A 109904-nucleotide genomic window follows, 5' to 3' on the forward strand; every position below is an offset into this window, starting at 1 on the left:
TCTATAAGATACCGTTTTGGTTTCATAAACAGATAATCTTTTCTTCTATCTTTGATGATATTAACTCTGACTTTTTTTGGTTCTCTGTTCCATTGATTGTTTTTGTCCAAGTTGTTTTCTGTTTGTTTTTGTCTCTGCCTCTTGAGTTGTCTTTTCTCAAATGTCCAGTGATTATCGGCGTCCCCTTTATATGTAAAAATGAGAAGCTGATTGGAAGAAGTGCATTGGTGTGTGTTGGTGGAGGGCAGCAACCTGGCTGTCTAGGATTCTAGGAGCAAAGCAGGAGAAGCCGCCTGCTAGTCCAGTATTTCAATACGTAGATGTTTACATAATTCCACTATTCTTAGCTCCAACACTCACCCCTATCTTATCCTATGTCTGTTGTCTCTGAATCCAGAGCTCCTGGGCTTAGTTTCTCCAGACTAAACCTGTTGCTGCATACGATGGAGGTGGGTAGAGTCGTTCTCTGACTGCTCAGGGAAGTGCAGGGGAGCAGGCAAGTTCAACCAGTTGATGTACAGATATTAAACCAATCATGTTGCCAATTACACCTCAGCCCGTGTTCTAGGCATTCTTCAAGGCAAATTAGATAGATTCTTATAGGCACCCCACCTCTTGCAGGTATTTGGATTTCTACTTCTTCTAGTCTGGTAAGTTCATTAAATCTCCGCCATCAGTTTGTTGTCTAAACATTTTTTGAAATCTTTCATCCATGGTTTTCCCTTATGTTGAATTTACCCTTGTGGTTAATACTTTTTTGATTCCTCACTGATATTTTAATGAAGTTTTTGGCGGGAGAGCTGATGGGCAAGTGTGGTCAATCTGCCGAACTTAACTGGAAGGGTTCAGTAGTTAACTGTTGATATTTCTAAAACATTGGACAACATCATAAGTGTACATATGGGTGGTTTGGGGGACAATAGGTAATGCCATATACCATTTGCAACATTAGAATATCCTTTTGACTCTACCTTCAAAGTATGATCAGAATTTGAACTCCCCAATAGCTGTCATCCTAATTCAGTGATATCATTTTATACCAGGACACTATCATCTGCCATGTGGATTGAAACAATGTAGCAAATGAGAAAAGCCAATCTGGATTTATCCTGATGCCTGAAATCTGCCCAATAGCTGACTTGAGCCCCATACTATGCCTGCTAGCATTTGGAGAAGTCCTAACTAATGCTTGTACTGTTCAATGAGTAGATGCCTAGCAGTCATTTCAAGGAATAGGCTTTCAGTTTCCCCCCAGAGTTAAATCTAACCTAACATTCATTTGCCACCTTAATATGTGCTCACCAGCCCCTTAGCTCCCATTCATGGCTGCCCTCTGTAGAAGGGGTATAGACCACTGACAACCATATATTCTACGTCAAGAAAAGGAGGGTGTAGAATATAAAATGCATAAGCCTCTTTAATACAGGAAAAGATCTTTAATACATGAACCTCCAATGACAAGAACAATCTTGGCTGATGTTTTGTAGTTTTGTCAAAATAAGAGTAGTAAACTTTCATTGAGTAATCAGCCTCCTTGTGCTTATTATGTACATGCAGTTCCTATTTTTGCTTTCAGCAAACCCATAAGAAAAATGTGAACCACATGGTCCTGAGAGGAGGTAGCCGATCCAGTACTAAGTCTAGGAATTTATCCTTGAACAGTCGACCATAAGCTCAGTTAATGCAGCTGGGAGAATGGTCCTGGGAGCATATGAAATACTACTTTCAAGCCTCCCAGAATAACTTGGGAAAGCTTGAAAGTGAGCTTTTTTTGAATAGCCACTGGACACAGGGAAAATGCACGCCTCCTCATCTCTACCCCAATTTTTCTAACCACAAGAGAGGCCTGCCAACAATTAGGTTACATCCATTCTCAGCCAACTGCACTATTCTTTCTCAAGAATCTTAAAGTTCATCCTGTGTACCCTTGACCCCATCTTGTCCCAAGCTACCTAGTACTCTATCAGTACCTCATATTTTTTAATCTCCTTCCCTTTTATCTTCTTATTATTCTTAAGTAGTGCCCTTGCTTTATTCTCATAAATGCTTTTTGCCTTACATTGTTTTGTCCGATATTAGTTTAGCTAGATCAACTTTCTTTTGGTTATTTTTTGAATGGTATATATTTCCTCATCCATTTCTGTGTGGTTTTGATTTAGGTAATTAATTACTTAACTTGGGTGTCCCTTATAAGTAGTATGTGGCTAAAATTTTTATTCTTTTTATTCAATGTGTTAAAATCTGCCTGGTGAAATTAGCCCAATTGTATTTACTATGGTCACTAGTATACTAGGATTTTATTACAATCCTATTTTGTGGTTTCTGTTTATCCAAAGTTTTTCTTAGATTCCTTCCCAACTTACCTTCCATTTGATAAATATTTTTATGTTTTCTTTTATCTATGATGATTTTAAAACTGTAGATTACATTTTTATTCTTTTTGGTGACTTCTGCTAAAATTTTGACATGAATACTTAACTAGAATTTTTAGCAAAATGTAACAGTATTTCTACCTCTACCCCTAGCCAATCATGTCATCTTTCACAATCCCTTCCTGCACAATGTTATTGTTGTTTACAGTTTTCATTTTATTCTTTATTTTAAATGCACACACAAAATAACTTTTTATTGTCAGTTAATTTCATTTAATATTTTGTCATTTGCTTGTATTTGGAGCAGAAGATAAGAAGTGTCTTGAGTGCAAGCCCTTTAATCTATGAACATGTGTAAGTCTCCCCCCACTGTTCTGGAGAGGTTCCAGTGCTGTCAACAGATTCTCAAAGGGGAACATTATCCAAAGATTAAGAACCACTCACCTTCAGTATAAAATCCAAGTCCCTTTATAATGCATACAAGGCTCTCCAGGACCTGCTCTGGGCTTCTGCCACTCCTTGTTGGACTAGTCAAATTCCAGCAAAACTAAACTGTATGGGAGCACACACACACACACACACACACACATCCCACCTACTATGCTGGTCCTTACTTCTGTGCATTTGCTCATGCCTTTCTCTTCCACACTTCTCCCATCTCCAGCCCTGGTATTCACTAAATAACTCCTCCTCATCCTTTAAGAAGTATCTCTGGTTTCAATTCCTATAAGAACTTTTCTCTGGTTAGCCACCACCATTACATTACTGGGACTTCCATAGTTCCTGATATTTTATAATTTGGCTTATATTTGTATAACATAGCTGTTTCCCATATGAGACAGTCACACAAGTGTAGTAACTATGTGGTTTGTGTTTGTATACTCTCAGTGCCTGGCACAGTGCCTGACATATATAGTAAGTATTCAGTATATATTTGCTGAAGGAAATAACAAAGGAGAAGTACTATGGGCCTGCTTAAGGGTAAAAAACAATTAGGCTAAATGCTTTCAATTAAGATTAGTGTTTATCTGTAGCTTCAGAATTAGCCAACAATAAGGAACACCAGTGAGACTCTTAATGAAGAAACTACAATTCAGTGATTTAATTGGAAAATAATACTGAACAGGGATTGTACAAAGTAAATGTGTGTGTACACATACACACATGCATACACGTATTTTTGTTTCATTTTTCTAAAAGATAACTTCTTCTTACTGAGTTCTGAGGAAAAGCTGGCTCAGGAGATGCAATTGATAGGTCCTAACTTGGGGATAGGACGGGGGAGCTTGCAAGGTAACAGGAAAACCAGAAAACATTAATCTGACTCCACTGCGAAAGAAAGAACTTTAATACAAGTAAAGGATATAGTGACATATAAACATGGATCTTTAATACAAAAAAAAGGATATAGTGACATATGAACGTGCCATTTATAAAATAGAAGATAGTCAAGAAAAATATGGAGAACAGCAAACATTTAATATAAGAAATATGGATATGGATCATCATTGCAATCCAACCTTAAAATATTCAAAGAAAATACCTGAATAATAGAGCAAAATTGATAATCCACATTATAATGTAAAAATTCTGAAAAATAACTGAGGTGAGAAATGGAAAAATCAGAAAATATGTCTGGTGTTAAATGAACAAGCTGAAGTCAACACTGGGATATGTTCTAATAAAAGCCTTAAATTTCAAGAAAAAAGAATTCACTAAACTTCAAAAGCAGAAGGAGAGTGAACAGATTACCACCAGGAAACCAAATTTAAGAGTGCTTCAGACTACCAAAGACAGTGGAGTGACGTCTCCAAAAGCCTGAAAGAGAAAGCAGGTGATCTAAGACTAATCTCAAGTTGTCCCTACTGCATGGTGGCTATAGGAGCCATACTAAGAAAGGCCAATTTCCAACATCTTTTCCACTCATACATCTTTCTTCAAAGGACAATAGAGTATAGCACTTAGAACGTCAATAACTAAAAGATTACAGGAAAACTCAAAAAAAAGTCTTTGGATGTTTTATAAACTAACTACTTTAGTGATTCATAAATAATAAAAAGAAGATAAAAGTGATCATTTAAAAGGGTAAAATACAAACATTTAGAAGAAGTTGGTGTGGAATTTAAATAACTCCAGTAACTTTTGAACATAACTTTCAAAAATATCAGTTCTTCATAAAGAAATCATAAAGAATATGACAGGATAGACAAGATAAACAACATAAAATATATGATATAAAAATGATCCAAAAGTAGTGGTATTGTTGAGGTAGATACAATTTTATGTATTATGTCAGTGGACAAATATTCATTTTCTATTTATGTGCCAGACACAAAACCAGGAATTGCACTAGACTATGAGAATATAGTGATGAACAGTTAAAAATGTCAACTGCCCTCTCAAGGAAGATAATAATTGATTTAGACAAATACTAGTGGCAGAGTGATACAACAGATAAAGAGAATGTTATGGAGGGTATAAAAAAGGAGTCCTAATATTTCTGACATTACAGATGAAACCTGAAAGTGGGTTTTAAATTGTTCACAAGAAATTTCAGAAATAGAATAGTTACCTTCTAAGTGATACTGAAATACAAAAGAAAAACATAAATAGGAAATACATCAAAATCTTACCCTCCCTCTGCCTTCCAGCCTTCATTGCCTTAGGTAACATTTAAACTTGCTTACGTATCATCTTCTTTGTCTCTTCCCCCATTGTCATGACACATATACAAATGCACATGTGCTCACTTAGAGTATTATTTCTATATCTATGTTGTCAATCACTTGTCACACTTACTATAATCATTGACTTCTGGATCTGCAGTCTCCAGGACCCATAAGCCTTTTTGAGGACAGAAAGCACCTTTTATTCTACTTTGTTACCATGAAGATCTAGCATAGGAAAACCCTTTCCTTCTCTGTCCCAGTAGAAACTCAAATTTTACTCTTCCACTCCAGGTGAACCCATATCCATTATAATCTACTTAAACTCCCTCCAACACGCACACACACACACACACACACACACACACACACACACACAGACACACACACTCAAGATAGGTGAGGTTCAGATTCTGATTTGAGTTCTTGGCATTTCTGCTTCAGACCTTGGAACAATAAAAACAAAAGCTTGCCTGTCTTCTTGGAATAGGAATGGAGGGATCTCTTTTACTCTCTTCTGTATCTTATAGGAATAAGAACCAAACATAAATTATTATCTCTACAAATTATCTTGCCATATTTATTTGAGTCATTGGTGAAACTGTTAGAGGAAATAAGCAAATATTCTCAGCAAGAAAATTATATGATACTTAATTTAAGACCATAATAAGTAAACTATTTGCCAGAACTAATATAATATAAAGAGTAACTGCTGCAGTGGTAAAATAACATGCTCTGCAAGGTTTTCATTTTACATTACAATTCAATTTGGTTTATCTTTCATAAAGTATGACCTTTTGGATTCTGTGTATTACACATTCCATCAGATAACTTTCTACCACACAACTGAAATCATATAGACTTATCATGTCTATTTTTTCCTTTAGTGTCTCAAAAGAATTTTATAAACTGTTGCCATATAAATTAAATTCCCTGAATATTTGACAAAATGTTTTTAATATCCTTGCTTTATTCAAAGTTTAAGGATTTGTTTAACTATTTTTATATAAAAGTTAACTCCAAAACTTAGCAGGTTAAAGCAACCATTTTATTTTGCTCACAAAGTTATGGATCAATTATATCTCAATAAATCTGAAATTTAAAAAAAAAAGAATATGGAAGGGCTAAGGGTTCAGCTGGGTGGTTCTCATTTGGGGTCTGTCATGTAACTATAGTGAGATGTTGGCTGGGACTGGAATTAACCCAAAATGACTCACTCACCTGGCAGACAGTTGATACTATCTACTATCTGCGAGTGCAGATTTGGCTATTGATCAGAGCACCTGCATATAACCTCTGCAGTTTGGCAGTCCCACATCGCTCAAGTATCAACAAATGTGGCAAAAACTAGGTGGCTTTTTCTTGCCTAGTCTGAAAAGTAACACAGCATCACTGTAGCCATAATCCTTTGTTACAAAGAAGTAACAAGTTATCCACAACCAAGCAAAGGGGAAATAGACCCCACTTCTTGATGTGAAGCCAAATTCACTATGTAAGAACACTATATGGGATGGGATACTGTTGCAGCCATCTTTGGAAAACAATCACTTACAGAATTCCAGGCAGTCTATTGTCTTACTGTAACACACCAAAGATATTAGAAATGTCGCCTAAAGTCTGTATAGATATAAACTTAGTCTTCCATATGTATCATCTTTCAATTAATTTCAATAACAATACATTTTATTACTAATCACTAAAGAATTGATAGCCTTAATACAAGATTTTGAATTTCCTTCATGGGCTCTGATGAAGGAAGAGAATTGATAATAATGAGAAGTTTATTAGATGCAGGAGTAAATGGTGACATACAAACTATTTCTACCCATACTATATATCCCTTTAAAAGAACAGCTCTACAGCCGCATAGCACAGGGAGATCAGCTCGGTGCTTTGTGCCCACCTAGAGGGGTGGGATAGGGAGGGTGGGAGGGAGACGCAAGAGGGAGGAGATATGGGGATGTATGCATAGGTATAGCTGATTCACTTTGTTATACAGCAGAAACTAACACACCATTGTAAAGCAATTATACTCCAATAAAGATATTAAAAAAAAAAAAGAATAGCTCTTATGATTGCCATTTGGGATTAATCAGAAAAAAATAAGGAAAACATTTGATTACTTTATTTCAAGCAAGAAAACAAAGGAACTAAATGTATACTGAGTTACATCTGTCTGCTAGATTGGGCTAAGTACTGTATCTAGATATGTATTTACACTTAACATCTTTAAGTATATCCATTTCTATATCTATATTCAACCCTTATTTCAACCTTCAGATGCAGAAGTAGAGACTGAGTGATACTAAGTTGCTTCCCAAAGTCGTTATTATTAGAAATAATAATGAGCAGAGCTCAGGTTTGAAAGCAGTATTCACTGACTTTAAAGCTTGTGCTCTTTCCACAACATCATTTACATTAAAATATTACTATAAGCACATACTTTTCTTTGATGTGGTGGTCACCTGAATACTTCCCCCAAATTACTTTTCCTTAACAACTTAAAAGTTCTGTAAGAATCTCTTCAACTACTTTATAAGTGTCCAACTTTGATAAGTGACACACAATGATTTCCTTGAATTGCAGTCATTTGTTTCACCCTGGCTTTCTCATCATCTGAAAATCGCAGAAAACTCAACATACAGTTGCAAGGGTGAGGAATCTTTTCGTTTATATCTACTCATTCAGCCATGGCTCAGAAATCCCATTCTAACTTGATAAAAAGAATACTTAAACACAACAGGGACCATGATTGTTTTCTCTTGGCCTAAAATTTGTCACCAGAGAGGTAATTTTTATTCAAATCCTTCCAAATAACTTTACTTGCTTGGACATCCAAAAACTATACAAATCAGCTTACGCAGGTTATTAAAGAGAGAAATCTGAAAATGTGTATCCACTAATACATTTCTAAAATCTCCATGATCAAATCTCCAAAATCTTCTCTGTTTCAGCTTATATATATATCAATAGAACCTTTTAATTGCCATCTCAATAATACCTTAATAAATCGAATATTTTCAGAATGGTGTGTTATTATTATTCCCCTGGGATGACACAGGCAGCCCTTCCATGCCCCGCTGTGCCTAGTTTATGCCTGTGTTATAGCAATCATGAATTAGGTTTGGGAATTTCTAACTCTACTACCTTAGGCATTGTGCCATGCCGTATTTGGGTCCGTGATGCCTACTGTAGTGTCTGACAGAGAACTGCAGCTGTGACCTAACAACTAACTTAGGAGCAGCTAATTTAGTTGTACACAAGTAATAGGTTCTTTATGGTAGTTAACTGTGACTTCCCAACCCTCCCTAAAATCTTTGAGGTAGGTGAGAATTAGCTATTCCTCTTATCCTCACTACCCAGTTATAACGAAATAAATTTCAGAGTAAATTCTGCCAAACGTACAGACGTTTATTAAACAAGCACATCTTAGCAAGGAGGCACAGAGAGATTACCAAACCTCTTCTGTAAACTCGGTGAAATCCCAGCAGTCTGTCCTTTTGGGAACTCCAATCAATGCTGTGCTGAAATGCTCACCAGAGGAAGAAGCAGCCACGCTCCAGGGGAGGGATCTGGTTACCGCATTGTTACAGTTGGTCAGCCAGAAGTCGTTCTAATCCGTAGGTGGACACGAGACCATTTAGGACTCTAACAAGACACTGTTTTCATGAATAAAACCCATTGTGTTTAGGAGGCTAATTACCTAGGCATCCGATAATGACTGAGTCCCAGCTAACTGAAGTGAATATAGTACCCCCTGAGCCGTGAGGCCTTGTTGATGAAGTGCAGTCTGTGCATTCTTTATTAGGGAAACTTACTGGCCCTGTAGTTGAAGTTTGCACTAAAGTGCACATTCATACTATGTACATGGTCTATGCTAAAACGTTTTAATGCAAAAGTGTTCGTATGTAAGAACCATTAACAGTCGAGGCTCAGTAAATCACACGTGTATCCTGTCAACAAATTTTGATTTAACACCTACCACAGGTCAGATACAATGCTAGACACCATAACGTTAAATAAGATATGGTTCTTATCCTCAAGAAGCTTACAATCTAGTTGGAGAAACATAAGCGAAATAATCACTATAGTATGAAGTGATAAATGCTGGATTAAGGGCACATCCAAGGTGCCAAGAGGATCCCAAAGAAGGGCAACTACATCAGACTCAAGAGTTTGTCCGATGTAGCTTTCTAAAAGACATGGTTCTTGAGGTAGTATCAGAACACAACTATGAATTAATTTAGATGCACTAAGTGGAAGAAATAATTTTGGACAAAAGTAGCAGAGCAATTCTGAAGGCAGAGAAGTTTGAAACCTCACAAGCCATTTTAAAAATTGTAAGTAGTTCAGAATGGCTGGGGGATCATGGAGAGTGAGCTGAGTGGAGAGAAAGGAGCTTAGGGAGACCAGATCATTTAGGTTTACGTGTTAAGGTAAGCAGTTTGAACTTTTCTAAAAGATATGGTATACCAGTGGGAGATTTTAATCATGGAAGAAGTGTACATTTTAGAAAGATCATTCCAACAGCAATATGTAGGATGTGTTGAAGTAGGACTGGGGAAGAGAAAGAGTTGATGAGGGGGTATGCGGTAAAAGCTTGAGCAAAGGCATAAGCAATTGAGAGTAGTGAAAGGAACCGATTCAAAAGAAAGAAACCAAAGGACTTGAGACTGAGTGGATATACAGAGTGTGAGAAAAATTTAGAATACCTCTGCCTTGGGCAATTGTATGGGTAGTGCTACACAATAGGTGTAAATGACTGAATGAACGAAGTAATGATCAAATGAACAGTGGCTCCACTGTGGAGTATTTATTCTTTACTGTATGAAGACATCCAATACGTAAGTTGTCCTTAGAAGTTTGTATAACCATAAAATAAAGTAGGAGGCAATGACACAAGCTTCTTCTCTCATCAGTTTCTAATAAGCCCTGTCAACCCAGTGGATTCTCTTCTCTTGCTTGGCTTCTGTTATACAGGCTCAGTCCCTTCTACTTCTTTAAGCACTTTCATTGTAGATGTTTTTTTCTTGCTGGTCAACCTAGTAGTGATTACAATTTATCACAGTACATATTTTATTTTGCAAGCACTATAGCATAAACTGTAATCTCACAAATGCATGTTAGATAATCTGCAGTAAGCACAGCTTACTTTATACAATTCTCTCCTGAAGTAACTGACAACTTAGATTGACTAGAAATCCAAAGTAATTCATAAACTAAGATGTGTTTTACAGCTGCATCTACATTATGAATTATCCTAAGTGACTCTCCCTGTGCAGAATCACTGGCTTATTAAGTACATATGTACATATACCATAAAATTTAAAACAGAAACATATACTTTTATCTATACTATACTCTAGTTGCTCCATCATACAAATGTATATTCTTTCCTAATTAAAATACAGCTAAAAGTTCCTAAATAATATCCCTTTTCTAATTAAATATAAATTTTCCCTGAAAATTCTGTAAAACTTTACTTATAAGAATAGAAACAGTAAAATCAATATATAGAATTCAATAAACAGTATGGTTACCTGGAAAAGCAATTCTATACCACAAACAAATAACTACCTTTTAAAGATCTAGAGAACAATGAAATACTCTTAACCATAAACTTCATGTAACATCGTTACAACATATAACAGTATTCTAAAGCTAATCAAGGGATTTTTAGAATAGGAAGACTATATTTTTAATATAATTTCAAAAGTCAATTATTATGTTGTGGATGTTTGAAAATGTAACTTCTATTAAATGCTCTTCTATTAAATTGAATACTAAACAATAGATTTTTACTATACCAAAGAAGAATGCAGACAGTGAGGCAAAAACAGAATGATTTATTGTGCCACCAATTATAATTTAACAAAATATGCCAAATAACATACTGAACATGTATTTTCTAGCTCTACATGGAAATGAGAGTGTAAAATAATAAGAAATTAACTACAAGAAGTTACATCTCCTAAACAGAGAAAATTCCTACAAATAATCACATGAATATTTATATTAAGAGGGTGGAGGTTTATTGAAGAATATGCTGTTATATTAATATGTTAAATCCTGGAAGAATCTCCCTGCCCCCTTTTTTTCCCCCAATATGACAGCCTATACATTTTCTGATTATATTCACAGGAAAATATGACATAACAATATTAAGAATAGATTTGTTAAGAAGAACTAAATAAAAATTTACCAATGAAAAATATTACATGCATATTGAACACCCAGAGTTATTAGTCATTTTAATGTGAAAACAATTTGTAGGGTTTAAAATGACTATAGTTGGATAAATTTTTCCAAGAAAAAGAATGTGACTCAGAAATAGTGTTATAGACTTATTTCTGTCAAAACATCTTCCAGCATATTGTTTTAATTACAATAACCTAATTGAAGAAGGAATAAAGAATTTAGCTAGAGAAAATAGCACTAAAATGTCCATGCATACTTTGTTTCTGATATTTCAGTAGAAAGTTTTAGTACCTCCTCGAATCTTGAAAAAGTACTACTTTAAATTTATGGGGTTCACACACATCACATTTCTGATAATGTTGTCAAAGATATGAAGTTATATGCCAAAATTCATATTCTACACAGTATTTTCATTTTTCAACCACTTCTTATTTTGCTTGACACTATTTTTTATAGTTTGTTTTATCTTAATACATAAAATTTTAAATCACAAACTTGAAAATAACTCTATAAAGTTTTTTCTTCTCTCTGTATTTCCAAAGAGATGTGAGGAACGTAGAAGAATTTATAAAGAATGATTACATCTAACTGTTAAATAAGATCTATTTAGAAAAAAATGTTTCAGTTGTTTAGTATACCAAAAAGAAGTGTTATTTAGGATAACATACATTCATTTTAGGACACAAATGAACTTTTTACATTTTGGTTAAGAATTACTAAATTATCCCTTAGTCCATACAAGTGATAACATACTTTTTGAGGTCTTTATTTAATATTCTAAGAAAATATTTCTCTTCCCATTTTGTATTGTTTCTAGTTAAATAATAATTCTGTGCAGGTAATAGGAATTGCAGTTAAAAAGAGAATAAAAGAACAAATAGAACTGGTCACCAGAATAATTACATTGTGCTCTATTGAACAAGCAATAGTACATGATTTGGAAGACAAGAATTCACAAGACAAGTCAGTGTTTAAATAAGCATTTGAGGGGTAAGCCTCCACCATTCTAAATATTTATGTACAGAAAACATCTATAATCACACTGCATGGAAAGTTTCTTTTGCATATCCTTTAATTCATTTAACATTTTCAGATGTTTGAAGCAAGCTGAACTATTTCAGTCTCATAGGCTTTGGGCCCAAGTCTAGTTCATCAAATTGAGAATGGTGGCAATTATATTTTGGGGAATGGGTAGCAAAAAAAATCAATGGACAAGAAACGTGGTTACTGTATAGCTGCTCACCGATTGTTTGATACAGATGTTACTTTTCTATGAAAGCTAATAAAATATGACCTACTAAAATTACTTGAATAATTACTCATTCAAGATAAGTAATAAATCAAAAAGAGAGATCTTTATAAACTTATAAGCAGGCGAGCACTCGTACATGTGTGTGAATTTACACATACCCTTACATCTATCTTTCTGAATACTTCTCTTTCCAGGCTCAACTTTTTTGAGAAAACAACAAAAACAAACAAACAGAATAATGAGAGCCCTAGAAAAATACATTCCAGTGTTTGATACTTAACATTCAATTCATCTCTCCTTTAAAATGCTTAGTACTGATTACATACTCATTTTAAAAAACTAGATCCCCCATGGAGTACGTAAGATATTAACAAGATCTTCATCATCTACTATCCCTATACTTAGACCTTCATAGTAATCTTCAAATTCACCATATGACACTTCATCAGACTTACTGCAGGTATCTTTCAATGTTTCTAGAAAAGATGTTTTGGTTTCTTCCTCTGTGGAATGTCCTGTAAAATAGTACTGACTATGAAACAATGTCCTTAAAAGTTCAGTGAAATGGCTGATGATGATAAAGAAATACTTAAGTCACCTGATGAAATCTTTCCAACAATTTGAAATCTTATGTCAAACTACCCTTCAATTTATTTAAACATTTTCTTGTATGAACTAGAATTTAATGGTGAGGACTTTAACACACATTTGAAGCATCTTTTAAAAGCGTCTGACAGGGTGTATCTTTATGTATAGGCAAAATAATAGTTACTACTGTAGATATTCTTGTATTTGTTAATGTTTTAGACAACTCGGTTTCATTCCCATTAGAAATGAGGAAAGAAGAACACAAGTAAATAGTTTCATGATTTATAGGCTGATAACACAGTAATGCAATGTGTTAAAGGCATTAGTTACTTTATGAAGCAGTTACTCATAACTGCAGCTAGAAAATATTACTGCAAACACAGGATTCAGAGGCCTATGAAAATCTTTGCTGGAAGATATTTTACTTGATTAACTCATTCTATTTTTAATCTCTGACATTAAGTAGGCTATTTCCACTGGTCGGACACAGACAGTAAATGGTTAAGCAGTGAATTACGTGGATCTCTCTGATTGGAATTCCCACAGTTTTCCCATTAAACTTTGCTGTATCTCAGGAAGGGCCTCAGCCGTTTATAGTAAAAGAACATACTAAACTTTACTGTTTGGCTTCAAGATGGCGGAAGAGTAAGACGCGGAGATCACGTTCCTCCCCACAAATACATCAGAAATACATCTACATGTGGAAGAACTCCTACAGAACACCTACTGAACGCTGGCAGAAGACCTCAGACCTCCCAAAAGGCAAGAAACTCCCCACGTACCTAGGTAGGGTAAAAGAAAAAAGAAAAAACAGAGACAAAGAATAGGGATGGGACCTGCACCAGTGGGAGGGAGCTGTGAAGGAGGAAAGGTTTCCACACACTAGGAAGCCCCTTCGCGGGCGGAGACGGCAGGGCGGTGGGGGGGTGGCGGAGGGGGTGAGCTTCGGAGCCACAGAGGAGAGCACAGCAACAGGGGTGCGGAGGGCAAAACGGAGAGATTCCCGCACAGAGGAACGCTGCCGACCAGCCCTCACCAGCCCGAGAGGCTCGTCTGCTCACCCGCCGGGGAGGGTGGGGGCTGGGAGCTGAGGCTCGGGCTTCGGAGGTCGGATCGCAGGGAGAGGACTGGGGTTGGCGGCGTGAACACAGCCCGAAGGGGCTAGTGCACCACGGCTAGCCGGGAGGGAGTCTGGGAAAAGGTCTGGAGCTGCCAAAGAGGCAAGAGACTTTTTCTTGCCTCTTTGTTTCCTGGTGCGTGAGGAGAGGGGATTCAGAGCGCCGCTTAAAGGAGCTCCAGAGACGGGCGCGAGCCGCGGCTACAGGGCGGACCCCAGAGACGGGCATGAGACGCTAAGGCTGCTGACGCCGCCACCAAGAAGCCTTTGTGCAAGCACAGGTCACTGTCCACACCTCCCCTCCCGGGAGCCTGTGCAGCCCGCCACTGCCAGGCTCCCGTGATCCAGGGACAACTTCCCTGGAAGAACACACGGCGTTCCTCAGGTTGGTGCAACGTCACGCCAGCCTCTGCTGCCGCAGGCTCGCCCCGCATCCGTACCCCTCCCTCCCCCCAGCCTGAGTGAGCCAGAGCCCCCTAATCAGCTGCTCCTTTAACCCCGTCCTGTCTGAGTGAAGAACAGACGCCCTCAGGCAACCTACACACAGAGGCGGGTCCAAATCCAAAGCTGAACCCCGGGAGCTGTGCGAACAAAGAAGAGAAAGGGAAATCTCTCCCAGAAGCCTCAGGAGCAGGGGATTAAATCTCCACAACAAACTTGATGCACCTGCATCTGGGGAATACCTGAATAGGCAATGAATCATCCCAAATTGAGGAGGTGGACTTTGGGAGCAACGATATATATTTTTTTTCCCCTTTTTCTCTTTTTGTGAGTGTGTATGTGTATGCTTCTGTGTGTGATTTTGTCTGTATAGCTTTGCTTTTACCATTTGTCCTAGGGTTCTCTCTGTCCTTTTTTTTTTTCACTTAAAAATATATTTTTTCTTGAAAATTATTTTTTATTTTTTATTTTAATAACTTTATTTTATTTTATTTTATTTTATCTTCTTCTTTCTTTCTTTTTTTTCTCCCTTTTACTCTGAGCTGTGTGGAGGACAGGCTTTTGGTGCTCCAGCCAGGCGTCAGGGCTGTGCCACTGAGGTGGGAGAGCCAAGTTCAGGACACTGGTCCACAAGAGGCCTCCCAGCTCCATGTAATATCAAACGGCGAAAATCTCCCAGAGATCTCCATCTCAATGCCAAGACCCAGCTCCACTCAACGACCAGTAAGCTACAGTGCAGGACACCCTATGCCAAACAACTAGCAAGACAGGAACACAACCCCATCCATCAGCACAGAGGCTGCCTAAAATCATAATAAGGCCACAGACACCCCAAAACACACCGCCAGACATGGACCTGCCCACCAGAAAGACAAGATCCAGCCTCATCCACCAGAACACAGGCACTAGTCCCTTCCACCAGGAAGCCTACACAACCCACTGAAGCAACCTTAGCCACTGGGGACAGACACCAAAAACAACGGAAACTATGAACCTACAGCCTGTGAAAAGGAGACCCCAAACACAGTAAGTTAAGCAAAATGAGAAGACAGAGCAGATGAAGGAGCAAGGCAAAAACCCACCAGACCTAACAAATGAAGAGGAAATAGGCAGTCTACCTGAAAAAGAATTCAGAATAATGATAGTAAAGATGATCCAAAATCTTGGAAATAGAATAGAGAAAGTACAAGAAATGTTTAACAAGGACCTAGAAGAACTAAACAGCAAACAAACAATGATGAACAACACAATAAATGAAATTAAAAATTCTCTAGAAGGCATGAATAGCAGAATAACTGAGGCAGAAGAAAGGATAAGTGACCTGGAAGATAAAATAGTGGAAATAACTACTGCAGAGCAGAATAAAGAAAAAAGAATAAAAAGAATTGAGGACAGTCTTAGAGACCTCTGGAACAACATTAAATGCACCAACATTCGAATTAAAGGGGTCCCAGAAGAAGAAGAGAAAAAGAAAGGGACTGAGAAAATATTTGAAGAGGTGATAGTTGAAAACTTCCCTAATATGGGAAAGGAAATAGTTAATCAAGTCCAGGAAGCACAGAGAGTCCAATACAGGATAAATCCAAGGAGAAACACACCAAGACACATATTAATCAAACTATCAAAAATTAAGTACAAAGAACAAACATTAAAAGCAGCAAGAGAAAAACAACAAGTAACACATAAGGGAATCCCCATAAGGTTAACAGCTGATCTTTCAGCAGAAACTCTGCAAGCCAGAAGGGAGTGGCAGGACATATTTAAAGTGATGAAAGAGAAAAACCTACAACCAAGATTACTCTACCCAGCAAGGATCTCATTCAGATTCGACGGAGAAATTAAAAGCTTTACAAACAAGCAAAAGCTAAGAGAATTCAGCACCACCAAACCAGCCCTACAACAAATGCTAAAGGAACTTCTCTAGGCAGGAAACACAAGAGAAGGAAAAGACCTACAATAATAAACCCAAAACAATTAAGAAAATGGTAATAGGAACATACATATCAATAATTACCTTAAATGTAAATGGATTAAATGCTCCAACCAAAAGACATAGACTGGCTGAATGGATACAAAAACAAGACCCATATATATGCTGTCTACAAGAGAACCACTTCAGACCTAGTGACACATACAGACTGAAAGTGAGGGGATGCAAAAAGATACTCCATACAAATGGAAATCAAAAGAAAGCTGGAGTAGCAATTCTCATATCAGACAGAATAGACTTTAAAACAAAGACTATTACAAGAGACAAAGAAGGACACTACATAATGATCAAGGGATCAATCCAAGAAGAAGATATAACAATTGTAAATATTTAGGCACCCAACATAGGAGCACCTCAATACCTAAGGCAAATGCTAACAGCCGTAAAAGGGGAAATCGACAGTAACACAATCATGGTAGGGGACTTTAACACCCCACTTTTACCAATGGACAGATCATACAAGATGAAACTAAATAAGGAAGTACAAGCTTTAAATGATACATTAAACAAGATGGACATAATTGACATTTGTAGGACATTCCATCCAAAAACAACAGAATACACATTCTTCTCAAGTGCTCATGGAATATTCTCCAGGATAGATCATATCTTGGGTCACAAATCAAGCCTTGGTAAATTTAAGAAAATTGAAATCGTGTCAAGTATCTTTTCTGACCACAATGCCATGAGACTAGATATCAATTACAGGAAAAAATCTGTAAGAAATACAAACACATGGAGGCTAAACAACACAATACTTAAGAACCAAGAGATCACTGAAGAAATCAAAGAGTAAATCAAAAAATACCTAGAAACAAATGACAATGAAAACACAATAACTGAAAACCTATGGAATGCAGCAAAAGCAGTTCTAAGAGGGAAGTTTATAGCTATACAAGCCTACCTTAAGAAACAAGAAACATCTCAAATAAACAACCTAACCTTACACCTAAAGCAATTAGAGAACGAAGAACAAAATAACCCCAAAGTTAGCAGAAGGAAAGAAATCATAAAGATCAGATCAGAAATAAATGAAAAAGAAATGAAGGAAACGATAGCAAAGATCAATAAAACTAAAAGCTGGGTCTTTGAGAAGATAAACAAAATTGATAAACCATTTGCCAGACTTATCAAGAAAAAAAGGGATAAGACTCAAATCAATAGAATTAGAAATGAAAAAGGAGAAGTAACAACTGACACTGCAGAAATACAAGGGATCATCAGAGACTACTACAAGCAACTATATGCCAATAAAATGGACAACCTGGAAGAAATGGACAAATTCTTAGAAATGCACAACCTTCTGAGACTGAACCAGGAAGAAATAGAAAATATGAACAGACCAATCACAAGCACTGAAATTGAAACTGTGATTAAAAATCTTCCAACAAACAAAAGCCCAGGACCAGATGGCTTCACAGGCGAAATCTATCAAACATTTAGAGAAGAGCTAACACCTATCCTTCTCAAACTCTTTCAAAATATAGCAGAGGGAGGAACACTCCCAAACTCATTCTACAAGGCCACCATCACTCTGATACCAAAACCAGACAAAGATGTCCCAAAGAAAGAAAAGTACAGGCCAATATCACTGATGAACATAGATGCAAAAATCCTCCACAAAATACTAGCAAACAGAATCCAACAGCACATTAAAAGGATCATACATTATGATCAAGTGGGGTTTATCCCAGGAATGCAAGGATTCTTCAGTATACACAAATCAATCAACGTGATACACCATATTAACAAATTGAAGGAGAAAAACCATATGATCGTCTCAATAGATGCAGAGAAAGCTTTCGACCAAATTCAACACCCATTTTTGATAAAAAACCCTCCAGAAAGCAGGCATAGAGGGAAATTTCCTCAACATAATAAAGGCCATATATGACAAACCCACAGCCAACATCATCCTCAATGGTGAAGAACTGAAACCATTTCCACTAAGATCAGGAACAAGACAAGCTTGCCCACTCTCACCACTATTATTCAACATAGTTTTGGAAATTTTAGCCACAGCAGTCAGAGAAGAAAAAGAAATAAAAGGAATCCAAATCAGAAAAGAAGAAGTAAAATTGTCACTGTTTGCAGATGACATGATACTATATATAGAGAATCCTAAAGAAGCTACCAGAAAACTACTAGAGCTAATCAATGAATTTGGTAAAGTAGCAGGATACAAAATTAATGCACAGAAATCTCTTGCATTCCTATACACTAATGATGAAAAATCTGAAAGTGAAATTAAGAAAACACTCCCATTTACCATTGCAACAAAAAGAATGAAATGTAGGAATAAACCTACCTGAGGAGACAAAAGACCTGTATGCAGAAAATTATAAGACACTGATGAAAGAAATTAAAGATGATACAAATAGATGGAGAGATATACCATGTTCTTGGATTGGAAGAATCAACATTGTGAAAACGACTCTACTACCCAAAGCAATCTACAGATTCAATGCAATCCCTATCAAACTACCACTGGCATTTTTCACAGAACTAGAACAAAAAATTTCACAATTTGTATGGAAACACAAAAGACCCCGAATAGCCAAAGCAATCTTGAGAAAGAAAAACCGAGCTGGAGGAATCAGGCTCCCGGACTTCAGACTATACTACAAAGCTACAGTAATCAAGACAGTATGGTACTGGCACAAAAACAGAAATATAGATCAATGGAACAGGATAGAAAGCCCAGAGATAAACCCATGCACATATGGTCACCTTATCTTTGATAAAGGAGGCAAGAATATACAGTGGAGAAAAGACAGCCTCTTCAATAAGTGGTGCTGGGAAAACTGCTGGGACAGCTACATGGAAAACAATGAAATTAGAACACTCCCTAACACCATACACAAGAATAAACTCAAAATGGATTAAAGACCTAAATGTAAGGCCAGACACCATCAAACTCTTAGAGGAAAACATAGGCAGAACACTCTATGACATAAATCACAGCAAGATCCTTTTTGACCTACCTCCTAGAGAAATGGAAATAAAAACAAAAATAAACAAATGGGACCTAATGAAACTTAAAAGCTTTTGCACAGCAAAGGAAATCATAAACAAGATGAAAAGAGAACCCTCAGAACGGGAGAAAATATTTGCAAATGAAGTAACTGACAAAGGCTTAATCTCCAAAACATACAAGCAACTCATGCGGCTCAATATCAAAAAAAAACAAACAACCCAATCCAAAAATGGGCAGAAGACCTAAATAGACATTTCTCCAAAGAAGATATACAGATTGCCAACAAACACATGAAAGAATGCTCAACATCATTAATCATTAGAGAAATGCAAATCAAAACTACAGTGAGATATCATCTCACACCAGTCAGAATGGCCATCATCAAAAAATCTACAAACAATAAATGCTGGAGAGGGTGTGGAGAAAAAGGAACCCTCTTGCACTGTTGGTGGGAATGTAAATTGATACAGCCACTATGGAGAACAGTATGGAGGTTCCTTAAAAAACTAAAAATAGAACTACCATAGGACCCAGCAATCCCACTACTGGGCATATACCCTGAGAAAACCATAATTCAAAAAGAGTCATGTTCCAAAATGTTCATTGCAGCTCTATTTACAATAGCCAGGACATGGAAACAACCTAAGTGTCCATCAACAGATGAATGGGTAAAGAATATGTGGCACATATATACAATGAAATATTACTCAGCCATAAAAAGGAACGAAACTGAGTTATTTGTAGTGAGGTGGATGGACCTAGAGACTGTCATACAGAGTGAAGTAAGTCAGAAGAAGAAAAACAAATACCATATGCTAACACATATATATGGAATCTAAAAAAAAAAAGAAAAAAGGAAATGGTCAGGCGAACCTAGGCGCAAGATGGGAATAAAGATGCAGACCTACTAGAGAATGGACTTGAGGATACGTGGAGGGGGAAGGGTAAGCTGGGACAAAGTGAGAGAGTGGCATGGACATATATACACTACCAAATGTAAAATAGATAGCTAGTGGGAAGCAGCCGCATAGCACAGGGAGATTAGCTCAGTGCTTTGTGACCACCTAGAGGGTTGGGATAGGGAGGGTGGGAGGGAGACGCAAGAGGGAGGAGATATGGGGGTATATGTATATGTATAACTGATTCACTTTGTTATAAAGCAGAAACTGACACACCATTGTAAAGCAATTATACTCTAATAAAGATGTTAAAAAAAAGAAAAGAAAGCTCTCACATTTCTGGTTTAAAAAAATAATTATTTATTTCCTCACTTAATGGCCTCAAGTCCATGCTATAAATTAGTATAATTTAAAGATAGTACTTTGATTAACTCACATTTTAGAAATCTAATGTATTTTGACTTGTAATAATTACCTGAAATTACTTGAGGATGCTTCTTTGCACAATAACATTTTCTTATGTCTATAACAGGCGCACTGCCTGTTTTGTTAAAATCCAGTTTCATAAAGGCCTAAATAAAGAGAGAAGTGTTATTTTTTTCTATGAAATCATTAGAACCTAATTTTCTATTCTGCAGTAGGTTATTTTTGACCTCTAAACAAGACAGTTTAAAGTACTAAAGTGGTATATGAAGGAAGCATCATTGAAACAGGGAGAAAGATATTGGAGCAAGATATTCGGTAACCTGCACTTAAGGTGCACTACCACTTTCTAGCACCCTGACCTTGAGAAAGTAACTTAACCTCTGTTACCCTGGCTTTCCTCTTCTGCACACTGAGGAGTTGGGTAAAAGACCTCTCAGGTAACTTTCAGCTCTACGAATCACATGAAATTGATAAATGGCCAAGACAAATGACCAGGACTATTTTGATTCAAAAAGTAAACCTGCAAATATTCCATTACTAAAATCAATGAGAAAGGTAAATAATTCTTAAATGGGTTTTGTTACTCTATTTCCTGAAATTTAACACTACCTTTCGAAATGCTAGTTGTTTTTTCACTCCTCTAATTCAATGCAATTCTGAGGATCATAAAATATATTTTATTGAGAAGAGGAGTGGGTCCATAGAAACACACAACTGACCAAAAGCAACATCCTACATTTGCAGATGAGTCAAAACTGGAATCAAGTTTGTTTATTCACAATAATGTCACAGGTATGTGGTACCTGTTATGGGCTGAATTGCATCCTCCCAAAAATTCATATGTTGAAGCCCTAACCTCCAGTACCTCAGCGTGTGACTGCAGAAGATGATAGAGCCTTTAAAGAGGTGATTAAATTAAAATGAAATCATTAGGGCTGGCCCTAATCCAATATGACTGGTATCCTCATAAGAAGAGGAGATTAGGACACAGACAACACAGACTGAGGGATGACCGTGAGAACACAGGGAGAAGACAGCCGGTTAATTACAAGCCAAGGAAAGCAGCCTCAGGAGAAACCAAACCTAATGACACCTGGATCTTGGACTTTTAGCCTCCAGAATTGTGAGACAACAAATTTCTGTCGTGTAAGTCACCCAGTCTAGGGTATTGTTATGGTAGCCCTAGCAAACTAAGTCTACTTTTGTCCTCTATTCCCAGGACCAAGACTTATGAAAGAGACAACCCTCCAGTTTCTACTCCTGATACTCACACCTATCACCAGGACATGTAAGGTAAAAATATATGCAAATTTATAAATATTATGTGGTGAATTTGTTTAACATAAGGTTTTTATTTTGTCTTTTGGCCAGTAAAGATAAAGATGTTGATATTTTCTATTTGAGATTTGTACCCGATGTAATTGTTCATACTACCCTATTCACAATAGCTTTGTTTCAGTATTAGATAAATATACATTTTATATTAGGTACATATACAAAAGAAAAAGAAAACTACATTGCTCAAAAGCATGCTCTAAAAATGGCTACCAGAACCTAATATCTTCTCCCCTACATAAGTCAGAGCTCCTGTTTTTAATTACAATTTAATATGATCATTTTAATCTTCATTTGAACATTTAGCCTGCATATTTAAAAAGTAGAGAAACATGTTTTAGTCATCATCCTAAGATAATGTGCATTGAGCCTTGACACTGGGACAGCTATAATGCTCATAATTTTACATGTAATACCTTAGACCAGTTCTGTGAGATAAGAAACTGAGGCTTGGAAATATTTAATAATAGATATAGGCATATAACTATATGGAGCCAGCAATTTATGGAATTAGTAATTTGTGAACTGAAATTTAATTTCAGATTTTATTTTCCTTTTATAATATTTTCCTAAAACATAGGCATAATTTATTTTGCTTTATACTGGGTAGATTTGTATGTGTATGTGTGTGTTTGTGTTTTACTAAACCCAAAATACATTACAGGGAAAGGAATTTAAAACATTTTCAAGGGTAATTCATTAAAGATTTAAAAGAATGAACCTAAAAATCTATTAAAAGTAACTATTTGAAAGATTACTTCAAGTTACCTTTTGAACAAATGATTTCCTGTATTCATTCATTTCACCAATAACGGCACGCTTGAATTCTCCGTAATCAACCTTGCCATTGCCATAACTATTTAGAATTAGCCACAAAGACTCAAAATCCTAGAAATGATCACACAGAGACCACTGTTACACCTTTAAGTTATATATGGCCACAACAATAATCATCCTAATAGTATTTTGTTACATCTGTTGTAGCCCTAGACAAGGTAGTGGACTTAATAAGAAAATTCCAAAAAGTTACTTATAAATCCAATCAAAGGCACTAAAAAAGCTTATTTAGAGGAACTCTGTAGTGGACAGTTCCATAAAGTTAAGAAACATTTAAGAGTGGCAATAAATCACAAATGTATCTTTTTAAATTTATTTTTTTTCAATAAAAAATGCTTACCATTCACTTGAATTTGACCATTTCATTATCTTTAATGTATTATATCAGTGACAATTAAGAAGTCACTTCACTTACTGGAATGCCTCCAAAAGGCATCAGGATACTGACTGTACTTCTGCTAGTCTTCATACTTGAAAGTATAAGAGATTTGAATGACTCTAACAATTATTCCATGATTTACACTGAAAGGTGCTGTTTTGAGTAGATCCCTTATGCCAATTTATTCATTTTACTATTGCCACTTACTTCTTCGGCAAATGCACTATTTAATAGAATATTCTATTCATAAAGTTCCTAACAACAACCAAAAAAAATACAGCATGAGATTTTCTTAAACTCAGATAAATAGATTTTCAATATTTCAGTCAAGTTGTTAGCTTTAAATGAGAATATAAATAAAACATCTAGCAAGGTGACTGACAAATTATGGTTACCTCCAAAATATTCTCTTCCATTTCCTCCTAATTTTTTCAATTAAAATTTTAATAAGGAAACTTAAGACGCCCTGCCCCCGCCCCCCCCGCAGTTCTCAACAACCCATACATTTTTTTGGTCTGTTGTAATGCCCTGTACATAAAAAGACTTTAAGGTCTATAAAATGAGCTTTTAAGTGTGAAAATGAGCTTAATCTTTAAAATCATACGTAATATGGATAGAAGATGAATTTGCTCACCCAACTCAAGGGATACTAGAATTAAAAGATAATGCTAGAAGCATAAAAGAAACATTTTTCAAGAACTGAATAATTTACCAAAAGTGGCAACAAATTTATATAACTCTTTCTAAAATATGGTGCAGGATGGAAAATGATAATTCAGTTGAAAAGAAAACTAAGGTATATTTATTGATAGTATCTCTATATAAATTAGGCAATTTAGGGGGCATACCAGTTTTTAAAATTTCAAATTAGTAAGAATGACTTTGCCTTCCCTAAAACTAGTGCCAGAATTAGACCCAGGTTGGTGATTCTTATGTTCTTGTTTTTGCTTCTCATTGCATGGGCAGTCTCCAGTGATATTATAGAGGAAAAGAAAAAACAGGGTATAAGACACCACATCTTTCTGATTTTCTATTGCTGTTTTATTACTATTATTATTATTATTATTAATGCAAGGAAGAGATGAAGTTAGATAATCCCTAGTGTGTGTCACTAGGTGGGCCACAAGGTTAAAGTATTGTAAAAAAACACAAGACAGGTATGGCACAGCAATGATAAGCAATACCATACCGGCACAGAAGTTTACAATTGATAAGGCATGTAATTTTCTCATTTGAGTTTCAAAGCAACTCTGACTATAAGTATTGTCTCTGGATTGCTCCAGCAGAGTCTGTCTGTCAGAAAAGTGAAAAGCCTATTCAAGATCACACAGTTCAAATGTTAAGGCTAGAACTTGAACCTTTATCTCATAAATTCAATTTCCAGTGTTCCTCCCACAAAATGTACTGTATCTTGTGACAAGACGATTTGAAGCAAAAGAGAACAATGCAAGAGAATGCCTTATCTAAAACCCTTGAGGTAGACATGTTTCAAATTCATATACACTCAGGATAAAATCCAAACTTCTGAGCATAGCATGCAAAGCTTTAATGTAATGGACACTGCTAGGCTTATTTCTCTCCATTCTTCTCTTTTCCTTCCTTCCACCTATCTATCTATTTCAACTCATGCATCGTCTATTTATTCAGCACCTGCCAAACGCCAGGTTCTATTCGAGGTATTAGAAATAGAGCAGGAAACAAGAAGCACCTTGGTCTCTGCCCTGATGGGACTTCCATTCTACTGCAGGCAGAGCCAGAGAATATATACAAAGTGGTATAAAGAAAACAAAATGGATAAATGGTATAGAGAGGATCAGGGATCAGATGGGCTGCTCCTTTAGATGGAGGTGTCAGTGTAGTGTTCTTAGTAGAGAAAACCTGAATGATGAGAAAATTCAGCCATGCAAAGGTCTGGTGGAAGATTACTCACAGCAGAGGGAAAGGTAGGGGTGAAGCCTCTGGGGCAATTCCTGGAACCTGCCGCACTCCTTCTCCCCTGGAAGCCTTCACATGTGCTTCTCCCTTTCCTGAAGTAGCCATTGTCTGATCCACACTCCTCCTCCCCTCTCATCTGCTTCATTCCTCCTCATCCTTCAAAACTCAGCTCGGACATATACCCACCTCCAGGAATCCTATGAACTTCCTTCTCCATAACCTGGCTTGCAATTTATCTCACATGTTCTAAAAGCATTCTCTATTTAACACTTATCATGTTGTTTTGTAATCATTTATATTTTTCTTTCCTTTACTTATGAAGACCATAAGAGTACAGAGTATGTCTTCTCAGAGTTTAGAACAACGCCCACTTATTAGGCTCTTAATAAGTATATGAGGGAGGAATGAATGTCGACATTTAAAAAATCAGCAGGACTTGCCTGATGGCTTAACACTGATAATGAGGCATAAAGAAGGAGACAAATGAACTACTAAAATTTCAGTAGAAAATTGAATAAGACCACTGAAGAATAATATGTCATTCACTGCAGAGAATTATCTGTGGTACATACATTTTCGGACACTTCTAAGTGAAATACTTTTAAAGCTTGCTTAAAATCTGCCTTATCTAAAAGTCCATTTCCTTCCTTGTCCAATTGTTGAAGGTATTTTCTCAATCCAGTCAAAATACAAACACCTCTTTTACATAGCTGTTCTTTTAGCACATCTGTTTAAGAAGAAGGGAGATGGAAACTAATTATTCCTATGCACAAATGAATCAAATTGCAATTGTCTCTCCGGTAAGAAAATTAAAGTTGATATAACTGACATAAAGGATGTCAATATGCAACCAGATCATACGTATGACTGACAAAAAGCTTTGAAAAATAGAATGCTCTTAGTAAAGGGGGTTATATACAAAATCACATGTAAAATATACCAGAACAATAGCACCACTGTGTGGTGAAAGTGTTATATTTTATATATAGGAAAATAATGGTTCACTTTATCAGCATGAAAATAACCTAAATGTTACAAATAAAATCTTAGTTTTTAAAAATTTTCCAGGTTTCCTCTTCATCTATCAAGCCCATATCTTTAATCTCTTTCCTCTTTCTTTGTAATTACCAACTGAATTACAAATTTTTGAGTGATCTGCCTGACATCAATTCATCAGTTCAAAATTTCTAAAATAGTTTGAAATCTTCAAACTGTAGGTTATATATTAAATAGCATCAAGGCTTTGGAATGCTATCCTATACTTATACATTTAAAGTAACCCTTTCTTCTAGGAATTTATAAGAATTTATATTCTTAGGCTCATTCTCTTTGTGGGACAGATTTCATTTGATGCAGTTTGTGCCATCTTTACTTGAGAAAATATAGGTAACTTTACCAGAGCAGTTATTAAATATAATACATTAGAAGAAAAAACAAATGTCACTAGATACAATAGTGACAAATACCATATTGATCGTGATAGAACAGAGAAAACTATTTAGTAACAATGGCATCAAGAATATTTGAGAGTTCAAATACCAATCCCAGACAACTTTTAAATCTGTTCTTAGCCTTCTTACTCCCATATCATCTTTATATGATAAATCAGGATTTATCAAAATTTATAAATTATATGTTGACTTCTGTGATTACTTGTTTAATGCCTTCCTGCCTTCTTGACTATGAGATTCAACAAAGGACTTGTCTATTTGAGCCTAGTATACTGTATTGATTACAAGAGTGGACTCTAGAAACAAATCTATAAAATGCTTTAGAGTACCAAAACCTACATATATTTCACTTATCACCTACAACAACTCTGAAAGTTAATAAAAGAGGTTATTATCCCTATTTTAGATATAACGAAAGAGGTGCAAGAGTATACACAGTCATATGTCTACTGGATGAACGGCTCCAAACATGAATCTGGCTCCCAGTCTAGTATTTTTTTTTTTCACACTAGGCCACCACAAATCTCTTTAGGATATCATCTAATGCATAAGACAAGTACTATATTGCAAAAATCACTTATATTCATTTCATGAATAAAACCCATACTATCTAGTACTTTCTAAAATTTTTAAATTCATAAATCATAAAATACTAGTTATTCAGTTAGACAGGATCATTAAAGTAGGAGAAATACTAAAAATATTTTTAAACATGTATGTGTGTATAAATTTATAAAAAGATAGGAAAGCAAATAGGAAATATAAATCAAGTGCCAAAAAACTAAGCAATATCTGGAAAATACTGCTTTACTACTTACAAAGAAAATGGTTGAAAATTAATACTTGAGAGTATACTAATGACACACACCTTGAATGGCCTTGAAAACCAATCTATCATTGGCTTCTTCATTGGTTACATCATCATGTTCCACAGAATCAGTTCTGCAATTGACATGTTCGCAGTGATAAAAATATATTGTTTTGCAATCTTGAGTATGGAAACTCTAAGCTTTCCCTGCTCTAGACTCAAAGAAATTCTCAAATAAATTCTCACTCTTAATAAGCTACAGAAAGTTGGAAGAGTGCTTAGAGATTAATCAAGTCCCACCTTTGCTCCCTGCTTTAATCCTTGGGAGAATTAAATATGATAAATCAAAAGCTAAAATCCTTAAACCTTCCAAGAACTACCTTTAAACATTATATTCAGTTTTGTAGCTATTTCAATGTTCTTTTAAAATACTTAATTAAAACTATTAAATTTAAAAGCAGTTTTACCTTTAAATGTATAAAATGTAAAAATGTTATTTTAAAAAGCAAAAAAAAAACCAAATGCAATCATATTGAACAATACAGTAAAAGACAAAGAAGCACAGACTTCCTTATAGCCAATTTATGACAAATGGCCTCTAATGTACAGAGAGTACACCAGTTATTGTTATCTTGATTATATTTAGCACCAAAAAACACTCCACAAGAATGGCATATATGTTTTCTGTGATAAGAAAAAAAAAACCCCAAAATTCATTTAAAAGCTTTTGATTCATAGCATTGTTTTTTCATTATATGTATTATCAATCAATGAATACCACAAGCATGTGGGACCCAAGACTTTTTTTAGTGCTTAAAAAAAGCATCACACTAAAAATGTGGAAAAAGTTGTTATTATATTGTATTGTATCCCATCTTTTAAAATGTATTATTTTGGTAGCATTCGGTAAAATAAAAGTGTTATAGCACAGGCAAATTAATAAAGTACTTTAACTAACTTAAAATGGGACATTTTAAATTTCTACTTGATTATAACTGTTCCCACACATGGAGTGTATTTGAGTACAAGATATAGCACATAAAATGGATATGTATAGCTATGCTTTATTTTTTTAAATATAAATCTTAACTAAAATCAAAATGCTTTGATATAGAATCTCATTTTAATATAATAAACATAATGTTTTCACTTACCTCCAAAATGACAAATGCATGTTTGACTTACTTGAGAGAATCCAAAGCTCTCTGATCAATATTTGTGATTCGAAGTGTAAGCAATGTGTTTTCTTTTATGCTTTCTGGAAGTCTGGGATGGTCAGAGCTCAAAAATGTCAAGTTTGCACCCTAAAGAAATGAACAAATTGAATTATTTAAACTATAAAATATATAAGAAGTAAACTACAACTAATACTAATTTTAAATATTCAAGTTTGATTATATCTGATGTGATATACTTTTATACTAATAAAAAAGTATATTGAGAGAATATTTAGAAACCACACAGGCTTCAGCTAATAATATAGGAAAATAGGAGAACTAATTTCCCAATCTCCCAATTAGAACAATCTTAGATTTAACAATTCATGTGAAAAAAATAAGAACTCCAATTGTTTTTTAGAATCAGAGGAAGAAAGGACAAGTTATTTCAGTGGAAATTATGACACCGCAAAATACAGAAATAGAGCTATTGATCCACAGAAAGATGTGCTGCAAATTGATGAACTATGACAGGTTCATCACCCTCTTTCACCTGGTCTTTTGATGACAAACATTACATAAATGTAAAACGAATTTTAAGCTATTTAGAGTATCAAGGCTTTGCTGAAAAAATTCCCCTCAAAAATCCTTAATCCAAACTTAGAAAATTGTTATTATTTTAATTTCTGAGTTTCTCAAATAAATATGGTCAAATATGGACAAACACAAATTTAAAATAAGAGGCTTAATTATCTCTTTTGAAAATAAGGGAAGAGATTTCTCTCCTCTCCTTTATCCTGGAGCATTTACTTTAGAAAACTTGTAACTATAAGTACCTTCTTCACTCTTTGAAATGTATATAAATTTTCTTGAAATTATTATTTAAGCAATTAAAGAGACTACATGATATGTGTAGCAGTGTTATGCATATAAGCATATGTGTGTATACATACATGTGTGCGTAACGGTACATCTATGAGGTCTGTGTCAGTGCATCCAAAGCAATATACGTATGTATGTGAGTGAACATATGTGGGTGCACTTTTATGTGTGTGTGTCTAGGACACAAGTGCATGTTTCTATAAGTATTATCTTAACAGCTGGCATTACAATTTATTTTAGGGAGTATTTAGAAAAAAGACCTTGATGGGGTATATAGAAATGAAAAGATAAGTTCCAGAGCAACACCTGGAAGGCAAAAGAGACCCAGCGCCCCCCAAAAAGAAAGATAAGGTTGAATATTTCTGCACAAAGAAATAGAAGATTGTGGGGAAGAGCAAGAGGTGGAAGGAGTCAGAAAATTGAGAGGAGGGCCTTTACCATGGGAAATATTCAAAGGACATATTTTTAAGAATAAGAATGTCTAATAACAAATTGTAAATTCCGTACACTGCTGCAATATAAACCTCCCTCCATATCCCCTTCAAAATGTCTGCCACACACCCAAGGTATCATATATATAGTTTGTGTGTGGCTCTTTCTCTCTCTCTTTTTCTCTTTCCTTCTCTCTCTCTTTTGCTCCATTCCTCCCTTCCTCCCTCCCTCCCTCCCTTCCTCCTTTCTTTCCTTCCTTCCCTCTTCTCTCTCTCTCCCTCTCTCTTTCTCTCTCTCTTTTTCTTGGAAATCATAAGAGGGAGCAAAGCTCCACATCTGGTTCAAGTAATATGGAACAGGGACAGTAAGAACAAATAAATTATTAGAGACAGCAGCTCAGGGCTAGAGGTAACTTTCATCTCTCTGGGATAGGCATTAAACATTCTTCCTACAGGTTGTGAAATGTGAGTTGGAGCTACTTTTCTCAATCTCTAGAGGCTGGCTTAAGAGACATACACACAGCTATAGATATAGATAATAGATACAGATATAGAGTGTATGCATAATGTATTAAATCCAAGTTTGAGATGTAAAGGTTTTCCTCACCCCCAACTCCTCACCCAGCTGGTCACTACATCTTATGATTCTACTGCCTGAAGATTTTTTAAAAAATTTTTCTAATTAGCTTCATAGCCACAGTCACTCGCCTAATTCAGGTTGTCTCAACTGCCTTCCTAGATTAATGTAGTTCAGTCCAATCTGGTCCTTTGTACTAGTCTTCAATCCATTCCCCACACTGCAACCAGAGAAGTCTTTCTAAATCACAAACCTGATGATGCCACCTCCCTTCATTTCATCCACCTCTTCCCTTTCAGTGACTCCCCAAGACATTTTCGACAAGTCTTTAACAAAAGGCCGCCCTTAATAAGCTCTGATTCGTCTCTTGCCCACCCCCACCTTGAAGCAGAGTTCAACAACACTGAACTACTTTCCGTTCTCAAAAAAAGCCATGTCTTTCATGCTTTTGTTCTTTGCACCAGCTGTCTCCTCCACCTGGAAGCCTTTCCCTACCCTCTTCCATCTACGTATCCCAGCCTACCTAGGTCAAGGTTAGATGGCACTTTCTCCAAGAAGCCTCCTTTGACTCGACAAAACTGGGTCATTGCCCCTCCTATCTGGCCCTTCTGACTGTTTCCCATTAGACTGTAATTCCCACAAAAGCAGGGAACGTTTTTAAGTTATTCGCAGTTCCATTTCCAGTGATTTGGCTTATGAGTATATTTTTGTTACATGATCACTGTGGATAGTGCTACATTTTAATCATGAGATGACATGAATGTAACAATTTAAAATTTAAGAGCACTGTACAAATTCTGACATTACCTATGATGGACTCATGCTAGGGAATCCTTTTTATACGCTGTACGCCAGGACATGTGCAAGGCAGGGAAATCACAAGGAAGATAAGCTAACTAGGAGATATATGATGGCTCCAGAAGCCAAGTGCCCCATGTGGAGAAAAATTTGTGTCCTCAGAAGATAAGCCTGCATTAGGTGGAGAATTACTCCTGGTACTATTGAAGTGTCCACTTACCCAGTGATATAGCCTGGCAGGGCCTTTAAAGTACCAAGAGACAAGCTCTCCTGGGCTTATATTGTGGAATTGGTGGTGGTGGAGGGAGTGTTACAGGGAATAAGTGCTATGCTTAGATTCAGACCATTGGGATCTGGAGCTGAGAGACAGAACCTCCTGGGGAAATATCAACCATTAGCCAACACAAATGTCCCTGCTCAGGAAGGAGGGAAAAAAATAAACTGGAAACTAGAAACTCTGCTCCGCTAGCCCCACAGGACCCCTCAAAATCCAACACCAGTGAGTAAAACATATGTGCGCGCACACACACTCAACTTACAGTATAAAAATCACCAAGTTGGTATTGTTTTCCTTTTCTTTGTCCATGCTGATGACAATAAATGTTTTTTTGAATAAAAGGAAACACATTTGTTCTAGAAGTTAAATGACAAAAATGTAAAGTTATTCAGCCTCTCTGGGAAGTAATCATCTTGAGAGTTGTAACAATGTTTTATGGCATACCTATTTTTCCCAAATTGCCGATACTCATAAATTGTAAGGGACTGGTCATGAGTAAAAAAGAGCCCAACCAGCTCTCTGCAAGCATCACGTCCATTTCTAGAAAAGCAGAATAATATCAAAGATTTTCAAGTAGGATACTTTTCATATTTAATAATAAATGGATAGTGTATATCAAGGAGGGATAACAGGACTCGCTCAAATGTGTGGTAATGGGCAAGAGTTATGGGAAACCATGACAGAGATTGCTGAAGTGTCAACTTAAGTCAGGTTTGGATGGAGAAAAAAGCTTTATCTTACACTGATACGAATATGGATATATTACAATATAGATTACTATTTTGGCATAGACGTAAGATACAGTGAAAGACCTTTAAAAAAAATGTTGCGCTTGCAAGAAGCCACTCAGAGATAGATATACATTTATTACCTTTTCTCATGGCAAGTTTAAAATCACTGAACAAATATAATTTTTAAAAAACCACCCTACCTTTAATATTCATGTAGAACATCAAGTAACATTATGTATTACTGGAAGTTTATAAGACTGGATAACAGATTTAAGAATTTGTCACTTTACATCTACCAATAGTTTAGTGTTAACTTAAGCCATGAAAATGAAATTAAATAAAGCAGCTTACATAAGCGTTGATTTTTAAATAGTTTAGAATCTTCTAGTAGTAATATGTATCTTTAAAGATTCACCTGTAAATTTCTTTTTGAAAGACATGTTAAAATCACATTTTAAATAACTTCTAATTGAAATGTTTTTCTTTTAGACTCATACTTCCCATAATTTTTGTAACAGATTAAATATATATTACCTAAAAACGTTTGTGCTAAATTCACATTTTTCACTTAAATGTGACAAATTTAACTAATATTATTATTGCTATTTCTATTTGAAAAGAAAATACCTTTTTATAATCATAGGATTAAAAAGTTTAGTAAAATGACAATTACCTTGATATGATCCTACCATCAAATTGTACTTTATGAGAAAGCATACTTTCAGTTAATGTAGACTGAGTTCTTATCCTGTTAAGAAATAAAATTGTTAATAATTATATTTTAAATACAAATTTAAATTTGATGTAAACGATAAAAGTACCAAAAAAATTAATATTTTGAAAATGCACATATTGGATAAAGATGAGGTATAAACCTCTTTTTATTCCAGATTGCTAGCTGTGGCAGACAGAGAAGAAATTGACCAGAGCTACGGTATATAATACATGAATGACTTTAACGTTAGAACTTATATCAAAGTGCTACAAAGTCAGTACGGAGCAGAGATAGCACATTTGTGCCTGGCACAGTTTCAGGGCTACCCGACAGCCATTTCTAACCCTCTTCTTTGCCTCTCTCCCACCACAGAATTTGCTTTCTTAGCCTCTTGCAATTAGAAGTGACTAAGGGACCCAGTTCTTTCAGTAAACTTCCAGGAAAGACTTTCTTTTGTCCTGATAAGAGAGTGGCACGGGAAGAGTTCCTGCCTGCGAACATGGCAGGGATATGATGCTAGGAGCCATTGTAGCCACCAGGCAACCATGTCGGAGAGGCGAATACAATCTCAGGGAAGCCAGCCCAGAGCTGCGCCTCACTGAGCCACTGAACTAAAACCAACTTGCCTACCTCCAAGCAGCTGGTTGTATAAGGAAAATAAATCGTGACTTGTTTAAGCCACTGTCAGTCAGGTTTTCAGTTATGCGTAGCTGAAAACATTCTTTGCCAAAATAGAGTAGAGAAAAAGAGTGCTGGATGAGGTTCCAGTCTTGGCCATAGTTCTAGCTGTGAAACTCAGATCAGTTATTTAATCTTTATGGCCTTTAGATAGCATTGAACTATCTCACAAAGACTGCCAGTCCTAAAATTCTGTTTCATAATATAAAGCAAAACCCAATGACACACACTTTGACACCCTACTACCAATAATCTCCTTTATATTAAGAAATCTGAAGATTTGGTGATGTTTCTTTACTTCCCTCCCTAAGTAATTTTATGATATTCCCATAAAACTGCAAGTATAATGAAATTGCAATAATGTAAATAGTAAGTAAGTCTGTAGCTCATTGAGATCTTGAAAAGTTATACCTCTATAAAATCTAGGTCTCTATGAAAGGTAAGCAGGATAGAGCAAATAAGAATCTGTAAACCAAATGAGAGTTTGTGAACACAGAGTGGAGCCATGAAATCTTGGTCATCTTAATTCAATTTAATCCGTTAGTATTAATGTGTTTATTGAATGCCCCCTATGTGCCTGAAACAATTCTGAATGCTGAGAAAATGAAAGTAATAATAATAGCTACTATTTATTAAGAACTTCTTAGACAGTAGTCTGTGTTAAAATCATTTTAATGTGTATTGGTTCACTTAATGCTTGCAATAACTCTAGGAAGTAAGTACTATTATCCACATTCTAAAAACAAAGTTTACAGAGTTATACAGTTAGCACATGGCAGAGCCAAAGAAAATTGCTCATAACCATTACATTATATTGCTTCTTAAAGGTAAACAGAACTCAGTTTAACAGTGATAGGTTGACATAATAGCTTCAAAGAGTCTAGAGTCTTTTTGAAAACATAAAATAATTAAATAGGCATTTATATTATAAAATGGAAAGTTCCATGTTGGGGTTTTATGTATCCAATAAGTAGCACCAATACATCTTCAAGTTCTTAACCAATAGAGAAATAAGAATCAGGCAGATGAAGACTTACATATGAATTTTATTATTGATAAAGCACTTGGAAACCATGGCTTAGAAATGTAGCAGCAATAACCTAAGTCCTTAACACTAGAATTAAACAGATCAACCCACTCATTCCAGCTGGGGAGGAACCCTGTAAAAGTTAGTGCATAGGTGAGAATGTGCACTTCTGCAGACAGCTGGCTCCTAAGAAAACGAGAGGCAGGGCTGCACTACACATGCCAGTTCCTGCTTCCCACTCTATGAGGCAGAATTTTCTCCTCCTCCTCTGGGAATAATGAATAAGGGGAGTGAAGCCTATCACTGCAATAATGGTAAGCAATACCCCCGTAGGATTTTTCATAGAACTAGACTAGCTAAGTCTAAAATTTATATTGAAGAGGAACGAGCCGAGTATGCCAAGACAATATTAAAGCTAAACAAGCTTTAGGTATTTAATATATAACAATACTAATTAAGACAGGATAATATTGGTCCAGGAATGCATAACAGGTAGATGAGACTGAAAAAAAAAGCCTAGAAACGAACCATGCATTTATAACAACTTCGCATATGACCTGAGTGGCATTACGAGTCAGAGGGATGAGTTGGTGGTAGGGAGAGATTTTGTAAAGAAGACACAAAAGACACTAACAATAAATGGAAAGATTGGTAAACTGGTCTATTATAAACTTAGCAACTCTTGTTCATCAAAAGACATGGTCAAGAGAATGAAAAGGTGACCACAGGGAAGGAAAAGATACATCCAATAAATATAGCTTAAAAAGGACGCATGGGGCTTCCCTGGTGGCGCAGTGGTTAAGAATCTGCCTGCCAATGCAGGGCACACGGGTTCGAGCCCTGGTGTGGGAAGATCTCACATGCCGCGGAGCAACTAAGCCCGTGAGCCACAACTACTGAGCCTGCACGTCTGGAGCCTGTGCTCCGCAACGGGAGAGGCCACGATAGTGAGAGGCCCGCGCACAGCGATGAAGAGTGGCCCCCGCTCGCCGCAACTGGAGAAAGCCCTCTCACAGAAACGAAGACCCAACACAGCCAAAAATTAAAAAAAAATAAAAAAAAAAAGGACGCATAACTAGAATATAGAAGTAAGTTCCACAAATCAATATGAAAAAGATAACCCAATAGACTTAGATGGACATTTCCTATAAGAGGATATCCAAATGACCAATATACATATGAAAAGGGCTCAACATCATTAGTCTCCAGTGAAATGCAAGTGAAAATCACCAATATATACCCATAAGAAGAACTAAAATGAAAAATATAGACAATTCCCAGCACTGGCAAAGATATGGCGCCACTGGCACCTTCCCACTGCTACTGGCGGGAGTTTTAATTGCAGCAACCACTTTGGAAAACTATTTGGCAGTATTTTTTAAAGCTGAACATATGCATACTAAATGGGCCAGCGATTCCACTTGTAAGTGTGTATTAAGCAGAAATGGGTACATATGTTCACAAAAAAAATGCACAGAAGTTCACGGCGGCACTATTCATAAATTGCCAAATGTCCACCAACAGCTGTGAGTAAATAAACTGTGCTATATTTATACAATAAAATACTGTACAGTAATGAGAATAAAGGACAACTACAAATAACATGGATAAAATTCACAAACATAATGTTGAGCAAAAGAAGCCAGACACAGCGTCCAAATTTTGTGATTTCATGTTAAGTATATAACTAGATAGTTATATTTACAATATCAAGGGAGAGAGGTTAACCTGGTATGGCAGAGGAGGTGGGTACTGGCTGAGGGGAAGCACATGGAGGGTTTCTGGGGTAATGTCCTATTTCTTGGTCTAGGAATGATACATGAGTATTGTTCAGTTTGTGAAAATTCCTATGGTGTACATTTAAAATGTGTATACTTTGTGAATCAATGTTTTATTTCTATAAAAGTTTACTTTAAGAAAGAGATGTTTAGGTATATGGTAGCTGAATGATGGCCTCCGAAAGATATTCATATCCTAATCCTCAGAACACGTAATTAGTTAATTTACATGATATGGTTAAGAGGGACTTTGCAAATGTGATTAAGTTAAAGATCTGGAAATGAGGAGATTAACCAGGATTATCCAGGTGGGTTCAATGCAATCACAAGTGTTTTTATAAGAGGAAAGCAGTGAGATATGTGACTACAGAAGAGGAGCCTCAGACTGATATAACACGAGCCATTACCGGCTTTGAAGATGGACGAAGGGGCCACAAGCCAAGGAATAAAGGTAGCCCCTAAAGACTGAAAAAGGCAAAGAAATGAATTCTTCCCTGAAGCCTCCAGAAGGAATGCAGCCCTGTCAACACCTTGATTTTAGGCTTCTGACCTCCAGAACTGGAGGAGAATAAATTTGTGTTGTTTTAAAATACCATTTGTGGTAATCTGTTACAGCAGCATTAGGAAATTAATACATGATACCTTCCAATATTTAAAGACATGGAAACAAAGGCTTCCAGAAAATAAGAATGAGATAAAAAGATAAAAGTTATAAGAAAGTACTAACAATTATGGCAGTCTGAAAATATAAAAGAACTGCTGCAGGAACTGGTGGGTTTTCTATTCTCTTAAATCTGAGGCTAGATGTCAACTGTCAGTGAAGTCACTGAGAAATTTCAGGGGACTGCACTAGCAGACTGTAAAAGTCCATACCAAACAAAAGATTTTATAAAGTACAAAGTAAAAGGCAGAAAGTAATAATTTTTAAACAATACTAATTTTGAATATATTATGTCATTGAAATTCAGCCAATATATATTGTGCACATACAAATGTCTCAGTTACTATATTGTGTCTTTTCACACATATTATCGCCTAAGGTTCTGGCTATGATTCCTAAATTCTAAATACAACATCTGGAGGGCAAAGTGTACCCCAATATCTTAAAGTGGCAGAACTGGGATCTGAACTCCAAAAATTCCACTTTCCTTTATATAGAAAAAAGCAAAAACATGCAGAAAAACTTTTCCATTAGATACAAAAGTACATTTGAAAAATACATTTATAACATACTACATTCTCATTTTATATAAGTAAAACCTTCTTACTTTGTTTCATGTAGTGTTCTTTTCCTAAATCGAAGAGGTACCAGCTTTGAATTTGAAAGGATATGAGCAATTTCTTGCTTCTCAGTGGTTAAATTTTGTTCTGGATCACTGATTACAGCCCTATTCAGGAAAATGCAAAGTCTGACAATTAAATGTTATAATGAATTGCTCTAGCATCCACATATTTATAAGCAGTTGGAAAAGCTCATATACAAATGCCAATTTATACTACTGGCAGAATACATGATCTGTCAGATGTTAAATGAATAAATTTAATAATTAAAAAACACTGACCATAAAAAAGTGAATATTCTTATTTCTCTCTTTTTCCATAAGCGTTATCTAAAAATAAATTGAAATTTTTGAGGGAACTCAGAGCTTCATGTCTTCCTCTTACTATTCTTTAAACAAAAAGACAATGTGCTAGTGACTTCTGAATAAAGACAGAAAGCAAAGTAAGTAAGCAGCCATATGGATTTCTGTGGGAAAAGCATTTCAAGCAGAGAGGGAAATAAATGCAAAGCACCTGAGACAGAAGTGAACCAGCTATGTTTCAGAACAGGGAGGAAGCCAGATGGTGGAGCAGAGTAAACAAGAGGGAGAGAAGTAGGAAAAGGGGTCCAGGGTCTAACGGTGGGCAAATCATGCAGGGCTTGGGGAGAACGTATTATTGACCTCAGTTTTTCAGCACTCCTGATCCACATCCTTGCCATGGCCTCATTATAAGTGTAGTGAACTTTCTTTCCCTTTGGCTTTAAGCTTAGCTATTTGATTTGCTTTGGCAGCTGGATGGCTCTGCTGATCTCAATTGAACTAATTCATGCAAGGGTAGGTTGGTTGGAGATCTGCTCATCTAGGATAATCTTGGCTAAGTGGCCTGGCTGCATTTATAAAAGTGTTTTCTTCTTGAGACCAGTGGGTTGACCAAGCACAAAAAGGCAAATGGAAACACATGAGGTTTCTTAAGGCTTAAGCTCAGAATTAAGCCCATTGCTTTTACTCATATATAACTGGCAAAAGTAAGTGAAAGAGCTATTCAGCCAAGCCTAGCCTGGACAGCTGACCTGAAGATAGATGAGCTATCATTCATGACTGCTGTTTTAAGCTACTAGGTTTTATGGTGATATATAACCAATACATAGGTCTTATAGATTTTACTCTGACTGAGATGGGAAATTACTGGAGGGTTTGATCTGACTTGCCTTTTTTTTTTTTTTTTTTTTAAAGTTTTAATTTATTGATTGATTGATTGCTTGATTGCTATGTTGGGTCTTCGTTTCTGTGCTAGGGCTTTCTCTAGTTGCGGCAAGCGGGGGCCACTCTTCATCGCAGTGCACGGGCCTCTCACTATCGTGGCCTCTCTTGTTGCGGAGCACAGGCTCCAGACGCGCAGGCTCAGTAGTTGTGGCTCACGGGTCTAGTTGCTCCGCGGCATGTGGGATCTTCCCAGACCAGGGCACGAACCTGTGTCCCCTGCATTAGCAGGCAGATTCTCAACCACTGCGCCACCAGGGAAGCCCTGACTTGCCTTTTAATGGACTCACTCTGGCTGCTGGGTTGAGAAAAGACCAATAGGGGCAAATGCAGATACAATGAGTCCAGTTTAAAAGTGTCTGAAATAATCCAGGAGACAGAAGATGACAGTGTGCCAATGGAGAAAAGACAATCTCTTCGATAAGTGGTGCTGGGAAAACTGGATAGCTACACGTAAAAGAATGAAATTAGAACACTCCCTAACACCATACACAAAAATTAACTCAAAATGGATTAGAGACCTAAATGTAAGACCAGACACTATAAAACTCTTAGAGGAAAACATAGGAAGAACACCCTCTGACATAAATCGCAGCAAGATCTTTTTTGATCCAACTCCTACAGTAATGGAAATAAAAACAAAATAAACAAATGGGACCTAATAAAACTTAAAAGCTTTTGCAAAGCAAAGTAAACTACAAACAAGACAAAAACACAACCCTCAGAATGGGAGAAAATATTTGCAAACGAAGCAACTGGCAAAGGATTAATCTCCAAAATATATAAACAACTCATGCAGCTCAATATTAAAAAAAAAACAACCCAATCCAAAAATGGGCAGAAGACCTAAATAGACATCTCTCCAAAGAAGACATACAGATGGCCAAGAAGCACGTGAAAAGCTGCTTAACATCACTAATTATTAGAGAAATGCAAATCAAAACTACAATGAAGTATCACCTCACACCAGTTAGAATGGGCATCATCAGAAAATCTACAAATAACAAGTGCTGGAGAGGGTGTGGCGAAAAGGGAACCCTCTTGCACTGTTGGTGGGAATGTAAATTGATATAGCCACTATGGAGAACAGTATGGAGGTTCCTTAAAAAACCAAAAATAGAATTACCATATGACCCAGCAATCCCACTACTGGGCATATACCCAGAGAAAACCATAATTCAAAAAGACACATGCACCCCAATATTCATTGCAGCACTATTTACAATAGCCAGGTCATGGAAGCAACCTGAATGCCCATCGATAGACGAATGGATAAAGAAGATGGTACATATATATACAATGGAATATTACTCAGCCATAAAAAGGAACGAAATTGGGTCATTTGTAGAGATGTGGATGGATCTAGAGACTGTCATACAGAGTGAAGTAAGTCAGAAAGAGAAAAACAGATACTGTATGCTAATACATATATATGTGTTTAAAAAAAATGGTTCTGAAGAACCTAGGGGCAGGACAGGAATAAAGACGCAGACGTAGAGAATGGACTTGAGGACATGGGGAGGGGAAGGGGAAGCTGGGACGAAGTGAGAAGATGGCATTGACATATATACACTACCAAATGTAAACTAGATAGCTAGTAGGAAGCAGCCTCATAGCACAGGGAGATCAGCTCTGTGCTTTGTGACCACCTAGAGGGGCCAGATAGGGAGGGAGGGAGGGAGACACAAGAGGGAGGGGATATGGGGATATATGTATATGTATAGCTGATTCACTTTTTTATACAGCAGAAACTAACACACCATTGTAAAGCAATTATACTCCAATAAAGATGCTAAAAAAAAAGAAAAATAAATATCATATATTAACGCATACATGTGGAACCTAGAAAAATGGTACAGATGAACTGGTTTGCAGGGCAGAAATAGAGACATAGATGTAGAGAACAAACGTATGGACACCAAGGGGGGAAAGTGGCGGTGGTGGGGGGGTGTGATGAATTGGGCGATTGGGATTGACATGTATACACTGATGTGTTTAAAATGGATGACTAATAAGGACCTGCTGTATAAAAAAATAAATAAAATTAAATTAAAAAAAAAAAGAAGATGACAGTGTGAACAGGGATGGTGGCCGCAGAGGGGGTAAGTTTATTCTGATGGTAGACCTGAGAGTGTTTGCTGACAAACTGCATAGGATTTGAGTGAAAGAGAGGGATTAAATGCATCACCAAGATTTTAGGCCTAAATAACTTAAAGAATGGGGTTGCCATGGAGGAAAACTAAAGAGGATTTCATCATGAGGGAAGGGAAGGGAAACCACTTTCAGGAACCCAGTTTGGAAAAATGTTACTTTGGGATCTTGGATTAGGGAAGCATCAGCAGGTAGATGATTCCTGAAGACATGATACTGGGTGAGATCACTTAGGAAGTAAATGTAGAAGTCTAAGAATTGAGCCCTTGTGTATTGCCATGTATAAAGACTGGAGAGATGAAGAGGAACCAGGAGAGGAGGCTGAGGAGTGGAAGGTAGGAGGAAAAACGAGCCAAGTGTGCTATGCCGGAAGTCAAGGGAGAAAAAGAAAAGTGCTTTGAAGGGAAGAAAGTTTTCAACCCAGACAGATGTCGCTGATGGGTCAAGTAAATGAGAACCAAGAAATCACCATTAGTCCAGCAATATGTATGTCGCTAGTTATCTTATGAAGAGACGCTGTGGTGGCATTTTGGGGGTGAAAACATAAAGTCAGTTCATGAGATAATGGAAGGAGATACACCGAAGACTGTAAGTAAAATAAATTGTTTCAAAGAATTAACTAAGACACATGCATGTAGACCATCATTCTTTCTCTCTGCCACCCAACGAAACGATTATTTTTTTCAAAGCTAAACTTAAGTCTTACTTCTTCCTTGAAGACTTCATAGACTATTCCAGCCTCTTCTGAATCCTACAATACTTACATATTCATGCAATTTAGCACAGCAGGTATTGAAACTTTATATAGTTTTCTAAGGGTTGTGAAACTTTACATTAGGTTTTAAAATTCTTGATGGTCTCACAGTTCCCAAACTGTGCACTAAGTCACACTGGGATGTCACAGGGAACTCACAGGGACACCTCTAGATATTTTTAACTTTTGAGGGACATAGTGATACTTCATATTTGTTGGATACCACAAAAACTACTAGTTCAAGATAATTCACAGTTTCAACAAGATATCATGCTACACTCCTCCAATGAATGATATCACAGCTTTGCAAAGCCGGCTTTTCTAGAGTTGCTGTGATAAAAAGCAAGTGCCATGTGGACTAGAAAGTGAGGGTGGCAAAATCCTACACAATTCTAAGGTTTGAGAGATTGTGTGGTGCCAAGAAGTGCAGACATCCCATTAGTAGGTAATTGTGCTTATTTAAGAATGAAATTAAAATATTTTTTCTTTCAATTTATGTGTATTATTTTTCAGATGACCATTAAGTTGTTAGAAAGTAAATATTTACTAAGTTGTTTAGACAAAAATAGTTAATAAATAGAACTGTTGGGTATTTCTATTGGCCAAGGAGTCTGGTGAAAAAATTAACTAAAACACAACAAGTGCAGTGAACACAGAAAGTGTGGAAACTTCTGAGTTGACCACTTGTTGATTGACACCCAAAGTTATGGGTGTCATGTACAAAAAAAGAAATTTAATGAATACCTTCTGAATGGATTTCTATTACGAGTTACTAACCCTTACCTGGATAAGTGGTCTGTCGTCACTTGCTCTGCAACAGTCTGTTTCTTCTTCTCTGCAGCCACAGTTTCCTGAGAAGAGAAAATAAAGAAAATGTCACTGTCCATAAGGCAGAACAATCCTATAGTTAACACAAGAGTCCTAAAATATAAGTTAAACACTTCCAGTTTCTTTCTTAAATATAGATTACTATATTCATCATTAATAAATTTAAATTCCAATTTTTTAACCTAAAAATACATTTATTTCCTAAAAAATAATACACTTAAATTTTGTTAGAAATCATAGGAGATTTCCATATTGGCCAGACAATGGATGTAAAACCCAGAAGCAAGCAAAAGAGGTGACGTTAATGAATACAGAGTCCACGCTGAAAGCCCACCTTGGGCGTTGACATTTATGGTGGCTTACACTTTGGAGGAAAGGTTAGAACCACCGTCAGGCACACTGATTTAGAGGTCTGTGTAAACAGAAAGCAGATTAGAAGCAGAAGTCACACAGATGCAAAGGATCTGATAACACTGAAAAATGACAAACTAGAAGAGATGGACATAAAAACCACAGGGTCACTGCTTCTGTTGTTTATTTAGTTAAAAACTAAATTGAAGTGTTTCCACCTACATTTTAAAAGTAAATTGGTACTAATTTCAGATGCATTCAAAGTTTACTCACATAAACTTTCCTTTAAAAACCTGATAAATTAGTGCTACCACAATAGAGTAAAATGTGCTTGACGGTGAATTTAGATATGATGTCACTAAGAAAGTAATTATAAGGAAAAGAAATTCACTGACACCCAAATGGCTTTGGATTATACCAAGAACAGTACCCAATGCGCCTTAAGTAACATCCATGCAAGTATAACTTCAGGAATATATCAAAATAAGCCCTATCTGGGACAAAACTTTGCCCTATAAAGTAGCTTTTTAAATTTTTTTTTCATCCTGGCAATACTCCTTATTCTATTAAGTATAAATATCTACACAATAATAGGCATAGAAAATAATGTATATGTGATTTTAGTAAAAGAACAAATTACTAACTTGGGACAGCCACAGAAAATCAGTCCAGCTGGCCCAGAGATTGATTACAAATCGCTGTCAGTTCAAAATGTATTGATTCTGGATGATTGTTATCCAAATAAAATCTATTTTGAATTTCCCCTCAATGATAATGATAATGTAACTAGTTAAATCCATGTTTTATTATTATTTAGGCCATCTAAAGCAGAATTTTCTCAACTCTTGAGCCAACACATACTGATATTCCATCAATCCATTACAGGTGTGCCTAAGATTTTAATCACCTGGAGGTGTCTAGGTAGCCAGCGGACTTCAACTCCAAGCAGCTTGGTCTGCTTACATCAGGACACTATAGAAATGTTATAACCATCTATTTGTACGAGAACTGGTCTAAGTAATACTCATTAAGCAATCTCAGTGATTTTGTAAAACATATAATTTAAAGTTGAGATATTGAGAGTCTAGAGCTTTGTTTCCCTTTTCCTAAAGAAAAACTGCTTTATCCCTGCCATTTTTCTTAATTGGCCTGAGTTTCTACAGTTTTATTAGTGTATAACTTTCAAAAAATAAAAAATAAATCATCCAGCTACTTCTCTCTGGGGGAAGGGGTGATGCAGATTAGCCCATTGTCATAAGTAGTGGTCAATGAACATTTTGAACAGTATAAACTAAATTTTTACGAACTCCCAAAGATTCAAGATGATTTTTCCACAGTAAACATACCAAATGCCAATCTGTGGTAAGAGTGAGGACTGAATTTGCATATTAATGAATATTCGCCTCAGTCCAAATTCAACTATTGCAATTATCTATTCAATTTTAAGTCTGTAAAATCTTGGAGGGCAAATTATCTTATCGAATGAGTAAAAATACCAATAACTTACAGCATCAGATTTTCTTGTACTCTGTTGTGTGATGTAAGGGTTGTCTGCATAACCTTGCTGTAGGAGGGCTTTCCTATCCAGAGTTGTAAGATCATCTGTGATGGCTTCTGCACCTTGTACACACTAGACGTGAAGCAATAAGTGAACCCTCACACACATACTTAGAATATTTGTTTTTAACAAGATAAAGGATAAAATGATCACTGGATATGTCAAATTAAGAGTACAGGCTCTGACAATCAGACTGCCTGTTTGAATCCAGCTCTCCCACTTTCTAGCTAGACGACACCTCTGTGCCTCGGTTTACTCATAGATAAAATGGGAATTAACATTAGTAACTACTTCACACACACGAAAATGATAAATGAGATGATACATGTCCAACACTTATAAAAGTACCCGACATATAGTAAGCATTTCATAAAAAGTAGCAACTATTATAATTGTCCATTTGAGTCTTTGTGAACTTAATAAATATGGGCATGTCACTCCTTTATAAAATTAAGTTCGCAAGTAAAGTACCAGTAGATGAGGTGTATCCTTTGAGATTGTTAAAATCAAACACAAACAGAGATCAGCCTTGAAAATTCCCTGAGCAGACAATACCAGTTTAGTCATAAAAGCAAAGCTTAATTTAGCTTATTTTGCAAGACAAGTGAGACTAACTTGACCTGGGTCATTTCTTGCTTGTGTCTCTGGAAATCATAAGCAAAACGTAAACTGTTCCCCCAAATTGATACCCACTAACCAATCCCCTATCATTTAAGAAAATTTTCATATTATAACCAACCACTGTGAAGAATAAAGTCACTGCCGCCTCACTACATAAACTGCTTTATAACAATAGATTCCTGAGTCTCATCCCATGTCTGATTTGAGTACTCCCAGTTCACAAACTGTCTTTTTGGTGTGTGCACAAAACTTTTACTAATTACTACTTCGGTGATTCATTGGTTTTATGTCTGCTATTTCTGAACTTTTGACAAGGATCCTAAAGAGATAAACACTAAATTTTTCTCTGAATATAGGATGTGCTTACATGAGCTTAACAAAAAATAATGCCCCAATACGATAGCAACTTGTCAAAAACATAATAGATTTCAAGAGTCTTTCCCCCAGGATTTGTTCTTACTTTAGATCTTCCTTGAAAGGTTACATTCCATCTTCATAATCTTTGCTGTCTTCATGACCTTTGATTGCTACATGAAACTTTATTATACATTTGTTTATGACTTGTTGCCTGCCTCTCCTGATACAAGTTCCACGAGGGCAGGAACCTTGTCTGTCTTTTTCATTGCAGGATCCCTGGTGCCAGAACAGGACCACATGTAGTGAGCACTTGCTATTTATTCAATGAATGAATGATAAATCTTAAGTATGTACTATTGGGGAACAAATTTACGAGGATACCTTATAATTTTATTTATTTACCCACTAATATCTGTTTTTCCTAAATAGTGATTTATTTTAACAGGCACCAAAAAGATGTTTAGCATTATATAAGGTAAATTTAAAAGATTAAATTGACAGATATGTTTAAGTAGAAGCCAAGCTCTGCATTATGTGTAGGTTGGAGGAAACTTTCAAAAACATTTTATTTTGCTTCAACTTGTTTTTAATCTTTTACAAAAAGGAAACAGTGGCATTCCCACTTAGTATTCAAATTTAACCTCCCCAAATCAGACTTCACAGTGGTCTTCCCCACTCCAGTTATTGACAAATCCACCCTTCCGATTGCTCAGCTCAAAAGCCTTAGAGTCGCTTTTCATCTTTCCTTTCTCTCAAGCCTAAAACCAATCCATCACCAAATATTCTCAGCCCTACCTTTCAGAATCTATCTAGAATCCAACTCCTCCTCGTGACCACTTCTTATCCAAGTCTGCTGCGACCACCTCGGTCCAGGCAAGCGTCCTCACCTCTTGCCTGGATTACTGTGATGACCTCCTCAATAAAACCCATCCACAACAGAACAAAATAGAAGGCAAAGTCCTTAAGCAGTCTACAAGACCTCCATGGTCTGCCTCCCAGCCTCATCTTCCCTTTAACTCACTGAACAATCTCCTCCCACCTCTCCCTCGCCGTTCCCCCTCATCACACTGCTCCTGATATTTCTGAAACACTCCAGGCCCACTCCTACTTCATGACACTTCATGACAGAGTTTCTCCTGGCTGGCTTACCTCTTACCCCTTTCATATGTGTGCTAAAATGCTACCTTATGGAAACGATCTTCTCTGATGATCCTGTACAAACTGCTACCCCAGCCTCAAGTCCTAGCCTTTCCAGTTCCCTTCTACCCATAGCATTTATCATCATCTCTCATAATTAGATGAACTGATCAGTTCATTCATTCATTTCATTTGTTCTTTTTTTTTTTTTTTCTTGCTTACTCCTTAATTAGGTTATATGCTCTGTAAGGGCAAGAATTTTTGTCTGTTTTACTCACTGACCTATCACCAGTGCCTGGAAAGGTACCTTGCATGTAGTTAAACATTAGATAACTATTTTTGAAAGAATAAACAATGAATGGGTGAATTAGGGTGATCGTTTCTAAATCCAAAAGGTGTTTTGTCTTTTTAAATAGTTGGTGAAAAAAGGTATATCTGGAATGATTAATAATAAGTACAATTAATTAATATTAATTTGGGAATTAATATTATTTTCTGTAAAATTGAAGTTTAATGATTTTCATGTTTTATTTAAAGATGTTTCACTATTTAAAATACATATATATATATAGACACACACATATAAGTTTACGTTTCAGGTGGCAAAACAATTTGACAATAAGAGATTCACCACCTTTTTATACTAAATGGAAGGAAAACTCAACACAGGAAATTTGCCTTTAAAAATCAAGCAGGGTGGGCTTCCCTGGTGGCGCAGTGGTTGAGAATCTGCCTGCCAATGCAGGGGACACGGGTTCGAGCCCTGGTCTGGGAAGATCCTATATGCCGCGGAGCAACTGGGCCCGTGAGCCACAATTACTGAGCCTGCGCGTCTGGAGCCTGTGCTCCACAACATGAGAGGCCGCGATAGTGAGAGGCCCGCGCACCGCGATGAAGAATGGTCCCCACTTGCCGCAACTAGAGAAAGCCCTCGCACAGAAACGAAGACCCAACACAGCCATAAATAAATAAATTAATTAATTAAAAAAAAAAAAAATCAAGCAGGGTGGAACTTTTATTTTACTGTTTGACATTATCAGTTGACTGATATATCAGCCTGATTAGTTAGTAGCTATGATCTTTAGTTATTATCTTGGATTCTAAATATATCTAACTTTAGCTTTTCTTTATCAGCAAAGAGAATCAATTTACATGTGGCTCCCTGCTTTAAAGAGGGGCTTATGTTTTGGATATCAGGGACCTCTTCTATTTCCAGAGATTACTATTCCAGTGTTAATTCATGTAATAATAATAGGATTTACTAACAGCACGTTTATACAGCAGTTTTGGTTCTCATAATGGTATACATTTAAAAAGACATCAGATAAGTTGCTCAAACCCCTTAAGTACAAGATTATTGTATATAGAATATATAGAAACCAGGGCTTTTTCACAAGACTATCAAGAACATATTAAACTTTTAATATGTAGGTTAAATGCAGGTTAAAAAAAAAAATCGAAGAAGTAAAACAGGATCTTCACCAGAAGAAATATGCAAATATTGGCTTTTATTTATAAAACCCTTTATTCATACTATATAAATATTTACAATCATATGGGAAGATTTACAAACAATATTTGTCTTCTCTTAAACCAAAAGTAAACAAGCGTCCTCATTTGAACTTGTGTTCAAGGACACCAAGGTTTTACTTTAAAACTATTTGAACCGTTTTGCCATGGAAAATAAAGCACGCACTTATAGAAACCTTCATTCTATTTTCCCAACGTTATTACAGTGATCTAAATGTCACATGGTAGATCCTACAAATAATACACAGCCAGATGCTAAATGGTTATGAAATTATCCTGTCTATTACTACAGATACTAGAATATTATATTTATGTGCATCTGTTTGGATCTGGAAAATTTGTTTTGAAATAAAAGGGACCAAATAATCCCATAACTTTTGTTACTCTTTCAGCTAAACACCATGTGATTTAGTCAGGTCTAGATAGTTCCTACATGCATCAGAAAAAAAAAGCTGATATGCCGCATCTACTTACAATTTATCATTTTTTTCCCTACAGTAAAATGCTAAGTAAATACAACCATCAAACCTCCCTGAAAATACATTATTCTTATTAAAAGTTAACTGAATGAAGAATTGTACCTAAGTGCTCTCATAAAGTATGGCCAGTAGTATCATAAACTATGTTTTCAAACCTTTGTAAAATTCAAGATTGACCTTTCTGGTATGCTTGTGGAAAGCCATTAAATTTATTATGTTTACTTTGCTCTTATATTCATGAACGGTGAGTTTATACCTAATTAAGATTAAATTAAAGTATAACAGTTTCAGCAATTCGATATTAAAAACATCTCCCAAACTGAGCTAGAAGACAATCATGGAGTGATGACAGTTTTAGAATAAAACAGGGTCGCTTTAAAGTCTGAAACCATTTTCCAACTTTAAAATTTAATCTGTGAGACCAACAGAGTTCAAGACAGCTACATCAAAAACAGATGTATAATACTGTCTTATTTCCAACCCAAGGCAAGTGGAAAACTACTAACAGAGAAAAGATGAATAGGTCAGTAGGTCGTATAAGTAAAGTTTTCATGCCTGAAAATGGTGATAATAACCCATTATGGTTGTTGTGAAAAAACTAGTTAATGTAAGTAAAATACTTAAAATAGTCGCTGGCACACAGAAATAAATGTTAGCTACTGTACTTTATTATGACTAACAGCAAGACATATCAGACAAAAAGATGTTTCTATAATACGTGTAACTGTTTTCTTTAAATTTCATTACTATTTTATAAAGCGTTATACATTACCTTGTCATCTATCTTGTTTCTCGGAGTCTGTTGATGTGTGATATTTGACTTTGTCTTTTGTGCATTTCTCTGACTATACTGTTTGTATCCCTCTTTCATTTCAGTTTTGTATTGCTGATATTTTCATTTGTATTTGTCTGTTGACGCTGGCAAATTTTCAAGTATTATGTCCTACTCCTAGAAGTAAAAAGTATACTATTGCCATAAAAAAATCAGAATTATTATTAATTTTCCTTATTAACATTAACAGGTTTACCATTTACCTTAGCATTTATGCCTAAGAAACAGACCATTATAATCTATTTTCTAAAGAGAGGTCATATTTAAAACATTTAGCTGGTACAGCATCACTGAGCAATCAAAGCACACAGAACTGCTCAGAATGGGCACTGGCCTCAAATACCAGTTAAGCCTGTATCTTGTTTCCCAGCTGGAGATCAGTCCTGGTTCTTTTTTTTTTTTTTTTTTTTTTTTTATGCAGCAGCTTCTTATTAGTTATCTATTTTATACATGTTAGTGTAGATATGTCAGTCTCAATCTCCCAATTCATCCCACCACCACCTCCCCACCACCACCACTTTCCTCCTGGTTCTAAAATAGAAGAAAAAATGACTTTTCTTTCTTCTTAGGAGTTTTGGATAGGTTTTTTATTCCTGCCCCAGAAAAACTCCATTGCCAATCATTTCTTCCAGAACAGTCATTGGAATTGGAGATCACTAATACTGAGAATCTCTGGTTGCCATTTCTAGAATATTGAAATATTCTATCTTCTGGTGTTATTTGGCTCCCTGCCACAGTTCCATGGGATGAAAGATAACACAGCCAGTGGATAAGAGAAATCTGAAAAGAGTACTAAGCAAATATATATTGTCCCAGAGAGGGACAGTAGCTCCAAAAGTAGTATAAAACCAGGACAACCCTTTGAAAGTGTTGTATCCAAGTCTATACCCAGAGGAGAAGGATGAGGCAAGGCTTCAGAGCCAGAGCTGTTAAATTATAATACAAGTTAAAGAACTTGGACCTTATCCCAAAGGTAATGGGAAGACAGTACAGGATTTTAAGCAAGGAAGTAACAAATATATACAGGTATATGTTTGTAAATGTTTGATTTTATTGCCAAAAATTGTGCAAAGACCTGAAAATTACAGTGAGTTTAGCCACCATGGAATAAGAACTATGTATGAATCTTAGGGAAAGCTCAAGTTAATAAAAGCAGGAAATAATTTACCCATAAGCATTTATAGCTTACTTCTGAAATATCATCTAACGGGTCATTTTTGTTATACTGATAGCAAGTACAGAAATTTTAATCAAGACTGGGCTTCATCACTCTGACAGTAAGAGTAAGAAAAAACAAATTCAGCTCAGTATCAATTTTAAAATGGTATTGTTTTAAGTACTATCCTAATAAATAGTTAAAATGTAGAAATGTAAAATCACAAGGTGATCATTTAAATGGATATATATATTTAATATATAATAATAAAATAAAAACAAATGTATATAATATTGATTATATTTAATTAATTTTAATATAATATATATTATTATGTATTATATATGAAACATAGACTAAAATAGCAGCACACTTCTATCACCCATCAAATATTTTCTTAATTATATTTTGGAAACATTATAACATCATCTAACTTTAGGAAGAAAATTTAAATAAAATATAGCTGTAGTTTTCATAATCATCATGATCATTATTATTCTTCAGAAAATGTTTTAATAGACTTATTCAAATCTGTTAAATAGATCTATTTAATAATGAGATCATAGGGATAAATATTTCAGAATGGCAGTTACCTTTCCTATCTAATTCCAACCAAATTGCTAGCCAATCCAGAATAAAGGTAAATTATAGTTTATAAATCCCTAGGCCAGCGGTCAGCAAACTAGACCCAGCTCTGTTTTTATAAATACAAAAAGGTTTTATTGGAACACAACGATGCTCATTTACTTACGAACTGTCTATGTGTTCTCACAAAAACAGCAAAGTTGAATGGTTGCAACAGAGACTGCATGCCCATGAAGCCAAAAATATTTACTATCTGGCCCTTTATTTTAACAGTTGGATATTTTTGTATCCAACAATTTTTTTATCCAACTCATTTTTTTTTAATGAGTTTTATTTTTTAGAAGAGTTTGAGGTTCACAGCAAAATTGAGTGGAAGGTACAGAGATTCCCCATATCCCCCCTGACCCTCCACATGTACAGCCTCCCCCAGGAAGGGCTGCTTTGATTCAAATTATCAAATAATTCAGATTTAACTCGTAATATTGTGAACCATAAAAACCTCAAAGCACTAACTCATGTATATAAGGGAGATGGCTGAACACAGAGTAAAGAGCACAGATCTTGAAGTCAGAACTAACGTTCAAAATCCTGGCAAGTCACTTAATCTCTAGGAGTCTCAGTTCTTCCATATCTAAAAGCAGGTTAGGCCTCTCACCTTCTGAGATGGCCCACGCTCTGTGGAGCGTGTCTCTCCCAGGGTCTCTCTCGCCGTTTGAGACAGACCACATTCTGTCTATGGAATTTGTACCTCTATAAATAAATCCACTTCTTACCTATCACTTTGTTTCTCCCTAAATTCTTTCTGCAACAAGACATAAAGAACCTGAGCTTCAGTAAATCCTGATGCCGGCCTCCAGTTAACTCTGGGATGCTTTGAAGGAACCCTGAGACATCTCAGAGAAGAATGTTAAACTAATTAGGTTTATTTGGAACTAAGGCCCCCACTCAGGTGGGGGATGGAATGATGATTTGACCCTCCTGACTTCAGTCAACTAAAGCTTGGACTCTGTTGAACTTTCCCCCAATTATATGCTGAATTCTCCTCTGCTCTAGCCCCCTTATGAATATGCATGTACCCTTAGTTTTAAATTTCCCCAATTTTGCAGTTCAGGGAGATACTGCTTTGGGAAAAGATCCCTGGTGTTCTCCTTACTTACTGCAAGTAATAAATCCTTCAGTCTCCCAGATAGATAGATAGATAGATAGATAGATAGATAGATAGATAGATAGATAGATAAAAAATAAAAGCAGGTTAATAATAATGCCTACCTCAAAGGTTTGTTGTAAGAATTAAGTGATATAAGTTATTGAACATATATCATGTTCACTGATGAACAGTAGGCATTCAATATTTGAAACAGTAAGAATAGCAAAGAAATATATATCATTTTTATGTATTTCTAAACTAAATTTTATATTTGCTCAATTCTGTGGTGGTTACAGGGACAAAGTAGCTTTAGACTTGCACCTAATCAATGATATACACAACAGTGATATTACGAAGGTTGAAAAGAATAAAAGTCCTAATAGTAGAAGCCCAGATTCTCTTCCTACCTAGCTTACACAAAATATATATTATTTTCTTCTTCTTTCTACCATTTTTATTTTTTTATATTTTCTGCAGACATACATAGATAATTTTTTAAATAATAAGAAGAAAACAATGATAAGCTTAATTAAAAAAAATAAAACTGGGACTTTCCTGGTGGCACAGTGGTTAAGAATCTGCCTGCCAGTGCAGGGGACATGGGTTCAAGCCCTGGTCTGGGAAGATCCTACATGCCGCGGAGCAACTAAGCCCCTGCACCACAACTACTGAGCCTGTGCTCTAGAGCCCCCAAGCCACAACTACTGAGCCCACGTGCCACAACTACTGAAGCCCACACACCTAGAACCCGTGCTCTGCTACAAGAGAAGCCACCACAATGAGAAGCCCGTGTACCGCAACAACTAGAGAAAGCCCGCATGCAGCAACGAAGACCCAACACAGCCAAAAACAAATAAATAAATAAATTTATATTAAAAAAAATAAAAAATAAAAATAATTCAAGTAATGATCAATTTTCAAATAATGATTATCTTCAGTTTTGCTGGTTCAACTATTCAAATCTAGGAAATGTTAATCCTAAATATTTGGGAGTATAAGTGGTCATAAAAATATGAAGAAAGGAGTCAGAACATTATTTAATGAATCATCCTACAAGAGGAAAATTATATAGCATACATACATGTAGTGGCTTCTTTCTTTTAGAGAATGGCTGAGTTTGACTTGTAGGAGAAGCAGCAATTCCTTTAACCTCTAAATCCATTCAAGTCCATGTATTTATCATGCAGTGTACTTTGAAAAAGGTCAAACAAATATAAAATGGTAATTCTTATTCTAATTTTAAATAAGCCATACAAATTACATAATAATATTATATGGAAAGAAATCGGGTGGTTAATCACTTTTACACCTTTCACCAAAATCAGCTTTTTGTGAGGCAACTACATTATGCAGGGCAACATTTACGGGGTAAATCCTAGTCTGAATAATGGCCCCCTGAAGATGTTCATGTCCTAATCACCAGACCCTGTGAATATGTTACCTTAAATGGCAAAAAAGAACTTTTCAGACATGATTAAGTTAAGGATTTCAAAATGTGGAGATTATCCTTGATTATCTGGTGGACCCAATTAATCACCTTATAAAAGGGAGGCAGGATGATCAGAGTGAGAAAGAGAAGATGTCAGGATGGAAGCACAGGTCAGAGAGGAGCTAAGATGTCAAACAGCATTGACTAGTACTAGTACTCCTTCAATGATAAGGCTCCCTCTCCAGGTGATACAGACTCACTGTGCAGGTGTCCTTTTTGAAACCTTGAAGGAATGTGCCCCTGTCATGATGTTCTTTTTTATGACAAGATATAAAACTGTGCTGAAAGCCAGGCTTCTCCAGAGCATTTCCTCAGAGCTATCTGAAAGGATGTCTCCCAGGCTATAGTCCTCAGTTTGGCTCAAATAAAACTCTCTTCTATTCATATTATAGATTGGTTATTGATTGTTTCCATTGACACCCATTTCCATAGCCCTCTCCCCTAAAAATCCCTTGCCCTAAGCCTGGGATTCTACTGCAAGAGTAAAGTCAGGAAGATTTACCAACCAATAGCAGACATATTCTGAAAGCATCACAGATCATTAGATTTGAAAATACCCCTACAGCACTAGCAAATGGCTTTCTTTTCAGAGATATCTTTCAGGAAGAAGCAACTTTTAAAAACTGTTACTGGTTTGGCTGGGGGGAGGGGGGTTGTTTGCTTTTAGTCACTTCACAAGACCTATTGTATTTGCCAGGATGATTAGTGGCCAACGAACCCAAGTTGAAACACAGATACTAAGCAGTCGGCTAAGTGATTTTCTCCATACATCAGCCTCACAGTTTTTTATACCTTAGTAACATTATAGCCATTTCAAATCACTATAGGCCACTTTAAGTCACTATAACTCACTTGAAAATAATAAAAAAAACAAAATTTATACTCTTAAATGTCCGTGTCCTCCTCATTCCTTACTTCCCCAGGCATGACAGTCATCACTCTTCACGGAAATTAGCTCTTTTTATCTCTCTAAAAAACTATCAAGACCACGAAGGTTGGTATCTCATGCCCTTAATATAGCAGATGCTTAATAAATATTTAGTCAATAAGTAAATTAATGCATAATCAAATACCTGAATACATTTTGAACACATCCTTAGTTTCACTTCTCTGCACTTAATTATGACATGATCATAATGCCCATCTATAAATTCTGTCTTCAAAAAATTAGATAAGGTGTTTAAAGCATGAATGGTAGCTATTATTCTTCACCACTCTACTGTAATCCTCAAAAAGGCAAGGGTTACTACTGGTTTTCCTCACCCTGTACGTCAGCACTTAACAGGAAAATAGTGGGAGCTTAAATATTTATTAAATAAGTGCATTCAGTCAATTCAGATATGAGTTATTTCAGAATTACAATTACTAGCATAGATAAAAGAGCTCAACCTTCTGACTTTCAAACCCAGAAAAGTAAATTTTACTTCACCAAATTATTTGCTAGTTATTGCAGAGTTTAAAGTCAAACAGGTTTCAGACCTCTTTCCAGTGCTACACCTTTGCTGGTACAGGTAATAGGGAAGGGGAGGGGAAGGGAAGGGAAGGGGAATTAGCTGCAGAGACTAAAGAACACCAGAAACTAAACTTGGTGGTAAAAGAATCAGCATTTCACACAAATGGCCTGTGAGCTAATCTTTAGAATGCATACCAAGGGTTGTCTTTGTCCTAAAGCACTGAATATCCAGTTGGGCTATGTTGGGGTTGGCAGTAGCAAGAGGAGGGAACAGCACTTCTTTTTTTTTTTTTTTTAAACTGCAGGTTCTTATTAGTCATCAATTTTATACACATCAGTGTATACATATCAATCCCAATCGCCCAATTCAGCACACCACCATCCCCACCCCACCGCGATTTTCCCCCCTTGGTGTCCATACGTTTATTCTCTACATCTGTGTCTCAACTTCTGCCCTGCAAACCGGTTCATCTGTACCATTTTTCTAGGTTCCACATATATACGTTAATATACGATATTTGTTTTTCTTTTTCTGACTTACTTCACTCTGTATGACACTCTCTAGGTCCATCCACGTCTCAACAAATGACTCAATTTCATTCCTTTTTATGGCTGAGTAATATTCCATTGTATATATGTACCATCTTCTTTATCCATTCGTCTATCGATGGGCATTTAGGTTGCTTCCATGACCTGGCTATTGTAAATAGTGCTGCAATGAACATTCGGGTGCATGTGTCTTTTTGAATTATGGTTTTCTCTGGGTATATGCCCAGGAGTGGGATTGCTGGGTCATATGGTAATTCTATTTTTAGTTTTTTAAGGAACCTCCATACTGTTCTCCATAGTGGCTGTATCAATTTGTATTCCCACCAACAGTGCAAGAGTGTTCCCTTTTCTCCACACCCTCTCCAGCATTTGTTGTTTGTAGATTTTCTGATGATGCCCATTCTAACTGGTGTGAGGCGATACCTCATTATAGTTTTGATTTGCATTTCTCTAATAACTAGCGATGTTGAGCAGCTTTTCATGTGCTTCTTGGCCATCTGTATGTCTTCTTTGGAGAGATGTCTATTTAGGTCTTCTGCCCATTTTTGGATTGGGTTGTTTGTTTCTTTAATATTGAGCTGCATGAGCTGTTTATATATTTTGGAAATTAACCCTTTGTCCATTGATTCATTTGCAAATATTTTCTCCCATTCTGAGGGTTGTCTTTTGGTCTTGTTTATGGTTTCCTTTGCTGTGCAAAAGCTTTGAAGTTTCATTAGGTCCCATTGTTTATTTTTGTTTTTATTTCCATTACTCTAGGAGGTGGGTCAAAAAGGATCTTGCTGTGATTTATGTCATAGAGCATTCGGCCTATGTTTTCCTCTAAGAGTTTTATAGTGTCCCGTCTTACATTTAGGTCTCTAATCCATTTTGAGTTTATTTTTGTGTATGGTGTTAGGGAGTCTTCTAACTTCATTCTTTTACATGTAGCTGTCCAGTTTTCCCAGCATCACTTATTGAAGAGACTGTCTTTTCTCCATTGTATATCTTTGCCTCCTTTGTCATAGATTAGTTGACCATAGGTGCGTGGGTTTATCTCTGGGCTTTCTATCTTGTTCCATTGATCTATGTTTCTGTTTTTGTGCCAGTACCATATTGTCTTGATTACTGTAGCTTTGTAGTATAGTCTGAAGTCAGGGAGTCTGATTCCTCCAGCTCCATTTTTTTCCCTCAAGACTGCTTTGGCTATTCGGGGTCTTTTGTGTCTCCATACAAATTTTAAGATGATTTGTTCTAGTTCTGTTAAAAAATGCCATTGGTAATTTGATAAGGATTGCATTGAATCTGTAGATTGCTTTGGGTAGTATAGTCATTTTCACAGTATTGATTCTTCCAGTCCAAGAACATGGTATATCTCTCCATCTGTTGGTATCATCTTTAATTTCTTTCATCAGTGTCTAATAGTTTTCTGCATACAGGTCTTTTGTCTCCCTAGGTAGGTTTATTCCTAGTTATTTTATTCTTTTTGTTGCAATGGTAAATGGGAGTGTTTCCATAATTGCTCTTTCAGATTTTTCATCACTAGTGTATAGGAATGCAAGAGATTTCTGTGCATTAATTTTGTATCCTGCAACTTTACCAGATTCATTGATTAGCTCTAATAGTTTTCTGGTGGCATTTTTAGGATTCTCTATGTATAGTATCATGGCATCTGCAAACAGTGACAGTTTTACTTCTTCTTTTCCAATTTGTATTCCTTTTATTTCTTTTTCTTCTCTGATTGCCGTGGCTAGGACTTCCAAAACTATGTTGAATAATAGTGGTGAGAGTGGACATCCTTGTCTCGTTCCTGATCTTAGAGGAAGTGCTTTCAGTTTTTCACCATTGAGAATGATGTTTGCTGTGGGTTTGAGGTATATGGCCTTTATTATGTTGAGGTAGGTTCCCTCTATGCCCATTTTCTGGAGAGTTTTTATCATAAATCAGTGTTGAATTTTGTCAGAAGCTTTTTCTGCATCTATTGAGATGATCATATGGATTTTTGTCTTCAATTTGTTAATATGGTGTATCACATTGGTTGAGTTGCATATATTGAAGAATCCTTGCATTCCTGGGATAAATCCCACTTGATCATGGTATATGATCCTTTTAATGTGTTGTTGGATTCTGTTTGCTAGTATTTTGTTGAGGATTTTTGCATCTATATTCATCAGTGATATTGGTCTGTAAGTTTCTTTCTTTGTAGTATCTTTGGTTTTGGTATCAGGGTGATGGTGGCCTCATAGAATGAGTTTGGGAGTGTTCCTTCCTCTGCAATTTTTTGGAAGAGTTTGAGAAGGATGGCTGTTAGCTCTTCTCTAAATGTTTGATAGAATTCACCTGTGAAGCCATCAGGTCCTGGACTTTTGTTTGTTGGAAGATTTTTCATCACAGTTTCAATTTCATTACTTGTGATTGGTGTGTTCATATTTTCTGTTTCTTCCTGGTTCAGTCTTGGAAGGTTATACCTTTCTAAGAATTTGTCCATTTCTTCCAGGTTGTCCATTGTATTTGCATAGAGTTGATTGTAGTAGTCTCTTAGGATGCTTTGTATTTCTGCGGTGTCCGTTGTAACTTTTCCTTTTTCATTTCTGATTTTATTGATTTGAGTCCTCTCCCTCTTTTTCTTGATGAGTCTGGCTAATGGTTTGTCAATTTTGTTTATCTTCTCAAAGAACCAGCTTTTAGTTTTATTGATCTTTGCTATTGTTTTCTTTGTTTCTATGTCATTTATTTCTGCTCTGATCTTTATGATTTCTTTCCTTCCGCTAACTTTGGGTTTTGTTTGTTCTTCTTTCTCTAGTTCCTTTAGGTGTAAGATTAGATTGTTTACTTGAGATTTTTCTTGTTTCTTGAGGTAGGCTTGTATTGCTATAAACTTCCCGCTTAGAACTGTTTTTGCTGCATCCCATAGGTTTTGGATCATGTTTTCATTGTCATTTGTCTCTAGGTATTTTTTTTAAATTTATTCATTTTATTTATTTATTTTTGGCTGTGTTGGGTCTTCGTTGCTGCGTGCGGGCTTTCTCTAGTTGCGGTAAGTGGGGGCTACTCTTCGTTGTGGTTCGCGGGCTTCTCATTGTGGTGGCTTCTCTTGTTGCGGAGCACGGGCTCTAGGTGCGCAGGCTTCAGTAGTTGTGGCACGTGGGCTTCAGTAGTTGTGGCTCACGGGCCTAGTTGCTCCGTGGCATGTGGGATCTTCCTGGACCAGGGCTCGAACCCGTGTCCCCTGCATTGGCAGGCAGATTCTTAATCACTGCTCCACCAGGGATGCTCTCTAGGTATTTTTTGATTTCCCCTTTGATTTCTTCAGTGATCTCTTGGTTGTTTAGTAAAGTATTGTTTAGCCTCCATGTGTTTGTATTTTTTACGTTTTTTTCCCTGTAATTCATTTCTAATCTCTTAGCATTGTGGTCAGAAAAGATGCTTGATATGATTTCAATTTTCTTAAATTTACTGAGGCTTGATTTGTGACCCAGGATATGATCTATTCTGGAGAATGTTCCGTGCACACTTCAGAAGAAAGTGTAATCTGCTGTTTTTGGATAGAATGTCCTATAGATATCAATTAAATCTATCTGGTCTATTGTGTCATTTAAAGCTTCTGTTTCCATATTTATTTTCATTTTGGATGATCTGTCCATTGGTGTAAGTGAGGTGTTAAAGTCCCCCACTAGTATTGTGTTACTGTCGATTTCCTCTTTTATAGCTGTTAGCAGTTGCCTTATGTATTGAGGTGCTCCTATGTTGGGTGCATATATATTTATAATTGTTATATCTTCTTCTTGGATTGATCCCTTGATCATTACGTAGTGTCCTTCCTTGTCTCTTGTAACATTCTTTATTTTAAAGTCTATTGTATCTGATATGAGTATTGCTACTCCAGCTTTCTTTTGATTTCCATTTGCATGGAATATCTCTTTCCATCCCCTCACTTTCAGTCTGTATGTGTCCCTAGGTCTGAAGTGGGTCTCTTGTAGACAGCATATATATTGGTCTTGTTTTTGTATCCATTCAGCAAGCCTGTCTTTTGGTTGGAGCATTTAATCCATTCACGTTTAAGGTAATTATTGATATGTATGTCCCTATGACCATTTTCTTAATTGTTTTGGGTTTGTTTTTGTAGGTCCTTTTCTTCTCTTGTGTTTTCCACTTAGAGAAGTTCCTTTAGCATTTGTTGTAGAGCTGGTTTGGTGGTGCTGAATTCTCTTAGCTTTTGCTTGTCTGTAAAGCTTTTGATTTCTCCATCGAATCTGAATGAGATCCTTGCCAGGTAGAATAATCTTGGTTGTAGCTTCTTCCCTTTCATCACTTTAAGTATATCATGCCACTCCCTTCTGGCTTGTAGAGTTTCTGCTGAGAAATCAGCTGTTAATCTTACAGGAGTTCCCTTGTATGTTATTTTTCGTTTTTCCCTTACTGCTTTCAATAATTTTTCTTTGTCTTTAATTTTTGCCAATTTGATTACTATGTGTCTTGGCATGTTTCTCCTTGGGTTTATCCTGTATGGGACTCTCTGTGCTTCCTGGACTTGGGTGGCTATTTGCTTTCCCGTGTTAGGGAAGTTTTCGACTATAATCTCTTCTTATATTTTCTCTAGTCCTTTCTCTCTCTCTTCTCCTTCTGGGACCCCTATAATGCGAATGTTGTTACGTTTAATGTTGTCCCAGAGGTCTCTTAGGCTGTCTTCATTTCTTTTCATTCTTTTTTTCTTTATTCTCTTCTGCAGCAGTGAATTCCACCATTCTGTCTTCCAGGTCACTTATCCATTCCTCTCCCTCAGTTATTCTGCTACTGATTCCTTCTAGTGTAGTTTTCATTTCAGTTATTGTATTGTTCATCTCTGTTTGTTTGTTCTTTAATTCTTCTAGGTCTTTGTTAAACATTTCTTGCATCTTCTCGATCTTTGCCTCCATTCTTTTTCCGAGGTCCTGGATCATCTTCACTATCATTATTCTGAATTATTTTTCTGGAAGGTTGCCTATCTCCACTTCATTTAGTTGTTTTTCTGGGGTTTTATCTTGTTCCTTCATCTGGTACATAGCCCTCTGCCTTTTCACCTTGTCTATCTTTCTGTGAATGTGGTTTTTGTTCCACAGGCTACAGGATTGTAGTTCTTGTTGCTTCTGCTGTCTGCCCTGGAAGAGCACTTCTGATGGCTTCTGTCTCCAGTCAAACTGTGGCCAAGTCATGAGATGTTATTTCTAGCATGTAATGAATGTTGTGGACTAACAGATCCATGTCTACCATGTTAGCTTTTGTGCTACCAAAAAGAATTGAACCCACCTCCCACTTCTCTCATTTTTAAAGATGATTATTTCCAACTCCAATTATCATCACTTCTCTTTTGGTTAGTGGTATTAGTGGCTATGGCGTTGCTTATACAAAATCAGAGCATAGTGGAAAGCAAAGAATAAATTGATCAAATTCAGCCCATAATCAAGGAGAGAGGAAAAAGATGTGTAAATAAATTGTTAGTATTTAAGCTCCATGCCGGTGAGGTCCAAGTCTACCTTGGAGCCCAGGTGATAACAGACATAAGTATCTGAATGGAACTTGGGGTCATTCCTAATTTCAAAACAATCAGAGTAATTGCCCCCAATTCACTCCCCCAAAAGTTGAGATTATACTTAAGCGCACCTGCAATGTACTAGCACCCTCTTCCTACCTGGGATTCATGGACTAGGGTGGGACACAAGCGGCAACCAACCTGAATTGACCCAACAATCCGGGTAAAGACTACGTCCAAAATGAGAGGGCTGGAAAAGGTATAAACTGAAGCAATTCCACCGAGAGAACTCCCTTGAGATGGCTTCAGACAGGAGGAGCAAGAAGGAGACAGTTCCCAGCAAAGGTTCTGGCCAGCCCAGGCCCGCGTCTGCAGGTTGCCGGGGAACAGGTGTCTCCACGCTGGGCCTCCGAGCCTCCAGGGAAAGAAAGGTCGTAGGCGAGTCCCCCGCTCCTTTCGCCCCACCTCCCGGCCCCCAGCTGCCATTCCTTCTGCCAGTCCTTCTGCAGCCGGGCCTTCGCCGCAGGAGCTCCCGCCGCCCCAGCGGTACTCGCGGAAAAGCCCGAGGCATGAACTCTTCTAAGTCAGGGCCTCCCGAGCCTTCTAGGGTACCAGCTCCACAGCGCCTCTAAACCTCGGCGCGGGTCTGCAGCGGACTCACTCATCTGCGCTTGTCCTGCGCAGGGAGAGAGACAAAGCCCGGCCCGGATCCGCGGCAGTTGTGCAATTCTTCATTTAAGTGAATTCTATTTAACATATTTTATAGGGCACATTACCGGGTGTTCAGGTCCCAGGTGGATGTTTTGAGAAGGATAGAAATTAAGGCGTATGCCGTGATGTCCACTCTCCAGGAGCTTGCAATTATTTAAAAAGACAAGACTGCAGTATATATAGAGAGACAGAGAGACAAAGGGAGGGAGATAAGAGAAATATATTACTTTAAATATGTGCACATTTACACATATACATAAATGATCACATATATAATTATATATATAATTACAAATTAAAATACTGATAGAATGGAAAGGGGAAAAGCCTGGGAATCAGGAAAGCTTCCTTTTATTCTTTGCTCTGCACACAATGTCTTCAGGCATCAACTCTTCATCAGTAAAAGGAAAGGTCTGGTTTGAGATATTTCTAAGGTTCCATTCTACTCTAATATGCTGTAACTTTCCTGAACTACTCATCCAAGTGTCAGATACCCAAATTAGAACTAAGATCTTTTGAAGCCTAATCCAGTTCTCTTCCCACAAAATCAAGTTGTTTTTCTAATCTGCTGTTGTTTTCAAAATTAACTCCCGTCAAAATGTGTGTATCAAAATATATAAACAGCTCATGTAGCTCAATATCAAACAAACAAACAATCCAATCAAAAAATGGGCAGAAGACCTAAATAGACATCTTTCCAAAGAAGACATACAGATGGCCAAGAAGCACGTGAAAAGCTGCTTAACATCACTAATTATTAGAGAAATGCAAATCAAAACTACAATGAGGTATCACCTCACACCAGTTAGAATGGGCATCATCAGAAAATCTACAAACAACAAATGCTGGAGAGGGTGTGGAGAAAAGGGAACCCTCTTGCACTGTTGGTGGGAATGTAAATTGATACAGCCATTATGGAGAACAGTATCGAGGTTCCTTAAAAAACTAAAAATAGAATTACCATATGACCCAGCAATCCCACTACTGGGCATATACCCAGAGAAAACCATAATTCAAAAAGACACATGCACCCCAATGTTCATTGCAGCACCGTTTACAATAGCCAGGTCATGGAAGCAACCTGAATGCCCATCGACAGATGAATGGATAAAGAAGATGTGGTACATATATACACAATAGAATATTACCCATAAAAAGGAACAAAATCGAGTCATTTGTAGAGACGTGGATGGACCGAGAGACTGTCATACAGAATGAAGTAAGTCAGAAAGAGAAAAAAAAATATTGTATATTAATGCATATATGTGGAATCTAGAAAAATGGTACAGATGAACCAGTTTGCAGGGCAGAAATAGAGACACAGATGCAGAGAACAAACGTATGGACACCAAGGGGGGAAAGCGGTGGGGGGATGGTGGTGGTGGTGCTGTGATGAATTGGGAGATTGGGATTGACATGTATACACTGATGTGTATAAAATAGATAAATAATAAGAACCTGCTGTATAAAAAATAAATTAATTAAATTAAAATTTTTTAAAAGTGTATCTAAATTTGCAAATTGGAACCAGTTTTGGAGTGAGAATACAAATACATTTTTAAAGCGTAAAATGAGTGAAGTCAATGGGTATAAGGTAATCACTCCTACTTCTTCCCTATACTCTATAAAATTTCATCCACCTATTACCCCCATACAGAGAGAAAAGCAAAAATAAACTGAAAAAAAATGAAACTAAGAACTTTAAAAAAGTAATCAAAAACCTTAAAAACTTCTAGTGCCTGACTAATTCTGCCCATTCCACAAATAGATATTCAAGAAAATAACATTAAGATATATCCTTCCCTGTTCCTGGCACTTAGGTTTAGTACACCTAAATTGCTTCAGCGTTTCTGAGTACAGAAATCATCTAGTGTAGAAGCAGTAATCTTGGATGATGTGTTGATCATATAAATTGTACTTTTTTGCCAATTTTCAAAACAATTCATTACAAAAGCTCTTTTGTTATTACTGCCAATTAATTTCTCTATACACAAAATAAAACTAAATAGCTATATGTTAACCTCGACTATTTGCAGATCCAAAGTAAATTGTATTTGAAGCTCAAAAAGCATCCATTGAACACCTACTATTTGCAAATATATCCAGTGTTAGAAAAATTAAAGGATATATGCCTAGCCAGTATTGCCTTCTAAATTATTTATTGAGTCTAAAATATTTAGTGAGTCCCTAGTATGTCTATGACAAATAAGATATGGTTTCTAAAGAAGCTTACAGTTGTATACAACATTTTTAGAAAGTAAAAGAGTGATCGTTTCTTCATTAATTCATTCAACAATATTTACTGAGGGTATAAGGGTTCAGTACCTGCTCTAGGTGCTATAAATACAGCAGTGAAGCAAACAAAGCCACTCTTTTATTGAAGGTTACAATCTGATAGAGGTGACAAACATTAAATAAATAAATAATGTCCGGTAGCAATTCATACAGTGAAGAAAAATATAAGAGGTTAATGGGATAGACACTGACAGTAGGAGATGTTGTATGATCAGGTGTGGTTTCCTTGAGGGGAATTCGCAGGCAAAGGGAACAGCAAGTGCAAAAGGCCTGAGGAGAGGGCATCCTTGTCAAGCTGATGGATGTGGCTGAAGCAGAGTGCGCCAGGGGAGAATGTAGGTTATGGGCCAGAGATTAGCCATGGTCAGATTAAGCAGTGCCTTGTGAGCCACATCTAGACTTTCAATGTTATAAGTGTGACAGGAAGTCATTAGAGGGTTTTGAAAAGAGGGGCACTTATGTTTTAAAAGGAATAATCCAGCTTTTCTGTTGAAAATAAATTGTAATGAAGCGAGAATGGATATAGAGAAACTGAGAAGGATACTACTGCCTTTGTTCCAGTAAGAGATGATGGTGGTTCTAACCAGGGTGTTGGCTGTCCATAGCATGGGAAGAAGTGTTTGGATTATTTTAAAAGTAGAGCCAACAAGATTTGTAAATTGATTGAATGCAGTATATGAGGGGAAAAGAAGAATAAAGTAATAAGATAGGTACATGAAGTGTTTGGAGGAATAAGAGAGTATGATGATTAATTTTATGTGTCAACTTGGCTAGACAGTGATGACCAGTTGTTCGGTCAAACACCAGTATAGTTTTTAGATGTGATTAACACTTAAATCAATAGACTTTGAGTACAGCAGATTACTCTTCATGGTGTGGGTGGGCCTCATTCAACCAGTTGAAGGCCTTAAAAGCAAAGGCTGAAGTTTCCCAAAAAAAGACTGGATGTAGAGGCAAAATAGAAATTCAGTCCAATATAAAAATTCAGCCTGAGTTTTTAGCCTGCAGACTGAAGACTGCAAAATCAACTCTTAACTGAATCTTCAGCCTGTCAGCTTGCCCTACAGATTTGGGGCTTGCCAGCCCCCGCAATTGTGTAAGCCAATTCTTTAAAATGTGAGTGTGTGTGTGTGTGTGTGTGTGTGTGTATGTGTATAAAGAGAGGTTGGGGATATATGTTCTATTGGTTCTGTTTCTCTGAACAACCCTGACTAGTACAGAGGGGAAAAGAGAAATAGAGTATTGGGGTAAGGGTTATGAAGAAATATAAAACAGAAAAAGGCCAATAGGAAGTGATAGGTATAGGATGGGTAATATAAAATACCACTCTCAAGTATTTTGAAAAGATGTAAATTGAGCAAATATTTAATAGAGCCATGTAACTTTCTGGGGAAAAGAATTTAGGCAAATGAAACAAGAGCAAATGCCCTGGAACAGGAGCGTCTTAGCTTTTTCCAGGAATGACAAAGGAGCCAAAGTGTCTGAAAGAGAGAAAAGGAAGGGGAGAGAAGTAGGAGATGAGATCAGAGAGGGGCTGCATTGTTTAGGGCCTTGAAGTTTAATGTGAGGACTTGGGATTTTGCTTTGGATGCCATAGGAAGCCATCAGTTGGAAGGTTTTGATCAGTGGAGTGACACGATCTGACTCACATTTAACAGAATCACTCTGGATGCTGTGTTGAGAATAGTATTTAAATATTTGAATATGAAGATAAGTATACATAGAGGCAACGGTATGAGGTCCTAGAAATACTCAGAAATACTCTCTTATTTTCCTGTAGAGATTTTTTCTCACATTTAAGTCTTAATATGGAATTTATTTTTGTGTAAGAAAGAGATTAAATCTTACATTTTTCCATAGGGATAAGTAATTATATAAGAATATTTTTAAAAAGTCCTTATCACCTAACTCATCAGAAATGCCATCTCTATTATACACAAGTTCTGGGATGTATATATGGATACTTCTTGACTCTTTTTTATCTTTATTTTATCTATTTCTTCATCTGTGTTCCAACAGCAAAGGTTTTATATCACATAGTTCATATTCTCTGATCACAAATGTAATGAAATATAATCAATAACCAAAAAAATGGCTTAAAAACCCATCTGGAGAAATCTAAGGAATTTAAGGAATCAAGGAATAAGTCATAATGGAAATTATGAAATATTTATAATTTAAAAGCAATACACTCTCAAACCTTATGAGTTGCAGCTAAGTTGTAATTGAAAGAACATGAATAACCTTAAATACATACATGAAGAAAGGAAAAAAGTACAAATTCTTTCTGATTTCTTGACTTCTCTTGGAATGATTATTCTTCATCTGTCGTTTTCCCTCTACTGGTTTGGTATTCTTTCTTTTAATAGTCATTCTTAAATATTTAACGTGTGCATTACTTAACGAAGTCAAAAGTTGCTCATTATCGCTCCTTTTCTCTCAGTAATACAAGTACCTTAGAATAGTTCAATTATAATCACTAAGCTCTCCCATATTCCACATGATTATTGCCTATATTATAGTTCCACCTTTATTTTTTTTTGCTTTGTTTTTTGGGGTTTTTTAAAATTAATTTTTATTGGAGTATAGTTGCTTTACAAGTTCCACCTTTATTTAAAGTTCTTCCTTGAACACTCTTCCTCCAGTATCCACATGCTTCCGTCTTGCATCCCCTTCAAGCATTTTCTCAAAAGGCACCTTCTCAAAGACATCCACACTGATCACCCCATTTGAAATCACAACCTGCCATCACCCTGCCATCAACCATCACCCCCACCCTCACCCCAGTGTTCCCAAACTCCTTAGCCTAATTTATTTTTTCATAGATATAATCACCATTTTATCATACTGTATAATTTATTTATCATGCTTATTATTTATTGTCTGTCTCCCTTCACTAGAATTCCAGCAAGGCAGATTGCTTTGCTTTATTTTTTATGGTTGTAATCTCAAGGACCAAGGAGAATGCCTGGTACATAGTAGACACTAAAAATATTTAAGTATACTAAAGACTATATAAAATCACTCTGACTGCTATCTTGGGAAAAGACTACAGGAGATTAAGAGTGGGAGTAGCAATATCCACTAGGAAGTCATTGTAATTATCCATGAAATCAAGGAGGTGCCATTTCAAATGGTGATCAGTGGTCAAAGTCTGAAAACATAAAGACAAAGCCAACAGAATTTACTAAGGGACCAAATGCCTCCAAAGTTTGGGGCCTGAGCAGTCAGCAAAATGGAGCTGCTATTAACTGAATTAGGGAAGATTATGGGAGGATCAGGATTGGGGTGTGGATATCAGAAGCTCAGTTTGGACTATGTAAATAATGCTAAAGTCACATATATTGCAATTCTCCATTGGCATATAGTAGACCAGAAATATTTTCTCTGTTGCTCCATAGAATTTCCAATAGGATCCTTTTATTTTTCCCCATTTTATAATTTAATTTTCTGCTTTCTATTAAAAAAATGACTAGTTGTATCAATTTGTTTTTCTTTTAGAGGCAAGGTTAACTGACTACTAGAATTGGCTAGAATATCAGTAAATGTAAATATATATGTTCATTTGAATTAAATGGCATTGTAAACAACCTCAAATAATCAAAGACATTTATTTGAAACACAGAAATACTGAAAAAATGTCATTTAATGTCACAGGGGAAAAATGCTGGATATTATTGAATAACAATATTACATATAATGGATTTAAAACATTAAGCCAAATGAAGCTGATTCATATTGCAGTGTCGGTAAAATAAGCAATCAAATGTACTCTGTCCTAGTCTTTAGCATCCCAACTAAAGCAGTCCTTTAACTGAAGTTTACTAGTCACCAAACAGTAGGTCTGTTCCAAATTTAAGTATCAAGAAGGAAAGATTTTGCCCACTTTTCCACATGTCTATGTTTATCTTTCTAGGCAGTCTGTCTCTTCAGCTGAGACCACAGAAGCAAATTATTAAATAATTAAATGTTTGACAAGGTAATAATTAAGGATCTCTATGTCATCGAGTATACAAAATGCCTATTCTTGCTTTATTCCCAGTCTCTGAGGAAACACACAACATGATGCTGCGGTTTATTTAAAACAATGAATTTTTTAAAAGCTATACACGCAAGCTGAGTCTATGAAACTACTCTATAGGGCTTTGCCCAGGCTCGGTCCATTGTCAGCATCCTACACGTGTTTTCCTTTTGTACACATGTGCTGCCTGCATGTTGCAATTTGGATTACAATCCAGGTGCCCTCTGCAGTGGTTCCAGATTGGATCCACAGAAAGCACCTTGGATGGTTAAAACTGCACCACAAAGAGACTCAGGGCTTTATCCCTCAGCCCAGGGCTTTGTGGCGGGCCAATCCTGCAGCCTGCCCAGCCTCCCTGCCTGGAGCCCAGTATTCCGCGAATCCCCGCGCTGGCCTCGAGGCCACGCAGGAAACTGGAGGCAGCAGAAGAGCGTGGTCCCCAGGAGCCGGGAAAGCCGGACTGAGCCGTTACCGGTCCGTGCAGTCACGGTGTTCTCTGCGTCCCACCATGATTCTAGGGAAGAAATTGAGTTGCTTATGGACCTTAGGTCTTTGTCTGGTAGCCAGTAAATCGCCTCCCAAAGTCCCCTCCATCACAAATCAGACGTTTATAGACGAGTCCGTGAAAGCTCACAACGAAGCGCGTGGCAGAGTCCAGCCCACCGCAGCCAACATGAAACACATGGTGAGGAAAAACCCTTACTTCTCTGGTTCATCCTAAGGTATCTGGGCGATAAGTGTCATGGACTCATTTGTATGAATTCAGTCTGGACCTTTTGCATGCAGCTAGAAATCACACCTTGGCTGGGCTATCTCCTCCAAGGTAGTGGTAAGAGTGGATGAGAAAGGAAAACTTGGAGCTGTTCCTTGCCTAGACTTAGCTCCCTTTTACGCAGGTTTGCTGAGGCCAGGGGGGTGGCAATCGTTGTGGATACTCTTGGCCTAGTGACTGTCTGTCCCGCACGTAAACAATATGCAATGGTAACACATAGACAACTATAACAAACACTTCTAATCAGAAAGTGGAAGAATGGGAGCTACACAGCAATCATTGGTTCAGAGCAATTCTGAAATCTTTAGGGTAGATATTATGAAGACCTGCTATACTGGGAGTCAGAAAAGTTATTTGATTAGAGGTGATAGGTGTTCCTTTGTCCATTGTTTTCTGTGATCCCTATCTTCTCCCTTAAAAATGTTCTTCCTTATCCCTCATTCTCCTTGGACCAGTCTGAACTGGGCCTTCGGAAATATGCCATCTTTGAGGGCTACACAGCCTTCTCAGACTGCTTTCTGCCCACAGAAGTTTAAGGTCTAAGAGTCATTAAAATATCTTGCATTCATTGCTTTTTCATAACAGGTTTACAGTATCTTTGGGAATACACCTCTCTCCAAAACTCTGAAGGTCTTTCAGCTATATACCTCCAGTCAGTTCCAAGTACCAATACCCATGCTTAAAGTATAGTTTGGAGAAATTTTCAAATCTTTATTTCTTTGTTTTCTTACCCTGGTGCTTTTCTTTTCCATCTTACTGCCAGTTACCTTGAAACATGAATTTTCGGGAAATGGGTACAGTCTTAAACTGTTCCATTTGCTGAGGCAATTTTTAATCAATTAAGAGGATTTCCTTGGAATCACATACTTCATCTTCTCTTTGCCCTGAGGCTTTTAATCACATGAAAGTTTTACAATATTGGTCTCTCAAAGCCTTTTATATAGAAGCAGCTCCTTTTCCATTTCTCCAAAGCCCCACATTTCTTGATTCTCTCTTTCTGCTTCCAAACCGGCCGGTGGTTTAAATACTTTTATAATATCTTCCTGAACCCACACTACAACCTACAAAAACTATTAATTATCTGTTTTCCAACCTCTGCTTAGAGCTTCAAGTTCAATGGACTCATGATCTGCCTCCTGAGTAACAGATCACATTTTTTCAGATATTTTGGCTCTGAGTCACATGGATTGCCATCATTCCTCTGACATAAGTTTCCTCACTGCTCGCCAACTAACTGGTAGTCTCTACCACATAGCTAAGGCAAGCTTGCCACTAACATTTGTGGGCTAGAAGAAGTACAAAAATGGAAGCCCACATATAGTCTCATTGTTGGCTCAGTAGTTAAATTTTTATTTAGTAAAGAATATGTGGTTTCAGGGACTTCATCTAATCTGCTCAGATCTGGATTCGGTCAGGATAATTTTGCTCATTTTCACTGATGTTATTAACTAAATTTCCATTTCTTCTAAAATAATCAAAACTGTCCATTAAAATTATAGCTACAATTGTATAGTTATAACTATAACTACAGGGTTAGGGTTAGGGTTAAAGTTATAATGAATGGTCATCAATTTTAGTATTTTAAATATTTTTTAATTTTTTGGAAAATTTAATTGTCTTCTTAAATATTTTTATAAGTATAAGATTATTTACTATTCTAGTGCTCATATCCATCTATTGGCCAATGTGAAGAACTGATGTCATGCTTCACTTAGGTGACATAAAAAACTACATTTATCCCTACTTAACAGTAATAGAAACTTGTTCCCATTGCAAAATGTCTCCTTATCCCTGAACTGGGAATATGAAGAGAGAAGTGAGGCAACAGATCTTCAGTAGTACTTCTAAACAGTATTATATTATTCATGAATCTACTGCTTTCGTGCTGAAATGAAAGATTTGACAAGTTGAGCTTTTCTCTTAACCTAAGAGCTTCCATGGTTCAAATCTTTCTTGGACTCTGAAGCAGTGTCTGTCTCCAGTGTCATCAGCAACAATATTCACAAGCCTTTTTACCATTCAGATACAGAGGCCTCTTGCTTTAAAAACATGTGGCAAAAGATTCAGACATTCAGTGTTGCGGGTCTCACTGAACCCATGCTAAGGTTATAATGAGGAGAATCTCTCGTTTTAAAATAAAGTGTGTGTGTGTGTGTGTGTAACATGTGATGTCCTATAACGTCTGGACCCAGAGCAGGGGGGGTCCTTCCTACCTAGGTCTCAAGTGGTATGAGCTTGGATTTTTATTATGGCTGCAATGCACTTCCAGCAATAAGTTTTACAAGAGGCTAGGCTGAGCTCTGGTATGAAATAAACCCTGAAATCTCAGTGGCTTAATGAAACAAAGTTTAATTTCATACTTAACACAGGTTGTAGAGAAAATGAGTTAGGATTCAGCCTCTCTGGCTGGGGCACTCTGAGTTTGGAGTGCCCCCAAACTCAGCTAGCTCAGTGACAGGCAGTATAACAAGAGCTCCCAAGGTCATTCATTGGATAATTGCTTTACCAATGTGAAGAATAAGAGGGTATCTACTGATCCTCTTGCTATTCTAATGTAAGAGGTTTAGCATCCTTTTGCTTTCTTTTCATCCCCATTTTTTATTAAATTAATGACTCATTCAGATTGTTCTTCTTCTTAACTGCAAATGTTTGTTATGCTGGTGGTAACTAATTATAATACAAATAAATTTTAAGATAAGTTTTGGTGAGGTTGTGGAGAAATTGGAACCATGGTACACTGTTAGTGGGAATGTAAAATTGTGCTGCAGCTATGGAAAAAAGTATGGAGGTGCCTCAAGAAATTAAAAAATAGAACTATGATATGATCCAGAAATCCCACTTCTGGGTATCTAACCAAAAAAAATTGAAAACTCAGGATCTTGAAGAGATATCTGCACTTCCACGTTCATTGCAGTACTATTTGCATTAGCCAAGATATAGGAACAACCCAAGGGTCCATCAAAAGATGACTGGATAAAGAAAATGTTGTATATACATACAATGGAATATTATTCAGCCTTAAAAAAGAAGGAAATCCTGCCATTTGTGGCAACATGGAAGAATCTGAAGGACATTATGCTAAGTGAAATAAACCAGTCACAGAAGGACAAATACTGTATGATTCCAGTTATTGGAGGTATCTAAAATAGTCAAACTCATAGAAGCAGAGAATACAGTAGTGGTTGCCAGGGGCTTGGAGGTGGAAAAATTGGGGAATTGTTATTCAAAGGGTACAAAGTTTCAGTTACATTAGATGAATAAGTTCTAGAGATCTGCCAAATAGCATGGTACCTATTGTTAACAATAAGGTATGGTGCACTTCAAAATTTGTGAAGAAGGTAGATCTCATTTTTTAGGTGTTTTACCATAAAAACAAACAAAACACAAAGGGAGGGACTTCCCTGGTTGCACAGTGGTTCAGAGTCTGCCTGCCAATGCAGGGGACGTGGGTTCGAGCCCTGGTCCGGGAAGATGCCACATGCCACGGAGCAACTAAGCCAGTGTGCCACAACTACTGAGCCTGGGCTCCAGAGCCTGTGAGCCACAACTACTGAAGCCCACGCGCCTAGAGCCCGTGCTCCGCAAAAAGAGAAGCCACTGCAATGAGAAGCCCGTGCATCGCAACAAAGAGTAGCCCCCGCTCACTGCAACTAGAGAAAGCCCACGTGCAGCAACGAAGACCCAAAGCAGCCAAAAATAAAATAAATAAATTTATTTTAAAAAAAAGAAACACACAAAGGGATACAAGTAAATACTGGGAAGTGTTGATTATGTCTGTTACCTTGATCGTGGTGATGGTATCATGAGTGTTTGCATATGTCCAAACTCATCAAATTGTACACATTTAATATGTACAGTTTTTTTCTATATCAATTATACCTCAATAAATCCATTTTAAAGTATTATTTTTGTCATTTGCATTATTTAGTATATTCCTTTCAGGAATTTTGAATAGTGACTACTATGCTATATATTTTTATTGCTGAACATTTTTTTATCCTCTCTGTGTATAGAATAAATTCTTCAGTAGCATACGATACATCCCAACATCCTCCTGCTCTCAACCCTATGCACAATATAATGTTTCTTGCCACAGCATAAGCAGAAGCATCATGATTATCTGAGCATATCCTTAAAAAGTAGTGTGGGAACTCTCCATCAGATGAAAATATTATAAATATCTTTGTGTTTAGTTTCTATTTTGAAGAATTTCTTGGTAGGCTTTCTTCTTCTTCCTTGTGCAGAGGAACTTGTTATATAGATGTGATTCATAGTATGAGTGTTCGTGATTACAAGAGCTTCTAGAATGTACTTGAATTATTAGTTACTAGGCGTAAGACAAGTGATTAGGCTTTTTAAAGAGATTCATGTCTATAAGTCAAATTCTTCCATTTACAAGTTAAGGCAGAATACTGCTCAATAAAAATTTTCCCTTAGGGCCAGAGACTTAATAGCAATTAAGTTTTAAGTGAAAGCATTGCCAGATCTGAGAGGTCATTAAATTTTTTTCTAGAAAAAGTTTTAATTACATTGTTCAATCAAAACAAATGAGCTATAATTATAGACTCCTTGGGAATTTTAAAATGCAAATATATGTATTTAGTTATACATACATCTAGGGAATTATAATTTGTACATGTGTATGTTTGAACTGGTTTGAAATACATGCTTTGAATAAATATAATTCCTTAGCCATCAGATATTAATTCTTACTTTTTCAAGACCATAGTCTTTACCATTTAGATAGTAATAATTCTAGATCTTAATTAGAATGACAGAATAGTTTTCTTTTGTACCACACTTTGGATAGAGGATGACTTGGTACAAGCTATTTCATGGTAGAACTGTACTTTAATTAATATTTTTTCTTTAAAATATACACCAGATTAAAGCTAATCATTTTTCCCTTTTAAAGCAGAGAAATCTCCCAATGATCCAAGCAAAAGACTAGAATTCTCACAGGCTTAATGGGAGGTAAAGTTTTCTAGAGGCTATAGATATGCTGAGATATCTTGGAAAAGAAATGAATTGCATAAAAACTATAGCTAGGAATATATTAGGTGAAAGGAACTGGCTCGAAAACATTTCTTTGCTGTTGTTGATTTCTTGGTTTGGTTCTGAATTGTATCTGCGAGAAAAAAATGGAGGCTTTGTCTTTGTGGTATTTTACCTGTTTCAAGTTCATATAATTTTGGTGGAGGTTGGTATATCAGAACTCATCACTCAGTCTATTCATTTTTCAGAAGAGTAAATTATGTACCATCCTCTGAAAACTACTGAAGTCTCTCTTGAATACTGAAAACAAAATTTTTGATACGACAATTTTTGCAGTTTGAAAGAAAATTAGTGATTAAAATGTCAAAAGAAGAATATAGGAAATTAACCAATGAGGTTAATACCATGAATTTAAATCTACAATCCTAAAATGGAAACATAATGGCATTTATTTATTTTCATTAAATCAACTTCAGTGTAATTTTTAATCCTCACATTGACAAGGGAGTTAAAAATGCGATCTTTAACATTTTTGGACTTATATTCCCCCATTGTTACACACACACACAAAATCTGAAGTCTTTGTTCCAAAAGATAAAGGAAGCATCTTTGGGAATCAAGTCAATAATCATTATTATCCTTCCCAACCAGTGACCACTGGGATGCCAGTGACATTGTCCTTCCAGGTTTGGACATGCTACTGCTTCCATGGTAGTCCTACGCCACAGAAGTCATGATGAAGGCTGGAAGAACCATATTAGATACCCTACCTTCCGAGTCCAATGTCCTACCGTTCCCTCTGAGATATTTTTGTATGCTCAAGGCTACGATTCTGATACTGGTAGCAGCCTTTATTTTTAGCTGCTCAAGTTTCTGCCATGCCAAAATTCTTGAGTCAAGGAATTACAGGGTATCTATGTATCTACTGGGAATGCCTTCTTTTAGAGTTGTGGAGTTAGGAATGGGAAATACAATGAGCAAAAAACTTTAAAAAATTACCTTCCCAACAAGATGGAGTAGATCCATTTGCCCTATTCTCCCCATTAAGTATAGCTAAAAACCTTGGATATTCTATATAAAACAAATATCAGAAGACTTAAAGTTGGAGAAAAGAAAGCAGACAGATCCGCTAGGACGCCAAGACTCAAGGAATGACACAAGGTGAGTTCCCTGGATTTCCTTTTTGACTCTTGTAAATCCTGGAATGGGTACTAAAGAAGCCTGAAATCCAAAAATGTCAATGGATGACAGAAACAAAAGCCTCAAGAAAAGCCTGCCCTCTCTTGCCAGAGAATAAGGAAAGGGAGAGCCTAGTAAGGCAGAAATGTTTTTTGTTTGTTTTATTTTCTACAGTAACTATCCTCTTCTGGACAAACAACATGCGGAAAAAACAAGCCTCTTATTCTTTTCAACAAAGGCCAAGTGGAGGACTTAGACTATCGTCCTTGCCTGACACTTGTGAAGCACCCCTCCCACCACCTCTCCACCAGTGATGTGTCAGAGGAGAGTGAGGAGACTTCCAGCCCCCACCAAGCAGTAATGAGGTGCCCCTCTCCCTCCCAGCCAGTGTGGGGTCAGAGGAGGCCAAGCATGGAGCATACACTTTCACTACCACCCAGCAGTAATGAAGTGCATGTCACAACAACCCCCCCCAACAGTGTCATTGGAGGCCATATGGGGAAACAGGACTTCCAGCCTCATCTGAGGCAATAGATACCCCTTCCTCTCCTGAGGTGTCAGCAGAGGTCAAGTGGGGAGCTTAGACTTTCATTCCCGCCTGGTCATAACAAGGTACCCCTTTCTCTCCCCATGAGATGATGTCAGCAGAAGCAAAGGGGGAGCCTGGATGTCCATCTCCTTCCAGTGGTAACAAGATAACCCTCCCCACAGCAGGGTTAATAAAAGTGAGTAGGGAGGGCTTCCCTGGTGGCGCAGTGGTTGAGAGTCTGCCTACCAATGCAGGGGACACGGGTTCGAGCCCTGGTCTGGGAGGATCCCACATGCCACGGAGCAACTGGGCCCGTGAGCCACAATTACTGAGCCTGCGCGTCTGGATCCTGTGCTCCGCAACAGGAGAGGCCGCGATAGTGAGAAGCCCGCGCACCGCGATGAGGAGTGGCCCCCGCTCGCTGCAACTAGAGGGGGCCCTTGCACAGAAACGAAGACCCAACACAGCCATAAGTAAATAAATAAATAAATTTAAAAAATTAAAAAAAAAAAAAAGTGAGTAGGGATCCTGGACTTTTGCCCACCAACCAGTGATAAATAGGACTGCCCCCGACTGGAGCAGTGTCAGTGAAGACCTGCTAAAACTGGAAGATTGACTAAGATCTAGAATCTCATAATATAAAACTCAAAATGTCAAGGATACAATTTAAAAAATCAGTCATATACCAAGAACTAGGAAAATCTCGATGTGAATGAGAAAAGACAACAGATGCCAACACCCAAATGGCACAGATGTTAGGATTATCTGACAAGGATTTAAAAGTAGACATCATAAAAAGAATATATACATACATACATATATATAACTTTGCTGTACACCTGAAACATTGTAAATCAACTATACTTTAATTAAAAAAAGATATCAAAAAAAAAATCATAAAAATGCTTCAAGGAGCTATTATAAAAATGCTTAAGAGGAATGAAAAAAAATAAAGTCTTAGCTAGGAAATGAAAGTTACACATTCAAATGGAAATTTTAGAACTAAAAATAGACAAACCAAAATTAAAAATTCACTGGATGGGCAATGAAAATGGGAAAGGAAAAGACCAGTGAACTTGAAAATAGAACAGTAGGAATTACCTAATCTGAACAACAGAGAGAAAATGGACTGAAAAAAAAAAATGAACAGAACATCAGGGATCTATGAGACAATAACAAAATATAATATCTAATATTCATGTCATTGGAGTCCCAGAAGGAATTGAGAAAGATGGGGAGGACCAGAAAAAACATTCTAAGAAATAGTGGCTGAGAACTTCCAAAATTTGGATAAAGATATAAACAATTCTGAGTAAAGACCAAATATGATAAGCCCAAAGAAATTCATTCCAAGATACATCATAATCAAACTTCAGAGACCCTAAGACAAAAAAAGCTTAAAAGTAGCTGGAGAGAAACAATACATTACAGATAGGAGAACAACAATTTCAGTGTCTTCAAATTTCTCAACCAAATCCAAGGATGCCAGAGAAAGTGGCACAACATTTTCAACTTTAATTTCAATTTCAAAAAAGAGTCAAGAATACTACATAGAGAAAATATACTTTAGGAATGAAGATTGAAATTAACACATTCTCAGATTCAGAAAAACTAAGATGATTTGTCATAATCAGACGCACTCTAAAAGAATACCTAAAGAAAGATCTTAAAATAGTAAGATAATGATAAATCAAGGATTCCTGGAACATTAGGAATGAAGAAAACTCAAGGCAAAGAGTAAAACTATGAGTAAATGTAACAAACTATTCCCTTATCTTTTCTAAATTATGTTTGAGAGTTAAAGCAAAAATTATAACATTGGTTATGGTGATATTGTTTATATTATATTGGTTATGGAACATATATGGTTCTTGATATAGAAGAAAGATTTAAGACAATTGTATTATTGGTGGAGTGAGTGGCAAAGGGACCTAAATGGAAGTAATATTTCTACACTTCATTCAAACTGGTAAAATGGTGACACCAATAGTTTGTCATAAGTTACATTTATATATTATGTAATACCTATAGCAACCACTAAAACATCTATATAAAGATAGATACTTAGATAGCCTCATCCAGCAGAGGGCAGACAGCAGAAGCAAGAAAAACTATAATCCTGCAGCCTATGGAACAAAAACCACATTCACAGAAAGATAGACAAGATGAAAAGGCAGAGGGCTGTGTACCAGATGAAGGAACAAGGTAAAACCCCAGAAAAACAACTAAACGAAATGGAGATAGGCAATCTTCCAGAAAAAGAATTCAGAATAATGAAAGTGAAGATGATCCAGGACCTCGGAAAAAGAATGGAGGCAAACATCGAGAGGATGCAAGAAATGTTTTACAAAGATCTAGAAGAATGAAAGAACAAACAAACAGAGATGAACAATACAATAACTGAAATGAAAAATACACTAGAAGGAATCAGTAGCAGAATAATTGAGGCAGAAGAACGGATAAGTGACCTGGAAGACAGAATAGTGGAATTCACTGCTGTGGAACAGAATGAAGAAAAAAGAATGAAAAGAAATGAAGAGAGCCTGAGAGACCTCTTGGACAACATTAAACGCAACAACATTCGCATGATAGGGGTCCCAGAAGGAGGAGAGAGAGAGAAAGGACCCAAGAAAATATTTGAAGAGATTATAGTCAAAAACCTCCCTAAAATGGGAAAGCAAATAGCCACCCAAGTCCAGGAAGCACAGAGAGTCCCATACAGGACAAACCCAAGGAGAAACACGTCAAGACACATAGTAATCAAATTGGCAAAAATTAAAGACAAAGAAAAATTATTGAAAGCAGCAAGGGAAAAATAACAGGTAACATACAAGGGAACTCCTGTAAGATTAACAGCTGATTTCTCAGCAGAAACTCTACAAGCCAGAAGGGAGTGGCATGATATACTTAAAGTGATGAAAGGGAAGATCGTACAACCAAGATTACTCTACCCGGCAAGGATCTCATTCAGATTCGATGGAGAAATCAAAAGCTTTACAGACAAGCAAAAGCTAAGAGAATTCAGCACCACCAAACCAGCTCTACAACAAATGCTAAAGGAATTTCTCTAAGTGGGAAACACAAGAGAAGAAAAGGACCTACAAAAACAAACCCAAAACAATTAAGAAAATGGTCATAGGAACATACATATCAATAATTACCTTAAACGTGAATGGATTAAATGCTCCAACCAAAAGACAGGCTTGCTGAATGGATACAAAAACAAGACCAATATATATGCTGTCTACAAGAGACCCACTTCAGACCTAGGGACACATACAGACTGAAAGTGAGGGGATGGAAAAAGATATTCCATGCAAATGGAAATCAAAAGAAAGCTGGAGTAGCAATACTCATATCAGATACAATAGACTTTAAAATAAAGAATGTTACAAGAGACAAGGAAGGACACTACGTAATGATCAAGGGATCAATCCAAGACGAAGATATAACAATTATAAATATATATGCACCCAACATAGGAGCACCTCGGTACATAAGGCAACTGCTAACAGCTATAAAAGAGGAAATCGACAGTAACACAATACTAGTGGGGGACTTTAACACCTCACTTACACCAATGGGCAGATCATCCAAACAGAAAATTAAAAAGGAAACACAAGCTTTAAATGACACAATAGACCAGATAGATTTAATTGATATTTGTAGGACATTCCATCCCAAAACAGCAGATTACACTTTCTTCTCAAGTGCGCATGGAACATTCTCCAGGACAGATCACATCTTGGGTCACAAATCAAGCCTCAGTAAATTTAAGAAAATTGAAATCATATCAAGCATCTTTTCTGACAACAACGCTGTGAGATTAGAAATCAATTACAGGGAAAAAACGTAAAAGACACAAACACATGGAGGCTAAAGAATATGTTACTAAATAACCAAAAGAACACTAAAGAAATCAAAGAGGAAATCAAAAAATACCTAGAGACAAATGACAATGAAAACATGACGATCCAAAACCTATGGGACGCAGCAAAAGCAGTTCTAAGAGGGAAGTTTATAGCAATACAAGCCTACCTCAAGAAACAAGAAAAATCTCAAGTTAACAATCTAACCTTACACCTAAAGGAACTAGAGAAAGAAGAACAAACAAAACCCAAAGTTAGCAGAAGGAAAGAAATCATAAAGATCAGAGCAGAAATAAATAAAATAGAAACTAAGAAAACAATAGCAAAGATCAATAAAACTAAAAGCTGCTTCTTTGAAAAGATAAACAAAATTGACAAACCATTAGCCAGACTCATCAAGAAAAAGTGGGAGAGGACTCAAATCAATAAAATTAGAAATGAAAAACGAGAAATTACAACAGGCACAGCAGAAATACAAAGCATCCTAAGAGACTACTACAATCAACTCTATGCCAATACAATGGACAACCTGGAAGAAATGGACAAATTCTTAGAAAGGTATAACCTTCCAAGACTGAACCAGGAAGAAACAGAAAATATGAACACACCAATCACAAGTAATGAAATTGAAACTGTGATTAAAAATCTTCCAACAAAGAAAAGTCCAGGACCAGATGGCTTCACAGGTGAATTCTATCAAACATTTAGAGAAGAGCTAACACCCATCCTTCTCAAACTCTTCCAGAAAATTGCAGAGGAAGGAACACTCCCAAACTCATTCTATGAGGCCACCATCACCCTGATACCAAAACCAAAGATACTACAAAGAAAGAAACTTACAGACCAATATCACTGATGAATATAGATGCAAAAATCCTCAACAAAATACTAGCAAACAGAATCCAACAATACATTAAAAGGATCATACACCATGATCAAATGGGATTTATCCCAGAGATGCAAGGATTCTTCAATATACGCAAATCAATCAATGTGATACACCATATTAACAAATTGAAGACAAAAATCCATATGATCATCTCAATAGATGCAGAAAAAGCTTTTGACAAAATTCAACACCCATTTATGATAAAAACTCTCCAGAAAGTGGGCATAGAGGGAACCTACCTCAACATAATAAAGGCCATATACAACAAACCCACAGCAAACATCATTCTCAATGGTGAAAAACTGAAAGCATTTCCTCTAAGCTCAGGAACAAGACAAGGATGTCCACTCTCACCACTATTACTCAACATAGATTTGGAAGTCCTAGCCACTGCAATCAGAGAAGAAAAAGAAATAAAAGAATACAAATTGGGAGAGAAGAAGTAAAACTGTCACTGTTTGCAGATGAAATGATACTATTCATAGAGAATCCTAAAGGTGCCACCAGAAAACTACTAGAGCTAATGAATGAATTTGGTAAAGTTGCAGGATACAAAGTTAATGCACAGAAATCTCTTGCATTCCTATACACTAATGATGAAAAATCTGAGAGAAATTAAGAAAACACTCTCATTTATCATTGCAACAAACAGAATAAAATACCTAGGAATAAACCTACCTAGGGAGACAAAAGATCTGTATGCAGAAAACTATAAGATACGGATGAAAGAAATTAAAGATGATACCAACAGATGGAGAGATATACCATGTTCTTGGATTGGAAGAATCAATACTGTGAAAATGACTTTACTACCCAAATCAATCTACAGATTCAGTGCAATCCCTATCAAATTACCAATGGCATATTTTACGGAACTGGAACAAAAAATCTTAAGATGTGTATGGAGACACAAAAGACCCCGAATAGCCAAAGCAGTCTTGAGGGAAAAAAACGGAGCTGGAGGAATCAGACTCCCTGACTTCAGACTATACTACAAAGCTACAGTAATCAAGACAATATGGTACTGGCACAAAAACAGAAATATAGATCAATGGAACAGGATAGAAAGCCCAGAGATAAACCCACACATATATGGTCAACTAATCTATGACAAAGGAGGCAAGGATATACAATGGAGAAAAGACAGTCTCTTCAATAAGTGGTGCTGGGAAAATGGACAGCTACATGTAAAAGAATGAAGTTAGAAGACTCCCTAACACCATACACAAAAATAAACTCAAAATGCATTAGAGACCTAAATGTAACATCAGGTGCTATAAAACTCTTAGAGGAAAACATAGGAAGAACACTCTTTGACATAAATCACAACAAGATCTTTTTTGATCCACCTCCTAGAGTAATGGAAATAAAAACAAAAATAAACAAATGGGACCTAATGAAACTTAAAAGCTTTTGCACAGCAAAGGAAACCATAAACAAGACGAAAAGACAACCCTCCAAATGGGAGAAAATATTTGCAAATGAATCATTGGACAAAGGATTAATCTCCAAAATATATAAACATCTCATGCATCTCAATATTTAAAGAAACAAACAACCCAATCCAGAAATGGGCAGAAGACCTAAATAGACCTTTCTCCAAAGAAGACATACAGATGGCCAAGAAGCACATGGAAAGCTGCTCAACATCACTAATTATTAGAGAAATGCAAATCAAAACTACAATGAGGTATCACCTCACACCAGTTAGATTGGGCATCATCAGAAAATCTACAAACAACAAATGCTGGAGAGGGTGTGGGGAAAAGGGAACCCTCTTGCACTGTTGGTGGGAATGTAAATTGATACAGCCACTATGGAGAACAGTATCGAAGTTCCTTAAAAAACTAAAAATAGAATTACCATATGACCCAGCAATCCCAGTACTGGGCATATACCCAGAGAAAACCATAATTCGAAAAGACACATGCACCCCTATGTTCATTGCAGCACTATTTACAATAGCCAGGTCCTGGAAGCAACCTAAATGCCCATCAACAGACGAATGGATAAAGAAGATGTGGTGCATATATACAATGGAATATTACTCAGCCATAAAAAGGAATGAAATTGGGTCATTTGTAGAGACATGGATGGACCTAGAGAGTGTCATACAGAGTGAAGTAAGTCAGAAAGAGAAAAAACAAATATCATATATTAATGCATATATGTGGAACCTAGAAAATGGTACAGATGAACTGGTTTGCAGAGCAGAAATCAAGACACAGAAGTAGAGAACAAACATATGGACACCAAGGGGGGAAGTGGCAGGGGGTGGGTGTGGTGGTGTGTTGAATTGGGAGATTGGGATTGACATGTGTACACTGATGTGTATAAAATGGGTGACTAATAAGAAAATAAATAAATTAATAAATAAACATTTTAAAAATTAATTAATTAATTATTTTTTATAAAAGATATATACTGAAAAGCACTGTGAATAAATCAAAGTAGAATTCTAAATAATGTTCAGGTAATTCACAGGAAGTCAGGAAAAATAAAACAGGAATGAAAAAGAGAGGGAGCAAATAAAAAATAAACAATAAAATGGTAGACATGCTTGAATATATATCAATAAAGGTATTAAATGTAAATAATTAAATACATAAATTAAAATAACAGAGATTGGCTGAGTGGATTAAAAACAAACATCTAAACTTTACACCTTATAATACAAAAATTAACACTAAATGTATCACATTAATTAAATGCAAAACATAAAACTGTAAGACTTTTAGAAGAAAAGTGGAAAAACTCCTCAGAATCTACAGCTAGATGGGGCTTCCTAATATGTTTGATTACTTTGATTACATATGACACCAAAATCACAGACTATAAAAGAAAAAGTCATAAATTGAACCTCATAAAATTAAATCCTTCTGCTCTTTACAATACCCTGCTAAGAGATGAAAAGACAGCTACAGGCTAGGAGAAAATACATACAACAAACAGTGTGGATGGATCTCAGGGAATTATGCTGAGTGAAAAAAGCCAACCTCAAAATGGTTACATACTGTAAGATTCTGTCTATATAATATTTTTTAGATGACAAAATTATAGAAATGGAGAACATATTAGTGATTGCCAGGGATTAGGAATAGGGTGGGGGAGTGAGTGAGCATGACTTTAAAGGGTTAGCATGAGGGATAATTGTGGTGATGAAAGAGTTATGTATCTTGATTGTGGGATGGTTACTTCAATTTACATATGTGATAAAATTGCATGAAAACACACACACACACACACAAATGAATGCATGTAAAACTATTGAAATCTTAAGGTCGGTTGATTGTACCAATGTCAATTTCTTGATTTTGGCATTGTGCTATATTTACATAAACATTACCAATCCAGAAACTGTGTGACATTTACACAGGACCTCTGTGTACTATTTTTATAACCTCTTGTGAATCTACAATTAATTTAAAATAAAAATATTTTTTAAAAATCATCTTGCCAATAATACCTATACTAAGACTAAACTATACCTATACTTTTGTCAAAAATTATTTCTAGACTCTGTTTTGTTCAATTGGGCTATTTGTCTACCCTTCTGCCAATATTGCGATGTCTTAATGTAGCTTTATGATGCCTTGATGTCTGGTGGAGTAAGTCCTCTAGCTTTGTTTTACTTTTTAAAGGTTGCCTTAGCTATTGCTTCTTCTTTGAATTTCCATATAAATCTTATAATCAATTTGCACCCCCCTATAAAACCTACTTAGATTTTCATTAGGAGTGTATTCAAATCAAGACCAATATTTTTTACAATATGGAATCTTTCAGCACATGAACATTTAATATCTCTCCATTTATTTAAGTCTTTTAAAATTTCTCTTAGTTGATGTTTTATAGTTTTCAGTATAGAGATAGTTTTTATATCATTTATTAGATTTAATTATATATATTTGATATTTTTGAAGCTATTGGTTTCTGAAGTGTAAATGGAAATACAATTTTGTATCTATTCCTGGTATCTGACAACTTTGATAATTTTACTTATTTCTAATAGTTTCGTTTGTGTATTCATTTGAATTTTCTAACCCAGTCATGTCATCTGTGAATAATGAGAGATTCCAATCATTATACGTTTTATATCTTTTGTCATATATTTATAGCTCCCTATTTTATTATACTACCTAACCTCCAGAACAATTTTAAGCAGAAATAATTAGACATCTTGTTTCATTCTCAATCTTAGGGGAAAGCTTTCAATATTTTACCACTATACATTAATGCTTATTGTAGGGTTTTGATTTTCTTTTGTAGATACTCTTGATCAGATTAAGGAAATTCTATTCTTAGTGTGCTAAAAGGCTTTTTCTATTTTTAATTATAAATGGGTTCTCATGATTTACTTATGATATATTTGCGTAACCTTCTGAATTACTAGACTGTGAACTCTGACTTATTTAAATCACATTCAAATATATTTGTTGAGTGTCTCTACTGTACCAGGCCTTCTGGTAGGTACTGGAAATACAAAAATGAACTGTCATAGAGTGGGTACTAAATAAGTGCTTCTGAAACAGAACTAAAGAGAAATGACTCACTGTGAACATAATAAATACCAAAGAAAAGCTATATTTCATTAAATAATAAATATAAATAAAAATTAATTTATTACAATCATTAGAATAACTTTAATCCGAACAAATATGCACAATTCAATGTAAATTATTTTTATCTTTCAGAGTTGGGATGAAGGTTTAGCGAAGACTGCTAAAGCATGGGCGAACAAGTGCAAATTCGGACACAACCCCTGTTTATCAAAATCATATCAATGCCATCCAACATTTCAATTTGTTGGGGAAAATATCTGGTTAGGTGCATTAATTATATTTACACCAAAATCTGCTGTTGACTTTTGGTATAATGAAACTGAATTTTATGATTTTAATCGTCTATCATGTTCCAAAACTTGTGGTCATTATACACAGGTAAGTATTTCAGATTTTATTGATTAGTTCTTATCTATGCATAATTCAATCACAAGACAATTTTTTAGCATTTTCTTTAGCGTTTCTTTTGTGTATCTGAAAAACTCACCCTCGTTTGGAAGATTTTCACTGGGAATAGAATTCTATGTAGTGAGGTTTTTTTTTTCTTTAACTTTAAAATCTTACTCCACTGTCATCTCACTTGCCCTATTTCCAACAAGAAATCTACTGTAATCCTTTTATTTATTCCCCTGTATGTAATGTGTCTTTTTTCTCTGACTGCCTTTAAATTTTTTCCTTCATTACAGGTCTCAAGCAATTTCATAATAATGAAACTATTCTTCTTTTCACGTCGGGTAAATTTTATTATATTCCCAACTTTGTAAATCTTGCCCTGTTGGACGCTGGATTTCTTTATATACCTATAAATATTCTTAACTGTCTTCTGGGATGTAGTTATCTGGAATTTGTTTGTCCCTTTTGGCTCCTGCTTTTAAAATATGTTAGATGGAATTAAAGCAGTATTTAGTCTAGGGCTAATTCTCTCTCACCAATGAGGCAAGATTCTTCTACCGGATGCCCCAGAAATGATTAAATTTTCCAGTCTGGCCAGTGGGAACAGGCCCACTATCCCTATTCCTGGCCCTGTGTAAGCCTCTGTATTCTTTCCTTTAGTTTTTATAGGTGATTCTTTTCCAAGCCTGGGGTAGTTTTCACACATGCATGCTCTGATTAGTGCTCTGCTGAACTGATGACGAGTACCCCCTAGAGACCTCCACAGTTGTGTCACTTACAAGATTTTCACCTCTCCCCTACTCCTGCTTCCTTGGTCTCCCCAGACTCTCAGCTCTGTCCCTCAACTATGTGACTCCATCAAGCTTCTCCTGACTTCTCCACCATCTCCACCCCCAAACACAGCCTGGAAACTCACTCAGTACAATAAACTGAGACAATTGTACAGCTCGCATCTTTTCCCTTCAACTCTCGGGAACATTATCCATTGTTGCCTGATGTCCAGTATCTTGAAAAACATTATTTCTTATAATTTTTCCAATCTTTTGGTTGCTTTGGGTGAGAGTTTTTGGTAAGAAGAGGAAGTCACTTTTTAGCTAACCTAATCCTCGACATGGCACTGAGCTCTTAGAAAGGTCCATTTAAGCAACAGAAAGGGCTAACTTTATTTTCCAAACTGACTCATCTGCATAAGTCAAATGAACATATAGTGTCTTAAAGCAAGTCATTTTTATCAGAAATTAGCAGTTTCTATGCTCCCCTTCTAATCACTCTTTGTCCGATAACAGAATGCTATAAGTGTAGAAATCCTTCTCAGGATAGATGTCGTTTGCAAAGAACATGGTTTGGCTTCTGCTAGGAAAACTGAGAGAATGGAATCACACCTCATGGGCTAATTTACACATATGCTTAAATCATTAGGAATTGGTGCATTCTTCCTATTGGTTCAACAACTATATCTTGCTTAATTTTCTAAACAAAATGAGCTAAAATTTCTTGCATTTACCATTTGCAGATAGTCATGTTGAAGTTGCAACCAATGTTCATATTAATGTTAAATCTAGTCACTTTAATGAAAGCAGTACATTCAAACCTATACATAGTATTTATTTTTACCATTCCCAAAGCCAAAAAAGGATCAATTTAAATATATTAAGCAAATAAAATTTCACAGTGTAGTCAGTTGTTCATGAACCGAATTTTTAAACATGATTAAGTTAAAATATATGTACTTGCAGTCATATAGTTTATCAACTTTCTAAAACATTCAAAAGGAAAATGATCTTTCAAGGATCTAGCTTAATCTCATTATATTAGGTGGGAAATGAGCTCAGAATTGATCTGTCACTCTCCGAAGACACACACATGGTTAGAAGCAAAACTCATCTATTAGTTCTCTGTTCACTGTGTTTTTATTGCACTTTGCTGCCTCTCAGGCAATCAAAGAGCATTAAAATATATTTTCAAAACTGTTGATTCTGGCTACACCCCGGCCCTCGAAAATAGTGACTAATACATTGGTTTATAAAATATGTTAGTATATTTTGTTAATTGAATTGTAAAATAAATGAGTTCAGAAAATTCATTTATGTTGTCAAAATCAACCTTCCTTAGATTATTTTGTTTTCCAAATGGAGTAGATCAGTATTTTTCCCTTTGTTCATCTGGGAAGTAGAGAAATTTTTCATTCTGTCATGTCACAAAGGAATAGTTATGTACTTCACTTCTTTATCTCTCTCCCCATGGCTAATTTTCCATGGGAGTCTTCTTCCTTTCAAATAACTTTGCTATTCTTTGCAAATAGACAAAAATTAAGATTCACCATCCCTATGGCAGGCATTTTTTTTTTTTTGCAATAAGCTCATTATGTTCTTAATCTCTATCCCTACCTGTCTCTTGTGATTTGACAAAGGTAAGAATATGGTTAAGACCACAAAATTTAAAATGCGGTCATAAATTTAGAATTTTTCTGAGAAAAAGAAATAAAAGTTAATTATTGTTTTCATTTATAATCTGGTTTTAATGCTCTTTGTATGATATACCCATGGAGAAAATAAAAATATATTTCATAAATCATCTAGAAGAAATTATGATTTTGGCTATATATTATAGCCTCCTCTTGATTTATGAGAATTATCAGTGACGAAAGACTAGTTAGGTAGCCCTCATGAATGCAGCCTTAACAAAATAATTGTTTTAAACTAAATATTAGAAATTAAGAAAAAAATAGTCAATAAATATTTATGTATATTCATTTTTTGTAGCATGACAAAGATTATACGTGTTCCCATAATGCACTGTTTGTGTAGAGTTGTTTTGCATATTTTATTTTAAAATTCCTTTCTTTATAGGTAGTTTGGGCCAATTCATATAAAGTTGGTTGTGCAATTACAATTTGTCCTAAACTTGGGAGACCTGACACTGCAATATTTGTATGTGACTATGGACCTACGTAAGTTATTTTGCTATTAAAAATATTTTAAATTGAAATATATGTTAAGTATTGTTTCTAAAAATAGGATCTTATACTAAAGAGACAAGTATATTTTTTATAAGTGGAGTCTCCCTCTATAATGCTAATCAGAAGAAATAAATGAAATAAAAGTTAGTAAGAGAATGTGTGAAAAATTATGCCTGTCATGAATTATTTAATCTTGAGAGGGAAAATGATGGAGATCATTTGTTAAGTAAAAAAAAAAAAAAAAGATAATATAAAATACATTGTCACAATAATATTTAAATACTAGAATACAAAATAGGTTGGCAGATGTGAATATAATATATAATATAATATAATATAATATAATATAATATAATTTGAATGGGTAAATGATTGAGAATGATGGTGAAAAGCACATTCTTCTAAGAAAAGAATACTATAAATTTTTGACTGCCTTGCTGGTAATTGCATATCTAGATGAAATATAACAAAAGTCTAATGGGAGTCTCCAAAAATGAAATTCTGGAACTCAAATCCCAATATATCTGTACAAGGAAGATTAAATCAGTTAATAATCCAACTCTTTAACAAACAAACATGTAAAAATAAAATGTGGAAAAGATGAAAACATTGGCAAAGAATAAATATACAGATTTGGCAAAAGGGACTTGACATATGTCGAAATTGCTATGGAGAGGTACAAATGTGTATATCTCTTTCTGTATTTTCTTTCATTTCGTCTCAGTCAGAAGTAAAACCAAGAATGACAAATATATAGTCTAAAAGCTTGGGGCAGAGTACAATTTTTATAAATAGCAGAGAAATTGTAGAACACTTATTTATTACCATCCAAAGTAGAATACACAGAGGAAAAAAAGAATCCAAAAGAGATAAAAAGAGAATCCAAAAAGAGATAAAAAGAACTGTGAGATAACTTTAGAGGGAATTGATTTCCTGAATGAGGCAGGGATAGAAAAATATTTGAAGAAATATGGCCCAAAACTTTGTATGCTTAAGGAAAATTATAAACTCACAGAACCAAGAAACCTAACAAGCCCCAATCACAAGAAACATGAAGTAAACTACACCAACTCACCTTATAATCAAACATTTCAAAACCAGTAATAAAGAGAAAATCTTAAAGGTAACCAGAAAACAAAGACATGTTACATACATACAGAAGAACAAAGATAAGGATGACAGCAGATTTCTCACTTGAAACAATGCAAGAGAGAAGACAACCATATCTTTAAATACTGAAAGAGAAAAAAAAACCAAACTATTGACCAAGAATTCTATTTCCTGTGAAAATATTTTTCAAAAACAAAAGATAATTGTGTAATCAAAGATAATAGAAATGTATTGTGAGGGTTATAATATATGTAAAGTTAAAATCTATGATAATAATAGCATAAAGGCTGAGAGGGGAAAATGTAAGTGTATTACCTTAAGGTTCTTCTACTCAATGTTAAGTGGAATAATTTAACTTGAATGAGATAAGTAAAAGATGCACACTATAAACCCTAAAGTTACTACTAAAATAACAAAAGCAACAGTAATAGCAAATAAGCCAACAAAGCAGGTAAAATTAAATCTTAAAAAAATATTCAATTAATCCAAAGGAAGACAGAAAAAGAAAAAGGGAACAAAGGGCTAATGGGACAAATAGAATAAGATTTGATAGCCTTAACTCTATGTCAATAATCCCATCAAATGTAAATAGTACAAATACCCAAATAAAGAGGCAGAGATTGGAAGACTGGATAAAAAATCAAGAACCAAGGGACTTCCCTGGCTGTCCAGAGGTTAAGACTTTGCCTTCCAATGCAGGGGGTGTGGGTTCAATCCCTGGTCAGGGAGCGAAGATCCCATATACCTCGTGGCCAAAAAACCAAAACATAAAAAAACAGAAGCAATATTGTAACAAATTCAATAAAGACTTTTAGAAAACTGGTCCACATCAAAAAAAAAATCTTTAAAAAAAAAAAAGAACGAATTATATGCTTCCTACAAGAAGAATATTTTAATTAAAAGACACAAATAGATTAAAAGTAAAAGAATGGGAAAAGGTTTACTATGCTAACATTCATCAAAAGAAAGTGGCAGGGTCTATGTTAATATCAGATAATGTAGATTTTATAGCAAAGAATATTACCAGGGATAAAGAAGGTTATTTCAAAATAATAATGGAATTAAATAATCAAGAGGCAACTAGGAGGAAATGGAAAAATTCCTCAAGAGACACAAATTACAAAGGAGAAATAAAATGAAAACTACAGAGCAATATCTCTTTTTTTAATCTGTGCAGAAGTAATTTACTTATTTTTATAGAAGTATAGTTGATTTACAATGTTGTGTTAGTTTCAGGTGTACAGCACAGTGATTCAGATATATATATATATATATATATGAATATATATATATTCTTTTTCAGATTATTTTCCCATATAGGTTATTACAAAATAATGTGTATAGTTCCCTGTGCTATACAGTAGGTCCTTGTTGTTTTATCTATTTTACATATAGTACCATGTATATGTTACTCCCAAATTCCTAATTTATCCCTCCCCTCACATTTCCTCTTTGGTAACCATAAGTTTGTTTTCTACATCTGTGAATCTGTTTCTGTTTTGTAAATAAGTTCATCTGTATCATCTTTTTAGATTCCACATATAAGTGACATCATATGATATTTGTCTTTCTCTGTCTGACTTACTTCACTTAGTATGATAATCTCTATGTCCATCCATGTTGCTGCAAATGACATTATTTCATTCTTCTTTATGGCTGAGTAGTATTCCATTGTATCTATATATATCACACCTTCTTTATCCATTCATCTGTTGATGAACATTTAGGTTGCGTCCATGTCTTGGCTATTGTAAACAGTGCTGCAATGAACATTGGGGTGCATGTATCTTTTTTAAAATATTTTATTTATTTATTTATTTGGTTGCACCGGGTCTTAGTTGCAGCAGGCGGGCTCCTTAGTTGTGTCTCCTTAGTAGGCTCCTTAGTTGTGGCAGGCAAACTTTTAGTTGTGGCATGCATGTGGGATCTAGTTCCCTGATCAGGGATCTAACCCGGGCCTCCTGCATTGGGAGCACAGAGTCTTAACCACTGCGCCACCAGGGAAGTCCCTGCGTGTGTCTTTTTGAATTACGGTTTTCTCTGGATATATGAACAGGAGTGGGATTGCAGGATCGTATGGTAGCTCTATTTTTAGTTCTTTAAGGAACCTCCATACTGTTCTCTATAGTGGTTGTACCAATTTGCATTCCCACCAACAGTGTAGGAAGCTTCCCTTTTTTCCACACCCTCTCCAGCATTTATTGTTTGTAGACATTTTGCTGATGGCCATTCTGACTGGTGTGAAGTGATACCTCATTGCAGTTTTGATTTGCATTTCTCTAATAATTAGTGATATTGAGCATCTTTTCATGTGCCTGTTGCCATCTGCATGTCTTCTTTGGAGAAATGCCTATTCAGATCTTCTGCAGTATCTCTTATGACATAGGTACAAAGATTCTAAACAAAATTTAGCAACTGAACCCAATAGAGTAAAAGCATAATATATCGTGTCCAAATGGATTTTGTTCCAGTAATTTAGGGCTGTTTTAACATTCTAAAATCAATGTAACTCACCATATTAATCAACCTGTAAATAAAGATTATACCATCATCTCAATAGATTGAGAAAAAGTCAAGCATTCATTCTTGATAAAAGTTCTCAGAAAACTAAAAATACAAGGGAACTTCTTAAACCTAATAAAGCATATCTATGAAAAGCCTACATGTAACATTATACCAGTACTAAAAACTTTTTCTGTAAAGTACTAGACAGTCAGTAAATTAGGCTTTGCATGACACATACATTCTGCTACATATTCATCTTTGTTTTGCATTGTTTTAAATAACCCCTTAAAAATATATTTAAAAAAAAATTCTTTGCTCACACACTGCACAAAATCAGAGCACAGGCCAGATACGACCTATGGTTCATACTTTACTGACTGCTGGTCAGTAGGTCTATATAGAAATCCAATGGAATCTATGAAAACTCTTCTACAACTAAAAAGTAAGTTTAGTAATTTTTCAGGATATAAGATCAACATTCAAAACTTAATTACATGTCCATATACCAGCAATGAACAATCATAAATTGAATTAAAATAAAAATACCGGGCTTCCCTGGTGGCGCAGTGGTTGAGAGTCTGCCTGCCAATGCAGGGGACACGGGTTCGAGCCCTGGTCTGGGAAGATCCCACATGCCGTGGAGCAACTAGGCCTGTGAGCCACAATTACTGAGCCTGCACGTCTGGAGCCTGTGCTCCGCAACAAGAGAGGCCGCGATAGTGAGAGGCCCGTGCACCGCGATGAGGAGTGGCCCCCCCTCACCACAACTAGAGGGGGCCCTCTCACAGAAACGAAGACCCAACACAGCCATGAATAAATAAATAAATAAGTAATTAAAAAAAAATAATACCATTTATAATGGCATCAAAAAATATAAATTATCTAGGGATAAATCTGGCAGAAAACATGGAAGACCAATACACTGAAAACTACATAATAGTCACAAGAGAAATTAACAAAGACACAAATAATTAGAGCAATATACCTTATTAATGGATTAAAAGGCTCAACATTGTTAAGATATAATTTTTCACTGAACTGATCCATGGATTCAATACAATCCCTATAAAAATTCCCAGCAAGCATTTGTAGTAGAAATTGACAAACAGATCATAAAATTCATAAGGAAATGCAAATGACTTAGAATAGTCAAAACAACTAGAACAAATTTGAAGTAGCTAACACTATTGTTTTCAAAAATTATTAAAATAGAATAATCATGACATTGTGATATTGATGTAAAGTTAGACAAATAGATCAGTAGAATAGAATACAGAGTCCAGAAATAACCCCACACAGTTGACCACATATGTTCAACTGATTTTTCACAAATGCACAAAGGCAACACAGTGGAAAAAAGATTTTTCAACAAATGGTGCTGGAACAATCTGTCACCCACATATAAAAAACAAAAGTAAACTTGGATCTACAAAACATACAATCTATGATCTAAATGCACAAAACATACAATCATAGATCTACATGTAAGCCTAAAACTTTAAAACTTTTTGAAGAAAATATAGATGAAACCTTTGTGACCTTCAGATAGCCAAAGATTTTTTAGCTACCAAACCAAAAGCATGATCCATAAAAGAACAAGTTGATAAGTTGGATTTCATTAAAATTAAAAATGACTGCTATTCAAAGAAACTGGTAAGAGAATGAAAAGACAAGCCACAGAATGGAAGAAATTCTTTTGCAAAACAAAGACCTTACACCAAGAATATAGGAAGAACCCTTAAATATCAATACTTACAAAAACTTAAAACTCAATTAGAAAAATGGACAAAAGATTAGCAAGATATGCAAATGACAATTAAGCCCACGAAAAAATGTTCAAAATCATTAATCATTAGGGAAATACAATTAATACCACAATGAATACCACCACACAACCATTATAATGGCTAAAGACTGGCCATTCTCACACACTGCTGGTGGGAATATAAAATGCTACAACTACTTTGTAAAAAATATTGTGGCAGTTTCTTAAAAAGTTAAATATGCACCTACCGTATGATCTATTCATTCCACTCCTAGGTATGTATACAAGAAAATGTATGTCCATATAAAGACTTATATATGAATGTTCAAAATGTGCATAGTAACTTTACTAATAATACCCCAAAACTGGAACAACCCAAATGTCCATCAACAGATGAATGAATAAATTGTGGCATATTCTTTAATGGAATACAACTCATATTATTAATGTTTTTCTTTGTGTACTCTAGGTAAGTAACACTTTTTAAAGTCTTCCACAGACACAGAGATGGGAAAAGAAAAAAAGAGGTTTGTTAACATGTATCAGCTTATATTATTGAAAGTCAGGCATAATAGCTGCCAAATCTTTCTGCTACATCATCAAATAGAACTAGATAACGACTATGGTATTATATTTTAAATTAAACTATAAAACATATGTTTCCATTTGCGATTTAAATTTCCGTTTAAAAAATCAAGAGATAATCATAGTGTTTACAACAAAAACTTTGGCTGTCACATGCATAATTATATTGGGTTCGCATCTAATTTGTGTTCTAGAGAACATTCAAGAATACAACTGCCACAGGGATTGGGGACATCCTGTAAAGAATAATTTTAATAGTTACTTTAATAGTTTAATAGTTTCCTTTGTCAAAAAAAAAAGAAAAACAAACAAACAAAAAAAAAAAACAAGAGAAATAAGTATAAAATTGGGACCTAAGTTGTTATTTTTTTCCTTTTCAACATTCATGGTTAGGGACCAAAACAACTTGCATAAATGCATGCACAAAATAGAGAAATTGATAGTTATTTAGCTAATCATTGTTTCTCTTTTTCACAGAGGAAATTATCCAAATATGCCCCCTTACACTAATGGAACACCTTGCTCTCTGTGTGAAGAAGGAGATACTTGCATAAAGAAACTCTGCCGTAAGCAAAAAGGAAACCAAATAATCATGGCATTCTATTTGGAAAGCAAAGTTTCCAAAAATTCATCACATTTTAAAATTTGGCTCCTCGATTTTATAGAGAAGACAAGATTTGATTGCTGCTATATAATGATATACAATAAATCATTTGTCATAAATGATCATATTTAAATCCAAAGGATCCCTCCCTTCTTCACTGATTATTTTCTCTCTCAGGCTAAAGGACAGAAAGGAGCAAAACATAACTGATGCAGTTTGCTGCAACACTCAAAATAACTACTGGCTGACATGTTTTTCTTATTTGTATTTGCTTCCCTTTCATCTCTTTTTACTAGTTATTATTAAAATAGTGACTTGCTCAGAAGTAATACATTAATCAATGTCCAAATTGTGGTTTAAAACTAATATGTGTTTCTTCATCATCAGCCTTTTGGTTCTCAGGACAAAGACTTTTTAAGTATAAATATAAATTTTTGATTCTCAGAGCAGACGGGTTCTCAGTACAAAGTTACTTTTTAAGGATAAGCACAAATTCTTGACTGAGGACAGAGTGAAGGAGGTGAAGAGAGGAGATAATTTGAAAATTGTGAAAGATGTGTGATGCCATGAAAGAAGACAGACACACTCAAAAAATGTATATTAAATGATTCCATTTATATAAAGTTCAAAACCAGACAAAACTAATCGAGGTTTAGAGTCAGGATAGTGGTTACCTTTGGAGAGGAAAGAGGGGTTAGTGTTTAGAAAAAGGTACCAAAAAGACTTTCTGGACCTATGCTATGGTTATCTAGGTGTGTTCACTTTGTAATAGCTCATCAGTCTTTCCAGTTGTGAGGTATGCATGTTTCCATATTCATGTCATACTTCAATTAAAATATAAATTGCAAGCCTGGTCTCTCTAATATGAGATTTCATTCAAAGTGGTTTAAAAAATAAATTTCCTGTATACCTCCTATTTGCAAACTACTGTTTTCTAGACAAAGGGATATAAAGATAACAGTGATACACTCTTTTTTTTTTCACTTCCCCTTCCTACCCAGTATCCAGATCACTGCCATTTCTTGCTTGAACTAGTGCAGACTCCCCACTTCTCTTCCCACTCTATTCAAAGCTGTTCTGCACACACACACACACACAAATTAGATCAAATCACTTCTTTTCTTAAAATTCCTCAACTGCTTCTTATTGCAACTAAAGGAAAATCCGACTCTATTCAATGAGGCCAACAAGCCCAGGTGTGATCTGCCTCTTGCCTCTCTCTCCTACCACATTTTTGGTTAGTCTCCCTTTGACACAGTCAGCTCCATCATCACCACGCTCAAATACTCCAACCTCTTTTTAAAAACTCCAGCATCCAGATCACCTGTGAGCCTGTTTTTAGTTTCAAGATTGTTTTTTCTCTTGGTTTTGGTAACATGCTCTGTATCTTGGTATGGGGAATTGTCCTTAAAGATGACCATCAATGATTCCTCCTTCCTCTCCATGCACGCCACTCTTCCCATCAAGAAGTCCAGACTATTTCTCCTCCCCTTGAATACAGACTTGATGTTGTGCCAGTTCTGGACCTAGCCTTTAAAAGACTTGGCAGATTCGGCTTTTGCTCTGTTGAAAGCTGTCCAGCATATCAAGAAATCCATGCTTTCCTGCTGGAGTGGTCACACTGAAAAGGCCCTGGAAGAGGAGAGGTCATCTTTCTGTTTAAACCCCAACTGAGCTCCAGCTAAATGCACCCATGTCCTTGAACCCTGATGACACTAGATACAGCAGAGAAATTGCCTAGTAGAACCAGCCAACCTGGGTAATTGTGAGAAATAATAATAAGTTGTTACTGTTTTAAAGTTTGTTCCACAGTAGTAGATTGTAGAAACACTTGGTGTGCCTAATAAGTTAAACACCTAACAACATGGTGTGAAACAAAAACATAGAGTTCTACCTTTTCCTCTGCTGAACAGATAGAGTCAGGGTGGTTCACCTTAATCTAAACACAACTTAGTCAAGGCTGGGTTAGAATTTACCTAAGGCGTGTTCTACCTCTGTTTGCTCTGTTCCAAAAGTATAGACTTCGGGGGCTTTCCACTGGGAGACTGGTGTGTTTATTGTTGCCTTTCCCTAATGGGTTCTGAACTCCAATCCTTATTGCTTTAACACACAGAAATTACTGAAACATCTACTTTGATTTCCAAAGGCTTTCAGCCTAGGTTTTTAGCCTCCTACCCCTCATAGTTTCAAAATTAAACAAATAGCTTGAGGACAAAATGGGCATTTCTTGGGCTTATTTCCTCCACCTTTACCTTCCACCTGGATCTTGAACTACTCAATACTCCAGTTTTATCTCTCTAGTTCTGTAAGGCCAACCAAAGCTCTGCCGGTTTCTCTGTTTCCCAAAAAATGGCCTCTTCCTGGGCAAAGCCCAGTTTTTCAGCCCTAGACCTGGGCCCAAAATCAACAAATGGCCCCAAGGAAAGAGCAGCGTTCATAACATCAGCCCACCTCTTTATGGATCTCCTGCTCTGAAATCTGGACCCTCCAGTCTTTGCTGCTTTTGCAAATCTCTGATGCTCTTAAACATTGTTTTTGTTGTATTTTATTTGGATTTTCTAGTTGTGCTTGATGAGAGATTTTGTCCATTACAAACATTTCCATCCTGGAGACTTAGACAGCTGTTGACAGTGGGTCTCCAAGATAGCACCATACAAGCTACCAACGCTACAATAAGCTTTGATACTTGGTAGGAGGTAACTTGTTCCTTTCCCAAATTGTTCAGAAACTATTTGGCCATTCTTGGCCCCTTGCTCTTGCAAATTAGTGTTAGGATAAGCTTATCAATGCCACAGAAAACCATGAAATTTTGATTGGAATTACATTGAATTTATAGATAAATTTGGGAAGAAATAACATTTTTACAGCGTTGACTATTTCCATTAATAAAGATTGTTTACTTGGGTCTTTTTATACATCTTTTACATTTTGAAATTTTCTCAGTAAGGTCTTGCATCTTAAATTAGATTGCTTGGTAATCTAGAGTTGATATTATAAATGGTATTTTTAAATTATATTTCCTAATTGATTTTTTTGCTGATTATAAATATAAATGCAAGTTTTGTTCTTTCTTCTAATCTTTATATCAGTTATTTATTTTATTAATATTAATAGTGAATTCTCCAGTGCAGTGTTGAACATAAGCTGTAACAGTAGCACCATTCTCTTATTCCTGACAATGTTTGGCTATTATGCATATTTGGTTTAGATTGTTTTTAATTAGTCGTCATTGCCAGGTTATGGAAGTTTTCTCTTTTCCTCATTTTGCTGTGAGCTTTTATCTTGAATAAATGTTTAATTTTACCAGATTTTTTTCCTGCATCTCTTGAAATGATCCCCAATTTTTTTCCTTTAATGTCTTAATGTTGTAAACTACATCAAACGATGTTTTTCTTTTCTTTTTTTTTTTTTTTGGAAACTGTTTGGAAGTAATATTTTGTGACTTTTTAAAAAATTACTTGTGCTTTAAATTCCTCTTTGAGTAAATGCAGTTTTTTAAATTGGCCCATTTCACAAATATTTTCAAGTTATTGTAAAGAGGTAGGTACATGATGTTTTTTAAAAATTTTTATAATCTATCTTTTATTATATTCTATATCCTATTTCCATTTTGTTTATTGTTTCTCTTATTATTATTATTATTTTTTTTAATTCTGAAATCCAACTAGCTAGAGCTTGCAAGTTTTTTGTTTTGTTTTGTTTTTTTATAAATTTATTTATTTATTTATTTATTTATTTATGGCTGTGTTGGGTCTTCGTTTCTGTGCGAGGGCCTCCTCCAGTTGTGGCAAGCGGGGGCCACTCTTCATTGCGGTGTGCGGGCCTCTCACTATCGCGGCCTCTCTTGTTGCGGAGCACAGGCTCCAGACGCGCAGGCTCAGTAATTGTGGCTCACGGGCCTAGTTGCTCCGCGGCATGTGGGATCTTCCCAGACCAGGGCTCGAACCCGTGTCCCCTGCATTGGCAGGCAGACTCTCAACCACTGCGCCACCAGGGAAGCCCTCACTTATTATTTTTTAAACCTTTTTTTGAACTATGATTGCCATACAAAAGCTGTATATATATTTAGTGAATACAACTTAACCAGTGAGATTTATATTTTCATATAGATATTGAGAGTTAAGTGATAGCTTAGTAATCTAATTTTAAACTATTCTTTCATTCCCATGATAAACCCAACTTAGTCATGAGGTTTCTTTTATAGATGGCTAAGTTCTCGTTAACATTTTACTTGTAATTTTTGCATTTAATTTCAGAATTATGATTGGCCTGTAATTTTCCTTCTTCATTTCTCCTCATATGATTTTGACTTCAAGGTTGTATTAGCCTCATAAAAGAAGTTGAAAGTTGGGAACGTTACTTCTATTAATATTTTGCTTATAGTTTGTGTAAGATTCTCACTTATTTTTTGAATGGGAGAAATTTTCTGTAAAACTATTTTGTTCTGGTGTGTGTGTGTGTTTGTAAATGTTTAATTACTGATTTAACTTCTTTAAATGTTATGTGATACTCAGGTTTTGGGGGGGGAATTAGCAAATTTTTGTTTTATTCAAGTTTTAATGACATTCTCTTATATTTTTATCTCTGCTATATCTGTTGTGTTCCACTTCTTTAAGTCCTATGACTTTTGACTTTTATTGATCAATTTCTATAGAAAGCCAACTTTTATCTTTTTTACTTCCTTTTTGAGGATAGGAGATATAGCACAATGGTTAAATATATAGGCCTTGGAATCAGATGGCTTAACTCAGGAGGTGATTAAGAGGATTAAATATGATAAACCATACAGAGTGACTTGGGCCCCAAAAAAGTAGGTTCTCAATAAATTTTAGCTATTAACATAGTTAAGTTCCTCATTATTTTCTATCATTTGAACCTTTTTATCACACTAATCACTCTCTGAAATGATATTTTTTCATCACTTTTATTCATTTATTCAATTTTAAAATTGATGATAGTTTTTCTCCCCTTACTCTTCTGTAAGGAAAAGAACTTTATTTTGTTCCCAATCACCATTATATCAAAAGCCTAGAATCATGCTCAATACATAGTAGACACACAAAAATGAATAAATGAATAAAAATAAATGAAATAAATAAACTCAATAAACTGCAGAATCCTGGTACCCAAACTCAATATGAAGGAATTACTATCTTTTTCGGGGACTTTAAATGGGTATGACAGAGTGCCAAAAATAAAGTTAACTACTATATATAGTTTTATCTATTTCAGGCCTTTGTGTCTTCAGTATGAGAGATGTTCTAGAAATATTTGTTGACATGGCATCATTGTCAGGGGACATCATACAGATTTTTAAGTAGTGTGGGATTTGCAGAGAAAGCTTTAGTTTTCTTAAATTAAAAAGCCAAGCTAAGTTTCCTAAGTTGATTATCTTATTCAAAAAGCCACAAAAGCAAATGAATGATTTTAATTCGTAATATTATTTTTTTTCTATTTTAGAAAATAAAGAACGTGATAAACCTCGAAGTACGTATCAGAATATTTCAGTATTAATTCAATTACTTCCTCTTCTTGAAACTAAATTGAGCTCTTAACTATTGTTTTTTATTGACAGCATATCCAAATTGGAATCCACCGGGGATAGCACCTCAGCTGATAGCGTGTACTCCATTGTACCTGATTTCTGTTTTTCTGAGACTATTTTAATTGTCATTTATGTACAAGGGAAATTCTCAGACATGACAACAAAGGAATAGTTTATGGTTAAATGTAACTCTTATCTGTTTAGTTATTAAAACTTCTAAACTCTTATCTGTTATCTAAATTTAATGTCTGTTTTTAATTCAAAATATGTACTGTAGTATAGAAGAAGGGTAGCAGTTAAAAACAAAAAACTTAAGGAGATTTAAAAAATTTTTACATGTATCAAAAGATTCCTGTTATCTAATATTCTAGATTGTCATTTTAGTTAGAGTAGACTTAAAGAATTAAACATTTCAGATATTAAATATTTTCCTTATATGCCAATAGTTCCCTTTAAGAATTCCATCAACATTATTCAGAAACAAAATGTTATTAAGTTTCAAATAGCATGTAATGTTATATTATGGTCATAGTCAATAGTTGGGGAAATGGATGAGAACAGATTAAACTCAAAAGGGAAATCAATTAAATTTTAAACCTTTGAAAGGTAAATGTGTGTTCTAAAATTAAAATCACACTCCTTTAGTATTAAGAGATTTTAATCTCTTTTAGGAGATTTTATTTTAAAATGTACCCTGTATAAAATAACAGGATGCAGGTATACATTTAAAAACCCTGTACAGAATTATCTGTAGTATAGTTAACAACATCTCTAGAAGCCAAAGAACTGGTGAATTCTGGCATTTCTTTTGTCTGAAGACCAAAAAAAAAAAAAAAAAAAAAATTATTCAATAAATTCAGTTTTTAAAATTGCTTATGTTGAATGGTTGACTCCTATGGACTAAATTATCTAAATCTTTTTCTTCTCAACTAAAGCAACCACCAACTTCCCTCAGCTATAAATATTTAAAATCATAATATTTTTATGATGCAAATGTATTTTTATGATGGTAAAACGTAAATGTGTTTTCAATGTATTTTTAACATGATTGAGAGTTACTTTGTATATACTGCCAAATACCTAGGAATTTCCACATAGTGGAGTGATTGATGTTATTCTTAAAAGAGAAGCCAAGTGATTTTATATTTCAAATCTGCTTGTATTACTCAAGGTTTTCCAGAGAAACAGAACCAACAGGGAAGGAGATGGGGGACACAGGTGAAGAGAGAGAAAGGAGAAATTTTAAGGAATTGGCTTACACGATTGTGGTGCCTAGCAAGTCCAAAATTTGTAGAGCAAGGTGGCAGGATGGAGACTCAAGAGTTGCTGCTGCAGTCGTGAATCTGAAATCTGGGAAATCAGGCAGAATAACTACGTTGCAGTATAAATGCAGAATTCATTCTTCTTCAGGAAATCTGTCTCTGCTCATAAGGCCTTCAACTGATTGGCTGCAGCCCACTCACATTGTGGAGGGTAATCTGCTTTACTTAAAGTCAACTAACTGTAAGTGTTAATCACATCTAAAAAATACCTTTACAGCAATATCTACACTAGTGTTTGACCAAATATCAACCAACATAGTCTAGCCACACTGACACATAAAGTTAACCATCATACTGCTATTCAGCATCATGTACATGGAGTCACTATCTTTTTAGTAAAATTAACTATTGCTGTTTGCTTACCTATTGCATTGTTAAAATTTAAGTTCATGATTAATTACTCCTTAACTTGCAGTTTGAAACAGGCTAAAGGTAAACTGACATATACATAGTATACTTTTCTACCTGTTTTATTGTTTATTGTTTATTGTTGTATTGTCTTCATGGATTTTTTTTTTCTTTTTGCTGCATTGGGTCTTCATTGCTGCATGCGGGCTTTCTCTAGCTGCGGCAAGCAGGGGCTACTCTTCGTTGTGGTGCGCGGGCTTCTCATTGTGGTGGCTTCTCTTGTTGCAGAGCATGGGCTCTAGGCGCGGGCTTCAGTAGTTGCAGCACACGGGCTCAGTAGTTGTGGCTCGCAGGCTCAGAAGTTGTGGTTCATGGGCTCTAGAACGCAAGCTCAGGAGTTGTGACACACAGGCTTAGTTGCTCCATGGCATGTGGGATCTTCCCGGACGAGGGATTGAACCCGTGTCCCCTGCAATGACAGGTGGATTCTTAACCACTGCACCACTAGGGAAGTCCCTTCATGGATTTTAATTAAACTTTTTTCAATAATTAAAATCTTCTGATTTTTAATATAATTACTCTATTACTTCTTTAGATTCCTTATTCATCCAGGACCATATAAGTTTCCTTAGGTGAGATGAATTGAAATTCTACAGGCCACATTAAAAAATGAATTTTTATAGAATTATATTCTCTGATTTTGAAGAAATATTTGTCAGAGAGTATTATATTAGCACTGCTACAGGAACTCGCAAGTAGTGGCAGTTCCCAGATAATGGGGTCTCTACATGGAGAGATTTCCATTTACTCTGAAGCTGTGAGCAGAGGCTGGGCAGGTGGAGTGCCTCTGCCTTATCAGTGGGGTTTCATCCCATTAGCAAGAAGAGAAAATTCTAGACCAAGAAGATGTCTTTTCCTTGTGATCATAATCACAGTCTCTTGACAGGATATCTTAGGAGGCCTGGCATCACTTTGATTCTTTTACTCTGAGCAGATCTTGCTCTTGATAGTGACCATAAGTAACCCTCATATTTCACTCAGTTTGGAATTACTAGACAAACAGGTCTGGATTTGGCCTTTTCAAATTACTTGAGGCCAGTGAACTCAGGATTTGAAAAGTGCATTTTTCTGGGGATCCTTTTGTCCTACTAGGCTATGTTTGAAGTTTCTAGAAATTGCCTAATCATATGGAGGTAAAGTGATCAGACTTATCAGTCTTAACTGGGCCTGGTGTATCCCATTCTTACCCCCTGAAGGATGGTGAAAAGATGATTTAAACAGTAGTCTCTGTAGTTTTTTTGATTATGCATCCCTATTAGTAAAAAAATATTGTAGAGTGACAAACATTCCTGGTTTGCCTGGGCCTGAGGAGGTTACTAGGACATAGGAAAACATGATAAACCCAGGACATTCCCTAACAAACCAAGAATTTGGTGACCCTAAGCTTGAACCAGGAGTATGTATGTACCATTAAATTATATGTTATCATGTGTGGTTTTATAATAGAGTAATATTGTTTAGCCTCCATGTGTTTGTATTTTTTACAGTTTTTTTCCTGTAATTGATATCTAGTCTCATAGCATTGTGGTCGGAAAAGATACTTGACAACGATTTCAATTTTCTTAAATTTTCCAAGGCTTGATTTGTGACCCAAGATATGATCTATCCTGGAGAATGTTCCATGAGAACTTGAGAAGAAAGTATATTCTGTTGTTTTTGGATGGAATGTCCTATAAATATCAATTAAGTACATCTTGTTTAATGTGTCATTTAAACCTTGTGTTTCCTTCTTCATTTTCATTTTGGATGATCTGTCCACTGGTGAAAGTGGGGTGTTGAAGTCCACTATTATGATTGTATTACTGTCAATTTCCCCTTTTATGGCTGTTAGCATTTGCCTTATGTATTGAGGTGCTCCTATGTTGGGTGCATAAATATTACAATTGTTATATCTTCTTCTTGGATTGATCCCTTGATCATTATGTAGTGTCCTTCTTTGTCTCTTGTCACAGTCTTTATTTTAAAGTCTATTTTGGCTGATATGAGAATTGCTACTCCAGCTTTCTTTTGATTTCCACTTTCATGGAATAGCTTTTTCCATCCCCTCACTTTCAGTCTGTATGTGTCCCTAGGTCTGAAGTGGGTCTCTTGTAGACAGCATATATATGGGTCTTGTTTTTGTATCCATTCAGCCAGTCTATGTCTTTCGGTTGGAGCATATAATCATTTACATTGAAGGAAATTAAATAACCAACAGATCACTGAAGAAATCAAAGAGGAAATCAAAAAATACCTAGAAACAAATGACAATGAAAACATGATGACCCAAAGCCTATGGGATGCAGCAAAAGCAGTTCTAAGAGGGAAGTTGATAGCAATGCAATCCTACCACAAGAAACAAGAAAAGTCTCAAATAAACAACCTAACCTTACACCTAAAGCAATTAGAGAAAGAAGAACAAAAAAACCCTCAAAGTTAGCAGAAGGAAAGAAATCATAAAGATCAGATCAGAAATAAATGAAAAAGAAATGAAGGAAACAATAGCAAAGATCAATAAAAGTAAAAGCTGGCTCTTTGAGAATATAAACAAAATTGATAAACCATTAGCCAGACTCATCAAGCAAAAAAGGGAGAAGACTCAAATCAACAGAATTAGAAATGAAAAAGGAGAAGCAACAACTGACCCTGCAGAAATACAAAAGATCATGAGAGATTACTACAAGCAACCATATGCCAATAAAATGGACAACCTGGAAGAAATGGACAAATTCTTAAGAAAGCACAACCTTCTGAGACTGAACCAGGAAGAAATAAAAAATATAAACAGACCAATCACAAGCACTGAAATTGAAACTGTGATTAAAAATCTTCCAACAAACAAAAGTCCAGGACCAGATGGCTTCACAGGTGAATTCTATCCAACATTTAAAGAAGAGCTAACACCCATCCTTCTCAAACTCTTCCAAAATATAGCAAAGGGAGGAACGTTCCCAAACTCATTCTACAGGGCAACAATCACCCTGATACCAAAACCAGACAAAGATGTCACAAAAAAAAGAAAACTACAGGCCAATATCACTGATGAACATAGATGCAAAAATGCTCAACAAAATACCAGCAAACAGAATCCAACAGCACATTAAAAGGATCATACACCATGATCAAGTGGGATTTATCCCAGGGATGCAAGGATTCTTCAATATATGCCAATCAATCAATGTGATACACCACATTAACAAATTGAAGGAGAAAAACCATATGATCATCTCAATAGATGCAGAAAAAGCTTTTGACAAAATTCAACACCCATTTATGACAAAAACTCTCCAGAAAGTAGGCATAGAGGGAACTTACATCAACATAATAAAGGCCATATATGACAAACCCACAGCCAACATCATTCTCAATGGTGAAAAACTGAAACCGTTTCCTCTAAGATCAGGAACAAGACAAGGTTGCCCAGACTCGCCACTATTATTCAACATAGTTTTGGAAGTTTTGGCCACAGCAATCAGAGAAGAAAAAGAAATAAAAGAATATAAATTGGAAAAGGAGAAGTAAAACTGTCAGTGTTTGCAGATGACATGATACTATACATAGAGAATCCTAAAGATGCTACCAGAAAAGAACTAGAGCTAATCAATGAATTTGGTAAAGTAGCAGGATACAAAATTAATGCACAGAAATCTCTTGCATTCCTTTAAACTAATGATGAAAAATCTGAAAGTGAAATTAAGGAAATACTCCCATTTATCATTGCAACAAAAAGAATAAAATACCTAGGAATAAACCTACCAAAGAAGACAAAAAACCTGTATGCAGAAAACTATAAGACACTGATGAAAGAAATTAAAGATGATACAAACAGATGGAGAGATATACCATGTTCTTGGTTTGGAAGAATCAACATTGTGAAAATGACTATACTACCCAAAGCAATCTACACATTCAATACAATTCCTATCAAACTACCAGTGGCATTTTTCACAGAACTAGAACAAAAAATTTCACAATTTGTATGGAAACACAAAAGACCCCGAATAGCCAAAGCAATCTTGAGAAAGAAAATCGCAGCTGGAGGAATCAGGCTCCCTGACTTCAGACTATACTACGTAGCTACAGTAATCCAGACAGTATGGTACTGGCACAAAAACAGAAATATAGATCAATGGAACAGGATAGAAAGCCCAGCGATAAACCCACGCACATATGGTCACCTTATCTTTGATAAAGGAGGCAAGAATATACAGTGGAGAAAAGACAGCCTCTTCAATAAATGGTGCTGGGAAAACTGGACAGCTACATGTAAAAGAATGAAATTAGAACACTCCCTAACACTATACACAAAAATAAACTCAAAATGGATTAAAGACCTAAATGTAAGGCCAGACACTATCAAACTCTTAGAGGAAAACATAGGCAGAACACTCTATGACATAAATCACAGCAAGATCCTTTTTGACCCACCTCCTACAGTAATGGAAATAAAAACAAAAATAAACAAATGGGACCTAATGAAACTTAAAAGCTTTTGCACAGCAAAGGAAACCATAAACAAGATGAAAAGACAACCCTCAAAATGGGAGAAAATATTTGCAAACGAAACAACTGACAAAGGATTAATCTCCAAAATATACAAGGAGCTCCTGCAGGTCAATGTCAAAAAAACAGCCCAATCCAAAAATGGGCAGAAGACCTAAATAGACATTTCTCCAAAGAAGACATACAGATTGCCAACAAACACATTGAAGGATGCTCAACACCAGTCATCACTGGAGAAATGCAAATCAAAACTACAATGCGGTATCACCTCACACCGGTCAGAATGGCTTTCATTAAAAAAGTCTAGAAACAATAAATGCTGGAGAGGGTGTGGGGAAAAGGGAAGCCTCTTGCACTGTTGGTGGGAATGTAAATTGATACAGCCACTATGGAGAACAGTATGGAGGTTCCTTAAAAAACGAAAAATAGAACTACCATATGACCCAGCAATCCCACTACTGGGCATATACACTGAGAAAACCATAATTCAAAAAGGGTCATGTACCACAATGTTCATTACAGCCCTATTTACAGTAGCCAGCTTATGGAAGCAACCTTAGTGTCCATCAACAGATGAATGGATAAAGAAGATGTGGCACATATATACAATGGAATATTACTCAGCCATAAAAAGAAATGAAATTGAGTTATTTGTAGTGAGGTGGATGGACCCAGAGTCTGTCATACGGAGTGAAGTAAGTCAGAAAGAAAAAAAGAAATACCATATGCTAACACATATATATATATATGGATTCTAAAAAAAAAATGGTTCTGCTGAACCAAGGGGCAGGACAGGAATAAAGACGCAGACGTAGAGAATGGACTTGAGGACACAGGGGGAAGGGGAAGAGTAAGCTGGGACAAAGTGAGAGAGTATCATTGACATATAAACACTACCAAATGTAAAATAGATAGCTAGTGGGAAGCAGCCCCATAGCACAGGGAGATCAGCTCCGTGCTTTGTGACCACCTAGAGGGGTGGGATAGGGAGGGTGGGAGGGAGATGCAAGAGGGAGGGTATATGGGGATATATGTATGCATATTGCTGATTCACTTTGTTATACAGCAGAAACTAACACAACATTGTAAAGCAATTATACTCCAAGAAAGGTGTTAAATTTAAAAATATATAGTAATATATATTTTAAAATACACAAAAATTGAACCTGAAAAGGACGACATAAAAATGAATTTAAAAATAACTGCTAAAGAGATGTTTATGCCAGGAAGATGAGTCAAACAATCAATAGTGTGTGCTTGCACTTGTATCTTTACAACTATAACTGATCTGCAATATCCTTTCAGCTATTTTTGCAAGACATATCATTTTGGGATGGTTGGCTTGGTTAAAACTAGGTAATATAATCTCTAATTCAATTCACCTGAGTTCACATACTGCGGCAAAAGAAACAAGCAAATCCCCTAATCGTCACTAACAGGGGAACTCCCATTTTCCCTCAGGAACGCTCCATACCACGTGACAATTCCCCCTAGTCAAAAACCACCAGAAACCCCCCTGGAGGTGCATACATTGTGCTTGCTCCTTGTAGCTAGTGAGACCACACTGATTATTGTAAGAATAATTCTATAAATATGTATTAAGAATGCATACTGTGTCTGGTAAAATGCTAAGTGCTAAAAATGTAATTTAGTCCTTGTCCATATAATAAGTGAAAATGAGAGAGTATTTATTAACAGTATTAATTTCATAATAGTAATAACTAACACTAAGTAACATTTCCAATGTGCCAAGCACGTAGTGCTTCACATATAATAATTTATATAATCCTCTCAACAATTCTGTGAGGTAGATGCTATTAATTTTCATTTCTTGAGCTACTAGTAGATTTAAACATTTTCATAAACAACATTCAGATTTACAAGTATGTATTTTGAGAGTTATTAAGATAGTCTGGGGGAATGCTATCCTTTGGTGGAAGAATTCCTAGGAGTTGTATACATACAACCATGCTAAATAAATATTAAGCTCCAGAATACAGGAGTAATGTAAATTGAGGAGTCAAAATTTTATATAAATATTCCCAGATTTATACTCAATTTTATGACTTTGACTTTCAGATAGAGTAGTTCCTGAGACTCAAATTCATGCTGGAATCTGGATGCATACAATCCATCTTATCAATATATGACAAGAATAGATGCAGTACGAATATTTCCACCACACAGTTTTGCCTCTTTTGTGTTTTTTGGTGGGTTTTTTTTGTTGTTGTTGTTGTTTTGTTTTTCTGGTGGTCAATTGCCTGTTCATCTCCTTCATTCATTTTTCTAATGGTGCTTGTTCATTTTCTTAGAAATTTTAAATGATTCTTAAATGTGCCCTAATAGCACATCAGTGACTTTAATCCCTTGATATTTATCTAGCAAGTATCTTTCTCAGTTTTCCCTCATTTACATTTTAATAAAGTCCATCTTTCCACTCTTGAATACTGGATTTTATTTGCAGCATCATTTTGGTTTTCTCTTGTAATGCTTCTCATGCACCATTTTCATAATTTGAATTTCTGAATTATAGGAAAGATCAATCAAATGAGGACTGACAGAAAAGTGAAAAGAAGTAAGAAAAAGAGTCAATAAAGTAAAAAACAATATATCTTCCCAATAACATCTATACAGAGAACAAAATTACCGCCATCAGTATCTTTAGCCTTATTTCATGATCATTCTCCTCACATACACA

The 109904-nt window shown here is 35.9% G+C and overlaps 2 protein-coding genes across 2 annotated transcripts; one reads left to right on the forward strand and one right to left on the reverse strand.

The window, feature by feature from the left end:
- Positions 1-20871: 20871 nt before the first annotated feature.
- CAPS2 (calcyphosine 2) lies at positions 20872-65971 on the reverse strand. The gene is given in 14 exon segments (XM_082349151.1): positions 20872-21072; positions 23030-23149; positions 25985-26139; positions 27732-27805; positions 28857-28975; positions 32056-32149; positions 33198-33272; positions 37991-38110; positions 42933-43000; positions 44836-44958; positions 49783-49905; positions 49909-49953; positions 53785-53892; positions 53896-65971. Coding segments are annotated over 14 exon segments (1422 nt in total). The 5' UTR covers positions 53914-65971; the 3' UTR covers positions 20872-20892.
- Positions 65972-80589: 14618 nt separating this feature from the next.
- On the forward strand, positions 80590-104613 carry LOC309609789 (GLIPR1-like protein 1). The gene is made up of 5 exons (XM_082351763.1): positions 80590-85788; positions 88771-88871; positions 95323-95411; positions 100910-100936; positions 101025-104613. The coding sequence occupies exons 1-5, from the start codon at positions 85696-85698 to the stop codon at positions 101114-101116; spliced, it is 402 nt and encodes a 133-aa protein (XP_082207889.1). The 5' UTR covers positions 80590-85695; the 3' UTR covers positions 101117-104613.
- The last annotated feature ends 5291 nt before the right edge of the window (positions 104614-109904 follow it).

Source organism: Balaenoptera borealis, assembly GCF_965194805.1.
Source record: "Balaenoptera borealis genome assembly, chromosome: 13".
Taxonomy (NCBI): Eukaryota; Metazoa; Chordata; class Mammalia; order Artiodactyla; family Balaenopteridae; genus Balaenoptera; species Balaenoptera borealis.

Excerpts from the sequence above, each read along its gene's own strand:
- LOC309609789 (XM_082351763.1), top strand. The coding sequence starts at position 85,696 with ATGGGCGAACAAGTGCAAATTCGGACACAACCCCTGTTTATCAAAATC. Across the intron at positions 85,789-88,770 it reads TTTGTTGGGGAAAATATCTG|GTAGTTTGGGCCAATTCATA; the intron begins GTTAGGTGCATT and ends CTTTCTTTATAG. Across the intron at positions 88,872-95,322 it reads GTATGTGACTATGGACCTAC|AGGAAATTATCCAAATATGC; the intron begins GTAAGTTATTTT and ends TCTTTTTCACAG.